This window comes from Rhinatrema bivittatum, chromosome 5 (genome assembly GCF_901001135.1).
Source record: "Rhinatrema bivittatum chromosome 5, aRhiBiv1.1, whole genome shotgun sequence".
NCBI classification, from domain to species: Eukaryota; Metazoa; Chordata; class Amphibia; order Gymnophiona; family Rhinatrematidae; genus Rhinatrema; species Rhinatrema bivittatum.
Window position 1 is genome coordinate 306,543,028 of NC_042619.1, and position 144,179 is coordinate 306,687,206.

The window sequence follows — 144,179 nt, forward strand, 5'->3', positions numbered from 1 at the left end:
AAGACCAGAACAGGCATCCTGTTTTTCAGTCTGCTCGTACATGAAAAAGAAATTTGACTGAATTTCATTTGTAACACAGCTGGGCAGACGTAAGATTTAAAAAAACGGGGAGAGAGGGTGTGGTGCATCATCATATTTCTACTCCTTCCTCCTTCACGCCTTCATCCGGGGTCCTCTCCATCTTTCTCTGACAGGTTCTTGTCCAATCCACTTGCCCCCTCCCATTTCCATCTATCTCCCACTCCCCTTAAATTCATCTACCCCACCCTCGGCCCCACGGCTCCTCCTCATTTCCCTGCCCTTTGGTTTCTCTCTTACTTCTCGCATCCCTTTCCTTGGGGGTCATTTCTTTCTGTTCCTGAGACACAGTGAGTGCGTGCCCACTGCCCCACTCCTCCTGGTGTGTGCTTCCTTTATAATACGGAAACATAGGAGCGGGGGAGGTGGAGCAGGCCCAGAGCCTGGGAGTGCAGCTTACCGGGTCCCCGTGCTGTCCATTGCCCTCGCTGCTCTTGAACCGACCGCTGGAATAAACCCTGACAGAATTCTTCTCCGACCTCCACATCCTGGACAAATGCCTTTTTCTACTGTACAGTAACTTCTCAATCTGCACACAAGACAGACTCATAATAGCAGACTATGAGTGCTGGTCCCCTGACCCCCAGGGTCAACCCTGACAGGCCCATCCAGTTCTGCCGTTGCCCTCCCGTATTACAGTTATGGACTTGTAGTTCCAGTTTCTCTAGGCAAGGCAGGAAATACAAGTCCACAGATACAATGGGGGCAAAACCTTAGTAACTTTGGGCTAGGTTTTCAGAAAACCTGCTGAGTGGGTAAAATTCTCTCTAGCCGGATATTCATTTGCATATACCCAGCGAAAAGAGTGTGGCTGAGTATCTGGCTAAATCTAGCCGGGCAAAATCCGCTTTAGAAAACTAGAGGCCTTGAGATCAATATTCAAAGTGCGTTTAGCACTATTGAGCTGGATAAGTCTAACTTATCCAGCTGACTTGCGGCCGCCTAAATTCAGCGGTGGCCACTTAGCCGCATAAGTCACTTATATAGTGAAAAGGTTAGTCACATAAGTTGTGGGAATGTAATGGGCAAATCGACTTAGCTGCCTAACTTATGCGGCTCAGTAGTAATATTTGGTGTTAGCCACATAAGTTATAACCGGCAACGTTAGGCCTCCTCTATGAATATACGTGTACAGTCAGCCACATAGCTGTGCCACTGGATATACCTTGTAACTTAGCTGGATAAGTTACTGAAAGGACCAGCTTTGAATACTGACCTCCTATTTACTAAAACTTTTCTCCCATTGCGTATCTATGGGCAAAATGCTTAGTAAAGAGGGGCCTTAGTGAGTTAGTGCTGAAAATCAACTCTAACCAAGTCCCTCTTTAAAAAAAACAAACAAAAAAAATACCTTTGGCTGGAGAAAGTGAATGGTTCCCCCCTCCCTACATAGAGACCTCTCTTCCCTCCCTTGCATCTGATTCCAAAAATGTAGCGCCCCCTTCCACCAACTCAAAAATACTCACTCCCCTACCTGAGTCGCACCCTCCCCCCCCCCCCCCCCCCAAGACCCAAAAGCCAGCCCAGGGCGAGTGGGTAGGGAGACTTAACTCGTCTGGGTTGACTCTTGGGGGGGGGGGGGTCCTGGAGGTGTTGGGGGAGGGGGCATTATTTTTTAGTTAGTTATAGGAAGGAGACTCAGCGATTGGGGGAAGGGACGGGGCACTTTATTTTAGGATTCAAGTGTTAGAAGGGAGGGAACTGGCACTCGGGGGGGGGGACGGACTATTTTTTTTGTTTTTGTTTAGGGGTCAAGGAGAGTTGGCCAGACAGTTAACCGGCTAAATTCCGAATCCCACCTTCCCACTGACTCTTTTTTTTTTTTTAATCTTGCTAAATTTGTGCGCCCAGCAATTTAGTGCACTCAACAAATTTAACCGTCAGAGGGGGAGATTTTAAACCAGGTTAGCAAGTTAAAGCTTTTGAAAATTCACCCCATAGTAATGTGGTAGACGATGGCAGAAAAAAAACCCCATCCGGCCCGCCCAGGTACTCTGCCCACACTGTTATAAGGACACCTCCCAGTGTGTAACATCTGCATCTTATCCAGGACAGCCGGTTTTGCTTTCCTCCTTTGTGCTTGTGTAGAAGAGCGCTTGGTTCCTGCCCGCCCCCGCCTTTCCCGTGCCTAGGCCCAAGGCTCTCCAGTTCTCTCCACAGCCAGCCCAGCGTGGCCATTTCCCAGCCACCCGGCCTCCTGCCCACTCGAGTGCCTGCGTCGTCACTTCCAGTTATTCCCTGGGGAGGGCAGTAATCAGAGCCCTTTCTGCACCCTTGCCCATGTCAGTAAGTTTCTTTTTAATGTCGCCCACCCCATGGGGCGGGGGGGGGGAAGGGAGGTAAAAGTACCCGCGAGCGTCAGCGACGTGGACGCTTTTACGTGCGTATATTTGGAAGCGTTCCCAGAGCCAGGGCCGGTGGTAGCTTTTTTGCTGAAAAGGCATGTGTTAAATCTAAATTTATACAAATGTATGCAGCTGCCTTTTCCTCTTTCTGTTACCTTTTAACGCCTAAATTTTATTGCTTTCCCAAAAACCGATACACAATAGAAACCGTCTATTTCGGTCTGTTGGACTCCCACTGTGGGTGTGGGTGTTCCTCCCTCTCACTCTCTGTCTCATAGAGGCACAGTTTGCCATGGGAGGCAGTGTCCCCCCCAAAAGCTCCCCGCTAGAGCTGAGTCAGCCCCCTTTCCCCCTTTCCCCCTTTCCCCCTTCCCCTATGACCTCCCTAGACCTTATCCCTCCAATCTAAGCAAACTCCACCTATCCTGTCCCAGAATCTCTCCTGTCTTACCCTCTCTCAGCCTAACTCTCACTCAGGCTGTCTCATTCTCTCTCTCTCAGAGAGTTTCATTCTCTAGGCCCCCCTCCACTTCCCTGCCAAAAAAAAAAAAAAAAGCCCAGATCCCTTTTACAAACTTGAAAAACTGATGCCCTCCATCCTCTGAGCCTTCGCCTATTCCCTAAAACCCATCTTACCCCATCCGTGGGTATAAAATTCCTAAATGGGGGCCTAAGCGATCCCCGGGCGCTCCTGCCTTCCATGCTGCTGTGTAAAATGGGCACTGCCTGGCTTTGTGGCTGCTGCCATTCTGATCTGTGGTATGGAGGTACCCGCACGATTTGCATCCCCAGGAGCTCAAAACTGCACGGTTTGCCGACCCGGTAGTGCCGAGCCTGCCCAGGGAAACGTTTGATTGGAGAAGGCACTTCTGGGGGGTTACTTTGGAATAATCAAAACTTCCTGGGTAAATCTGGCTTGAAAAGTACCTGCACAGCTCTGCTTTGATTATTTAGGGAAACTCCCTGGGTGAAACTACCCAAATGTCTACTCTTTCGTCTCTGCAGAACTTGCAGCCTGCCAGACAATGTCCGTTTGCTGGTTTGATTCTGAATAGCTGCCGTTTGTACCAGAGATGGATCGGCCTGTTGGAGGGACGGGGACCTGGGCCAGGTAAAGCAATCATTGCCTCCCTGGAAAGGCTTTTGAAACAAAGAACAGAAATTTGGTGCAGTTCCTCCCAGGGAAGATGAGTTTCTCGGCCTTGCCAGCCATTGTCAGAGGCATTCGTCTTTTAAAGAGAGAGACAATGAACTATTGCTCCAAGAGGTGAATTTTAAAAGCCTGGCTCGCCCACTAATCGGGGGGGGGGGATTCGCGAAAAAGTCAGGCTCGCTCGCCAAGCGGAGTTTAAAAGGCGCCCGGGTATTGTGCGTATCTCCCGCAGTGCGCGTACATCTCCAAAGACGTGGGCGAGGTCTGAGAGGGGCACGGGCATTTTTGGGGCGTGAACCAGAGACGTGTGCGTAAATACGCGCCCTGGAGAGCGCCAAGACCCCCCCTGCTGCATAACTTTGCTTCTGCTGTGGATGATGTGTAAGTTAAAAAATAAAGAAAACGAGGCAGATCTGCGGGTTTTTAAGAGTCAGGGCTAATGGGGAGGAGGCTATTAAACTAGGGGGTTTGGAGGACCTTAAATGGGCAAACTGGGGACAAATTGATAAAACTGGGAATGGTGTCAGCGCACACCGCTTTTAAAATCTCCCGACTTACGCAGTAGAAGTGGGATTTAGTTACCTTCGTTTATTTTATTATATTTAAAAGTATTTACAGCCCACTTCTCCATAGTTCCTGTGCCCACTTGAAATTTTGGCGCACAAGTGCGCGACCAGACTGTTTCAGAGCGCGCGCGCATGTGCGCACGTGTGTTATATAAAATGGCCGTGCCCCTGGGCCCGGGGCCGACGTATGCACACGGATGTGCGCCTGCATGGCGGTTTGAAAGTTACCGCCCCTTATGCGCTGCAGGTGGTAAATAGGGTGACCGCCTCACCCAGGTCTAGACCGAGTGTGGGCCTCCTTGCATGATGTCACTATCGGGCCGATGCAGAAAACCTCGCGGGAGAGCGATCCAGTAAATACATTTATGTAAATGAGGGCCCGCGGTAAAAGCAGGCGCTAGGGAGACTAGCGCGTCCCTAGCGCCTCCTTTTTGACAGACGCGGCGGTTGTCAGCGGGTTTGACAGCCGACGCTCAATTTTACCGGCGTCGGTTCTCGAACCCGCTGACAGCACGGATTCGGAAAACGGACGCCGGCTAAATTGAGCATCCATCTTCCAACTTGCAGGCCGCGGGCAGATTTTTAAATTTTTATTAAAATTTTTTATTTTTTTTTAAATTTTGGGGCCTCCGACTTAATATTGCTATATTAAGTCGGAGGATGTACAGAAAAGCAGTTTTCTCTGCTTTTCTGTACACTTCCCCGGTGCCAGCTGAAATTAACGCCAGCCTTTGGCAGACGTTAATTTCTGAATGTAAAATGTGCGGCTTGGCTGCACATTTTACTTTCTGTATCGTACGGGAATTAGTTTCAGGGGGGTTGGCCGCATGTTTTTGATGCGCTACTACCCTTTACTGTATAAGGGGTAAAAATAGCGCATCGAAAACTCGAGGCCAAACGCGGTAAAGTGCCGGAGCGCACTTTACTGCATTGGCCCGTAAGAAAAGCAGGACTACATCTCCCTGCGTGCAGTGAGAAAAATAGAAATGCAGGACCGGATCGACCTCCCTGGGTTGTCCTGGCTGAGGTGGCAACCCGAGTGATGATATAATTCTGCAGAGAGCTTGAGAGGCCAGAAATGAATATCTTGGTGCTGGAAGAGCCCACGCTGCAGATACTAATGAATTTGCCACAGCGACTGACATGGAAAAGGTTGAAATCTTGGAAATGGTTTCACGCAGCTGCCTGCTGGGAAGGGAAATAGTGTGTGAAATGGAGAGAATCTGTAGTTATACTGCACACGTGATGTCCACCTTTGAATACAAAAAGCTTCATGACTAAAAGATGCTAAGAATATAAACTAGGCGGCACATGAGAAGATGTGACCTGAGGATGCGCAGCGGCGTTTTGGTTTCTCAATTAGTGAAAGCTCTCTTCGTATCCCACCCCCTCCCCCTTTTCTCTTGGCTGTGCAATATTCTCTCTAGATTATGCAGTATTGCATATCCTAGAAACTCTGAGAGCTACTGAGTCAAAGCAAAAGGTAATGGAGTTTTGATGTAAAGGGCAACGAATGAGCACTAAAGTTAGCTGGGCAGGAAATGGCAGTGCTTTAGGTTTGGTGTAATTTTACACTTTTGGTGGCGGGGGGGGGAGTGCGGAGTGGAGCTATTGGGAATATGTCAGGAAATTCAGATTGTTTCCTTCTCATGAATTCCACCGGTGTTTTCGTAGCACTGCCCTCCTAGAAAAGATTTCTCTGCGCTGACGCTGGGGGACAGGAAAGCCTGCTTCTGCCTGTCCTGGAACAATATTCTTTATGTGCCGTGACCTGGTTTAAAACAGCTAAAATGCCAACCGTGCCCTGGGTGGCAGGAGCAGCCGTAGCTGAAAGGGAGGCAAGCAGGATTTAAGAGGTCCTCGCAGAAAAATGTGGCAAGGACCAGGGGAGACCGATAAATCCGTTTTGGATGCCACCCAAGGGACGTAAACTAGAAATAAGACAGAAACACAGCATGCGATTATAGATGGGGGCCATAGGGCCCGCCTAGACTGCCCCGTTTACTTCCTGTTGCAATGCTGTAGACTCCAGTTGATCTGTATATTTTCCTTCGTTTAGTTCTTCACCGTTAACAATCCTCTATGCTTAGCCCAGGCTTTTTAAAGTTCTGCTACAGTTTTCACCTGCACTGGGAGGATGTTCCATGCATTTACCACCCGTTCCATGAAGACATGTTTTCTGTCCCCTCTTATCATGAACTTCTGCTCTAGGAATTCCTCTTCTCTGAAAAGCACGTTTGCTTTTTGTGCCTGATTTAAACTTCTGAGTTATTTAAATGTCTCCACCGTGCCCTCCAATGCCGCCTCTCGCTCCTCTCCTCTGGTGTATATGTCCTGAGGCCCTTAAGATTCATCTCAAAGGGCTTTGGGTACAGAATTTGCATCTTTTAGGTTGCCCTTCTCTGGACTGCCTCCAGTCGGTCAAGACCCTGCTCTTTCAACTTTCTCTGTCAGAGTTTAACAATAATAAAAATACTAAACTTAGAAGAACAAGGAAGCCCAAAAGACTTCCTTATGCTCCAACCAAGTTTTACAGGCTCTAGGTCCATGTTCGATAGAATCTCCTAACACTGCTTCACGCCCCTTTTTCTGGCCTTTCTGATATCAGTGCCGGCTTCATAATGTGGACACTGGTAGCCAAAATATGCAGCCAAATAAGCAAACAATGGGCTTTTCTTGTGATTAGCATTATTTACTTTCTTAAAAAAAAACATATTCTGTCATTTCCAACCACACCATGAATATTAAAGACTGCTGCAAGTCCCTATCACGAACGCTGAAAAAATCCTGGACTCTTCTACTATAGAATCCCAATATTCAGTTGATGCCACGCCCAAAACTGGAAACTTGCTGGAAGTTTAGGAAATGCCAGCAGTCAGCAGCCAACTGCCCCAGTGTTCTAGTCTTGATTATCTTGAAGGGGCTTCATCTTACCACTCATTTGTGGGTTGGGTCACCAGTTCATGTACTCATTTCATCTGATTGGATGAGTCCCCGACTGGGTTACCAGTTGGTTCCAGGTCATCAAGAACAGGCGGCGCCAGTCCTGGTTTTGCCCCATTGCATTTATGGGCTTGTAGCCCAGCTGTTCTTAGAGAAATTGCAACAACAAGTCTATAGAAGCAAGAGGGAGCAAAACCAGGAGTGGCTCAGCCTTTCCTGAAGACCTGGAGCCATCTGGTAATGCATCCCATTGAATCTGTAGACTTGAAATTCCAAGCTTTCTGATTAAAGTAGAGCAAGGCCATAGATCCAAAGCCAGGACTGGCTGAAATGGAACCAGTTTATAACATGCTCTGGCCCACATCTGGTAGATCTCCAGTGCAGTTGTACAGGAGCTCAGAGTTCACCTTAAGCTTTCCAAACACTGTTACTTCATCCCACCTGCCCTCTTTTCTAAGATGGTGGTGGATAGCACTGCTTAACTTTTAGAAGTATTATTGGAGAGCAAGAACAGAAACAGAATTTGGTTTAATTTAAAATGTTGAATCTCCCAACAAAATATTTAAAACCCCAAGATTGTTTTATTGCAGGTTTCACATTCTTTAAAAGCATTGAAAAGGAGGTGGAGACAATTCAACACAATGGAAAATAAAAAACAAAACAGTTCCTTCATGTGTCCCCACATGATCACTGGGAGTGATTGGATCAACTGCCCCCGCCTTAGTTCCTTTACAATATTTATATAATTAATATATATGTGTGTGTATATACACATACACAATCTCAATGAAACCTGACTGGACCTATATACAGTAGCACACACTTTCAGATATGCTTGGTTTGGTTGTCACCACAGCTGGTCATTTCACGTTAAGCTAGATAAGGTCACACATGTAACCTCTTGTTCTTCTAAACACAGACCTTTAAAGTGACCCGCAAACAGAGGTGCAGAAGACAACGTACAGGCAGGAGACCTGATTCCCAGAGGGGACTCTGTTTTGGAAAGGCAATGCACTTGGTGGAGCTTCTTGGAGACAGGGTGCCCCTTCCCAGTCACTGGCCCATGCAGTTATATTACAGGCAAGGCCTCCAACAGGAAACATGGGTCTACCTTGCCAGCTCCAGGAAACGGGTGTTGCTTGTCAACTGACCAAGCTGACAACTAATTTACTATACAGGCAGGTGGGAAAATCCAACATGGATCATTGCCTGTACTAAGTTAGAGTCAGCCCTAGCCTCAAGACCAGTTGGCCCTTCGTTAACACCATTGGCCCAAAAAAAGAAGAGAGTTCTGAGGTAGGGTAGCCAACTGTCAAAAGCAATTTGAAAAGCATTTTTAAGCATACAGGGTGGGTGTTTGAGGGTCATGTCTAAAAGCTCCACTGCAGTATAATACATTGTATAAAACTGGGTAAAATATTAACTGTCCGTCCAAAAACAGGAGATTTGGCTACCCTTCTTTGAGGGTATCACTGAAATAAAGAATTCAATTAATGCTCCCCCTCTCCCCTTTCAATATTTTGTCTGTCTTAATCACAAAAATCATTAAACTATTTTGACGATGGGAAGACAAAGCTGGTTGCATCAGTTAGTGCTTTCCACTGAGAAAGGCAGACCTGGCTGTTTACATTATGTGTTGCCTTCTTAGGAGAAGTCCATTTCTATCCTGCTAAAGTGTCTGAGTTTACCAGGTCTTTGAATACATAGTCATATATTGTCTGGTGCAGGAAATACTAGTGGTGTGTATTTCAACTCCATAAAGATTTAAATAAAGTTTCTCTTGTTTTAGTAGTCTCCCAGGACATTGTCGCCATTACCAAGGTTGTCATGTCTTCCGTGCTTCACTACATGAACCACGCAGTAACTTCATTTTAAATGGTGTGTAATAAATAAAGATTCTCTTATTTAAAACTCTTTAGGCCTGACTCAGCCTGACTCCAACTTCCCTCTTGCATGGTGCAGTTGCTCCCCACAGTTTCCCCGGTAACTACAGGTGGTCGTAGGCTGCAGCCGCAGTAGGAGGTGCAGCGGCCCTTGATGTGGAGCTGTAGTAGAATGGAGAACCTGAAAAAATTCAGTAACAAAACACGTCACTGGATGGAAATATTATCCTGCCTAAACAGCATTTGCAACATGTTAGGACACCGCCGGTTAATAATAAGTTAATAATCTTGCAGGTGGAGTCGTGAAAGATTAACCGAGGTGCGAACCTACTCATTTCGTTTTCGTTGTAAGCGTTGTCTTACCCAGTATCATAGTAACATGCTTGTCCATCTTTCTTTCAAGTGTTTTAGACACACATCGTTAGTTCTGATGTTCATACATCTGTGCATCTAGAAATCCTATTAGCAGCTCAGACTAATGGTCAGTTTTTAATTAATGTTCTTGAAGTCCTCCCATATAACCATTACACAGCCTTTTTAGTCACTCTATGGAAAGAAATAAAGGACTTCCTTGATTTTAAAGCAGTAATACCCACCAAAACAAAACATGCATCTGCTCTTGTTGCTTCCTTCTTTGGTCTTCTTCTGAGGTATCCTTTCTTTTTTTTTTTCCTGCTAATATATTTACTTACATTGTCCCATAACTTTTTAAAAAATTATTTTAGAATTAAAGACGTAAGCCTTTCTTCCTAGCAGTCTCTGTGCTTTCTAAAACTCTTCTTCCCTGAAGCTCTTCTGACATGGCGTGACCAATGTTCCTGCTTCACCTGGATCATTGAGAGGCCTGCGTGGGATAGTGAGGGGGGTTAGGACTGCACCTGCTCTACTCAGGCTCATACTGAGATGTTTGGCTCCCTAAGGGAAGCTCTCAGAAACCTTTAAAACAAGAATGGCTCTCCTTTGGAACAGAATAAAATTTGGAATGAATATCTTAATGACGGTGTTTCTTTTAGCTCAAAACCGAATTATCTAATTATTGTTGCTGTTTTGAAATAAATTTATCCTCTATGTTTTGATTTTTTTTTTTTTTTGGACCCAGCAGCTTTCTCCTGCTCCTTAGGGTTCCCAGCTCCATTGGAAACGGAGCCAGGATCTGGTGCCACATGAGCCTACATTTGCAACGTCCTGGGAATTTCTTTCCCCCCTATTTTTATAATCTGCTCCCAAACTTGCTTTCGTCCAGTTACTGCAGTGACGGCGCTTAGGCAGGGGCCCTGCATTGCGAATCCTTCCCGAACCCTGAACTCAGCCGCTTCAAGTTGCCGTCGCACAGTGACTGGGACTGTTTCCCCTCCACCTTCCGTTCCCACCCCAGGGGCTGAAAATGTTGCCCTGGCAGCGTACCCCAGCCCCAGCCAAACCGGGAAGGAGAAAACCTGACCTGGGGAATTAACCCAGGTCTCTGCGGTGCATAAGTACCAGGTCTGCGGGTGCTGCAAACTCTTTCACTGTGTCCAGGGAGGGGTAATTTGGGTTGAGTTTAGCACCTCTAATCATTTTGACAAGCTGGCATGCCGACGCCCACGGCCTTCCTCAGTTCCCTCCCAGTCCGCTCCGAAATTGGAGCGGACTGGGAGGGAACTTCCCAACCCACACACTAACCTCCCTTCCCCCTAAGCTTCCTGCCCCCTAGCCCTAACCTAGCCCCCCCCTCCCCCAATGTTTATTTTATCTTTTGCACCTGCCTCGGGGCAGGCGCAGTTTGCGCACGCCGGCACCTTGCCGGCACGCGATTCCCCCGGCACAGCAGCAAATGGATGCTGTGCCGGGCGCCTCTAACCATGCCCTCCGGACCGCCCCCTCCCCGCCCCCTCCCCTTTCCCGAAACCCCGGGACTTACACGCGTCCCAGGGCTTTACGCGCGTGGCTGGGCCTTTGAAAATAGGCCCGGCGCAGGTAGGTCTTTTATAATCTACCCCTAATGGTATAAGAGGCATCCACCTTGACGTCCTCACTCCATACCCTGTACAGTCGCCATAAAGCCCCTTACCGTGCTGAAAGCTGACTGTCAGGCCGATGCTTTAAAGTGCGCTCAGCAGAACGCCCAGTTTTACCCTCAGTTATAAGAACATTTTTTGTGTGCACGTTACTCCCAATGCAGCTAGGAGTATTGCAGTGCTCTCTACTTGGACTTACCTGGGAGGGTGTTAAGGAAGCTGCAGGTGCAGAACTTTGTCTGGGAGATCTAGGAGGGAGGCTGTAGCTCCCCCTTCTGAGGAGGCTACACTGGCTACTAATTAAATTACGTTATAAGCTTCAATGTTTGTTTGTGGCCTTCAAGATTCTGAGGGGGGGGGTTTTGTTCTCAGCAGTTATCTAAGCGGTTGAGTTGGTACACGCTCTCATCACCGTTTAACATCGAGTCAGCACTTTAATGCTGCAGCTCCCTCCAGTGAATCATCATAGAGTGCAGAATCGAGCTTTTCCTTCAGTAGCCCCAGTATGATGGAATGAGATCAGAGAAGAGAAAGAACTGATGAAGTTTCATAGGAAATTATAAATCTGGTTGATGATTTCTGGGGAGCAGGATGATGGTGGAGAAGAAACACCTATATGGTTTGGACTGAGCTGGTTTGGATGACTGGAGATTATTTTATTGATGATAACTAGATGGTCTAGTTACGAGGATGTTTTATCTTGTAGAATTATGTTTTAATTTAGTTTAGTTTTTATGTATAGTAATTTGTTTTAATGCTTTAATTTTGTACATCACTTTGGGCGAATTATTGAAATCTGTAAAGTGACTAATAAATATTTGTAAATGATAAAATAAATAAATAAACAGTGTCCATATTAAACTGTGTGTCCTGCTTAGTGCCCTTGCATGGAGGTCACATGCAAATGAAGGCATTAACTGTTACCCACCGATGCAGAGAGGTTTCTTATGTATTTTTATATTCTGCTTTTTGGCCCTTCAGAGGAGACTACTTTCAGGTACTAAAGGTATTTTCCTATCCCCAGAGGGTTTACAATCTAAGGCCCAGATGCATTAAGGCTTTTCTCTCATTGTGTGTCTATGGGAAAAACTCGTATAGGCGAATTTTAAAAGCCCTGCGTGTGCCAAAACCGTGAGATACTCACACAAGTCGGGGTGGTGCGTGTCAAGCAGATTTTAAAAGGCCTCCAAGGATGCACAAGTAAAAAGTTTCCAAAAAGGGACAGAGCATGGGCTTGGTCTGGAGTCTGGACAGGGTGTGAGTGTGTCGGGGCATAAGCCAAGAAATGTGCGCATAAATACTTACGCATCCTTGTGCGCGGGTGTCCCCTGCCACGTAAATTTACTTCTGCTATGGATGGCATGTAACTTTTAAAACAAAAAAAAAAATGTAGGCAAGCCCTTGGTGTGTTAAGTATGAAGGGAAGCTATTAAATTATGGGAGTTTACAAGTCCTATTCCAAAACTGAGAACGAACTGGAAAAATGGCAAATGACATTGGTGTGCGTCCCTGATAAAATTCAGCCACTTACGCAGTTGATGCAGGATTTGTGCGCCTCCATTTAAAATCGCGTGCATACATACGCGCATCCAGCCTAAATTTATAACATGCGCACATATAAGCGTGTAGGTTATAAAATGGACCTGTCTCTGGATGTGGGTTGATGTACGCGCCCACACGTGTGCCTGTGAGCCTATTTAAGAGTTACTGTCTTAGTGAATCAGGTACTAACCCCTAGATTAATCATTCTGCTGTAATTATAGCGGAATGATGAGTCGTGAAAATAGTGGGCAGTCGGCCGCATCATGGCGGTGAGGTTTTGCCCGCTGCGGTGCAGCCGCCCCGCACACTATCACCCCCATAGCACCACGGGAAAAGGCGTAGTTATTTCCCGCGGTGCTGCCGGCGATAATGTGAAAAACATTATTGCCCGCAATGCTGCCGAGAGATAACTCCGCCCCCACTCCTCTCCTTCCCCTAATTTTAATAATACCGCCGCGATACCGGCGCATCACAAAATAACGAATGCCCTGTAAGTGTGTACCTGAAGCAACGGAGGGTAAAGTGAATTGCCCAAGGCCACAAGGAGTGGCAGTGGGACTTTTGAACCCCGCCACTCCTTGTGACAGGCTCAACTCGTGTTTTCCTAATGCTGGAAATTTTACTCCTGGTCCCAGGTGGAATAAAGTTTCCAGGGCTAATGGTAGTCTATGGGTGGAAGCTTGAGTTCCAACGCCAGAACCTGTAGTCAGGATTTTATGCATAGAAAACATGCTTTCTGCACATAAAATATGATTTATACGCACAAAAAAGCTCTCGGACTGAAAACATTTTTTATGTGCACAAGTTAGGTGCGCAACAAAAGATCTTCTCCTATCTTTCTGCTGTTAACTATGCGTAGAACACATTTTTTGTGCGTATAAATCATATTTTATGTGTGGAAAACATGGTTTATGCGCACAAAGGGCCTGATTTTCAAAAGTATTTACACGTTTAAAAATAGGTTTTACACCTGTAAATGGACTTTACCCATGTAAGTGGGCTTTTGAAAATTGCTACAATATGTACAATTGACTTATCCGTAGGTTTACCCCCATAAGTGCACTTTACATGTGCAAATGGATTTTGAAGATTGCTATGATAATATGTTGCACTTACACATGTAACTCCTTTGAATATTCACCTGAAATCGTTTTTCATGCTTATATTCCATGCACAAACTTGGTTTCCTGTGCACTAAGTCTCTTCTGTGCGTACATTTTCGGGTGTGTGTGTGTGCTTTTTTTTTTCTAACTCCTAATGCATTAGCAAACCATTAGTCTACCGCATCTGGAAATTTTTCCAACTTCGCTTGAGCGTTAGCAAAGTGTGTGCACAGTTCTAACGCTCAAGCTGTTTGCGTCAGCCTCTCTGGTTGTGTGGAAAGCGCTTCCAGACTCACACAGGCAGGATTATAATGGGGCACAGGCAGCTAAAGGCCTGTGGGAGCTTTACTCTAGACTGAACATGTTCCGACTTTTAGCTGGGGCTGGGGGCAGGCAAAGGTAACTAAACAAGGAGCTTGCACCTCAAAACAGTGCTGTGTCGTTGGCTAATACTCAACTGGCAGATTTTTCTAAGGGGCACTCGTAACTTCTTCTGGGTCCTGGTCATCCCTCCAGTGAAATGAAAGGTCACTTACTCAGCAGGCTGGAGTTGGGGAACCGCCAGGCTTCGCCGTAGCTGGAGTATGGTCCATGGGCGTAGGCATTTCCTGAGTAATCGCTTCCTGCTGGCACAAATATTAGGGAGTCTGATTAGAGTGGTACTGCTGCCCAGGGGTGTTAGGCCTGGTACGTTTCATGTTACAGGCTAAGCAGAGTCTGTTTTCTTTCACTGACTGAACACTAAGAAATGTTTGTGTCGGCTGGCTTATAATATTTTTATTTATTTTTTTTTTGTGTGAATTATTTTAGACTAAAAACAAAAAACAAAACAAAATCCAAAACAAATGTTATCTCAGAACAGCAAACGACCCCACTACTCAGTGCTGAAGGTGCATTAACTTAAAGAGGAGTGCCAAAGACAAAATTCAGGGGTGAGACCTTCAAATTCTCTATGTAAAGCTCCACAGTAAAGACCGAAGAAAAGAATTCAGTGCTCCTTTTACCTCCTAGTCATATAATGGCCCCTCACAGGATTGCTGTGTTTAATGTACTTGAAAAAGCTTTTATTATTACCTTTTGCTTCTTTGACAAGTCTCTCCTCAAATTCTTTCTTGGCCTGCCCTACTAGTACCTATCAGTACTTACGCGCCTTTGTATTTTACATCTTACCTTCCATTACTTACACGCCTTTGTATTTTACATCTTACCTGCCAGTACTTACACGCCTTTGTATTTTACATCTTACCTGCCAGTACTTACGCGCCTTTCTATTTTACATCTTACCTTCCATTACTTACGCGCCTTTGTATTTTACATCTTACCTTCCAGTACTTACACGCCTTTCTATTTTACATCTTACCTGCCAGTACTTACACGCCTTTGTATTTTACATCTTACCTTCCATTACTTACGCGCCTTTGTATTTTACATCTTACCTGCCAGTACTTACACGCCTTTGTATTTTACATCTTACCTGCCAGTACTTACGCGCCTTTGTATTTTACATCTTACCTGCCAGTACTTACGCGCCTTTGTATTTTACATCTTACCTGCCAGTACTTACGCGCCTTTCTATTTTACATCTTACCTTCCATTACTTACGCGCCTTTGTATTTTACATCTTACCTTCCAGTACTTACGCGCCTTTCTATTTTACATCTTACCTGCCAGTACTTACACGCCTTTGTATTTTACATCTTACCTTCCATTACTTACGCGCCTTTGTATTTTACATCTTACCTGCCAGTACTTACGCGCCTTTGTATTTTACATCTTACCTGCCAGTACTTACACGCCTTTCTATTTTACATCTTACCTTCCATTACTTACGCGCCTTTGTATTTTACATCTTACCTGCCAGTACTTACGCGCCTTTGTATTTTACATCTTACCTGCCAGTACTTACGCGCCTTTGTATTTTACATCTTACCTGCCAGTACTTACGCGCCTTTGTATTTTACATCTTACCTTCCATTACTTACGCGCCTTTGTATTTTACATCTTACCTTCCATTACTTACGCGCCTTTGTATTTTACATCTTACCTGCCAGTACTTACGCGCCTTTGTATTTTACATCTTACCTGTCAGTACTTACGCGCCTTTGTATTTTACATCTTACCTGCCAGTACTTATGCGCCTTTGTATTTTACATCTTACCTGCCAGTACTTACACACCTTTGTATTTTAAGTTTTACCTGCCAGTACTTAATGTGCCTTTCTATTTTCCTCATTAGATCCCGCGTTACATTTTTTAAAGAATTCCTTTTTGGCTTTAATAGCCTCTTCCACAACACCTTTTAACCATTGTGGCAGAAGATTGCTCTTCTTTTTACCTTTTTAAATCTGAAATAATTTAATCTTGGCTTCCAAAATGGATTTTTATGCCTTGTAACTGCTCCTTTTAGTTTCCTCATTTTATCATAGTCGCCCTTTTTAAAGTCATGTGTTGCTGCAGTAGTTTTATTTATTATTCTCCCTCCAGTGATTATTTCAAATTTGACTGCATTATGGTCGCTATTATCCAGTGACTCCAACACTATTTCCTTTTCAAAAGATCCGGCATTCCACTGAGAACAAGATCTAAAATATCACTCCCTTTTTTGATTGTAGGACCAATTACTACACAAAGAAATAACATATGGCATCTAAGAACTTAACCTTCTTGACATGCCCCAATGAGACATTCACCCAATCAATACTGAGGTAATTGAAATTTATTATTATTGTATTTTCACACGTGGGAGCCTGTCTAATCATTGCTGGCATTTCACCATCAGATCGGGTGGATGGTAGTAAATCCCCACTGCTATACTCTGCTCCATCACACATGGGATTTCTATCCATAGAGCTTCCATGGAGCAGTTTGTTTCCTGCAGAATTTTATACCCTACTCTGCTCTAATGTTTAAAGATTGCCTATTTTACTCGTTGAGTTACTGAATATTAAACATTAGGATCGTGGATGTTCTATAATGGTCTGATTTGTTTATATGATCACATCCTATTATGTTGTGGCATTACTTCTGGAAAGACTTATATAGAGCTTTGTGGTTACATTTTTTTCCCATTGTAAAGCCACTGGAAAATTCCAGGTGGCCTCTCCCATCAAATCTCCAGGATTTTATTGGGCCTGCTAGTATCTCCAGCACCTTAGAAACGATTTAGTATGTTTGAGCACCCAACAAAACTCCCAAAACTCTCTAATATAACTTTAGATCTGTTATGGGCTACATCTAACTTATCCGGATAACTTAACCAGATAAGGCTCAATGTTGCTACTTATCCAGCTAAGTTAGCTGGACAGATAGTGCCACCTAGTTATGCCCACTGCCCACCCACTGACTGATTATATGGCTAAATATTTACCCGGATAAGTGACTTTTCTGTCTAAGTGGTATAGCCGGATATTCAGCGGCAGCCACTTAGCCAGATAAGTCTGATTTATCAGGCGGATCAGTATCTGAATATCTCTCCCTATAATGTTTTGCTGGTTCAGTGGCTCATTTCACTATACATATAATGTTTCCTTAACGTGATACTTTCAGTGTTACAATTACTCTTTTGAGACATGAATCTCTTTATGATATTGTCTGGACTCAGGTATCTGTGCTAGGTTCTGGGTTGGCCTGCACTTGTCTCTGAGGATGATGTCAGAGAATTCTCACAGAATGCAACAGACACCCACCAAACTACTACACCTACTTAAAAGCCATGCCATTTTTAGATCCCCTTCAAGAAAACCTGTATCCCAAGATCATGCCTTAAGATTATAGCACTAAGGCCCTGCAAAGGATTTCATCCTTCTTGTTCATCCTAGACTCTACATTAAAGATACATATATTAACTGTTGAATTAATGCAATTTACTTAGTTGCATTTCTGATAATACACCTTCTCCTGTGGTCCACAATGCAGTACATCCATATAAATTACATGTGTGTGTGTCTCCTGGTATGGGAGTGATGGATCAGAAAAGGGGAAATAGCATGTGATAACACTGTACTGTCAAAAAATATCCTGCAAACTACGGACTTTATTGAAAATTTCACTTTTGGCAGCTCTCTTCTCGGAATCAGGTTATATATTTTTTTTCCTCCACTCTCCCACCTGATTGAATTCATATTTGGCACGATGTGCTGCACCGCATTCTGTGACATATCGCTTTAAATTGCATTAACCCAGTGGTGCGTGGCGATGGATTCATTTGTCACAGTGTCACCAGGGGATTGTACCAACCAACGGATTAATCTGTCCTTTTCAGTTGCAGTTTAAGAACAGCAGAGGGAAAAGGGGCAGGTCCAAATGGGATCTGAGACATGCTTCTCTTGGCCCCTGCCGTGACTGGTGTAGCTTACAGCCACATACAGAACATTCCATCAGCTGAATTTTTTACTTTTGCCAGTTTCCAGGTCAGGCACATTCCAATATGAGACAGCATAAGAGAGGGCACTACTCTCATTAAAACTCACCCACCACAAACATGGTAAGACTTCAAAAAATCACATTTTGATTTGATTTTGCATTTATACTCTGCTTTTCCAATATAAAGTACTGCTCAAAATGGCACCTGTACACATATATATATATATATATATATATATATATATATATCAAATTCAAAAAGAAACTAAAAAACATTCCTGTTCAACCAAGCCTACACAGAATAGATCCTCCCTTCCCTCTATTGCTCACACCCCCTAAGTGACCGCCCTTTTCCTTATATTAAGGAATTTAATCACATTGTACATTGTTGTCTTCTTGTTATTACCTCTTGTTGATTTCTTGTTGTTTAATCTATTTTCCTTACTGCCCTAGGTTAACCCCCTGCCCAGTTCGCCTTCCCTGTTGAAATGTATTTCTAAACCTTCTGTTAATATGTGAACCGGTATGATGTCCCCACTAATACCGGTATATAAAAGTTTCCAAATAAATAAATAAAATAAATAAATAAATAAATAAATATATATGGCTTATTTTCCATTTCCAGCATTGACATTTTTAACCAGTTGCCTTGTAACACACCTGAGTCAGAGGAAACAGTCATGTTCGGAACGGGGTCACATAAACATGACCTCACACAGAATAGGAACCAATTGGTTTGTGCAGTGTGCGGGAGGTCTTCTGTGACATTGAGACCAACCTGAGTGTAAGGTAATCTGTGATTCGCTTGCTAACCCCAGCCATTCCCTGTTTTTCCATTAGGGGGGGCCATCTCTAGTTGGTAACTATACCCTTACCTAAACCAGCCCCTAAGAGAAATGGGTTTGTTTATCCAAGGGCTAAATGAGAAATGTGCACCCTACAAATGCTGCAGCTGACAACAGTAACAATATTCAAACATTAATTCACTTATTTGGCTATTACACGTAGCATAAAGCAGTGTAGCCCAGCAACATAGGTGTGCACTATTTCCTATGTGCTAATTGCACCCAATGACTGTATTTTTTTACCTTCAGTTGGTGTCCTTACACCAGAGCTTCCTGAACCTTTAGCCAATGTGACTCCATATTAGCACTTGAAAATTTACATGACCCCAGAGGATGACCTGAACTAGTGTTGTCCAACCCTCTTCTGCAGGCACACCTAACTAGTCAGGTTTTCAGGATAGCCACAATGAATATGCATGAGCTATTTAGATCTGCCTGGATTGGAGACCCAGGGTATGAAGTATATCTAATGCCTATTCATTGTGACAATCCTGAAAAATCAGACTGGTTAGGTGTGGAGAGGGTGGGGAAACACTGACCTAAATAAATGAGCAGGAGTGTGGTCTCCCCTCCAACAATCACTCCGTTTTCCCCCGCACTTCAACTGATCCTCTATCTCTCACTCTCCCCGAACTCCAGTCTATCCTCTCCCAACTTCCACCACTTCCAGAGGGCCTCGTAACCTCCGCCTTTCCAGCCAACTCCCCTCCCTTTCAACCTCCACTCCTCTGACTGATACCCTCTTACAACCATCACCTCCTCTCATATCCTCCATCCCTTCTCACATTTCCCCAGGCGATCCCTTCTCACTTCCAAGCCCTTCTTATTACCCCCAACTGCTCCTCTATCATCCCCCTCTCTCACCCTATCCTGATCCCTCATGCAGGGCTTCCTGTTGCCAGAAACATGTAATGGCAGGTCTGCTGCAGGGCCTGTGAGCACGTGCTGGCTCACAGGCCCCATATACTACTAATGCTGCTGATGGTGCCTGTAGAGCACTGCCATATGAGGCACTTGTGACCCCAGCTGAAGATTTTGGGGCCCCATTTGGGGTCCCGACCCAAGGATTGGGAAGCCCTGCCTTACACCTTGGCCACAAGTAAGTTCTTTCAGGAATGCCTCTATGGTTTGGGGAATGGAGCTGTTGTCATCTCTCGTGAGTGCAGCTCTCTCTGGTCTGTGGCGCTGGACTCTGAAAACTGGCTGTTCATTTAAAAGTCCATTCTTTGATACTGAATTTTAGGCAACAGTTCCGGATATCACTCTTCTCATTGGTGCAACTCTGGGTGCGCTGCTTCCTTAGCCTCTCCTGGCCAGGGGTCATTGGGTGTATTCTTTATTGTTGGCCCAGGTTGGGGCACCATTACTGGTATTGGACAAGCCTTGCTGGCACCTCATGTGCTCCTCACATGACCTTTACATAGCCAAACAAGTCTGTTTACCATGAGGGCAAATCAGCAACAGTCACATAGCCAATCAGTTCATAAAGTAATGGCCACAAAGCTCTGGCCCCTTTGCCCCAAGAGTGTTTAGAAGTTAACATTGCTAACAGATTTCATGGTAAAATAGAGGTTTTCCCCATATGGGAAATCTGCAGAGCCTCAAACAGCGTGTAATATCTGCTAGAAGTGCACAGGATGTGCAGATGGCAAGAGGTTATCCTGGAGCCAGTGTAAGAATGTTCCAGGGCTCTAGGTCATCTGTTGGTCAGAGGGTATTACCTGCCCTTCTTGACAGACAAAGGGGGTACATCCCCCTTAGGGGCTCGGTCATGGAGGAGAAGGGATAAAAACCCAGACTCTACTGAGTCTGCGATGCTCCAGATTGCAAGGGGAAGAGACAGGTTGGAGCCGTGATCCTCTCTCAGGGTAGCAGATAGGAGTAGCAGGAGTGGGGGGGGGGGGGGGGGGCCAGAGATTTTTCTCCTAAAACTCTTCAGAGGCCTGAAGAGAAAAAGCAGAGGGTTGCAATACAGCCTGCAAGTTTAAAAGACAAAGCCTGTGCTTAACTGGGGGCAGGAACTTATAGGAAGACAAACAGGGCCAGAGGGAACTTGCTCTGGGGCTCGGAGGATCCTGATGCCGCACCGAAAGGATTTTTCCTTGAGCTGAGCAGGACATTCTTGTGAGTAACCATCTGGCTAACTGATGAGAAGAAAGAGAGGACCAGACTGGGTTGTTAAAAAGAAGGAGGAAAGAAAAGAAACAAAGTTATCTAGAGACATCGTGTTGCTGTAAGAGGAAACTGTTATTTAAGGAAATTAAGTTATAAGAAGAGGTAGAGATTTTCTGGAACTGTGATTCTGTTTAATTTTTGCCTCTACTTGAGCTGTCATTATGTTTGACTCTGAAGATTCTGCAGAAAACTATTTACTATCCGGCGCACAATTTGAGTCTGGAGAGTGGTTTGTTTATGTGGAGTGTTCTCAGCCTGGTACTGGCCCTGCAGGTTATCACGGCCCCAGAAACTTGATCCTCCGCCTTGGGATAGTGACTCCCAGGCTCCCCGAGGCTGGGAAGGTGATCCCAGGTGTACAGGGGGTTAAACAGCCAATAAGTTTTATCGTTAGCTCGAGGGGGTCAGCTTAGCCCTATCAGGGTTAGTACAGTCGCAGTCATAGAAGGTGCTTATCAGAGGATGCCTTCTGGCTTGTGACATGCTGGCACACTTTAATATTTCTTCTGAGGCCTGCTCAGGCTTGGTTGGTGTAAGATTTGTCAGTGTCCACAAGATGCTAGTGGCCAAAATATTCAGATGCCAAGTTTCCTACAACTATCCTTTCCAATATTATACTCTACTGTCCCTTCCCACCAAGCTTTCTTTATCCTAACACCAGGATCTCTGGGGAATTACTGCAAGAAGCAGCTTAAAGAATTGTGATGTTTTTGTACAATATAGGCTGCGATACCTTTTACAGGGCCACCATAAGAATTATGCAAAGACGATGCTATATCTATTAGTCACATTCGAAGGCCAGGTCTGTATGGCCTCTAACGATCACGTGCTTCAGCCTCTTTGGATAATTCTCACATCGGTTCACTAGGAGGCTTCACAGCCTGCAACGACAGAGTGGGTACCACTTGCTGTGCGTACTTTAGAAAGACAACACAGTACACAAAGGCTGTGTCTTCCTTTTAATAAAAGGGGAAAACATAATTTATAATGCTTTTAACTATGACATGTTATTCTGTTCATTGTATTTTCCTCCTTTCAGTTCAATGTAAGCCGGTATGATGTGCCTCACGAAGGTCGGCAAAGAAAAGTCTATAAATAAATAAATAAAATAAATAAATAAATAATGCTTGACTATTCCAAAGGCCGTCGTCCACTAAGAAATGTTATAAGTCACTCCTTGATGACGGACTAGGGTTTAGCAATGAGTAAGCACTATTCATTCTTGGTTCTGATTGACTTTTGATAGCCTAATGGTGTATAATTAACAATAAACAGATGTAGGAGGAATTTTTTTTTTGCTCTCTCTCTCTTAAGTCCAAAGAGGGTAATGAAAGTAGATTGGAAAATGGAATTTGATTGAGTGTCCCTCTTGTACATACTGTTAAAAAAAATAACTGAATCTTTTTTTTTTTTTTTTTTATCTTGGCCAATCTCATTACACGCTTCAGAAGAGGTAGAAAGGGTGAAGGGAGGGGGGAACCGGGGTGTGGAGAAAGAATTTTGTATTTTCAACGCTGCATTAACCGCATCTCCACGGTAACGCAGCAAAAGCCCAACTCAGCATGTTCCAGAGCCGCTCTCCCAAGCAAGGCAAGTCCTTTTGTCTCATTTACATGTACCTGATGCTGCCACAGTGGAGGTCAGAGAAGGTCAAGCAGCAACATCCAGCAAAGATTAACCCCTCGCTAGGAACTGCTGGGTTAATAAGCAATGAGCCTCTGCTGTGTACCAACTTGGGAAAAGTTGCAGGGGACGTGCAGGGCACGGCTCAGAGTGACGCTGATGTTAGGCCTTCAGGGATTAATGGTCGCCTACAATTCTTCACGAGTCCTTCACATTGGCCCTTTCCCGCCTTGCGAGGAGGGGCCGTCACATCTGAAGCTAACCTCCTTGGGAAGCAGAGACTGACTGGGTTGAGGGTCTGTGACTACCCCATACAAACATATCAGAAGGTCTTGACCGGGAGGGGCAGGGCATCCGTACACATCAAGAAAAACAAGCGGAACAAAAGGGGAGGTGTATGCTTGCTCTTTCCACTGAGAGAGACATGAAATTATGGAATATGCTGCTGCCAGCGAACGTTTTTGCTTCTTCAGGAAACACTTATAAAATCAGATCAGATGGATATTCAAGCTAGTACTGAAGCCTTTGTCCTCACCATGATAGATTATTATAATTCATTGTATGCTGAGCTTCCCAACTGCTTGTTTGGGTGTCCCTCTAAAAATCACCATTGTTGCAAGGTCTTCATTGGCTGCCTACTGTGTAGAGGGGGAATGTTTAAAACACTATAGAGTGGTGCTAGGTGAAGGTCCAGCATATCTGACTTGCTTTCTTGTCATATGCCATCCCGTTTGCTCCATTTGACTGATTTGCAGTTACTTGCCATTCCAAATGTAGGAGAAGCCTGTCTTTAAGAAATTTGTCAATGGAGGATCTAAGATGGATACTGCTTAGCTGAGCTTGCAAGAATCTTATCTAGTCAGTGGAGCTTTTTCCTTATCATTCATGGAGAAACATAAGGGGAAGACCAGGGAGTTCCCTGCAGCATCTGGGTCTTCTTCGGTATCAGGCCCAACGGACTCTCATGTTATCTGTGCAGGGGCTGGTATTTCTGATTCTGGAGTCAGATTATCCTCGGAGAAGTGTGCTGGGGAAGGTTTGCTGGCAGAAGTCTCCAGAGCTCGATGCGTCTCTGAGCTCAGAACAGTGGATTCCTCCTCTCCTGCCTGTCTCGGAAGATACATCTGGGGGGGGTCTGTGGGTTCAGTACAGATGGATGACATCATTGGTTGGGTCCTGGCAAGGGTGAGCAGTCCCAGAGAAGCTGGAGCAATGGGCAAGGAGCTGAGGCAGCGTCTTTGGGTTTGGAGGACTTCTTGGCTGGAAGAAAGTTCTCAGCCAGTTCTCAGCCAGATAAAAACTCTCCCTTGGTGCAGCAACAGCAAATATCCTCTTTGTGGCCAAAGCTAGTAAAGTCTCTAGTTTTAATCTGGAAGGCATCTGGAAAGCTATTGCAAGTCTTGAGAAATCACTTTTGGATCAGAACCTGCAACCTTTGGTCACTTTCAAGATTTTTCTCTTAAGGTTGGGAATTTGGAGACCGAGGTTTTTAAGAAGTGTTTAGATATTTTGAAGACTTAAGACTGAGAAAAATTCTGAGAATGAAGCCCATTTAGTGATTGATAATATTAGTTTACATAAAGTGGAGTACCTGGTGAATATTGTGAGACATCGCACATTACATTTTAGACATTTTCCTAGAATGGCAACACTTTCTCTTCTGGATATGTTGAAAAGATTTATTTTTTTTTGACGTCTTAAAAATCCAAGAGAATTCCTTCCCTCCAGTATTCTTCAGGGCATATTATTTTCCACCATTTAAGAAGACAAAAGATGAAGCTGATGATCCTTCCCAGGCTCCTCAGCTTTCCTTTGATTCATTGGATTTAATTGGCATCCTGGATAGAACTGGGGAGGAAGACATTTTCCCCATAATAGTAGACTTTATGCTCCATCCCAATAGGGACAGGATATTTAGATTGTTCTTTTTTTGTAAGAGATGTGATATTTCTAAGTTGTCCTTGACCCAGCTGTTCCAAAGGCAACATAGAAAGAAAAGACCACTACAAAGAGTCAGAGCTTTTACTATTAAGCCCTTTTCAATATCACTTAGGAAAATCCAGAATAGATCTCATCTTCTGGAGCCCTGTTTCTCAGTCTTAGCCAAGTGGCACGCTGTGCAGGGAAGCAGGGAGTTCCCCTCCAAAGAAGTGCCCTGGCTTGCCTCCCCTTGGCCATGACCAAAAGGTACCTGCTTCATCCAAGCAGTCCTGCCTCTGACACAAAGCTCAGTTGCACAGTTGGCTCAACAGCAGTGGCCTTTGGACAAAGAAGCACCCTTTGATCATACCTGTTGCGCCTAATGGGAAATCCAGCCTTGATTGTGTCCAGTTCCAGAGGATGCACCTCCAAAAATAGCATATACCCAGGCTAGGGAAGGGCTACCAAAATGGTACAGAATCTGCAGCTAAAGCCCTAAATATCTAAAGGAGGGAAGATGTGACAAATATTCAAATATCTTAAGGATATAGATATATGCGCTTCAGTGGAAAGGATATTAGGCTTAAAGGGAGTAGACTAAGGATCATTAGAAAATCAGAACTGGGAATTCAAGAAAGCCTGGAATAAGCACAGAGGATCCCTAACTGCGAAAAAGCAAAGAAAAAGCCAAAGATCAGCTGAGGTCTGTACTACCTAAAGTGCTGATTTTAAAAGGAGCGCGCGGCGCACATGGGCACGCTGATTTTATAACATGCACACGTTGGCAAGCACATTTATAAAACAGGATTCCCGTGCACACATACATCATATTTTAATATCCGTGCATGCATGTGCAGGTGGGTGGCCTCCTCCGTGCGTGTGGGGGGGAATGTGATTTTGTAAATTACACGCAGCAACGTGAGTAGGGCTTCCCCAGTTCCCACCCGGTCCGCTCCAATAAAGGAGGAAACTGGGAGGAAACTTCCCTACCCCTAATCCTATCCTTCCTCCCTCTTTCCCTCTCCTCCTCGACCCCTAAACTAATCCTACCTATCCCCAGTTTATTTTGTTTTTGACCTTACTGCTCCTTCGGAGCAGAAGCAACTTCCCTGGGACAGTGGCTAATGGCGCTGTCCCGCCCCGCCCCCACCCCGTCCCTTTCTTTAGGCCCGGCATTTCAGCGCGTATCAGGAGTTATGCGCGTGGACGGGTCCTTTGGAAAACGCGCACAGCGCGCGCAGGGCCCGGCCACGCGCATAACCCCCCGAAATTTACATGCGCAGACTTCTGAAAATGAGGCCGATAATAAGCAGAAAACTGGACAGACTGGATGGGCCTTATGATCCTCATCTACCAGAGCACAACTCCTCCCATCCAACTGTGGAAGTCCATGCAAAATAAACCAATTAAGAATGACTGTAGCACTGTGATGAGTTAGGGCCCAGTTTCTCCTCTTTGTCAGGTCTCCTTTTAGGGAGGCCCCCTGCAGTCCAAGCCTCAGCAACTGTAATGGGTCAACTTTAAAACACAACTCTTGCCCGGATTTAAAGAAAAAGCTCCTTGTTGATAGCATCATTGTTTCTGCTTGGAAGGCCCCAATAAGCACTATTGTGTTGTATATTAATTGCTGCACCCTGCCAGAACACGCTGTGTGGTAACTCACCAACCACACGCCTTACTCACCAACCAAACTTGCTAACAGTGTCTTTGCTTTAAAGTTGGAAGATTGCAGGCTCAAATCCTCAGACGCCTGGTGGGTAGAATACGCTGGGCTTTGGCAACCCAATACCCACCCAGCAAAAGAGTCTTTTAGGGTCAGAATTCGAATGAAGGGTTTTAATCTCAACTGGAAAGTAAGTTGTGGCTGCATTCTACTGCGCCCTAATTTCCCCCCACAACCTATTCCATTCACCAGGCATCTGGGCTTGTGAAGCCGCAGCCTTCCCACTCCAACCGAAGGAGCAGCTCCCCCTTTGAGAGGCGGCGAGGAGGCTCAGGGTCCCGCCGAGGCAACGTCAGAAACCTGGCGGAAGGGAAAGGGCAGGGGATGGCGCGGGGCTCCCAGCAGCTGGCGAATCCCTCCCCCCACCCCCACCCCGTCAGCGAGCCGAGCTTTCAGCGGCGGGGCCGGCAGGCTCTACCCCTCACTGCTCAGTAACCAGTAGTGGAAGGATTCCCTTTCCACCTGACTCACTGCTCTTCCGCCGCATCTTGCCAGGAAAGCTGGCTCCCATCGCTTTACTTACCTGCCACCATGCCGGCTATGGCAGAAGAGGTGTAGTTGCCTTGGCCACTGGTCGGGATATGAGGGGGGTACCCCGGAAGAGTGGAGCCTACCATGTCACGGCCTAAACAGAAGACAGAATTTTAAGACGTCAACAGAGAAGGAGGTCCAGATGTAAAAAAAGGCAATTCACACATATCTGGGTCAGGAGATCATGATTCCACTCGGAAAAGGTTCCTCAGGAATCCATCACTGTAACCTCTACACCTATCTGGCATCCTACACGCTGACATTCTCCACTCTGAAATTACTGACTGGAACAGAGAGAGAGATGCTGCTTAAATAATATCTTCCCTTTTAATTTTCCATGTCAGGTTTGCTCTTGTCAAATTAAAAAAATACAACTATCCAGCTAATGGGCATTTTCTGACTGCTTTCCAGTGCCCACAGACTGCAAATGGGGTTGCCAGTGCCAGCATGGCAGAAGACATTGCTGGATGGGGAGAAAACCCTTTACTGGTAATTTATTTATTTTATTTTTTTTTGGTGTTTGATCCATCGAGGAAATGAAGCAGGGTCATGAGAGGAGCGAACTCCCACTTCACTTAATGCGCGTGAGCTCGGGAGACCACACTGGGCCCTTCTCGTTGTTCGTATGGGAAGAAATGGAATTGCACAGCCTCAGAAGCTCTCGTGCAGCAGCATTTACTGGACTATTAATAGAGGGCAATTTTCAAAGCCATTTGAATGGGGAAACAGACTTTTTACCCAGGTAAAGTGCCCTGCTCTATCCAGTTAAAAGCATGCATGGACTTCTACAGTGCACGTGCTTTAAAGCAGGTTAAAAAGAGACCTTGCATGACCATTAGTTTGGAGGAATAAAACAGCGCGCACAGCTTTCAATTGCGCGTGTGCTATTTTGCATCTCCCGCCTCCCCCACCCCCCGGCTCAGCTACCCAGACAAACAGCAGGTGTGGGCTGCTTTTAGAGGGCAGACTTTGTGACCACCAGCTTGGCTGCAAAGTATGTGGGCTAAAAGCAACCACGCGCATTGCAAATAGCGCAGGCTGTTCAAAATTGCCCTGTAAAATGTATCAGGGCCCGGAGAGAATCCAGTTTTCGTCAGCATGGATCTGGCTGCTAGGACTCTGCAATTCACTGGCACCAAGTGAATTTGCATCAGAGTTTCTTGTCCTTTTTTTCAGGCACACTTTCACCATTCTGGACAGCATAAGCGGATAGCAATATGCATACAGTTGCGGTAGCAATGCTATCAGAAAAAGACAAGCTCCTATGAACTGCTGCATCACTATTCTTCCCCTGAGGGAGGTGGAATGGAGAGAAACAAACATTTTGGACCCATTTTTTTTAATCTTCCTGTTACAGTATCGCTCCTTTCACATGGCCATCGCAGACTGAGCTCCAGTGACAGGAATGGAAATAGATCCCCAATGCATCACTGCTCAGTGGGCCGAGTCCAGGCAATTTCCTGATCTGAAATTCATAATTGACTAACCCTTGCAAGGTCAGAGGCTGACCTAGGTTGTGGGGAGGAAGTGTATGTGTTGCGGGAGAGGAGCAGAAGGGTTCCCACTTCCTCAGCTATATACAGGGGGGCGGTCCAATTATATGCAGACTTTTTGTCAAACTGCTGCAAGTTTGTACAGAAATTTGATTTGGGAAATCTTTTGGCAGAATGGCTTGTCAGAATGATTCTAGAAAGACAGTGTCTGGCTACAGCTGCATACATGCATAGGCTAGTTGCATAAAACTGTAATAATTTGGCTGAAGACACAGAACCCGGGAGGGAGACCCAGTCATCCCTCAAGAGCACCACCTACTGGCTGGCTGAAGAATGCATTTGTGCTGAGTACCAGAGGGAAATGTGATCTGTGTGTCTCAGCCAGAGGACCAATCACTACGATGGCTGGGCTAGATGGGAGGGAGAGGTGGGATAAAAGTGGAAAGCCAGGATGACTGTGAATGAAGGCTCTTTGTGTCACATCCCCAACTGGGGCAGACAGATTCTGATTTAGTTGAAAGGAACAGGAGGAAGTTATTTGGATAAAAACAAATGACAATGAATGCTGACTTAATGCAATGAATTTGAAGGCAAGAAAAATACAGTGTTTTATAGAGTCAATAATCCCATAAATAGACCTGGCTAAAATAAGCCTGGTCTTAACTGTACCTTTAGCTTTGCAGGCAATTTTCAAAGTGCCTGCACTGGGACAAAGCCCGTGTGTGCCTCTCACCTGCAGGCTTTGCATGTCAGCACGCTGCGGATATATGGCACGTGTGGTTGGTTGCACCTGCTTTTTGTGTGGGTGGAATTTTGGGAAGGTTTGAGAATGCAATCTCTGCACTTCTCTGACCTATACATGCCCCTAGGAGCAACCCCTCTCATTGTGCATAAAAATAGGCACGTGGCTGAGTGATGTGTGTATTTTCAGCTGCAGGGAGGGTGGGCTATTTTTAGATGGCCAATTAACAAGGGTAAAATGTTTTCTGTTTTTTTTACCTGCATGAATCATGTTGAAAATTGACCTCTCTGTGGGTTATTTATTTATTTAAAATTCCTTCCAAAATTATGATGACATGCTTTTTCTGCCTTACATTCAGGAGCAAAACAAGTACAAATTCATTTTGAAGAGTACTAACCAGGTATTTCTACAGTTTTAAGTTACTTCATAGAAAAGGCTCCCTCTGCATGTGCAGCTCTACTCTGAGACCAATATTGAAAAAAGGTTGTGCGCCTACATTAAGGCTCCTAAGTAAGATGCGTATCTTCGGCATGTAACTTAGGGATTTAGAGGTGGCTGAAAACAGGCTCCTAACTGAGGCCCCTAAAACAGGACTGCTATTTATTTATCTACATTTAGTGACCTAAGGGCCTAATTCACTAAGGCATTTCTTCCATTCTGTGTCTATGGGAAAACGCCTTGACGAATCAGGTCCTTAAGTTAGCCACCGAGTGCTGGAAATCAGCTCTTTTGTCCTAACTTACTTCCCTCAACCCGACCACACCCATGTTTTAGGAGTCTCATAAAAATGGGTGCCTAAATTTATGGGCTCTGTGAAAGGACATTTTCACTGAAGTAGGTCTAGGCACTTAGAGGCCGATATTCAAAACAAGCTGCGTTGCTAAGTTTTCAGCTGAAAATTCACCTACATTGCGGAACCTAAAACTTCTGTACCTAAATTTAGGCCTGCTATTTATTTTCCTAGATTTTGGCTCCTACATTAGGTGCCTAGTTCTGAAAATCAGTACTAAGCACTTGTTTCCCTGCCCTAACTCTGCCCTCTGTAGCCACCCACGTTTTAGGTTCCTAGATTTAGCAGCCTAGTGAAACTAGAAGCACAAATTTAGGCACTCAGTCCTAGCAAATTTTAAAAAGGGCCAATTTAGGGGCCTAACTCCAAAGGTTAGGAGCCTAAACCTTTTGAAAATTGTCCCTTAATTCCTTGTTAGGAACCTCGATCTTTTAAATATCAGCCTGTGCACATCTTACTAGCTCTGTCCATGGTACTGAACACTAAGAACTTCCATGTTGCCTTTCTGGACTAAAACTCTAAGTCCATCATCTCTTTAAATGTCTCCATCAATTATTCTGATAAGACAGAAACATAACACCTGGTTACTGTACAAACCAGTATCATGCGTACATAACTAACTGTCTGAAACGATCAAAAGTTGCTTTAATTTTAAACACTGTTAAAATGGTACTTTATTCATAATTCATGTAAATTTTTATACAAAATTTTTTATTATCAATATTTTTATCAATTTTTATACTGAGACAAAGACCTCAGAACTGGTAAAAAAAAAAAAAAAAAAAAAAAAAAAGGGGGTCTGTATAACCTCTAATTTTTCAAACCAGTAAACTCAATCACAGGTCTTTATTGTCTCATGTATTAATTTAAATTTAAAATAAAAGTATAATAATTTCAATTCATTTCTATGAATGTTTTCCACTGGTGTTTCTCACGTTCACAGCCAAAAATAATGCATGTCTTGATTTATGTTCTTCATAAGTTTACACTATCCCTTCGGGAAAAGAATCAAGATTTTTGACTTTAGAAAATCCGGTTTGAAAAAAATGCCAGTGTCACGGCTACTAGGCAATGATATCATTCACTGCTGTGTTGTTAAGCAACTTGTGCTCGCATGGTAAGCCCGTAATCTTTATGTCTTTTGGCTTCTAATTGAAATGTGTAGTGGTTTCAGAAATTCTCTACTGAAACCTGCCCGACGTTAGATGGTAACAAATTCTAAACCTGTAACATAGTTGCTTGTTATCAACAGGTTTGTGTTACAAATCGCCGCCAAAGCACTTATCTGAAACTTGTTGCAATCTTTTCTTTTACTGCAACAGGTCAGTGCCACACATCACCGCCAACGTTAACGTTTCGCCTAAAGCTTCCTCAGGGCGGATTACTCGTCTTTCGGCTTTTGAAAAATTGGGCTCAGTTCTCAGCATATCTTTTAGGAAAGGACAATTTGTTTTGTTTGGTTGTCCCACAACTACTTTAGGGGGAATCTAGGTTTATATCCATTGGTACCTGCTTACTGTAAACATAAAAATAGAATATTTTCTATTTTGCAGAATACTAGTACTTGCCTCTGAGAACGAATCTTACTATGATGGTTCAGAGCTGAGGTAAAGTCAGTGTCTCATGAGGATCCTGGAATATTTAGGGCCGCAAAGCCAAACTGCGACATTCCGTTGCATTTATTTATTATTTAAATGTGATTACTTGCTTTACATCATAAGCCATAAAGTGGGTTACAATAAAACCATAATAACCCCCGTACAGAGCAAACAAACATAACAATATCCACTCCCAAGATCCTCAGAAGGCACTGACACTTAACATCAAGAAACAGAAAATTATGATTAAGTAAAACTCATGAAAAACATAAACATAAATAGATGTAAACAAACAGACACAAACAGAAAGCTGTTTGAAAGGGTTTGTGGTTGAAGCTTGCTGGTTCAACCCAAGCCATAATTGTGTGGTGTTTGGTTACACAAGAACATTTGCACGTGCAACGACATGTTATCATAATGTGGAGGTGTATGAGCCATCATTTCATGGAAAAAAGGCGTAGCCTTGCTTGACCTGGAGAATGTTGGTTGGTTACGGGTATCCTATTGCGTTAGTTATTTGGTAATGACAGCTATAATCTTTCAGTGTGAATGAAATGGGTTTTCCAGTGCCCCTCGTGAGCCAAAGGCTGCTGGGATGCAATGCAATACCCAAGGTGGCTCACTCAGGAGCGGGCACAATCAGAAAAGGGAATGGCCCTCTCCTCACACTGCTGGCACAGGACAGCGTGTCCTGCTTTTTCCTAATCCATTTTCGCTGAGCAGTAAGTGAATGGGCAGAAACAAAGGCTTTGGGAGCGGCCCAGTGGCAGCGCTCTGCACTGTCGTGGGGAAGGCCCGGGTTCGATTCGCAAATTAGGGATTCTGCTCACCAGGCTGGGCACAGTTGGGGATGCTCACGGCCCCCTCCCTAGTGGGAGGGGGTTCCAGTCCTTGTGCAATGGTGAGGATGGCTGGATTTAGGGCTCGTGCCTGTTGGATTCCGCGCACTATCACTGCAACGACTCAGCTAAGTAAGGTGGGAAAAAAGAGATAAAAGAGTGGCAGTGGCAAATAAAAGCTTCTGGTGCTGGCTCCCCCGCCCTGATTCCAATTGAGCTGGTAGCCCAAAGAAGGAGGAGGAGAAGGAAGAAACTGCTGGCAACCCCCGCAGATCCGAGCTGGAAACCACTGAGCTGCAACCTAAAGGGAAGCTGGGGTGTCTCCTTACCCGGCAACTTTCACTGCGTCACTGGACATTCAGTAGAGTATTGTTGTAAGATCAAGGGACGGTCAGTGAAGAGAAAACCATCTCGTGCTGTTTACAGTCACAGCGCAGCTGCATAGCAAAAGCTTAGACGTCTTCCCGTTTGAGCCTCCAGTAAGAAGAAGTAGGGGCAGTAAGAAAGGGAAGCAGGGAAAGAAGAAGTTCAGTCTCCCGGGCCCTCTCCTGAACAAAGAAGGCACTTTTTTTCCCCCCTAAACTGTGCTAGAACCTTCATCTGACACAAGTTCCTGCCCGCCACAGCTCAACGAAGGCCCAACGAGACTCCTGCCACCAAGGTCCCTTAACGGAAGACGAACCTGAGGATCTGGAGATGACCGTCTGTTTTCTAAGAATCTGCTGTGGGCCCCAAACCACGCCCTGTGCCCGTAGGCAGGTAAACCTGGTGCGGAGGGACACCGAAGCCTGTCTTCTCCCGCACACAGCACAGCAAGCGGAAAGCGCCGCACCCACGGTAACAAAAGAGGCAGGGAATGGCGAGCATGGGGAAAGCTTCAAAGGGCTGCTTGACTAAGGCAATTCAACTTTGCTGTCAATGGTCTGCACCGAGGGGAGAGAGAGAGAGGGGCTGTCACCACTCCTAGCCAAGGTCTGGTATCTCTGCTGAGACCGGAAACGAATGCCACGAGGAGCCAGAACACCTCAGTCAGCTCGTTGCCTTCACGTGAGCCACCGACCAGGCCCCGCGTTGGGCGCACATTTGGTCACCACCCCGCTCGAGCTGGCTGTGAACGAATGATCCAGGTGAAAGGCTCTGGGCCTCCGATAATACGCCACATGATCCTGCCTGCCAGCTTTGTTTTACACCACCTCGACCGCTGCTGCTTTCATTAACAGGTGAGGAGGGCAGTTTTCAAAAGGGCATTTACCAGGGCAAAAGGGTTGCCAGCAAATGGCCTTAGCCTAGCTACAAGTATGGGCAGGGCTCCCCATCAGGAGGACTCCTTTCCACTGGCATGCATAGGGAAATAATACCCGCCGATTGCACAGACACCTCTAGGTGCGCTCCCTTTCCCTTCAAAAAGTGCCCACAGACAACACGTGCTTTATTTATACATTCAAAATGGCACCCAATATAAACAATCTCTAGGCAATGTGCAATTAGAATCAATAAAATCCCTCAGCGCCCCTTTACGTTACCATGCAAATATCTGCGGGGACTTTCTATCCTCAGCAATGTTCAGAGTGAAAGGATGTGTGTACTTTCCTTTTGAAGGCTGGCACAGGGCCCCCTGGGCTGGGCAGCGGTGCGGACAGTTTGCACATTACCCCCTTGATCCGTATGAGATAAACCAATGCCTCCTCAGTAAACCTTCGCCGGCTGCATTTCAAGCCGTCTCGACTGAAAGTGGGTGTGCTTTGCAGTTTAATACCGGCTTGAAATCAGTTTCCTCCAAATTCACTGGGTTAAGAGCGGGACAGGAGGCCCCTTCATGAGCCCACGTTTAGACGAGGAAAATAAAACAAGAACTAAAAACGGAAGGTGGGTTGCTGGCCGCTAACGCCGTCCTCGCTTGCTGATGACTTTGCTGTTAATCCACAAGAAAGCAAGGTGGTTAACGTAAACAACTTCTTTAAAAAGGAACTGGCGGGGAGGAGGTTAATTCTTTTGGGCTGGGGTAGGCGGGAAAAGGAAAAACCGCCCTCCAGTGTCGGGAGAGGAGCAGGGCCTCTGCTGAGGCCTGGCTTGTGATTAATACGTCGGGGAACCGGCAACATTTACCCCCTAGAATCGCTGGCTCCAAGTCAAAGCAGGAAATGGACAAAGGAACAATTGAATAAGGAGGGCAACGTGAAACTCTATACTAATTTACGGCTTTCAAAGGTTTCGCTGATCTAAGATTGTGGCTGGGAGATGGGTACCAGCCAAGTGTTGGGGGGGGGGGGGGGGGCGGGGGAGAAGAATGGGTCTCCTCTAAGGGAGATGCAGTTGGGTGGGGTATGGGGGGGAGGGGCAACGCTGGTTTTCTGAAAGAGTTTTTATCTTTTTGTTCTCTTCAATCAGAACTTTCTACGTGCATCGGGGCCCCTGTTCAGGCAATCTACAGCCCGACATCCTATGGGTATTATTCAACAGGCCTTGTCGCTTACTGTTGAGCTATTTACACTCCCACTCTTCCCAAAAACATGGGCAAAATGAGGGCAACCTAGCCCTTAAAAATCCTTGGGTCCATGAATGTGTGGGGAAACCAACACAAGCACACAAAAGATGCAGTTACGAGAGAGCCGGTGATAATCATTTGGTGCCACTGAGGACAGAGCTATTTCCAATTCTAGTAGAGAAAGTAACCCCAGCAAGGGTAAAAGCAGGGGACGGGGGTAGAAAGATATTTTCATGGACTTCTAGGAACTTTTTTCCTTTGGTCCTGTTTCATATTTACTGCTGTGAATTCTGAAGCGTTCTGGGGTGTTACTGGGCCAGTGGACCCAAGACTAAACCTCCCTGACAGCCCGATGCAGGTCTTCCTGATCTGCACCCCTCGCCCTCACCAAGGCAGTCTCAGCTCCTGGATTCTGCATTTCATTGCAGTCTCCACCTTTGTCTGCCTCTGCAATCCAGACTTTCCTACAGCCGCGGGCATTTTCAGCCTCCATGTTTTGTTGGACTATGGCATTTTGAGCACCGGAAAATGCATCTAACGTATCTGACTCTTTAGCAGAATTCCTGAGAGATCTCTATTCGTGTTGCTCAGAAAACAGAAAATAGTGTTGCAGTGGAGCACAGTAGGGGACTTCCTGGGGTCCTAAAATGCCAGATAGGATGTTCATAAGACTGATGGATTAGAGGAGCATTAATATCCCAGGGACCCAGAGATTATCTAGTAGATCCCTTCAACAGCTGGATTCGGTAATGGCTGAACCAGTGCCTGTACCTAAAATATCAGTGATACGCTCTTTGGCTCTCATGTGGATTTACAACATTCTGCTTCCAGTAAACACACACAGAGATTTGCAAGTTTAATCTCTTGGGTTGTCCCACCTGGATTCCTGCCTCCCTTTTCTTGAATGTGTCACCCTGCACCCCTTCTGAAAATGTCATTGTGATTGCATTAGATTAGATTCACTGTTTGCTCTTCTCCAGCTCATATTGAAGTCCAGAGGGTAATTTAGCCTGACAGATGTGTAACTAAGAAATCAACCCCATATTGACTGAAGACTGGAAGACCTGGCTCACGGGACAACGCAATGGCTTGCCAGAAGGACACAAAAGTCACTCATGGGTTGAAATCTTGCCCAGATTAATAGCAACCAAATGCTTCCTCCATCTTAGGCAGACCATAAAACAACTTGGTCTTCTCAGGCCGGTGCCTGCTGGAGAGGCAACCAGTCACTGAAAAACACTGCTCCTATGGCCACTCTCAGGAGGGAGCCTAAAGACTGAACGGGCATGGACATCAAACTCTGCTATCAAAGAGTGGTCCAGCGGAGCAGGGTTGTGTTACAATTACAGGGCTATGTGTGCAAAGCTTAGACCACTATCCAGGGAGGTGCCTGTGCTTTTGGTAAATGTCAAGACTTCAGTTTCCACATCTATCATCTTGATTTCTTCCACCAAATACAATTACACAAAATAAATACTCAGCGCCCCTTTATCAAGCTGTTAGCTATGCTTCACCTTTCAGTCCCATAATGCAATAGCGCTCAAATGGACACCAAATCCGTACCTGGAAGAATAGCCTGGCTCGTGAACTGACCATAAACAGAGGCAGCATGGGAAAAGGCATTGAACGTTGACGGGACAGAGCCGCTTACGGGGACTCCCGTGCTGATTGGCTGCAGGTCCAAGAAGGCAGGGCTAGATAAACAGGAAGGGGCGGGGCTAGAGCTGGAGCCCTCAGGTGATTCCTGTTTAACACTGAAGGATGAATGGGTATCTGCTACAGGGAAGAGGAGGGAGGGGAAGCAGTGGGGGGAAAAAAAAACAAAAAAATGACAGAAATAAAATGAAGATGAGATTAGAAAACCAAATGTTTAAAATATGACAACAAATAGTAAAAAAAAAAAAGGGGGAGGACAGGTGGGGAATAAGGGGAGGTGGGATGTTGTTTGACATCCCAAGTATCATTTTAGTTTAAGGATGTTGCGAAAAGGAAAACGTTCATTTTGTGAATAGTTTTGTGAATCTAACATAAAATTCTCAAAAGTTGTAACAACCTTTTCCCATGGCAGAAATTCAAAGTGAAAGGTGCAAAAGCTGCTTTTGCTGCATTCACGGCCTCACTTGATTCTTTTTTTTAGTTGGCAAAAGCCTGTGGAACTGAATTTCACCTTAAAATAAAAGGAGGTTTTTCTGAATGCAGTGAAAAAGGGACAATCTTGACGACTCTCGCCCTTTTCGCCAAAATATTCCCATTAACTTCTATCACAAAACAACGTTGCATGAAAGTAGGCTTTTTGTGTTTGTGGCAAACTTTTGATTTGGGGGTGGCTTCCTTGTGGTAAGTCATCCCCAACACTTCGCTAGGCCCAATTCTCTTCCCCCATTTCTCTCTCTCTCTACTTCCGGCTGCATGTGCAGAAACTTCACCTAAAGCAAGAAATCAGAATAAGGAACTTAAAGACATTTAAAAATAGTTAAAAACTAAAATGTCACCTGCTATGATTTATTTAGATTCACATTCCGCCTTTCAGACCCATCAAAGCGGATTACATTCAGGTACCACTGTAGGTTTTTCCCTGTTCCCAGTGGCCCCACAATCTAAGGACCTGATTCACTAAAGGGTTTTTCCCATAAAAACAAAATGGGAGAGAAGCCTTAATGAATCTGGCACCTGAGGTACAAATCAATTTCTCCTACAGGTTCCACCCCCCAAATCTACCAGGCTGGCTACGACACGCGAGCGCGGTTTTTTCCACCACAGGCCCAACATTATGGACTACTTTACCTCTTGAGCTCAGATGATTATCCAGTAACAAAGATTTCAAAAAAGCACTAAAAACCACTACCTTTTCAAACTGGCTTTCCCAGAGCCGTGCGAATAACCTTCTCCATAAGTTCAGTGAACTCATTTCCGTATGTTTTGTTATTTTACGTTATTTTAAAGTTTCATATTGTAGTACTTATTTCGTTCCTTTATATTATATGATTTTTACGTCCGTTTACTAATTATGTATGTTTTTATCTATAACCCGCCCCAAACTTTGGAGGGCGCAGGAAATAAATACTTTTAAATACAGAAAGAGACGCGACTTGTCCAAGGTCAAAAGGAGCAGCAGTGGGATTTGAATCCTGGCTTCCCTAGTTCGTCTTCTTAACCGCTAGGCTGCTCCTCCACTCACTTGCTTTTCCTTGTAAAGATGGGAAGGAGAGGACAAAATTAGATGAGGGATCTTTTGGTTTCATTGTTAAGTTGCATATTTGCCTGAAATACAGTTTTACATGGCATTACTTTTGCGGTTTTATGATTTGTTCATTTTTTTTTTTCTTGGTTCGGCAGCTTCCTCCTGTTCCTTGGGTTTCCCCATTCGATTGGAAACAGCCTCAACCGGGCCTTCAATTTTCCTTCATTGCTACCTGGTGGGCTCTCTCCCATTTTTAAACTTACAGGACCTTAATGCAATCCGCTTTGAAGTTCCTGAAAGGCGGAATGTATAAATCAAATCAATAAATGCCCCTGCCAGCTAGTCCAGCCATTGCAAGGACAGTTTGCTGGCTGAGAGGCCTGGTTCCCTCCCGGTACTGGCACATGTGCACTTTTAGCTAGCCAGTTGCTGTTGTGCCCTGAATGGGAATAGTTTAGGACTCCAAATGCCACTGCAGTAGCATCCTCCAGCCACAGGCCGGCCCGGGGAAGTGGGTCACCAAGCTGGTCCTGGGTTCTGTAGGTTTCTGAAAGAGTCTGATGTCAAAAGTATTCCCAGCAAAAGCAAAACCGGTGAAAGTTCTCACGTTTGCTCCTGTGGGAAATGTCATGAATTTTTTTTTTTTTGCATTCTAGAATTTAATGGCAACGTTGTTATCTTGAAGCAAAAGGTGAAAAAAAATAAAACCCAGAACAATTCATCCTTTCCGCTTTTCTTTACAAACTACCTTTTCCGTTTTTAAAAAAATTCAGTGGCAAGCTGCAGATCTAGCAGAGTCCCCCACTTTCCCCCCTAAAATTTCTCATCAGTGTCCATGCGGAATAATGCTGCAAATATGCAAAACTAACTTGACCTTCAAGAAATGAACTGGATGTGGGGTTTTTCTTTACCTACTGAACTTCCTGATTAATCACATTCAGGAAAATATTCTAACAATGAAAAACTGAAACTGTGGTTGAGCCGGCAAGGATTCAATTCACCTCAGTTTGGAAATGTTTTCCTTCCCCTCCCCCCCAAAATGGGTGTCAGTCTCCTAAAAACAAGAGACTGAAAATAACTGAAGAATGTCTATTTCTTGAACAATGGAGGTTTTGTTACCCTGTCTTTCACAAACCCAAGAACGCTTCCCGATTGGGATACATGGAACTTGTTAAACCTCCAAAGCTTATAAACTAACTTAGCCCTACAGCACAAGGAACAGAGCGATCCAGGTCTGGATTTGCCCCATTGCATGCAGGGATTTGTAGTTCTGATTTACTTAGTAACCTATTTTATGGCATTATTCCAAAAATCCGCCTTTGGCAGCCTCCCTTGCATGCAAACACTTACGCAGGATCCACTGCGACCACTGCATCCCGCTGATTTTCTTAGTAAACTCAATGGGAGAATTCAGAACTACAAGTTCCTGCATGCAGTCGGATAAAGCCAGGCCCGGTCCTTATGACATGGAGTCAGTTGGCGCCACTAGTTTTGCATGATGTGGATACCCTTTCGTTGTGAATGTTGTGCTGAGAGTATCCTTAATGGTGCGAGCAGGGAAAGCGAGAGAAGGGCTGGGAATCATGTAAGAGTCTGGGTGATATTGTAGTGGGAAAGGAGAGTGGCTGGGCCTAGAGGCCTTTATTGGCTGTTAGGGTCTTTGTTTCTCTGTTTTGCAGGAGCATGTCGCATCTATCTGGCCCATCTACTGTAAAGTCTAAGGCCAAAAAAAAGACCTTCCGTCGCGAATTAGGACCGAAGAAAAACTGCAGGAAAAAACTCCAGAAGCTGCAGATATGTGGATGCAAAAAAAAAACAACCCAAAAAACAATGGGAAAACCAGTGAAAATAAATAAGGTACAATAAATAAGCTTAATCCAGCAGTTGCTGCCCACAAAAAGTTAATGAATGACAGACTGAACTTTGCCATGGTGCAAGAATATAGGACCTGCCTCCACAGGCACAGGGGTGGGGGGAAGACGCCTGCTTCCTCTCTCCATTGGAGATTTTCTACACACAATACTTTCTCCTCTCGGTTTCCTGGCAGGTAAAAACTGGGGAGAGAGAGAAATAAGAGTATTTCTGCCAGCTCCTGCTACAATTCAAAACCGTGGGGAAAAATTCTAGGGCTTTAATCGGGGGAGGGAAACCAAACCTGGAGAAACTTAACATTCAGGGCAGAACGTTTTCCATTCTGCACATTTACGCAGGACTGACAGGAGAAAATGGCTCAAGAATTAGCAGGCAGGGGGCAGGCAGAGATCCAGCACACTCACAGTATCCTAGAAATGCCTCGTGCCAAGCTAACCTCCCCTGCTGCTGCCGCTGCTGTCCTTCTTTCCCTGCCAGCACATCTGGATTGCCTTGCACACCTGCAGTCCATACCATGACAGTGTAAGGGCATTTTTTTCAGTAGGTGCAGGAAAGTACTTCATTCACATACCTAGACACCCACATCTGCCAGGGTCTCATGACAGTTGGCGTGTGAGACGGGGGGGGGGGGGGGTGAACAGCACCTGTTACCTGCCCCCCCCCCCTCACCGTGCCCCAACATCAGTTTTCATTCTTTTCTCCAGGCATTAAAATGCCCATTGCCCCTGACTGTGTCGCGGATGCGTGGGGCCTCACGGGAACTCTTCTGCTCCAGTGAATCGGTCTGTCTTCCTGAAGCACCATCGGGTCCGGCCTAATGAGGCGGCACCGCTGGAAACACACATCCCAGCTGGGGAGTATCTACAGCCAGGACAGGTGGGGGGGGGGGGGGGGGGGGGGGAAACCATGTGCTTTATAAGGGCCATTCTGGGGTTTATTCTCTTTCTTAGTGGTATTCTGACATCTGAAACGTTTTAGTTACGGTAAATCAACTGTCCGGAGATGTGATGATCCTAGGTCTTTGAGAATTGCTGGGATGTGAATTCTAAGCTCAGCTCTACCACTGACTTTCTGTGTGACCCAGGGCATATCACTTTATTTCCCTGTGTTTCAATACTAATCCCAGCTCTACTTTAGTTCTAATCCCAGGTCTCATACTGAGTTTCTGAGCTTGTTAATTTCTCTCCCTGTGTCTCAGTCACTGACTCTGTGTGACCCTGAGTTCCTCACTTTATCTCACTGTGCCTGTCACTGACTCTCTGTGTGATCCTGAGCTCCTCACTTTACCTCCCTGTGCCTCAGTCACTGACTCTCTGTGTGACCCTGAGCTCCTCACTTTATCACCCTGTGCCTCAGTCACTGACTGTGTGACCCTGAGCTCCTCACTTTACCTCCCTGTGCCTCAGTCACTGACTCTCTGTGTGACCCTGAGCTCCTCACTTTATCTTCCTGTGCCTCAGTTTCTTACTCTCTGTGACCCCTGAGCTCCTCACTTTATCTCCCTGTGCCTCAGTCACTGACTGTGTGACCCTGAGCTCCTCACTTTACCTCCCTGTGCCTCAGTCACTGACTCTCTGTGTGACCCTGAGCTCCTCACTTTATCTTCCTGTGCCTCAGTTTCTTACTCTCTGTGACCCCTGAGCTCCTCACTTTATCTCCCTGTGCCTCAGTCACTGATTTCCTATGTGCTGGATCTAATCCTGACTTTGACAAAGATAAAATTCAGGAGGGCATTCTGGAGCAGCACCTGTTACTGACCCTATTTCAGTATGGCTCTGTGTCTGCCTGTGCTTGATCTTTGCTCCCATCTTACCTGACACAGCAGAGTAGGCCTGGTGAGCAGAGAGGTTTCGACCCAAGGGTGTACTTGAAGGGGTCAGAGTGGCTTTCCCATCATCCATTGAACTGTTGATCAGAGGCAATGGATACAGACCCTGGACAACATAAAGCAAGGCTTAAAGAGACATTGTAAACGACAGCTGAGCTAGACCCCAAGGGGCCATGCAATGTTGACAGTTATGGATCTTCCACTTTGGGTAGATGAGCATAGAAATTCCCAATCTCAACTCCTCCCCTGCCCCATCTTCTCTTTTAACCCCTTTCCTATCATTGTCCTCCAAACCAGTCTCAAGCCTGCCAGAATGTGTTCATGTACGGGTCTTCACCACCCCCACTGGAAGGCCACATTTGGCCTTATCTTCCTCTTTGAGTTTTACAAGACCACCACTTAATCCTATATCCAGGTCCCCCTCCATTTGTTAGCATCAAACTTTCTAACAATCCGGCCAACCACTGAAACCAGGAAGCTATTTCTGGCCCCCACATAGCTCGCTGACGTTTGGGTTTTAGCAGGGTCACTCTGTATGGGTTACCCCAGCCTTCTTGAAAGCCTGTTACAGTCATGACATGTGTTGGTTTCTCCAAACTCCAGGACAGGAGCCCATTCAACAACCCTGACCTGTGACAATATCACTAAACTTCAGGCCAGAAGGAGAGCGTTCCCATGTCTGAGACATATCAATAATGCTAAACTCAAGATCAGAAGGAGACCATTCCCACATCCCTGAAACATTCCGGGTCAGTAGACAACATGGCCCTGGCCTGTGTCACCATAACCAAACTCCAAGTCAGAAGAGGATATTCATGCACCCTTATCAGCGTCACCAAAATCCAAGTCAAAAGAAGACTCTGGTCCTATCTTAACTTACTAATTACTGTTCTGATGATTTTTAATCCACCTACTTCACATGCCATTAGTGTGTTCGCATCTGTGTGTGTCTACATGTATAAAGTGGCTCTGTACACAGAGATAGATGAAACATGAAGCTTGTGTGTGTATGTGCATGTACAAAGTGCTTTGGGTTACATGGGTGTGTGTGTGTACCTGTCTGACTGAGTATTGTACTTTGGGATACCTATGAGTGGGGAGCTCCGCTGCTGGCACTAATTTCAAAAAGGAGATAGAGCAGTTTTTAAACTAGAACAAGGGGGAAAGCCGACAGTCACTCAGCAGTGCATGGTTCGGAGAAATGTATCCTTGAAGGATACTAGTGAAACAGGAGAGTTAGGGCATCCCAACAGAGAGGTTCCATCAAAAGCAAACATAGTCCATGTGCCTATATGTAAAAAATCACCGAAGCTAATGATTTCCAAATTATACCGAACAACTGAAAAGCAGGTTGTTAATACAAACAAAAAACACACTTTGAAATGTCTGTATGCCAATGCCAGAAGTCTAAGAAGTAAGATGGGAGAGTTAGAGTGTATAGCAGTAAATGATGAGATTGACATAATTGGTATCACAGAGACTTGGTGGAAGGAGGATAACCAATGGGACAGTGCTATATCAGGGTATAAATTATATCGCAATGATAGGGAGGATCGACTTGGTGGGTGTGGCACTTTATGTCCGGGAGGGTATAGAGACCAACAGGATAAAGATCAAACAGGAGACTAAATGCTCAGTAGAATCTATATGGGTAGAAATCCCATGTGTGTTGGGTAAGAGTATAGTGATAGGAGTATACTACCATCCACCTGGACAAAATGGTCAGACAGATGATGAAATGCTAAGAGAAATCATGGAAGCTAACCAATTTGATAGTGCAATAATAATGGGAGATTTCAATTACCTCAATATTGACTGGGTAAATGTAACATCAGGACTTGCTAAAAGTTCCTGGATGTAATAAATGAATGCTTCATGGAGCAATTGGTTCAGGAACCAACAAGAGAGGGAGCTATTTTAGATTTAATTCTTAATGGAACACAGGATTTGGTGAGAGAGGTAATGGTGATGGGACCACTTGGCAATAGTGATTATAACATGATCAAATTTAAACTAATAACTGGAAGGGGGACAATAAGTAAATCTACAGCTTTAACACTAAATTTTCAAAAGGGAAACTTTGATAAAATGAAAGGTGCGCTGCAAAGGTTAAAAGTGTTCAACAGGCATGGACATTGCTTAAAAATACAATCCTAGAGGCGCAGTCCAAATGTATTCCACGCATTAAGAAAGGTGGAAGGAAGGCAAAATGATTACAGTCATGGTTAAAAGGTGAGGTGAAAGAGGCTATTTTAGCCAAAGAAAATATCCTTCCAAAATTTGAAGAAGAATCCATCTGAAGAAAATAGGATAAAACATAAGCATTGTCAAGTTAAGTATAAAACATTGATAAGACAGGTGAAGAGAGAATTTGAAATGAAGTTGGCCATAGAGGCAAAAACTCATTAGATGACCGAGGGGTTAAAGAGGCTCTTAGGGAAGATAAGGCCATTGAGAAAGACTAAATGAATTCTTTGCTTCAGTGTTTACTAATGAGGGTGTTGGGGAGATACCAGTTCCGGACATGGTTTACAAGGATGATGAGTCAGACAAACTGAACCAAATCACTGTGAACCTGGAAGATGTAGTAAGCCAGTTTGACAAACTAAAGAGTAGCAAATCACCTGGACCGGATGGTATGCATCCTAGGGTACTGAAGGAATTCAAAAATGAAATTTCTGATCTATTAGTTAAACTTTGTAACATATCATTAAAATCATCCATTGTACCTGAAGACTGGAGGGTGGCCAATGTAACTCCAATATTTAAAAAGGGCTCCAGGGGCGATCTGGTGAAGTCAGACCAGTGAGCCTGACTTCAGTGCCAGGAAAAATAGTGGAAACTATTCTCAAGATCAAAATGAGTAGAGCTTATAGAAAGACATGGTTTAATGGAACACAGTCAATGTGGATTTAACCAAGGGAAGTCTTGCCTAATAAATCTGCTTCATTTTTTTGAAGGGGTTAATAAACATGGGGATAAAGGTGAACCGGTGGATGTAGTGTATTTGGATTTTCAGAAGGCGTTTGATAAAGTCCCTCATGAGAGGCTTCTAAGAAAATTAAAAAGTCATGGGATAGGAGGTGATGTCCTTTCGTGGATTACAAACTGGTTAAAAGACAGAAAACAAAGAGTAGGATTAAATGGTCAATTTTCTCAGTGGAAAAGGGTAAACAGTGGAGTGCCTCTGGGATCTGTACTTGGACCAGTGCTTTTCAATATATATATATATATATATATATATATATATATATATAAATGATCTGGAAAGGAATAAGACGAGATTATCAAATTTGCAGACGATACAAAATTATTCGGATTAGTTAAATCACAAGCGGATTGTGATACATTAAAGGAGGACCTTGCAAGACTGGAAGATTGGGCTTTCAAATGGCAGATGAAATTTAATATGGACAAGTGCAAGGTGTTGCATATAGGGAAAAATAACCCTTGTTAGGTTCCATATTAGGAGCTACCTCCCAGGAAAAATATCTAGGCATCATAGTGGATAATACTTTAAAATCGTCAGCTCAGGGAGAGGAGAGAGAAAGGTTCGTGTGCTGGAGAAGCCCTCCTTTGTTCCTGCTACCGCTGGTAAAAAGATTTCCTATTTGAACTTTTTGCTGAGGAGAGACCCGGACTGGGGGCGGGACCCGGAAGTGACGTCTCCGGGAGGCACCCCCGCGGGCTGATAAAAATCACAGCCCTGCGGCGCGCAGCTGAAGCCGCGCGCCAAAGGGGCGCGCGGGTAAAAGAAAAAAAGGAAAAAGAAATGGGCAGGAAACGTAAGTCAAAAAATATTACTTCATCACCAATATCTCCGTTGTCAAAAAAAGTTGGACCAATGGATTCACACATAACTAGGATGCGTGAATCCGTTGTAGAGGGACTAATAGAAGGTGCTGCTATGGCAGCAGTACCTCCTACCCCCAAGTCCTCACAGCCTCTCTTCCTGAATTCATTAACACCTGATAACCCTGTGTGTAATATCCAAAATAGTAATGTTGTAGAAAATGAGGGTATAGGCAGAAATATCATTGTTCCGTGCCCAACGGTTCCTGTGTTTGATATAACAGTGGAAGAATGTGTACCAGAACCTGAAAATGTTACTATGTTGGACTTGTGGAGATTAATGAGGAGTATGGATAAAAAGTTTTCAGGGACGGTATCTAAAGTTCATGCTTTTTCAGAAGAAACCAGAGAAAAGCTGTTGGATCTAGATAAAAGAACTGAGAAAATGGAGCTATCAATGGCAAATTTGGATCCTGTTGTTAAAAACATACAGGCAACTAATGTGACTTTCATAAAGGATAATTTAACATTGCATTCTAGGATGGAAATGATGGAGAATGATATGAGATCTCATAATTTGCGCTTATTAAATTTTCCTAAATCCAGATTGATGTCAGAGATAGAATTGTTTAAGAAATATTTAGTTGAAATCCTTTCGTATGAATCTCAGGCTATACCCAATATCTCAAAAATGTATTACTTGCCTATTAGGAAAATTACACAGGCTGCCGAGGGAGGGGTAGATACACTGGAGAGTCCAGGTGTGACTACCTTCCTTGAGGATTCTTTGGATAACATTGAATCTAGAGCTACCTTGCTTGTTACCTTTCTGTTAAAAAAAGATAAAGATCTGTTCTTTAATAAGTATTTTCAAAACAAAAATTTTAACTTTTGTGGACAAAAGATACAGATCTTTCCTGATGTGTCACGGGTAACTCAAGCAAGGAGGAAACAATTTTTATCATTAAAACAGGCAGTTTTGGATTTAGGTGCTATTTTCTTTTTGAAATTCCCATGTAAATGCCAGATTACATATCAATCAAATAAGTTTGTTTTCTTTGACCCTTTACAGTTACAGCGTTTTATTGGGGATAAAGTACAGATTTCTCAGTAATTTAGGAATGGGGTGGATAAAATAATTTGACTAGCACTCATATCCTTATTTCTCCTTTCCCCTTGATGTGGGCTAGTACAGATATATTTTGTTGAAGTATATTTGTATTAAATTTTTCCTGAACTGTATGCATGATACTATTACTTGATGTAAATGTTATAATTTGAAAAATTATAAATTAAAAAAAAAAAAAATCGTCAGCTCAGTGTACTGTAGAAATCAAAAAAGCAAACAGAATGTTAGGAATTATTAGGAAGGGAATAGTTTAAACGTAAAATGTCATAATGCCTCTGTATTGCTCCATGGTGAGACCGCACCTTGAATACTATGTACAATTCTGGTTGCCGCATCTCAAAAAAGATATAGTTGCGATGGCGAAGGTACAGAGAAGGGCAACCAAAATGATAAAGGGGATGGAACAGCTCCCCTATGAGGAAAGGCTGAAGAGGTTAGGACTGTTTGGCCTGGAGAAGAGACAGCTGAGGTCTTTAAGATCATGAGAGGTCTTGAATGAGTAGATTTGAATCGGTTATTTACCTTTTCAGATAATAGAAGGACTAGGAGGCATTACATGAAGTTAGGAAGTAGCACATTTAAGACTAATCGGAGAAAAATCTTTTTCACTCAATGCACAATTAAGCTCTGGAATTTATTGCCATAGGATGTGGTCAGTGCAGTTAGTGTAGCTGGATTCAAAAAAAGGTTTGGATAAGTTCTTGGAGGAGAAGCCCATTAACGGCTATTAATCAAGTTTACTTAGGGAATAGCCACTGCTATTAATTGCATCAGTAGCATGGGATCTTCTTATTGTTTGGGTAATTGCCAGGTTCTTGTGGCCTGGTTTGGCCTCTGATGGAAACAGGATGCTGGGCTTGATGGACCCTTGGTCTGACCCAGCATGGCAATTTCTTATGTTCTTATGTAAAAAGTGCTTTGGGTTACATGGGTATGTGTGTGTCTGCTGAGTAGTGTACTTAGGGGTACCTGTGAGTGGGATCTCTGCGAGTACTGTACAAAGTGCTTTGGGATATGGGATATCTGTGAGTGAGAAGCTCTGTTTGTACTGTACAAAGTGCTTTGGGTTACATGGGTGTGTGTATCTGTCTGAGTAGTGTACTTTGGGATGCAGGGGTACCTGTGAGTGGGGGTCTGCGTGTACTGTACAAAGCGCTTTGGGATACAGGGTTATATGGAAGACTGATTCAGCCTCCCTTTGTCTCTGTGATATAAGAGGTGCTGCTACAAGAGGCCTTCTGCTTTTCATCCTGCGGGTCTTTTTTCTTTACCTCGGTGCATGAAGATGGCGCTGCCTGGAATGGGCCCTGGCTGCAGACTGCCCGACCCAGACCTTAATGTTAGGCGCAGAGCAGTGGGAGGTGGTTTTACAGAATCTAGGGATGGAGTTGCTTGTACACAGACTGTTTCCTTCTCCATATCCATGTGCAGAGACCCTGCTGAGCCTGTAATGATGCTGCTTAGCTGCTTGCTCAATTTTGGAGGTTTTATTCACTTCTCCCCCCCTGCTCCCCACCCACCCTTCATCCTCCAACAGAGAGGAGCATCAGACCTTTCATTTCCTGGATGGCGGTGCCTGCTGCCTGTCAGCAGATGGTCTCTGAGCTAGAAGTGCATGCACAACTGCACCGAGGCCCATCAAAGCTCACAGGATGCTCTGCCGGGGGACCTTGAAGCAAGAGACATCTCTCATCCCTGCCTTCCCCCCAACTCTGCCAACATCCTGGCTCATCAGCCCAAAGATACCAAGTCTCTGCAGAATCAGGAAATCTTTGGAGGGAGGGGGGTCTCCTTCTGCCCTTTTTGGCTTCTGTCCCTGACGATATGGCCCCCTCTTCTCTCTATAAAGTCTGGAAGGAGCATTAGTGACTAGGATAGACTTTCCTTTCCAAATGCGAGGAAGGAATGTGGTTTCTTCCTTAACTCCCACTGCCCCTCAGTCTTTCATGTGCACACTTTACACTGCTTCACAGTCCTGCATCTCCCCACTGCATTATTCCATGGGACACCACAATCCTCGGGATCCCACCCTACGCTAGCTCCATCACTGCACCCCAGCCAAGGCATGAGGAGACACTATTTCTCCTATGAGATGGGAATTCAGTTTCCATACGTGTCCCGGTCTGGCACGCTCTCACTTTAGTTTATCGGTGCATTTCAAGCAATCATCAATTAAAGAGAGCACCTTGTCCCCTGGGAAAATGAAATGGAGGTTGCCAAGAACTCCCCCTGCAGTCTCGATTCACATCCTGTGTGTGACGGCAAGTCAGTCTCTGAGCTCGTTTGTCTTTCCCTTTCCCGATGGATCGAGCTCTGCACCCGCTCCACGTGCTTGACTAACCTGTTCCCCTTTGGCATGACTTGGCGAAGCATAGGATTCTGGGTAATGCTGCCTCTCAAAGGGGCACTCCAGAGAGTCCAGGTGATGCTGGCTGTAGGCGTCTGTGCGGAGGTGCTTCCGGGGAGCTCCCCCGCTGCTCTGAGAATCTATGCTGAGCCTGCAGCTGTCCTGGTCACCTGGGGAAGGAAGGCACCATACCGATCAGAGCGTTCGCCTGAGGCACAGACAGTCTTGTAGCTGCTAAGCCAGTGTCCAACCCCTTAGACCATGAGCTGAAATCCAAGTTCTGTCACTTGCTCTGAATAACCTCTGACATTATTTCATCCTTCTCCCTCCCATCTGCTCCCCTGGCATTGTCACGAAGGCATCAAAATTGGAAGCTACTAGCTGTTTATGGAGTACTCTGATTGGAAGAAAAGGGCATCCTAGGCAATGCCAAAAGTGTAAAACTATTAGCAAGCCAGTTGTGACAGCAGCTTGCCATTGGCTCCATGGGTTTCAGCTGAGCCCATTTGACACAGGTTTCAGCATATTCCTCTTTTGTCGGCGATACATGTTCCATATGAGCTGCATGGCTATCGTAGAATACTCTAAAGGTGATGTGCCTACCAAACAAACCAGAGGCACTTGTGAGGGAATGGAGGGAAAGGAGCGGAGAAGAGATTAGTAATAGTAAGGCAGGGCAAAGAGCTGGGGGATATGGAAGTGAGGACAAGGTTGGGCGGGTGGGTAAGAGGTGAGGGGTAGAGGTTGAGACAAAGGTGGAGAGTGCGGGGGGAGGAGAAGAGTGGAACTGAGGAACTGAACCATACGTTCACCCCTTGCAATCTGTGATTTCCTCCCTAAGCTTGTGATAGCTCAGATTCAAAACCCAGGGTAGCCGTGAAGGCAGACTCACTGTCGTCGATCTTGCGTTTGCTGTCACTGGTGGGCTGAGCGATTCCCAGGAGGCCATTGATGGAGTAGGTAGACCCCAGCGAGTCCGACTGAGGGGACTCTGGAGGAGTCACTGCAGAACTGGGGACTAGAGTGAAAAGAAGCACAAACATTTACATGAGGTCTAGAAAGCTCAAACATGACCCACTTATGTCTAAAACATATGGGCTGGCAAGACAGGCCCTTTCAGTAGACTGGTCAACTAGTCTGGTTTTTTTGGGTTGGACTAGGAGAGGAGGAGAGCCCTGAAAGTCAGACATTCTTAAGAAAGGGCACTTCACAGAGGTGCTCGGGGTTATTCCCACTCATCACAACAGATGGCTTCACCATTGCCAATTTTCCAAAGACTTTTCCTCCTCTTCATTCCAATAGGAAGTTCTTATGTAAATGGGTTTTTTTTTAAGTTTCCCAGAGCCATTCTCTTCCTCTTCCTCCTCCTCTTATGTTCTAACCTCCTTCTTCTCAACCCTTTCAAGGTTCTGGAAAAGTCGCAGTGAGGGCTGTGGGGACTATTTTTCTTTCTAGAAAAGGCAGTGTAATAACAAAATGTTCTCCCTGGTTCAGATCCTGGGAAAGCTGCAGTGAGTGCTGTGGGATTGTGTTTTTTCCCCATTGGACAGAGCTGTAATTACTAAATGTACTCTGTGGTTCAGGTCAAGCTGTAATATTTAGCTTTTTTTTTTTCCTGTGGAAGAAATTATGGTCACTAACTGTTCTCGCCAACTTCTCTCTCCAAGTGCTGGGTAAGACTCTTTGCCTTGATTTGTTCTCCAGCCCATACAATCTGCAGCTGGAAGAGACCTCGGAACAAACCAGCACTTACTCAGTGTGTGTCCTGGGCTGAGGGCTTTCGTGGCCACACAGTTCTCCATGGGAAGATTGAAGGGCTGCTGCACCTTAGTGCGGATAATTCTGTTATTGACAACGAAAAAGAAAGATAAGGAAGGTGAGACAATTCTGAAGGCTGGGAAGCAGGTTAAGGGACCAGAAAAGCAGGTTAAGGGAGGAAGCGAAGCTGGCATGTGCAGGCTGCAGTAACCGGAAGGGACCCTGCTTTCTGGCATGGGCAATTGTGAGTCAGCGAGAAAAGGGAGTTAATCTCATTTGAGATGAAGGACTCATGGCAGGTTTGCCTTGTGACCTTACAGGTCTCCTTTTGAGGGTCCCGAGATGCTCCCTCTCTTTAAATCCAAACATAGCTATCCACTTTATGTAATGGAGCCCACTCTCTCTGACACCTCCGAGATCTGCATCAGAGACCAATCCTAATCTTTTTTGCACCAGGAGCTTTCCGGAAGACCTTCTAGAGATCTATACTGTATACAGTGCAGGGCACTATCTCCAGCGTGGCAAGTCTTGATAGGAACTTCCAAACATCTGCAATATGTGTGCAAGGGAGGGAAATGAGATCCCGGAGGAGCTCCCATGAATCAAGCCCGCTGGAAGACACTGCCTCTTGCACTGCAAACTCCAGAAGAATTGGGGAAGCTCTTCTGGCAGCCACTTCAGGGTTCTTTTGATACAGGCTCCAGTTTGCTTTTTCGCCCGCAGCCACCACATTTTGGCTGTACTCCACTTCTTCCCCATTACCTGTTTATTGAGCTGACACTGGGGACAGTATCATTGTCACAGACGCCCTCTGTCAGGAGGCGGTCCCGGATCTCCCAGGCGAACATTGTTGGGTTCTGCCGTTTGTAGTCCCCAATTTTCTCCACAACCTTGGGAGTTGCCACCTTTGGCTTGGAGCCACCAATCACGCCAGGCCGTATACTACCAGTTTCGTAGTACCTACTCCAATAGAGAAAGAAGTATAATTACCCAATACAAAGCAAGTAACAGAGGGAAAAGAAGGAGCTCTAAGCTTTTTTCAAAGGGTTACCACTTCACAGTGGTTGTATTCTACACAGCTCCTTCAGGTCTTCCTTGTTTCTTGTTCCTTCATCTATATACCTCCATCACATTTACAGTATCAAGCCTAGTTTTTGCAGACTTCTTTGGACTCCTCTCCTAAGTGTATCCTTATTTCTCCTTGTAGATGACATGTGCCATCTACAAGGAGAAATAAGGATAACTGCCCCTCAATGCAAGGGTGACTTCCTAGGAAGACGATGTCATTTATTCTCAACGATGTTGTCAACGTCATTACTCTTTTAGAGATCAGACTTACTCTATTTTAGCTACTGAAAATAAATCTCATTCAATGACTCAGCAACGTGAGAAGTAAGATATCACTCTCATTGATTCAGCAGAGAAAGGAGTGTAGAATCCTCCTAATCTGACTGTGCAAGGTAAAAGGCAAGTGGAAATGTGTGGGATCTACCTCACTTGTGAATAATGGGGGAAGAGGTGGGATCTCCCTCATGCGTGATTCACCTCGGGGGAGAATCATGGATCTCTAATTAATGACAACAGGGTGGGGGACCTCCCTCATTCATGAGTTAACAGGTAGAAAGATGGGGGATATTCCTTATTGGCGACTCAGCATGGGGAGGGGTGTGAGAGCTCTATCATTAGTGTCAGCAGGGAGAGGGGCAAGGGGTCTGCTTCAGTAATGACTCAGCAGTGGGAGAGGTGTAGGATCTCATTTGGGAGTCATTAAGAAGAGATTTGTAGGATCTCCCTCATTAATGACTCAAAAGGGGGGGAGAGGTGAGAGATTTCTCATTAATGTCATACAAATTGGAGGGGTGCTAGAAGAGAAATTTCAAGCTGAGTCAAGGGGAGGCTGAACATGGATCCTGTTTCACTCAAAATCACTCAATGTAGTGCTGAAGCTCTGAAACGTTTACTGGAATGCCATCTCATACAACAAATCCCCCTCCCCCACCCATGCACAAACAAAATAGAGCCTTCTGCTTCATGTATTGTATGCAAAGGTTTCTTGCTGTGTAGCAGAATCTGATGGGTCTCTAGCACCGGAGAAGCATGCCGAGAATATTTATACATCTGGTGTTTCACTTCAGAAGTATCCAATGGCGCATCCATCATCTCATTCAGAATAAGCAAAGCTTCTTCCACCCGAGATGACAGAAGTCATATTTTTGTGGCGCAGCCAATAGTAGCCCTTAGTTGGCCAGTGGATGCTACTGCTGAAACATAGTAAATGGCAGCAGATGAAAGCCAAAATGGCCCGTCCAGTCTATGCAGTTGAGATTCATCCATTTTGAATGGATAAGACATATGAATTCCCATATACAACCTAACACCAGCTCCTCAGACCCCCATGTCTTCTACCTGACCTCCCAATCCCATTACCACCTCCGTCCTCCATATCTGTCCAAAATGTGCCCCAAATCTGTAACAGTGCTGGCATCCACCTCCCCCGCCAGTCGGCCATTTCATGTCTTTGCCATCTTCACAAGAACATAAGAAATGCCATGCTGGTGTTCTGCATCACACACGTTTTTAAAGCTCTATCAAATCTCCTCTCAGTTGTCTCTTCTCCAGGCTGAAGAGCGCTAACCTGTTTAACTTTTCTTCATAAGGGAGATCTTCCATCCCTGAAATCTTCTCTGCACTTTTAACAGAGATGTGGTACCCACAAAACTCAAGGTGCAGTTGCACCATGGATTGACACAGAGACATTGTTATATTTGCCATCTTATTTTCCATTCCTTTCTAAATAATTCCTAATGTTGTATTCGCTTTTATGGCCACCGCTGTACACTGAGCTGATGATTTAAATGCATTGTCCACAATGACTCCAAAATCCTTTTCCATAATTAAGCCAGCACTCTAGCCCCCTTCTGTGTCTTATTAGCAAGTTTTGCAATAAGCCCCATAGCCACCAAGGTTAGGGATGTGTTAAAAAATAATGATATGCTTTTGTTTGACATGACATAGACAATGTCTGTATCATTTCATGTCATTTTTTAAACAAAACAACAACAATAAAAAAACTCAGAATTTTTTTTTTTAATTTTTGGTGTGCACTAATTCAAAATTGAAATAGTGCGCACTAATACAAATTGGTGCACACAAACCCAAAATACTGCACATTAATAACAATACTTACATTTCAAAACAAAAAACTATTAAACAAAACTGAAGAAATGTAAAAAAAAAAAAGTAATAATAAAAATGAAAGAAAAGCAAAACAAACCATATGACATTTTTTTAGCAAAAAACCTGACCTCCCCTTGCACATTGAAGCTTGGGTTTTACCCGCAGTCCCTCTATGCAGGTCATCCCAGCCTTCTTGGAAGGCTGATACCGTGCGCCACGACTGTTTGGGGTTGTAAGCAGGTTGGGCAGGTTACTCTGGACTACTCTGGGCCTTCCGCGAAGCACACTGCAGTCATACCATTGCTGGTTTTTAATGAACCGCTCCTGCATGCAGGTTACCCCAGTGCTTCATTACCATCCTCGTGCCACTAGGGCTCCTCTGTGTTTATTGCACGCTTTTTATGCTTCCAAAATATGGAATGTTGGACATTATTATGTAAAAGGGATCAATGTCCTTCTGTCTGTCCATCTGTCTGTCAACACAATAACTCTCCAAAAAGGGGATAGAAATTCCCCAAATTTAACATGCAGTAGGAAAATGTGACTCTCTCAGACAAGTATAAAACCAGGATCAATATTTTCAAAGAACCGAGCCTTCAAAAATCCCCACTCCTTTCCGTGGGAAACTGTTAAAAGCTGTTAGGACTGTTGACCAACGCTCCATTCCTAAAGCCCCTTCTTCCAGCACGTTGACACAGAGCAACACAAGCAGGGAAAAGCTACTGACACAAATAGTGAAGGATGGCACCAAAGCAGCCTCCCGCACACTACCAAAGTAACATACACACACGCCACACATCCCTACCTCTACACACAACCACACACCTCCCACAGACCTCTCACCCTGAGACAAACACCTACACACACCTCATGAACCCCTATGCTATCTCTCACCCCACCACACACCTCCACATATTCCAACACCTCTACAACCCTCCCTCACACACCTCACATGTGCACTCCCAAATACCCCACATATACACACTTGCCCTCAGCAAACCCAAAAACAACCCCCACACACATATACCACAAACATTGCTATATGCATAAACACGCACACACTTGCCCCAAACATACTCCCAGTTACACACACACAGCCATATTCCCCAAAAATACAATTCCAAACACAAACCCACATATTCATTCCCCAACACACACCCTGAATGTGCAAGCCCCACATATACATATACACCCATACCCACCACTCCCCCAAACAAAGCTCCCAATACAAAGCCACACACAGTTCCTCAAACCCACATCCGCTACTATACACAGCCATACCCCCCCAAAAAATACCTCCAAAATCCCCATAAACGTGCAACTCCTCCACAATCCTCTACTCACCCAAAAACACACAGACATCCTGAACATCCTCCAAGATATACCCCTTCACCACCACCACACACCTTACCTATATCCCTCTCTCCATTTCCTCCAAACTCTCCCTCACACTGACATCTCCCCACAAAAACACCCCTTCTACAATTCTGTGCTGGAAAGGCATTCTCAAAGTCATGCCTTGCATACGTTCCCTACTGATTTGAATTTCATTACCATTTTCTGTCCCCATTACCTCCTCTAGGAGAGTATTCCATGTGTTCACCACTTTTTCCATGAAAAAAAAAACAATTCTGACATTGTTCCTGAGCCTACCCTGTAGGAGCTTTGGCTAATCATATCTTTAGCAAAAATTACAGCCTATGCCAGTCTGGGTTTCAGCAGTCAAAGGCAGATCTCCTGCTTGTTACCATGCATGTGTGTGTGTGTGTGTGTGTGTGTGTGTGTGTGTTGTTTTTGTCAAAATAAATCAAAGACCTTTAATGCGTCATTTAATTGCTTACCATCTCGACTAAGCACACCTCTTAGCTCCTTCTTATCACAAGGACAACCTCTTACCATTCCCTCACCACCTCATTTGAAATCAGTTACACGTTTATGCATAGCAGTGACAATTTTTAAAGGGATTTTGCTGGGTAACTAAGAAGCTACCTGGCAAGCTTGCCTCAGTTTAAAATCGTCCCCCTCATAGTGGGTAAATATTACCCATTGCAAAAAGAAGTCTTTCCAAGGACAGGGAGTGATCGAGGAGAGGTACAACAAGTGGAGATTTTATTTTCAAATCCATGTGCTACGTTTTACCCCCATTCCACCACCCATAGACGTGAAAGCAGGTTGCACTTCTATACCGCCGTACCTGTAAGGGAAACCATGCAGTAGATTTCCTTTGAAAATTAGCTGCAAGGTCCGCGGCTACAAAAGTGCGTACACACTCTACAGCAACTGAAAATCACTCCCGTCATTCGCAGGCAATGTTGAGATGACATAACTTTGTGGAGCGTCCAATGAGTCTGTGATGGCTCTCCAACACGGAAAAATTGGGATTCGCTGCCTCAACAGGAGAATCTTCATCACCAGTCAGGGGGTTAACTGGTGGGGAACACCCTGATCTGGGGTTCCTTTGGAAGGAAGAGCTTTATCAGGGTCCTGATGGTAAGAGGCAGGACATGTCCTGATCGCTGTGTGTGATAGCACCAGGTATGACAGAGGGAGGAGGAGGGCTCCCTTGTTGATGCCAGGCCTTGTGTGTGTGTGTGTGTGTGCTTGTGTGTATTGGGATTGGGTATGGAAGAGGGAAGGGGCAAACTCTCTCTCAGGACTGAACTTTGGTTGTTTCTTACCTGCCAAGGATTTTGCTGACACAGCCGTGACTGACCCGCAGCTGACGGGAGATGTCACACGGCCTCACCCCTTGGTGCGCCAAGTCCACGATACGTTGTCGTACAACTTCCGGCAGGGGGCGGCCATTCACGAAGGCCCCACCCAGCTGATTCATCCCACCATGGCCTGCGATAACAGAAAGGGAAAAACAGATTTCGTTCTCGCTGCTCAGGTCAGAGCGAAATAAGTGAAATGCAGAACTGGGCACAGATAAACCCTGAGAAGCTGCAGGCCCTGAAGAATTACAAGAAGTCATGAAGAAGAGAGACTGAGCCAGTCCTGATGTACTCCATTACATTTAGGGACTTGCAGCATAGCAGTTGTCTGAAAATAAAGAGTTCCGATTTCCTCAAGAAAAGCAAAACAACATTCCCTACCTGCAACAGAGTCAGAACAGGATTGACTCAATCTGTCCCATATGATATGGATCCTCCTGATAAGTCCCTAACCCCAGAATATTTTGCCTGCCTCAAATTTGTAACTGTTCATCAGGCAACTGTCCAGAGCCCCAGGACCACAAGAAGCCCCCCCTGACATTTAGGCAGAGCTTCAGGGTACCTGGCACTGGCTGGGCCCTACTCCTTAATCGCTGCTGTGGGCCCCATTGTATCTATGGCCCTGCTACTCAGTCACTGGAAGTTAAGGTCAAGTTAGAGCAGGCCACAGAAGCCTACTATCCAGCCTACTACTACTACTCAGGGCTTACACTGTGGGGGCATGACCAGGATCACAGTTCCAGCACTTCTTTTCAAGCTTAAGAGAAGCAGAGATTTGCTTCTCCAGTCCCTCCCCTCCAGGCAGCTTGCAGGGGAGGGGGTGAGCCTGGAGCACACAGAGAAGAGCCAGTCTGCTCCCTAATCCAGCCCCTCCCCATCTCTCATTCTGTATTTCAGAGATCATCTGGGGAAGGGGGTGATACTGAAGCAGACATTGCAGAGCAAAGAAGAGACACATAAACAGGCCAATGCAATATCATGTGCTCAGGCTAGTGCCACAGTTTAACCCGCGGTTGGACGCGTGTCCACAACCCCTGATGCAATAAGAGGATCAGCACATCCAAAACGCGTGTCCAAATCAGCGCATAGCTAATAGCGCTCATCACATGTAAATAGCAGGTTGATGAGACTATTAGCTGGTACCCCCGATGCAAAAAATAACCATGCACCTGACATGCACATTTTAACCCTCAAAAATTAACGCCAGCCCCGGAGCATGAGATGCTCCCAAATCTGAACAGAAAAGCAGAAAATACTGTTTTTCTGTGGCTCCTCTGACATCATTGCAATATTAACTCGGAGGAACCACAGAAAGCAGCAACATAAAAAAAATAAATCTTCACAGCAGTCAGGTTAAGGAAATGGATGCTCGTAAAACTGAGCGTCCGTTTTCATAGTTCGTGCACAGCCAAGTCTCCTGGGTGCCCGATGCCATGGGCGTGCTAGGGATGCAAAATTTATCCCAAGTGCGTCCTTTTTAGCACAGCGGCTCATTTGTCTATTGCATCGAGCGCCCAAGGGAGGTGAATGTGCGCGCAGTAAAAAACAGGCGCCCAGTTTGAACAAATGGTTTTTAAGCGTACTTTATTGCATTGGACTGAAAGGGTTTGAATTAGCACAAACTTTAATTAGCTAGCTGTGTAAATCAATTCTGGCTGCCCTGAGAAAACAGAAAAGAGCCAGTAGTGGCATGGAGAAGTTTTTGGCCTCCCCAGCCCTTATAGGAAGCAGAGAAGACCAGAAAGCATTAGGGGTGGAAAGATGTCCGCTGGACACCTTTCCACCATTACTGCTTTCCAGGCCCTAATGGTGGAGGCAGACTTGGACATTGTTGCTGTTAAGGAGACATGGTTCATGGATTGTCAAGACTGGGATACGGCCGTTCCAGGATATAACTTGTTAAGGAAGGACAGAAAAGGGGGAAGAGTAGCTCTTTATGTCAAAAACAATATCCAAGCAACTGAACTGCAAGAAATGTGGGATAGGGAAGAAGAATTATGGGCCGTCCTAAAAAAGATGGTGCATCCATTTTTACTGGTGTGGTTAATAAGCCTCCAACTCAAATGCAAGAACTAGACAGAAATCTGGTTGAAGACATCCAAAAGGAGGGAAAGAAGGGAGAAGTGTTAATTGTTGGAGACTTTAATCTGCTGGACGTAGACTGCGGAATCGACCAGAAGCAGAGAGATAGTGGATGCCCTGCAAGGGGCTCTCTTCAAACAAATGGTAATGGAACCCACGAAGGAGGGAGCTGTACTTGACCTAGTGCTCACTAACAGGGATAATGTCGCTAATGTCTGGGTGGGTGCCCACCTCAGCATCAGTGGTCATCAAACAGTATATTTTGACATCGCAAACAGGATATGGAGATGTCACATGAAGACACGAGTGTTGACTTTCAAAAATACAGACTTTGTCAAAATGGGGACATACCTGGGAGAAAATGGGAGAGATGGAACAACAGTGGACCAAACTAAAAGGAGCAATTACAAAGGCAACAAATCTATATGCTAGAAAAGTTAACAAAAGTAAGAGAAATAAGAAACCGATCTGGTTCTCAAAGAGGGTGGCTAACATAATAAAAGCAAAAAAAGCAGTATTCAAGAATTATAAAGGATCCCAAAAAGAGGAACACAGGGAAGAATATCCGGTAAAAAACTTAGGGACATGAAGAAAGTAGTCAAGAAAGCAAAAAGTCTAACAGAAGAAAGGATTGCCAAAGAGGTAAAGCGAGGTGACAAAACATTCTTCAGATATATCAGAGAAAGGAGAAAGGTCCAAAGAGGTATAGTGAAATTAAAAAGTGACCAAGAGTAATGTGTGGAGAGAGACAAAGAAATGATGGCAATATTAACAAATACTTCAGTTTGGTATTCACTAAAGAAGACCCTGGAGAAGGACCATCGCTAGTTGACAAGACAGTGGATGAAGATGGAGTAAAGGAAACTCCATTTACAGAAGAGAATGTATGGAAGAGCTAGGAAAACTGAAAGTGGACAAAGCCATGGGACCTGATGAGGATCATCCCAGGATACTGAGGGAGCTCAGAGAGTGGTGGTGGGTCCGCTGCGTGACCTGTTCAATAGATCCCTGGAAATGGAAGTGCTGCCGAGTGACTGGAGAAGAGTGGTGGTGGTCCCACTTCACAAGAGTGGGAGCAGAGAGGAGGCTGGAAACTACAGACCAATTAGCCTCACCTCAGTGGTGGGAAAATTAATGGAGACTCTGCTGAAGGAAAGGATAGTGAACTATCTACAATCCAGTGGGTTGCTTGATCCGAGAGGGCATGGCTTGACCAGGGGAAGGTCCTTTCAGATGAATCTGATTGATTTTTTTGATTGGATGACTAGAGAATTGGATCAGGGAAGACCACACAATGTGATTTACTTCGATTTTAGTAAAGCTTTTGATACAGTCCCACATAGGAGACTCGTGAACAAAATGAGAAGCTTGGGAGTGGGCGCCAAGGTGGTGGCATGGATTACAAACTGGTTGACAGATAGAAGACAATGGGTGATGGTAAATGGAACCTGCTCTGAAGAGAAAACAGTGTTAGGAGAAGTGCCACAGGGATCAGTGTTGGAACCAATTCTGTTCAATATCTTTGTGAGCGACATTGTGGAAGGGATAGAAGGTAAGTTTGTCTATTTGTGGATGATGCTAAGATCTGCAATAGAGTGAACATGCTGGTAGGAGCAGAGAGAATGAGACATGATTTAAGGAAGCTTGAACAATGGGATTCAATGCCAAGAAGTGCAGAGTCATGCATCTGGGGTTCGGTAATCCAAAAGAGCTGTATGTGATGGGAGGTGAAGGAATGTTGTGCATAGAACAAGAGAGGGACCTTGGGGTGATAGTGTCTAGTGATTTGAAGACGGCGAAGCAATGTGACAAGACGTTAGCAAAGCCAGAAGAATGCTGGGCTGCATTGAGAGAGGAATAACCAGTAAGAAAAAGGAGGTGATAATGCCCTTATACAGGTCCTTGGTGAGGCCTCACCTGGAGTACTGTGTTCAGTTCTGGAGACTATCTCAAAAGGGACAGAGACAGGAAGGAGGCGGTCCAGAGAAGGGCGACCAAAATGGTGATGGGTCTCCATCAAAAATGACTTATGAGGAGAGGTTTAATGTCATAAATATGTATACCCTGGAAGAAAGGAGGTGCAGGAGAGATATGATACAAATCTTCAGATACCTGAAAGGTTTTAATGATGCACAATCAATGACAAACCTTTTCCGCTGGAAAGAAATCAGTAGAACTAGGGGTTACGAAATGAAACTCCAAGGAGGAAGACTCAGAACCAATGTCAGGAAATATTTCTTCACAGAAAGGGTGGTGGGTGCCTGGAATGCTCTTCCAGAGTAGGTGGTAAAGATAAAAACAGTAAAAGATTTCAAAGGGGCATGGGATAAACACTGTGGATCCCTTAAGGCTAGAGGATTGGAATGAAGAAAAGAGTGAATGGGAGTAACTTGCTGGTATGGCAGTTACTACCCTTAACCAATAAGCCTTCATATTATTGATGCAACTCCATCATTGCTCTCTGCTTCAATGGCAGGTGAAAAAAAGGAAAAGGGGAATTAGATTCAGACAGCAACCAATAAGGACATTGAATTGCACAATCTGGAAAAACAAATAAGCACGGGAGTAATTTACTGATACGGCAGCTGGTTAATACCCTTAATCAATAAGCCTTTATGTTGTTGATGCAACTCTAACATTGCTCTCTGCTTCAATGGTAAGAGGTAACGGGGAATTGGACTCAAACAGCAACCAACAAGGGCCCTGACTGACAGTCTGGGAAACTGATAATTATAAAGGTGGCTTGTATGGTGCAGCAGATGCTACCATAAGCTTGTTGGGCAGACTGGATGGACCATTTGGTCCTTTTCTGCCATCATTGCTATGTTTCCATATGTTTCTATGTGATGTCATGTGGTGAGGTCATCATGTGATCTCTCTCTCATTGCACATGACAAATGACCCCAGTCCCTCAATGACACATACCCAAAACCGGAAAACGCCCCCAGCTCCATGTCTCATCTCATCCGTCCTTTCAAAACTGGCCTCCTTACCGGCTACTCTGCCGCCCCACCCATTTCTGGCGCCCTAGGCCACTGCCTACCCTGCCTAATGCTTCCACCGGCCCTGACAGAGAGTGTTGGAGCTGCTTACCCTGAAACTAGAGCAACCACATGCTTTGACTTTTGTGCAATTTCCCAGCAGAACTTAGGAGGTTGCGAGGGACAATAGCCAAGGCAAAAAAAAAAAAAGAGATGCAAGGTGAATGCCTGCCAGCCCCATTGCTTTTGCCACTCCTGGGTGTGTTGACTTCCTGCTTCTTAAGCCATCATGTCAGACCCTACCATCTCTGCTGCTAGTGACCAGACTGGAGAGAGTGAAAGAGCCAAAAGAGTGAATGTAGGATGTGAGGGAAGGGGGGAATAAATGAAGGGATTGGAGAGAGGAGAAGAAGAGTGGGTGATGGGCTGTGGGAGGGCAAAATAGTGAGTGAAGGGATCAGAGAGGCTGAGGGTTATGTGGGGGAGGGGAGTAAAGAGTGAATTAGGGGATCACAGGTGCTATGGGGCGTGAGTGATGGGACTGAAGGGATTATGAGATGTGAGTGAGATGATTAGCGTGGAGGGCAGTCTGTGAGTGAAGCGATCAGAGGGAGTAGAGAAACAGTGAAGGAGGGGAGGAGATAGGATTAGGTGGGATTGGGGAGGGAAGGAGAAGCGAGTGAGTGAGGAGAGCATGTGGCTTTGCTTCCTTCCTGACATTCCGAAGGAGGCAAAGAGCAGGCCATGCTTTTGAATTTCAGGTCCAATCCCTCTGTCCAAGGAGACTGAGGACAGTGGACAATGCACACCAGTCTGCTCCCGCCCCTTCCTCCCCCTCCAAAGCAGAGGTGAACCAGCTGATTCTGGCTTAAAGAGGAGCCATGTACTTTACTGACTGAGGAGGAGAGTTGCTGGACAGGGTGATTTTTCAGGGAGAAGAGGGGCTCAAAGATCACCAGAGATAAGAACATAAGACTTGCCATATTGGATCAGATCAAAGTCCAAGCCCAGTATCCTGTTTCAACAGTGGCCAATCCAGGTCACAAGTACCTGGCAGGATCCCAGGGGGTAGACAGATTCCAAGCTGCTTATCCCAGGGATAGGCAGTGGATTTCTGCAGCTCTATCTTAATAATGGTTTATGGACTTTTCCTCCAGGCACTTGTCTAAACCTTTTTTAAACACGGTTGCACAGGGATGGCAACTTTCAAACTGGTGCACAGCGCACTTTGGCGCACGTGTGTCGGTGCGCGCCCAGATACGCGCCCATTTTATAACTTGCATGCGTATATGCGTGCATGTTATAAAATAGCCTGACCACGTGCATATGTGTGCCCAATTTTAAGTACACGTGTGCCTATGCATGTAAATCCCGCTTCTACCGCGTAAGCCGGGGAATTTTAAAAGGGGTGCACATCCACGCCAGTTCGTCCACCAATTTGCCCAGTTAACAACTTAAGTCCTGCAAATCGCCCTGGTTTGATAGCCTGCACTCCCCCAGTTGCCCTAGACCCTTAAACCCCCTTAGAAATGGCTCTCTCTTTTTATTTTTTTAACTTACACCTCATCCCTAGCAGAAAGAAACTTACGTGGCAGTGAATCTGGGCTCAAGGCCCAGGTGCATAAGTAATTTATGAGCACATTTCTTGGCCACGGCCTGAAACGCCCATGTCCTGTCCAGACCACACCCATGCCCCATCCCTTTTGGAAAACGTTTGAGATGTGCACCGTAGGGGAGGTGCGCGCATCTGGGCGGCTTTTAAAATTCGGTGGATGCACATGAGTCCAACTCATGCACATATCTCCTGATTTTGGTGCACGCTGGGCTTTTAAAATTAAACTCTAAGAGCTTTTACCACATCCTTTGGCAATGAATTTCAGAGCTTAATTATGCATTGAGTCAAAAAATATTTTCTCTTTTTAGTTTTAAATATATCACCTAGTAACTTCATTTTGTGTATCCTAAACTTTGTACTTTTTGAAACAGTAAACAACCGATTAACGTTTACTCGTTCCAATCCACTCATTATTTTATAGACCTCTATCATATCTCCCCTCAGCCGTCTCCAAGCTGAAGAGTCCTAACCTCTTTGGCCTTTCTTTATAGGGACTCGTTCCATCCCCTTTATCATTTTGGTCACCCTTCTCTGTACCTTTTCTAATTCTGCTATATCTTTCTTGAGATGTGGTGACCAGAACTGAACACTGTACTCAAGATGAGGTCGCACCATGGAGCAATGCAGAGGCATTATGATATTCTCTGTGTTATTCTCCATTCTTTTCCTAATAATCCCTAGCATTCTTTTTTTGCAAAATCATTTTTTATTGTGAAGACATACAATATCTCAGTTACAGAAAACATAGCGCTAAACAACACTATCAATACAGTAACCAGTGTAACAGAAAGGTTATGCATGCTGCTGCACACTAACCAGAAGATTTCAACGTATTAACAATGATGCCTAGCTCCTTTTCATGAACGGTGACTCCTAATGTGGAACCTTGTATTATGTAGCTATAATTTAGGTTACTCTTCCCTAAGTGCATCACTTTGCACTGTCCCACATTAAATTTCATTTGCCATTTGCATGCCCAGTCTCCTAGCATGCAGAGAAGGGCGACCAAAATGGTAAGGGGAATGGAACAGCTCCCCTATGAGGAAAGACTAAAGAGGTTAGGACTTTTCAGCTTGGAGAAGAGACGGCTGAGGGGAGATATGATAGAGGAGTTTAAAATCATGAGAGGTCTAGAACGGGTAGATGTGAATCGGTTATTTAGTCTTTCAGATAATAGAAAGACTAGGGGGCACTCCATGAAGTTAGCATGTGGCACATTTAAAACTAATCGGAGAAAGTTCTTCTTCACTCAACGCTCAATTAAACTCTGGAATTTGTTGCCAGAGGATGTGGTTAGTGCAGTTAGTGTAGCTGTGTTTAAAAAAGGATTGGATAAGTTCTTGGAGGAGAAGTCCATTACCTGCTATTAATTATGTTGACTTAGAAATTAGCCACTGCTATTACTAGCAACAGTAACATGGAATAGACTTAGTTTTTGGGTACTTGCCAGGTTCTTATGGCCTGGATTGGCCACTGTTGGAAACAGGATGCTGGGCTTGATGGACCCTTGGTCTGACCCAGTATGGCATGTTCTTATGTTCTTAAGTAAGTCCTCTTGCAACTTAACAACTTTGAAAAATTTGGTATCTTAGGCAAATTTAATCACCTCACTTGTTGTTCCCGTTTCTAGGTCGTTTATAAATATATTAAAAAGCAGCGGACCCAGAACAGATCCCTGGGGCACTCCACTATTCACCTTTTCCCATTGAAAAAATTTACCATTTAGCCCTACTCTCTGTTTTCTATCATTTAACCAGTTTACTATCCACAATAGGATACTGCCACTTATCCCATGACTTTTTAATTTCCTCTCATGAGGGCCTTTGACAAATGCTTTCTGGAAATCCAGATACACTATATCAAGTGGCTCACCTTTATCCATATGTATCTTTATACCCTTGAAAAAGTAGCAGATTGGTGAGGTAAGACTACCCTTGGCTAATTCCATGTTGGCCTTGCCCCATTAAACTATGCCTATGTGTATGTTCAGCATTTTTGTTCTTTATTAAAGTTTCTACCATTTTGCCTTACACAAACATCAGACTCACTGGTCTGTAATTTTCTGGATCACCCTTGATCCCTTTTTAAAAATTGGTGTTACATTGGCAACCCTCCAGTCTTCAGGGACCATAGATGATGTTACTGATAATTTATACATTTTCAATAGCAGGTCCGCAATTTCATTTTTCATTTCTTTCAGCACACTGGGATGTATACCATCTGGTGCAGGTTATTTGCTACTCTTTAGTTTGTCAGTTTGCTCTAGTACATCTTCCAGGTTCACTGAGATTTGTTTCATTTCCTCTGAATCATCATCTTTGGATATCATTTCTGGCATGGGTATCTCTCTTACATCTTCCTCAGTGAAGACCAAAGCATTCATTTAGTCTCTCTGCTTTGGCTTTGTCATTCCTAAGTGCCCCTTTTACCCCTTGAACATCTAATGGTCCAAATGACTCCCTTGCAGGTTTTTTTACTTTGAATGTATCTGTAAAAGCTTTTATTATGAGTTATAGCTTCCACAGCAAATTCTCTCTCTGCCTTCCTTATCAATGCTTTGCATCTGACCTGCCAGTGCTTATGCTGTTTCCTGTTTTCTTCATTCGGATCCCTTTTCCATTACTTGAAAGATGTCCTTTTATCTATTAAAGCCTCTCTCACCTCACCTTTTAACCATACCGGTAATCATTTATCCTTCCTTTCACCTTTTCTAATGTGTGGAATACATCTGGTCTGGGCTTCCTAGTTGGGATTTTTAAAAAACCTTCCAAGCCTGGTCTAAACTCTTAACCTTTTCAGCTGCTCCTTTCAGGTGTTTCCTAAACATTTTCCTCATTTGATTATAGTCACCTTTCTGAAAGTTAAATGCTGTTACAGTAGATTTCTTTAGTGTCCTTCCTCCGGTTAAGTCAAATCTGATCATGTTGTGATCACTGTTGCCAACTGCTTCCAACCCTGTTACCTCGTGCACTAAATCCTAGCTCGCCTAGTGCTTCTGCCGGCCCTGGGGATAGGGGATTAGACTTAGAGGCTTTAGGAGCATTGGGGGAGAGGGGGAACAAGGACCACTGGGGAATTTATGGGGGGGGGGGGTGGGAGAGGTCTGGGGATGCAGGATCAGGATCACCAGAGCAGGAAGGAGGAGGGAAAAGAAGAGCCCGCATTCTATCTGCTGGCTCCTCCTTACCCCAGTGATCCTGCATTCCCAATCCCCAGAAGTCCTTCACCTACCAGTGTTCATCAAGCATGTTAAGAGTGTGAGGAGTATGTTTGGGTATGTGTTTGTGAGAGAGAGAAAGTTCATACATGGCCCTGGCACCACACAACTCATCCCCCTGCACGGTTATATTTCCTTTTTGTCTACAAATTAAGCCCTGCTATTACTACTACTTAACACTTCTATATGAAGAAGCTAAGGGTTACCAAGTGGTTTTGCAGAGAGGGGCTGAACCAGCTCTGGTTTTGCTTCACTGTAGTCATGGACTTGTGGCTCTTAAACTGGAACTACTAGTCCATAGAGAGAATGGGATGAAACCAGGCTAGATTCAGCCCATCCTTCTAGTAACACTGAGGGTGGTTGGTGGACAGGTTATCCGGCCAAAGTTAGTCGGATAACTTATCCCATATATTGAATAGGAGAAAAGTCCCACTGAATAAACCGGCCTAAATTTATCCAGATATATATAGCTAGATAACAAAAAACCTAACCGACCATATTTGAATATAGTTGGGCAGGTTTTTAGATAATCGGCCTTGTGTGGCCAGATAATGTGCTACTTAACCAGATATCTTTCAAGATATCTGGTTAAGCTTATGTTGAAGTTTATGCTTCCAGTGCTACCTGTGTCAGAGCAGCACTGGAGGCACCGAGAGCGGGACAGAGGATCCTTCACTTCTGCATTGGATCAAAAAGATATAGGGAGAGGACTGGGAAGGGTCAGAAGGATAGGGGGTAGGCCTCTTATCCTTGTGGGTGGGGGAGCAGGAAAGTACAGCCTGATGGCCTTTGTATTAAGCTTTGAGAGGGGACGGAGGAGACTGGCCTTTTGATTCTCTCTTTGGTTTGATAATGCTAGTGCTACTTAAGCTGGATATCTTTCAAGGTATCCAGTTAAGTAGCACCTTATCTGGCCACATGAGGCCGAATAACTTTAGACCTGCCAGGTATACCTGATATTCAGCTAGCTTAACCGGATTAGTCAAACCCTACCAGGAATGTCCCTGAAACACCCCTTTTTTATTTGGATAAGGGGATGAATATGCCACATTTACCATTTAGACGAATAACTTGTGCGTTATCCATTCACATGGCTTTTAAATATGGACCCCACAATAACTACTGGCCCTCATGAAAATAGCAGTGTTTAATTTACCCAAGTTAAAGAGTGGCATTTTAAGGTACTGCAAACTTTTTTACTCATCTCCCAGTGCATTCTGGTTCTTGTGGTCCTCCACTCCCTTTAAAAAGGAAAGCCCCAGAAAGCACTGAGATAGGAGCTATGAAAGTAGAGCAAGCCTGAGGAGCCAAGTCATTAACACCTGCTATCATGTTAACTAAAGGGCTAATCACTAACAGGCCGATACAGTAATTGGACGCGTGTTTGACGTGCTAGCGTTACCCCTTATTCAGTAAGGGGGTCGAAAATGCGTGTCCAACCCCCCGAACCTAATAGTGCCCACAACATGCAAATGCATGTTGATGGCCCTATTAGGTATTCCCGCACGATTCAGAAAGGAAAATTTGCAGCCAAGCTGTACATTTTACTTTCAGAAATTAGCGCGTACGCTCGTTCTCCCGCGGAATTTACTGTATCGGCCCGTAAGAGATTAATAATCAAAGCTATATGGCTGCATAACTCACAAGTTATCCATCTAAATGGCAAGTTTTGAATATCCCCCTTGCTTAGCCAGCTAAAAAGTAGCTGGATAAGTCATTATTGGACTACAATTTAGATGAATAAGAAAGGAGCATTCTGGGACAGGGTTGAGTTAGCCGAATACATTATTTGGCTAACTTTGATATTTGGAGTTAGCCAAATTGGCTAACTCAAGACGTACTTGAGAGCAGGTCTAAAATTTTCCAGCTTTCATATCGCCAGATAATTGTTGCCTTAACCAGCCTTATTCAAAAGAATATAACTAGTTAAGAAGCATTGCAGTACCAAAAAAAACCCAAAAACCTACCTCGTGAGCATAGCAGCCCAAATGATAGCGACCCCCACTTCCAGGCTATAGCAACTGGCCCTACAACACCGAGCATTCCAACCCTCCAAATCCCTCTATGGGGACTGCTGCAATTAAAAATTGGATTGGTCTGGCACTGGCCTTCCCCTCTCCCCCGCCCACTCCAAATCTTAAACACCTCTCTGTGGGCTTCTCTTCTCCTCCTCCCACCCTCCTGGTACCTTTAATTTTGCCATTCTTCAGCCCAGATCGCGGCACACAGTGACTGCAACCTGTACATGGCGCTTTCTATATTGCTATGGGAGCAAGATTGGAAGCTTGTGGATTACACTTCCAGGGGGCTGGATAACTTAAGAGCTAACTAATGATATTCAAAAGAAAGCTGGTTACGTTTAAATGTTATCCGGCTAATGGCAGCCGGATAACTTTAATTGGGGATACTCAACGGGATGATTTTCCTGCTGAATATCCATTCTAGATGTTTTAAATATTGATCTCTAATAGTTTACTTGGGTGAAAATCCATGCTAGGTCAGAAATGCACATGCATGCTAAGAAGACAGCACATGTGCATTAAAAACATGCAAATAAGGTAATAATGAGGCCATTAGCTATTAGCACACTATGCACAAAGAATTGGCAAATTTACAGAATCTGTAGGGGGCCCAGTAAATTTAACAACTATCATAAGATGGTGTTAAATGTTAACATGCCGGCCATTTAATAAAAGAGACCTGATTTACCAGCTTCTGATTCCATTCTCGCTTCCTCCTCCAGATACAAACGACTCCAATGCACTCCCACACCAAAAATATCAAAGCCCCCTCTGAACCCTCTAATACCAAAAGAAAAGACAGTCACCCCTCTGGAATGTTAACTCCTCCCTCCAGAGGTGGCCCCCGTCCTTACCCCCACTGCTGTCTAAATAGTGCCACCTTATGGCTAGGGATGCCACCTCACCCCAGGTCAACCGAACAGGCCGATCCAAGGAAACGTTCCTACTTTTCCAGTGGGGCAAAACCAGGACTAGATCAGCCTGTGGGAGTCAGCTGGCACCCCAGGGTGGAGTGATTTTGTGACTGCAGACACACTAGACATATCTGTGAAACTTATTTGCACAGTCTCGTTGGCAGTCCAAGACTGCAGCATTTAACTGACAAAAGTATATTTTAATGCAATACTATTAGTTACATTTAACTTGCAGCAGCGGTGTTAATCTGTTTTCAGTTTTGAAAGAATAAAATAAACCTACGTGTCCTGCTCTTCTGTGTCCGTGTGTAGCAGAGAAGGAAACGTGGATCCTGCTGTTCAGTGTCCGTGAATGAGAATAAAGGAGACCTACGTGTCCTGCTCTTCTGTGTCCATTTGTAGCAGTGAAGGAAACATGGATCCTGCTGTTCGGTGTCCGTGTATGAGAATAAAGGAGACCTGCGTGACTTGCTCTTCTGTGTCCGTGTGTAGCAGAGAAGGAAACGTGGATCCTGCTGTTCAGTGTCCGTGAATGAGAATAAAGGAGACCTACGTGTCCTGCTCTTCTGTGTCCATGTGTAGCAGTGAAGGAAACGTGGATCCTGCTGTTCGGTGTCCGTGTGAGAGAATAAAGGAGACCTGTATCCTGCTGTCCAATATCTGCGTATGAGACATCAATAATCCTATCCTATGGAGTCTAGTGCCAACAGTCATTATCTGAGGGAAGTAAAACAATGCTGGCAGGATCTCCTCCATTTCTCATGTGAACCCCGCAATCTTGTGTGCAGACCATGAGAGAACTGCCAGAAGGATGGTGGCATGGGCTGGGTCACTCAAAACAGGAAAGATAGTGAGTTTTTCGTTTTACAGTTTGTTTTTTTTCAGAATGAGAATGGGAAGGCTGGGAGGTGGAGGAGCCTGGTGGGAGTAGGATCAGGGGGGACAGTGGAAGCAGGGCTTAGGGAAATGGGAGCTTTCCACTTCTCCTCTGAAGCTGCTATTCCAGTACTGAGAGCCACACGCAGCTCTAGCAGTGCACCTCACTCCTCCCCTTCAGCACTCCCTGCTATTCCAGTACTGAGAGCCACACGCAGCTCTAGCAGTGCACCTCACTCCTCCCCTTCAGCACTCCCTGCTATTCCAGTACTGAGAGCCACACGCAGCTCTAGCAGTGCACCTCACTCCTCCCCTTCAGCTCTCCCTGCTATTCCAGTACTGAGAGCCACACGCAGCTCTAGCAGTGCACCTCACTCCCCCCCTTCAGCTCTCCCTGCTATTCCAGTACTGAGAGCCACACGCAGCTCTAGCAGTGCACCTCACTCCTCCCCTTCAGCACTCCCTGCTATTCCAGTACTGAGAGCCACACGCAGCTCTAGCAGTGCACCTCACTCCTCCCCTTCAGCTCTCCCTGCTATTCCAGTACTGAGAGCCACACGCAGCTCTAGCAGTGCACCTCACTCCTCCCCTTCAGCTCTCCCTGCTATTCCAGTACTGAGAGCCACACGCAGCTCTAGCAGTGCACCTCACTCCTCCCCTTCAGCACTCCCTGCTATTCCAGTACTGAGAGCCACACGCAGCTCTAGCAGTGCACCTCACTCCTCCCCTTCAGCACTCCCTGCTATTCCAGTACTGAGAGCCACACGCAGCTCTAGCAGTGCACCTCACTCCTCCCCTTCAGCACTCCCTGCTATTCCAGTACTGAGAGCCACACGCAGCTCTAGCAGTGCACCTCACTCCTCCCCTTCAGCTCTCCCTGCTATTCCAGTACTGAGAGCCACACGCAGCTCTAGCAGTGCACCTCACTCCTCCCCTTCAGCACTCCCTGCTATTCCAGTACTGAGAGCCACACGCAGCTCTAGCAGTGCACCTCACTCCTCCCCTTCAGCACTCCCTGCTATTCCAGTACTGAGAGCCACACGCAGCTCTAGCAGTGCACCTCACTCCTCCCCTTCAGCTCTCCCTGCTATTCCAGTACTGAGAGCCACACGCAGCTCTAGCAGTGCACCTCACTCCTCCCCTTCAGCACTCCCTGCTATTCCAGTACTGAGAGCCACACGCAGCTCTAGCAGTGCACCTCACTCCTCCCCTTCAGCACTCCCTGCTATTCCAGTACTGAGAGCCACACGCAGCTCTAGCAGTGCACCTCACTCCTCCCCTTCAGCACTCCCTGCTATTCCAGTACTGAGAGCCACACGCAGCTCTAGCAGTGCACCTCACTCCTCCCCTTCAGCACTCCCTGCTATTCCAGTACTGAGAGCCACAAGCAGCTCTAGCAGTGCACCTCACTCCTCCCCTTCAGCACTCCCTGCTATTCCAGTACTGAGAGCCACACGCAGCTCTAGCAGTGCACCTCACTCCTCCCCTTCAGCTCTCCCTGCTATTCCAGTACTGAGAGCCACACGCAGCTCTAGCAGTGCACCTCACTCCTCCCCTTCAGCACTCCCTGCTATTCCAGTACTGAGAGCCACACGCAGCTCTAGCAGTGCACCTCACTCCTCCCCTTCAGCTCTCCCTGCTATTCCAGTACTGAGAGCCACACGCAGCTCTAGCAGTGCACCTCACTCCTCCCCTTCAGCACTCCCTGCTATTCCAGTACTGAGAGCCACACGCAGCTCTAGCAGTGCACCTCACTCCTCCCCTTCAGCACTCCCTGCTATTCCAGTACTGAGAGCCACACGCAGCTCTAGCAGTGCACCTCACTCCTCCCCTTCAGCACTCCCTGCTATTCCAGTACTGAGAGCCACACGCAGCTCTAGCAGTGCACCTCACTCCTCCCCTTCAGCACTCCCTGCTATTCCAGTACTGAGAGCCACACGCAGCTCTAGCAGTGCACCTCACTCCTCCCCTTCAGCACTCCCTGCTATTCCAGTACTGAGAGCCACACGCAGCTCTAGCAGTGCACCTCACTCCTCCCCTTCAGCTCTCCCTGCTATTCCAGTACTGAGAGCCACACGCAGCTCTAGCAGTGCACCTCACTCCTCCCCTTCAGCACTCCCTGCTATTCCAGTACTGAGAGCCACACGCAGCTCTAGCAGTGCACCTCACTCCTCCCCTTCAGCACTCCCTGCTATTCCAGTACTGAGAGCCACACGCAGCTCTAGCAGTGCACCTCACTCCTCCCCTTCAGCACTCCCTGCTATTCCAGTACTGAGAGCCACACGCAGCTCTAGCAGTGCACCTCACTCCTCCCCTTCAGCACTCCCTGCTATTCCAGTACTGAGAGCCACACGCAGCTCTAGCAGTGCACCTCACTCCTCCCCTTCAGCACTCCCTGCTATTCCAGTACTGAGAGCCACACGCAGCTCTAGCAGTGCACCTCACTCCTCCCCTTCAGCACTCCCTGCTATTCCAGTACTGAGAGCCACACGCAGCTCTAGCAGTGCACCTCACTCCTCCCCTTCAGCACTCCCTGCTATTCCAGTACTGAGAGCCACACGCAGCTCTAGCAGTGCACCTCACTCCTCCCCTTCAGCACTCCCTGCTATTCCAGTACTGAGAGCCACACGCAGCTCTAGCAGTGCACCTCACTCCTCCCCTTCAGCACTCCCTGCTATTCCAGTACTGAGAGCCACACGCAGCTCTAGCAGTGCACCTCACTCCTCCCCTTCAGCACTCCCTGCTATTCCAGTACTGAGAGCCACACGCAGCTCTAGCAGTGCACCTCACTCCTCCCCTTCAGCACTCCCTGCTATTCCAGTACTGAGAGCCACACGCAGCTCTAGCAGTGCACCTCACTCCTCCCCTTCAGCACTCCCTGCTATTCCAGTACTGAGAGCCACACGCAGCTCTAGCAGTGCACCTCACTCCTCCCCTTCAGCACTCCCTGCTATTCCAGTACTGAGAGCCACACGCAGCTCTAGCAGTGCACCTCACTCCTCCCCTTCAGCACTCCCTGCTATTCCAGTACTGAGAGCCACACGCAGCTCTAGCAGTGCACCTCACTCCTCCCCTTCAGCACTCCCTGCTATTCCAGTACTGAGAGCCACACGCAGCTCTAGCAGTGCACCTCACTCCTCCCCTTCAGCTCTCCCTGCTATTCCAGTACTGAGAGCCACACGCAGCTCTAGTAGTGCACCTCACTCCTCCCCTTCAGCACTCCCTGCTATTCCAGTACTGAGAGCCACACGCAGCTCTAGCAGTGCACCTCACTCCTCCCCTTCAGCTCTCCCTGCTATTCCAGTACTGAGAGCCACACGCAGCTCTAGCAGTGCACCTCACTCCTCCCCTTCAGCACTCCCTGCTCTTCCAGTACTGAGAGCCACACTCTGCTCTGTCACACCCGAGGCCTGCCCTTCCACGACATCGGCACAGACTCTTCCATGCCGTGCTGCATTACTCTCAGCTGGAATGACAGCTCTCTCTTCTTCAGCTTCTGGTCCCACTGAGGGAATGATTGCGGATGCCCCAGACAGAGAAGTAATCTCAGGTGTTCACCCCCATTAGGGTCCCATGAAATCTTGGGGACAATGACATGCATCCAGATTCTCATCAAGGGGATCTCACCAGTTCTGCTCCACTGGTCCTCACATTCTCTGTTCTCATCAAATCATTTAATGAGGGGCTCCCAAGAACCTCAGGAGCCCCATTCAACACATCGCCATTAGGGAAACCTGCTGAGCTTTATCAGATGGAGTATGAAATTCAGAAAATGAGGCAACAGGAGTCGAGCTCTTCTGGATTCTTTGGAGGCAGTGATACCTGAGCTTCCAAAAGCACATTGATCCTGTCTTCAGAAGTGTGAGACCTGTTTGGCCTCCAAAGCAGATGGCCTTTGTCCTACATCTTTTTTTGTTGGTCCTATTAAAATGTATCACCAGCTCAGAAAGACCCTGATTTACTCCAGAACTGAAATGGCTGTGCACCAGCTGAGCTTGTCCTACCCCAATCGCCTTCGCTGTGTTCCCTGCTACTGCAGCACTTCCAGGTGATCCTGACGCATCAGAGGTGAAAGAAGAGCCAGAGAATAGTGCAAAGCAATCAATCAATCAGTGGCCAGGTCTCACTGCCAGCTGTCTCTCTTGCACCGAGTGAGGGTCCTGCAGGCCCTGAACTGCTCTCTTTTTCTCCTGCACCAAGCGAAGGATCCACAGGCCCCTGTTCCCCTCTTGTTTCCGGCCCTGAGAGGGTCTTACACTGCTCTCTCTCTCTCTCTCTCCTGCACTGATTGAGGGTCCTGCAGGTCTGCACTCCTCTCTTTCTCCTGCATTGGGTGAGGCTTCTGTAGGTCCTGCATTGCTCTCTCATCTCTCAGGGTGTGTGCAGGGTTATGATTTCTGAGAACAGATGCTGCTCCACCTGACACTAACAGGCTGATGCAATATCGTGTGCTAAGCCTAGTACGCGGGGTAACAAGCGCTTGGATGTGCATTTTGGACATGCATCCATAACCCCCAATGCAATTAAGGGATCAGCGCATGCAAAACACGGGTCCAAACTCATCTAGATGGAATTTACATGTGATAAGTGCTATTAGCTATTACCCCGCGATGCAAATAAATCCCCGTGTGCCCTTGGCACACTTTTTAACCAGTCAAATTTTACACCTGCCTGGAGCAGGTGTAAAGTCTTCCCACGTGTCAAGGGCTCAACTTAAAAACAAGAACGCGATGACACTAAGTAGGAGGAATCACAGAAAAACATTAAAAAAAAATGTATCAGGTCGCACACTATACATGTACAATATACACACTCAGGGCTGTTTATATTGTGCATGCGTATTGTGCCAGTAAATTAGCTGCTGCGGGATAAAACGGATACTTATAAATTGAGCGTCCATTTTAGTAACCTGCATACACAGGGCACTTAATATTAATTTCACTGCTTCACTTACTGCTGATTGGTTCATTCACTATCACATATCAGTGAAAGGCTGTCCTGAAAGGGATTGGTCCTTTCCACTGACACTTGTCAGTGAAAAGGACCAATCAGGAACAGCCCTGCCGGGGGGGGGGGGGGGGGGGGGTGTTGGAGGGAACTCGGGCCAGGCTGTTGTGGACGCACAGCCAATTCTCCTGGGCGCCTGATGCAGAACGCTAGGGACGCAGAAATTATTAGAGATGTGCATCATTTTTTGTGTTCGTATCGTTCTTCGTTTTTCGGCTGCCATGGAAAATGTCGGGTTTTTTCGGTTCGGGTCTTTTTTTTGCGAAAAATTGATTTTTAGTTAGTGCGTGCTAACTCCCTGTTAGTGCGCGCTAATTTCCCGTTAGCGCGCACTAACAAAAACCGTTAGATTGTTAGTTTTTGTTAGCGCGCACTGACTCCCGTTAGTGCGCACTAATCAGAAAAACAAATTTTTGCAAAAAAACGGGAAAATCCCGATCTTTTTCGGGCTCCCTGAAACATGCCGAATTGGGACAATTTCGTTGAAATTTTCCAATTTGTCAAAAACGAATGCACATCTCTACAAATTATCCATTGCGTGTCCCTTTTAGCACTGCAGATCATTTGCGCATCACATCGAGTGCCCAGGAAAGTTGGATGTGCACACGTTCAAAAAAAATGTGCGTCCAGTTTGGATGTCCAATTTTTTTACGCAGACGATATTGCATCGGCCTGTAAGACATTCTCTCTCCAGGAGATCCTTCTGCCCCCTTGTGACTTCTTTTCCCTTAGTAACTTCGCTGGGATGTGTGTTGCTGTTTGATTTGTCTTTTATCTTATTTCAGATGACACTTCCTCCTCCTTGAAATTTCTTCATTGGTTACTAATCTGATTCTGAGTGAATTTTAAGATCTTGACTATTGCACATAAAGTGATACATGGTGCAGGTCCTCAGTATCGGAAAGAGAAAATAAAAGACCTATCTCCCCCAGAGAATTTTACAATCTTAGATGCTCCTCCTTTGGCAGAAGCCAATTTAGCTTTCACTAGGAAGAGGGCATTCTTTTACGTTGCTCTATATTTGTGGACCTCGCTCCCTAGAGAGCTTAGACTGATGCAGGACTATCTGAGTTTTTCTGAACAATCTAAAGCTTGTTGTTTTGTTTTGGTTTTTTTTTTAGAATGGCAGTTTTAGAATGAATTTTAATCCTTTCAGATAATGACAAATGCTGATTAATCTGATTCTTAGTATAATATCAGAATTTTAATTTATGTTTTGATATTTATTTCTTGATCTGCTATTTTGTTTGATTACATGCTTTATTGGTTTCTTTTATGCATGGCATATTATTGGAATTTTATGTTTCATTTGGATGTAAGCATCTAAGAAATTGAAATAATGAATAAATAAAGCTGTTTTTCTAGGACGCATTTTCCCTGTATCAATTCCTCCAGGCACCTCTGAGAGGTGAGCGGCTGGACAGTAACACAGTCTGAAGCTGACTGCTATTACCAGACTTGTACAAATGCAACCGTTTTCCTCCGAGCTTTCTCTTTCTGGTTTTTGGTGCTCCTCCTTCTCTTCTGTCTCTCTTTGGTTTCCCTTTTATTTCCTTTCCCACCCAGCTGGGATACGAAGGTGACCCAGTGTGGGGAAGGAGACCATCATTGTTGGGGGGGGGGGGGGGGAGTCTCCTAGGGAAGGGCAAGCTGGAGAGGCTGAAACAGTCCTGGTTTGGCTTCGTCGCATGCTGGAAGTTGTTTTCCCAGAATAAAATGTCTCCCTGCATAGGCCGGGGGGTGTCAAAATTAGGGCTGGCTCTGTCTGCTCAGGTTGCCCCGGGTGAGGTGGCCACTCGAGGTCTGCCTCTTGAAACTGGGCCACATCTCGGCTCTGTCTCCCTACCTGCCCTCCTTTTTGCTCCTTTCTTCTGTTTTTTTGTTATTCCTATGTGCCCCTGTTCTCTCTCTTTTCCTTACACCCCCCCCCCCCCTCCTCCATCCCCCTGTTGCCCTCACTATGTTTCTTTTTCCAGGCCCCGTTAATAGCTGGCCTGATTACCGTGCTGTGGGGCTCCATTCCATCTCCCCTCCCAGGCATGTTCAATTCTGCTGTTATTCTTGTATTAGAATTCCAGCCCATTAAAGCTAATTTGTTCCCCCTAATCTCCATTTATTTCTCCCTAGTTGATATTAGATTTGCCTTTCCTCCACTTTACCCTCATTTCCTCTTTGTCTTCTTAATGGCTTCACTCCCCTTCTCTCTTATTAAAGTGCTTTTTTTTCTTTTCTGCCCTTCTGCGCCATGCCGTTTCATCACCGGCACCTCCACACACAGTGGATTCAGGCGCACACACACACTCCTCTCCAAAATCACTGATCCCAAACCTGGTTTGCCTTTAACTTAACCCCTTGTCTTCTGGTTTTTTTTTTCTCTTTCTTTCTTTCTATTTAGAACCTCAGTGTCCACAGCCAGGAAATGAGACAGCGAGGGGGTGGTTGGGGGAGTTAAAAAGAGGTGGGAGGTAGGTTACTGAAGCTTGTCCGAATTCCACAGCAGGCCCAAAGATCACAAGAACTTGAAGAAGAATAGATTGTCTTTAGAAGCAGCGGCGAAAGGTCAGAGGGATCTTTCTGAAGCAACCTGGAAAAGACTTCCTGTAAAGCACACCTGGGCGCTGCATCTGTATATAGGTTCTGCCACGGACTCCCTCCCAGGGGGAAAGGCTACTTACTCACGGGCACTACTCACTCACAGGGGAGAGACAACTCACCGGCAGAAGGCAACTCACTCACAATTGCGCAGGGTCAGAGAACTCTCTCACTGACACCCCTAAAAATGCAGAGATAGACAGACATCTCTCACAGGTACTGAAAGGGATATAGAGAACTCCCTCAAAAGGCCACATAGAACAGACAATTTTCCCTCTCTCATACTGGCAAAGAATGGCAGACAACTCATAGAAACAAAAAGAAGGAGGCTAGACACTCCCTCACAGTCAGATAGACAGATATACACACAGAGGGATGGACAGCTCATAGAAACACAGACGTAGGAGGCTAGACAACTCCCTCACAGACATGCAGCTGACCGAAACACACCCAGAAGAGGAGAGACAACTCCCCTCACAGACACACACACACACATACAAGGAGAACCTAGTGGCTTCTGAGGCAGTTGGCATGCGAGTTGTCCCTACAATCATATATTGGCATGAGAAAGCTTTGGCTGTACAAGAGGCTAGCATTTCCTGGGCCTAGGCCGAGGCTGAGGCCTTGGCATCGGAACTTGGCCTCTCGACCTGGCCCTTGCATCAGGCCGGCTGTGTTGATGAGACCCCTCATGGATTGGAAACAGGGGGGACTGAGGAGGTTCTTGGCCCTGGCAATTTTTGAAGGGTGGGAGAGATGGGGTGTGGAGGGCCTGAGGAGGCCCCATTTTGTTTTGGGGTTTGTTTTTTTTTTAAATGTTTATTTCATTTCTACAAGCTACAGAAACAAAATAAAATTAAACTAAACAATACCCAGGGTATGGGGGAACCCCCAAAATCTAAAAAAAAAAAAAAGCCAAAACAACATTTTTTTCCCCCTGTACAATCCTCAGCTTTGCACTGTATAGTCATAGAGAGGTCAAGCATGAGCTACTTGGGACATCTAGACAGATAATTTTACCATCAGAAAAACAATTTCATCCACTTATGCATGATGTCAAAGTTGTCTTTTCATACCATCATAACACATGCCATGCTGGATCAATTCAAGGTCCACTGAGCCCAGCATCTTTTCTCTGTCAGTGGCCAGTCCAGGTCACAAGTGCCTGGCAGATCCCATAAAGCAGATCGATTTCCTGTTACTCACTCGCAGGGATAGCAATAGCTTTCTTTAGTCTGCCTGGCTAATAATGTTTTATTGACTTTTCCTGCAGGAACTTGTCAAAGCCTCTTTTAAACCCTGCTATGCTAGTTGCCTTGACCATGTCTTCTGGCAACAGATTCCACAGTTTGATTGTGTGCTGAGTAAAAAAGCATTTTCTACCATTTGTTTTAAATCTGCTGGTTGTTAGTTTCGTGGAGTAGCCCTTGTTTTAGTTTCTTTTGTAGGGTTGCCAACCAGCTCCAGATTTTCAGGACAGGTTGATCCAGTCCTGGTTTTACCCCATTGCATGCTGGGACTTATTCTGATTTCCCTATTGCATTCCCTCAGAAAATCAAGACTATAAGTACCTGCATGCAGGGAAGTAAAACCAGGACTGGATCAACCTGTCCTGAAAATCTGGAGCCGGTTGGCAACCCTGATTCTACACACAGAGGAAAATAACTGTCCTTTATTTATCCATTTCATCTCTCATGCCCCCTGTCAGCCATCTCTTTTCAAGGCTGAAAAGCCCTAACCTGCATAGCCTATCATAGGAGAGCAGTTCCTTTGTCACTTCTGTCACCCTCTTCTGTACTTTTTCTAGTTCCACTGTCTTTTTTGAGATGTGGCTCCCAAAACTGTATACGGTACTCAAGGTGCAGTCACACCATGGCTCGATACCCAGGCACTATGATATTTTCCATTTCATTCTCCATTCCTTTTTGGATCGTTCCTAATATTCTATTTGCCTTTTTGACCGGTGCTGTACACTGAGCCGAGGATTTCCATGTATTGTTCACAAGGACTCCAAGGTCCTTTCTGGGGTGGTGATTCCTAACACAGAGCCCTGCATCATGTACACTGAGTTGGGATTATTTTTCCCCCACGTGCATCTCTTCAGCATTAAATTTACATCTGCCCTTCAGAAGCCGAGTCTCCTGGTCTCACACGGTCCCTCTGCAGTACCTCACAATCTGCTGCTGCTTTAACAAGTTTCAATCATTTTGCATCACTTGTCATTCCCTTTTCCAGATTATTGATGAATATGCTAAACAGCACAGGTCCCAGTAGCGATCTCTGGTACTCCAACAACCCTTCACCATTCGGAAAACTGACCATTTAGTCCTACCCCTCCGTTTCCTGGCTTTTAACCAGTTACCAGTCCACAACAGGGCACTGCCTCCCGTTCCCATACATTTTTAATTGTCCTTTCTGGGGTGGTACGGAGTCTCTCACGAGGGACTTGGTCGAACACCTTCTGAAAATCCAAGTACACTACATCAACCGCTCACCTTTATCTGCATGCTTATTCCAAAACATCTAACAGATTTGTAAGGCGACTCTTCCCTTTTTCTAAAACCAGCTTGACTCTCCCCATTATGCCATGATTATTTGTCCAATAATGTTTGCTTTTAAGAATAACTTCTACTATTTTGCTTGGTACTGATGTCAGACTCAACAGTGTTTAATTTTCCAGATCACCCCGGTGCCTTTTTTTAAAAATTGGTATCACATTTAGGGTTACCAGCTATCCCGCCTTTTTTTTTTTTTTTTTTTTGGACTGTGGGATTTTTGGGGTACTGAATGGATAAGAGAGGGAGGGCTAAAATGTTTTGGAAATGTCCTGATTACAGCCCTCCAGCCGCAGCTTAGCATCCCCTTCTCCCTTGCGATTTTATTCTAGATTGTGCACTTTGATGGATAACCTATATTCAGTTTGTGTTGCACACATTTATTTTGTGTCACTTACACAGACTTCCATCCACAATTTAATCAGACACCTAGCAATTTTACAGAACAGGAGTTTGGCCCTGGGATGGTTAAAAAAAATAAATAAATCTTTTATAGAGTAAAGAAGTTTGAGAACTAGTGGTCATGATATGAGACTCTGACGGGATAGACTCAGGATTAAAGTAGAAAGGGTGATGGATGCATGGAACGACCTCCCAGAGGCAAAAACAACAACAATTCAAGAAAGCACAGAACAAGTACAGGGGATCAATAATTGCAAGAAAGTGAGGGGAAAATCAGAGATCAGTTGAGGCCTGTGGTACTGTAGCAGGAAGTAAACTGGGCAGACTAGTTGGGTCCTCCTTATCTAATGGTGGAGTGGCAATAAAAGTGGTAGGTGTGAAGATATTAAACAGCATCTTTGAGTGTTCAGAAATTTGACAGTAGAAAATTGGCAACTTTAATCATGTTAGCCATCCTTCAATCTTCAGGTATTGTGTCTGTTTTAAATGATAGATTATAGATGTCAACATGTTTGCAATTTCATGTTTGAATTCTTTTAGGACTCTGGAGTGGATACCATCTGGTCCTGGTGATTTGTCACTCTTTAGTTTATCAGTTTGTTCTATTACATCCTTGTCACAGAGATTTGTTTTAATTGCTCAGAATCATCTGAAAGAATGTTTCAGGTGAGGGTATGTTCTCAACATCCTCCATAGTAAAGACAGAGGCAAAAAATTAATTCAATATTTCTGCTATGTCCTTGTCCTCTTTGAGCATCTCTTTTACCCCTCAGTCATCAAGTAGCCCAACTGATTCCCTCACAGGGTTTTTGCTTTGAATGTACTTGAAAAAGTTTTGGGGTTTTTTTTATTTTAATTCTCTTTATTAATCTCAGCATCAGAACCAAGATATAAGAATTCTTACAAAAGATTTCTACAAATTTTCTAGCATCACAAGCCAATTTTTACCCACTTCTTCCTGACTTTGAAAAAGATTGTATTAGTAGCTTTTACTTCTCAAATTCTTTCTTGGTCTGTCTTACTGTTTTATATCTTACTTGTCAGTGCTTATGCTCTTGCCTAGTCTCTCCCCACCATTAATGAAGTTCTTTGATTCTCCTGTACCCCTGGAAGCAGCTATTTCTGAAATAGTGCTGCAAATGACATCACAAACTAATATCTGATTTGCCCACATGGGTCATAATGTTGCAAATGACATCACACACAGCAGGAACCAACCAATCTGGCAGCCAAGATTTAATGCTAAACAAAATGCAGAGTTATGCATTTAGGATGCAAAAACCCAAGGGAGAGGGACAGTATTAGGGGTGAAATTCTTCTTAGCATAAAAGAAGAGTTGGATCTAGGGGTGATAGTATCTCTGATGATCTTAAGGTAGCCAAATAGGTGAATAAAGTGATGGCAAAAGTCAAAAAGATGTTTGGCTGAATAGGGAGAGAAATGGTCACCAAAAAAAAGAAGTGGTACTGCCCCTATATAGGTCCTTGGTGAGACCTCACTTGGAATACTGTGTATAATTCTGGAGACCGCACCTTCAAAAGGATATAAACAGGATGGCGTCATTCCAGAGGGTGGCTACTAAAATAGGGACAGAATTAAAGACCTAAACATGTAGAGGAAAGGCGAGATAGGAGTGATATGATAGAGACATTTAAATACCTCCAAGGTATCCATGAACAGGAGGCAAGCCTCTTTCAACAGAATGGAGGCTCTAGAATGAGGGGTCATAGGATGATGTGAAAGGGGGCGGATTTAGGATTAATCTTAGGAAATATTTCTTTACAGAACGAGTTGTAGATGCATGGAACACGTATGTTAACTTTGGGTGTAACATTTCGGCATGCACAAAGTGCAATTACTACCCTTAACAGAAGGCATGGGGGCAACCTGCACAGAGCAGCAGTTACCACCATAAACAACTTGCTGGGCAGACTAGATGGACCACTTGATCTTTATCTGCCGTCAGTTCCCATGATACTCCCAATGGAGGTGATGGAGACAAAAAAGCATGGGATAAATCAGGGGATCTCTGATGGGGAGACAGGAATTGTAAGACTAAATTAATTGGGTGGATGGGCAATCTAGATAGGCCATACAGTGTTTTTCTGCCGTCACTTTTCTCTGTTTCTGTGTTTTCATGGCAATATTGGTCAAGGCTAGCTCCCGTAGATAGCAAGACTGAATATGCTGACGTTGGCCCAGGTTCAAGTAGAAGATGCCTTGTTGCCACTCCAGATTTTCTAATATTACACAGGGCTTGGCTGATTTTCTTTTAAAGTTACATTCTAATGCAAAAATTGCACAGAGCACCACATAGCATCCACCCCAGATCATCTCCCATGAAGATGGCCAAGGTAACCAAAAGAAACCAGTTCTGGCTGTGCTAACCTGCCCCTTTAAAACATTAACGCCACCACCTCCCAGTGCTGCCCCAGAGATTCCTCCCCCCACTACATTTTATGGAAGAATGAGGAGCTGGCTGGGGGACAGGTCTCTTCTGATTAGAAGAGATAATATGTATGGCCAGTAGGAGCCTTAAGGGGGAAAAACAGAAAAGTGAAATTAAAAGTTATAGTTTTAAGCAGAAAAAAATATAAATTTCAGAGTTGGGAATAAGTAGTGTGGTTGCCATGTTAGTCCACTTGGACTAATAATCACATTTTGTTTTGATGAGGTTTTCTCTTACTGAAGAAACTACAAGTAAATGCCATGCTAGCTTTTACTTTTCAGTGTTCTGCCAGGATTCAGAGATTGTGGAAAGGCTTGACCTGTCCCATAGCTCTACCTGATTTCTCTCAGGGTGGTCAGAAAGGGTCCAAGCTATCCCCATGCTGCTCTTGACTTCTCTCAGGGTGAGCTTGGCAAGGGTTCAGGATGCTCCCTGATTTCTCTTAGAGTGAGCTCAGCGAGGGTCTGGCCTATCCCAAAGCTGCCCCTGGTTTCTCTCAGGGAGAGTGGAGAGAGACTTCAGCCCATAGACATAGTTTGGGGGCAGAAGTATTGGGGAAGTGCACCTCTAAATGCTCTGGGTGCCGATTCGGTCCCTCCATCCCCCAACAATATGATCCTCCCTATCCCGTTTCTTTGTGTATCAGAGTGAGTGCAAGTACTGATGAGTCCGTGTGTGGGCAAGTGGTATGGTATCAGTGTCTCTGTGTGTATGCAGCTGTCTCAGTATGTGGTTGTGTGTGTGTGTGGAGGTTAACTATTTCTGTTCCTACATAAGAATAGTTATACATACTGTTGACTGTGTATGTATCAGTGACAGTGTGGGTGTGCGTGTTTGTGTACTGGTGAGTTTGTATATTTGGTTGTGTGGGGAAAGGAGTGAAGCGTCTGTGTCGGTAATTCTGAATGTGTGAGCTGAGAGTGCATGTCTGTGTGTATTGGTGAGTCTATGTACATGACTGGATCTGAGTGTAACCAGGCATATGAGTCATATGTGTGTGTTTTGGAGAATTTATGTCTGGGTGTCAGTGTGTATTAAAAACAGGTTATTTAATCATTTTCCAAGACTATAAGTAGAAACCCCTCCCATTATTTGAGATATTTTACCTAATGATCTGTAATTGCGAAAACATGATACTGCAAAATCTCAAAGCAAACAAAAAGTCCTCTATGGTACAGCTTACATCAAGTGAAACTCACAGGCTCTGTGCTAGGAACGGGGACATTTGTTCCGGTGCAGAACCCTGGCTGTCCCAGGACACGTGATACATGGTTCTACGGAGTCTCGGGCAGTAAATCCACACTTCCCTGGGGGGTCAGTGCACTGTCCTGAGAACAATGCTCAGAGCTAGAGGCCTGCAGCGCTAGGGTGAGGACAGGGTTACCTGGGACACATAAATCAGAACAGTCCCCTAAATTCACATTTTCACACACTCGGTGGCTGTAGACCAAACTTTTATTTATTTTGACATCTGGATTACCTCCTCTACACACAACCTCAAGGTGATTTATAATCATCATGAACATGGAATAGAAAGCTCAGGACACTTCCTACAGCTTTTGTCATTAGTACAGCCATTGCCTATCCATGAAACCTGATTGTCTGATTACATCAGTTACAAAAGAATCACATCCCTAGCGTTCTGCTCCATTCTCATTCTGCAGTAACTGAATGTGAAAGGCAGATTTTAACCATTATAGAAAGCAGATGTGAGCTGAAAATCACAGGAAAGCAACACTCAGACAGTAACTGATGAAATCATGTTTACAGAGCAGCTTTTATCATCCATGCCTCTATAGGATACTTTCAGCTTCCATAGATCCCTGCAAGCAGCCATGTTTGTTAGAACATCACTGGTGATATCACATGTCCACACTGGTACCCAATTGGTCCATTTGGTGTGTGTGGGTTTGATGTCATTCCTGATACTTTTGTTCATGTCTGCTCCAAGGAATGGCTTAGCAGTAACATCTGCGAATGATTTTGGGTGACTCTTTGTACTTCTGAAACATTACACAGTTTACAGAGGGTAACATTTACTTCAAACCTTGCTGCTGTGTTTAAACTTCCCCTTTCCAAACGTAACCTTTAGTTGTTCCCGGAACATACATACCGTTTTCAAACGTGTCCCGATGTACCGACCCAAACAGTCTAATATCTGCAATAAAGACCCCAATTAAAAACACGGAAAGAGTATTCTCCAAGCTAAGCTAAAACATGTTAAGAAAAATAAAAGCTATGAACACCCCCGCCACCCCCCCCCCCTGAAAAATCACCCATAGAGGGGGTCACAATAGTCTTCCACAGCACCTACTGTGCAAATTCTATCCCCAAACATAAGCTTGAGAAACCGGACATGCAGCCATCTTCAGGATGGAAACTCAACCGTATTAATTTAAGTATCAGCAAAGTTCACTCAGGTGAGAAGTGGGGGGGTGACAGTTGCAGATGTTGCCATGTTTATAAAATGGATCAGAAGTGAGAGAACATGATGTGATCTCACTGTATCCCAAGAGGAATCTAGTCCTGAGTCCCCAGCCCTGCTCTGTCTGAACTCAGAACATGTCTCTTCGTTTAGTCCCCTTACCATGCTCCTCCTTTATATCTCTGTGCGTAGAGACACACACAGATAGCGATAGGTATACAATAGAGATACCGAGACAGTTAGCTGGACCAAGACATAGCTGAAATGTCTGTATTGTAAGAGAATGTCACACATCAAATCATTCCACAAAGCCTCTTTTTTTTTTTTATCATTCTTGAGCTTCCTATGTATTTACAACTTCAAAAGTTTACCAAATACAACATTATTATCAAAAAAGGTTAGAGCATCCGTGCATGATGATACAGGATTTCCTCTTTTACTGACCTCTGTAACAAGTATTGAGTGTATTAATGTGCAAGGAAAGCTTGCAGTGCTGTGGCCTGTGCTGTACCTGTTCTTGGAGGGGCAGTGTGTGTGTGTGTGGGAAGCCTGCACTGCTACTGTTCAAGATGTCCCTTTTCAGTGGTAGGAGAAGTGTGTGTGTGTATGTATGTAGGAAGCTTGCACTGTGGCTGCCTATACTGTATCTCTTCTGTGGTGGGGCAATGTGTGTGAAGCTTGCATGGTAGCTGCCTGAACTATACCTGTTCTTGGTGGGGCAGTGTGTGTGTGTGTGTGTGTGTGTGTGTGAGGGAAGCCTGTACTGTATCTCTTCTGTGGTGGAGCAGTGTGTGTGTGTATGTATGAGAGAGAGAATCTGGCACTGCTAATGCTGTACGTGTTTTGAAGTCCGGTTGCATGCATGAGGGTCAAACTTGCACTGCCTCTGCCTCCCCACTCGCCCATTTCCAGTTGTACCTGCTGTGTGATGAGCAGTGTTTAGAAATTTGAGGTGAGCATCAGAACTGCCTGAAACTGGTTCCACTACCAGAGGTCCCATCCCTGACATTCCTTCATCCCTGTCCGATGCCTGGTGATGGATAAAGTCACTGGTGCTTCTCTGTACAGCCCTGGCAGGTCCCCCTGTCTCTGCAAAGCATGCCCCATCCTGTCCTGCTGGTCAATGAGACAGAAACTGAGATCATTTAAGTAAAAATAAATATCTCACACACAGTGAAGCAGATATGGAGGGGAGGGCTCTCCTGCCGCACTGAGTTTGCCCTTGCCCCGTCTTGAACTTCCAGGGATGCGAGAGTTGGTAGCTTTCCCTGCCGTGGTACTTGTGGGTGGTTAAAGACCTTTCTCCCCCATCCTGCCTGCCAGCTGCCCCTGCAGACCCTCCCTCCTGCACCTCCACCAGCCCTCCCCATGTAAGCTTCAGAGGCCTTTGGGTCGTATTCAGTAAAGATAGTTTCCATAGGCAGAGAATGGGGGTAAGGCCTTTTTGAATAAGACGCTCAGTATATTTTTCACCGAAGCCTTTTAAAAAGGCATTAAAAATGTATCTTTTCTCATTGGCTGACAGCCATGGGTGTCCCCAGGGCAGTGAATCTTTGGGGGGTTTATCCCCTTTAAATGTCTCTTTTTGGTATAACTTTTATTTTTATGACTTTATGTATCAAGTGTAAGCCGCCATGAATTGTATCATAACGTGCGGGTCATACATTTTTTTTAAATAAATAAAAATAGTGAATCTTAATGTAGATAAAAGATGTCAGACATACAGCACTAGGAATAAAGAGGGCTCGGCTTCTTATGAAGCCTGCGATATCTCTTAGGCCAGGCCGAAGCCTTGACGATGCTGCAGTGCTGCTCTGAAACCTGCGCTGAGCCAACCTGTGTTACTTTCATAGGGGCAAGTTTCACAGACCTGCTTTTACTCTGATTTTTTTGGGTTGCACATTTTAGCGGCCACATTGGGGCTGGAGAAATCTGGACTCTTCAGAAAAGATATCGAGGTCCATACGTTTTCAAGGCCATGCATCTCCCTTCCTCAGATGACATGTCTGTCTGCGTGTACATACGTATTTATCTGTGTTTTTATCTGTCTATCTAGTAGATGAGCAGGGATGAAGCCTTCCTTGGGCTGCCATGTTTTAAGAGACAAACCTTCCAGGCTAAGGCAGTCCCTGCCACCACTGGAGAGAAGACCCTTCAGAGTCTAAAGAGCTTGCATGTAAACCTCTTCTCAGCCTCAGAACAGAAGTGCCCTTTACCAGCTCCTTTACCTCTGGCCTTTTCAGCCAGCCCCCTGCTCCTGCAGTCTCCTCTGCTAATTTTATCTGCACTTTGCTGGAGTCTCCTCCAGCATTTACGGATCTGCATTTTGCAGGCGTATCCTCTGATATTTTCAGTCCCCGAGTCTGGCATTTTGCCGGTGTCTCCTCCAGCATTTTCAGCCCTGGGTTCTGTATTTCGCTGGAGTCTCCTCTGGTAATTTCAATTCCTGCCTTCTGCATTTTTTGCTGCAGACTCCCCGCATTGTCACCTCCTGCGAGTCCACGTGATATGTTGGGCATCGCCAATAAAATCTACTAATCCATAGTGAAAAAGAAACCATTTAAAAATTCCTTATAAAAAAAAAAAAAAGTCTCCAGCACAGCTCTAACAGCCCCTGGAAGGATATTAAGAGTCTAATTTCTGGCTTGTCTTTAGAGGACTTTTAAAAAGTAATCGTACACAAATGTATGATTCCTTAATATAAACAATATCTAGGACACTGATCACCGATTGGATTACTTTTGCAAAGAAGAGGACAAGAAAAGAAAAAAAATCTATATTAGAGAGTTCATTAACAGCTATGCAGATGACTCCCTGTGACCAGGGACAGGCCGAGCCAGTCTTGGTTTTACCCTCATTGTAATTCCTGCCAAGGGTGTTGGAACCTTTATAAAAACTGGGGGGGCAAAGACCAGAGGGTAATGAACAGGCATGGGCAGGACTCGCCATGATGTCATCATGTCTCACGGCTCACTCCTCCCCACAGAACCTCAGGGCACCCCCCTTCTCTCTCTTGTCCCCTGCACCCTCCCCCCCCCCCCCCAGACCTCATCATGCCTCATGGTTCCCCTTCGACGCTCTCCTCCCCCCGTACTTCATGGCTCCTGTAACTCTGCAGCAGGGCCCCGGTGGCAGTGAGCAGCGGGCAGCGGGCCTCAGAGTCCACGCACGCTCACAGGCCCTGCCTCCCGCATGGGGACCTCGTACGTGGGTTCAGAGTCCCCCCCCCCCCTGCTACCAGCGCTGCCGGGCCCACTGCACCTCCTTTCAGGAGCCATGGGCTCCTGGGGAGAGGCAGTGACAACCCGCCCTGGTGTCAGAGTTGCCAACTCATGAAAATGCTCTTTACTGACCCTCTGTCCGATTTTTACCGACACTGCATTTTTTTTTTTGTAATTTTTGTTATGGACACAGATTTTACTGTGGCCATGTTGCGCCCGGCTGGACTTGCTATGCCGAGATTCACCCCCTTTGGGTCCCGAGGCGCAGTTCTCCCAATCCCGAGCCCACAGCGGCAGAGACAACGTGAAATTATTTTCATGGACATGTGGCTTTTTCGGTTTGTTATTTTTTTTTACTGACAGTTGGCCGCCCTGGCGGGTGTGAGAGGAGGAGGTGATAGTTTGGGGGGAAGGTAAGACTGTGGTAAGTTTGGGGGGGGAGGCAGGGAGTAGAGGGCCCTGGTCCGCTGGCCCTTCCTGCTTCCACGCCACTGGTTTCGTAAGAAGCTCTGTCTGACCTTCCTTCTTTCTAATCAGAGGGCCAGATTAAGGCGCACTGGACAGGACGGCAGAGCTCTGCGGTAAAGGCAAGAAAAGTTGTGAGGGAGTCGCAAGTGAAAGGCAAAATGTGCATTGCAAGGTTGTGGGATGCTCGCGCAGCCGCTGCCCGTGCTGGGACAACGGTGGGAGGGGGTGCGGGGTGGAGTCGCTGGCACGGCCGCTGCCTGTGCTGTATCTGTTCTGTGGTGGGGCAGTGTGTGCGTGCATATGAGTGTGCGTGTGTATATGTGCGCGTGTGTGTGTGTGTGCATATGTGTGTTTGTATATGTGCGCGTGTGTGTGTGTGTGCATATGTGTGTTTGTATATGTGCGCGTGTGTGTGTGTGTGCATATGTGTGTTTGTATATGTGCATGTGTATATGTGTATATGTGTGTGTGTGCATATGAGTGTGCGTGTGTATATGTGCGAGTGTGTGTGTGTGTGCATATGTGTGTTTGTATATGTGCGAGTGTGTGTGTGTGCCTGTGTGTGTGTGCATATGTGTGTGTGTGTATGTGTGCATGTGTGCTGGGGGGTGGGGCGTGGAGAAGCTTGCACAGCCATTACCTGTGCTGCCCCTGTTCTCTGATGCGATATATGTATGCCCGTGAGGTACCAATAAAAAGGTCAAATCCATATATATATATATATATATATATATATATATATATATATATATATATATATATATATATATATATATATATATATATATATATATATATATATATATATATATATATATATACACGGGATCTTTGAGGGTCTCACAGGTCCTGTCTTCAGATGTTTCTGCAGCTCTGAGAGAGATCTTCTGTGAGAAGGAATTTAGTTTCCATAAGTTCATGGACACTAACATCTCTGTATAATTCTCTCTGTTATCCGACCTACAAATTGTCCTGCCTTAAACAAGTGATGAAATTGCCTCACAAATGGTGAATCCACCAGCTAAAGACAACTGGCGCAGTATCTTTTAGAGCCTCAGCTGAAAAACAGAACAGGAAAGTCCAGGCTTCTTCACGTAAATCATTCACACAGATTTACTGCCTGATCTGCACAGACACACACATCCCCCCCCCCCCCCCCCCATCCATTTATTTTATTTTAAACACACACTTCTGATTGCATTCGAAGTGGGGTACAGGGGATACATGCAGGAGGGGGTCCGTGGCCTGGAGCACTGGCACCCCCAGTTCATACCAGGCCATGGGCGGCTGCCCATCCCACCCACCCCTTCCGAGGGCCCTGCATAGGAGACACACATCACACCACACATACATAAAGCATGCACACACACACACAAAAATAAAAACACACACAGGTGGACGTGCCCACGCAAACCGCAGTGCCCAGCACGCAGAAAAACACAGAGGCCTATTTTCACGCTGTCTTACACGGCGACTTGTTTTCCGTACCCCATGACTCTGAGTCAGCGAGTGACGCTCCCCCTTTATTGTACTCAGGGGCTGCTCTGCAGGGCACCTGGGGAACATTTTGTCCAGAGCCTAGGAACCCTGGTGCCAGACCCGCCACACCTCTCACATAACTTCACCCAGGGAAGGACTGCGTCACACTAACACAAACACAGGCACCCGTCACATGACGGTCTCGGGCACTCAGTTCCAGTAAACTGCAGGGGTCCCGGAGAAAACTGGATTGGTTCTTTTTTTTTTTTCTTCTTTTTCTTTTAAATCGGTGCAGCCTGAGAAATATTCAGAGTCGTTACAGGGCTAGGAGGTTTCCGGACCCCCACAGGCCCCTCCTTCAGATGTTCACGTGGCCCGGCAAGCTCGCACCCGACACCTTTGGATCATTCTTCTCCTGGTCTCAGAACCGACAAATTCCTGACAGGAAGGGCTAGCCCGGGGGCCCCTTTCTCACAGGCATGGTAGCACTGGATGTATTTTACTGCCGGCAATCCTTGGGGGGAGGGGGGGATTTTCAAGACTGTGCATTTCGATGGAACGTGCAAAGGTGCTTTCAGGCCGCAGGCTTTGCACCAGCCCTCAAAGGGAATGCAAGTACGCACTTTTCCCTCTGAAGGCTGCCAAGACCCTGCCCCCGCGCTTTCCTGCAGATACGTTCCCCCCCCCCCCCCCGAAGATCGCAGGAGGCATTGGAGCATTCCCCGCCCTAATCCCCACCTCCACTCAGCACGGGGGGGGGGGGGGGGGAAAGAGGGGGCCATTGCGGCAGAACATCATTGCGGATGGCGTCGGCAGGTTTCCCAAAGCCCTTTCACCAAGCTCAACGGCTATTTCCAATGGGTAAATGGTTTCTGAAAATTGTGCTCTCGGGACACCTGGCTTTGCACTCTGACTGGCGTCACCCTGGTCTTAAGGGAATGTAATATCGGTGCAAGCAAAACACCAATGCAGAAAACAAGGCCACGGAGAGAACAGAGACAGCATCACCCATTTTTAAAGCCGTCTTGCTATTGGCTAGTGCTTCATGACTTCTTATTGTGTGGGTTTCCCCTGCCTGCCCTCTCTCTCTCTTCTCTCTATTGCCCCTGTTCTTCCCCTGCCTGCCCCCTCTCTCCTCAGCAGCTGCTGTATCACTGCTTACTGGGAGGAGAGGGACCGGCCTAGTGTTTGGAGCAATGGACGGAAGAGCAGGGTTCACTCGCTACATCTCCCACTGACATTCCCTGTCACGGCGGGACAAATCACTTTATCTCACTGCCTCAGATACCGACTTAGACCGTAAGCTCTTTGGAGCATGGAATTATCCTAAACAAACAAAATACCTGGAATACTTATCAGCTTTGCACAGTAGCGCTGTAACTCCAAGCATTATTCCTGCCCCCCACCCCCCAACACTACATTCACAGATGATGTACACGGGAGTGAAAGAGAGGACTGGGGCTGGAGAAAAGGCTAATTCTGACCCCAGTAGGTGAGGGGCAGTTAAGTCCAGCCAGCGATAGAGGGAGATCGGCCCTCAGCTGTAGCTGGATTGTGAGCTGGGGCAGAAAGAGCGAAGGGAACAGTGTGAGCGATGAACAGAAGTCCAGCAAGGTAAGCAGGAGAAAGCCCACGGAACAAACAGAAGGATTCAGATGAAGCCAAGGGTGTCCAGAAACAAAGCCAGAACAGAAAAAGAAAAAAAAATAAAATAAAATAAAAGTGGAATACTCCTTTCTATCGCTCTGGATGGCTTTTCTCGAGCGAGGCGAAATATTTTGCCAGCCTGCTGGTATCCCCCTCCTAATGCAGCCATCGCCCAGCGGGTCGGCCTCCGAAGGACTGACAGATCTGCAGACCCACAGCCGACAGACAGACAGACAGCTAGGGGGTCACGTCGTTTTGTTTTTAAAGGAAAGGAGCACCAGTGGTGAAAACCAGTGGCAAGGATATGGCAAACATTGGTCCCCACCTTTCTCCCACTTCCTGGTCTAACAGAAAGAAGTGACACGTAACGGCCTCTTGGAAAATTGCTGACCTCTCAAGTGCTGCCCATTCCTTTCAGGATTTCTTCTCTTCTCTCTTTCTTGCTCGTTCATGCCCACATTACTTTTTCTTTCTCCCGTTACTCTTTCTTGCCTTTTCTGTTTCTAGCTTTCTCTTTTTCTTTCCTTGTTTTTAACTATTTTTTTCTTTTCTGTTTTTTCCTTCTTTTTCTCTTCTTTATTATTCACGTTCATTCTTTGTCCATCCCTTTTCCTAATTTTTCTTCCTTCCCTGTATTTGTTTCTACCTTACTTTCTCTTTTCTCTGTTACTTTTTCCTTTATTTCTTTGTTTCATTCCTCTCTCCTTCACTTTTTTCTCTTTTCTTTTCTCTGTTTTCCTTTTCTCTTTCTTCCCCATTTCTCCCTTTCACATCCTAGCTTTCTTTTTCTCCTCCTTTTTTCTCCATTTCTCTCTTTCTGACTTTCTCCACAGAAACAGTCCTCAAACATTTCTGCTTCTTTGCTTTTTAAGAAGAACCTGTCTCATGTGCTCAGTAAGAGCCGAGTCGCTTCATCTTCAGAAAAGAGTCTGCAATGGCAGCCTCGGTGTTCAGGGGCCTTTACACTAGGCGGCGGCAGATTTAGGAATCCCAGAGTTTCAGTCAGTGGTAAAATGCTGGATGTCATGCTCCCCAAGCCCTCCAAAAAGAAGAATGTGGCCCCTCTCTGGCATCCAAAATGCACCCCTTTCTCCTTCCGTTTTGGGGGCCTTATCGTTCTGATTTTCAAGAAGTGTGAGCACTTTTACTGGACCAACATGAGATGGGACTCATCCACGGACGTTACAGGGGAGCTTCTGAGACCACGTCGGAGTGTGGCATCTGAAGGTGGTCTCGAAAGCTTCGGTGCATCATCATCATCATCATCTGTGGCTAATTCCTGTCCTGCCCCAGTGCCACAGCTCACAGAGAACTCCTTGTCCTTCAGGCCCAGCGCGGCCAGGAGCCACCCCCTCTGTCTTCCGATAACATTACGAAGGCTTCTTGCCTTCACTTGCACAGATAGAAAAGCAGAAAGAATGAGAGTTCAGCCCATGAATGTCCCAGCTTTATTTTAAATGTTGTCCACCCAAACTACTCAAAAGATGTTTTTTTCTTCCCAGACCTTCCACGGTCCTATGAAAATAACAGTTCCCTCCTTCCCTCGCCATTAGCACCTGCAAAGCAGTTAAAAGCAGAATGCTCTCTGATCTGACAGGCCTCTAACCTACTGCTTTCTCTAGTGTTGAAAATAAAGTCCATAACGAAACGAAACAAGGGAAAGATCTTTAGGCTGATCATGGGCAGAAGAAACAGTGTTCATTTTTCACACTGAATTCAAGGTGGGTCCAACTATAAATCGGGAGAAACGCTACTTGATCTGTAATTTTCTGGTGGAATTGTGATCAAGAATTGCCCTAGCCATGTTCAGAATAAAATATCACCTGCTTGATATATGTTTGGTGCTTCTGGAATAACCAGGTAGGCGATGAATGCTTGCAAGAAGAAAAAAACACAGAACAGGGAAGCTCAGTCCCAAGCTAACATTTAAAAAAAAAAAAAAAAGCTTAAAAAATCTTATTATGTACGGGATGAGTCTGCAACAATTATAGATACCGCTTTATTTGATGTGAGTGTGGCTTGCACTAGTTACTCTGGTTGGGAGAGGCAAGAAGCTTCACTTTCACAGAATAATAAAAATAATACAAATTAGGGGATTTTTAGCCTTCCTTCCCAAATGATGCTCAAAGCAGCTGACAGCATTTATTAGAAGTCAGATACAAGCTTGAAAAGCTCTTGCTCTGTACAAGTGCTGGAAATCATATTAGTTAAGAGAGTTTTAAAAAAATATGCAATAAGGAATTTTTTGGTTTTTTTACAGAGGCACTGAATAAGTAAATCTCTTAAATATCAAACACATCTTAATAAGAATGTAAGACTGCCTTCAATCCAGCTGAAAATTCAGTGTACAAGAGGGTGGGATTCCAGTAACGCTAAGTGAACTTTTCTCAGTGATACGGAAACCATGATATTATTATGACTCCTGTCCCAATAGTTACATTTTTTTTTTTAAAATAAAAAGACAAATAAATGAAGTTGCTTGTGTGTGAGACATGACAGCCCATGGAGTTATTGGATAAACATTTTAAGACAGATTAAAAAAAAATGCCTATTTTGCACCACTTTTTTCTTTACTTTTCAGCATTTGATCAATTTCATTTTTTTTTTTGTTAATGTAGTACTAGCGACATGTATATTTGATTAAAAAAGAGGCTTTGATTTACCTGATGAGGACGGCACAAATAGGGCCAGATGTACTAAACATTTTCCTTATGATGCAAAATGGGAGAAGAGACTTTAGTGCCTCTGGCCTGTAGGTATTGTCCAATTTAAAACATTTTTGTCCTGCTCTGCTGACATTTTTTGCGGTTGGCATTTTCCGAAACCTGACTGCAACTTGTTCGTTTGAGTCTCCTTCCCACCCATTCCCATGGACTGGCTCGGCAATTGCACGACTTTATTCTAAAACCCATCTCACTTCAAAAGCCTGCACTAGACAGGTTTATTTTCATGTTCTTGACCTCCCACCCCCCCGTCCATTTATAATAAAACCAAACAGGGATTTTTTTTTCCCCCTTTTCCTCCAAACTGAAGCTTTAAGCCGAATGAGTTGCCTCAAGTCCACTATGACCCAAGTCATTCAAAAGCAAACTGGCGTTTTGTTTGTGTGCCAAAGATCGATATTAACGGGGTATCGGAGGGTCTGATTACAATGGTCTGTCTTTCTGAGGCATAAGCACTGTTTAATAAGCCTCAGTATTCATTTGTGAATTACTGCTTCAGTTTAGTCTCCCTTCTGGTTTGTTTTATCTTGTACGTGTGTGTGTGTATGTATGTATATATGTATGTATGTATGTATGTGTGTGTGTGTGTATGTATGTATGTGTATGTATGTATGTATATATACACATACACACACAAAACAAAGTGATTTCACATACATTGTATATGAAACAAGATTTCACATAATGTCTTTGTCTGTATACAAATATATATTTACATCATTCATGTGCATTGATTCATGCCTTTGGTCTAATAAACTTGGATGTAGATTCACTTAGTTCACAGCCAGACTTCAGATAAGCATTATACCTGCATTTGGAGAAATGGCCAGCCCTCATTTTAGCAACCCCCCTTTTTCAGTAAATAAGAAGATCTTCTCCACCAAAATAATCCCTGTAATAATTTTCCAGCAGTCACACCCTGCTAAATAAACCTTCTGTAGAACAAATACATGTTTGTGCTATTTGTTATGCAGAGAGCGCACTATTTGGAGAATAAAGTACTTACTTTTTATTTCAACTCTCTCTAGCTCTCTGTCTTTCTCTCTCTCTCTCCCCCTCAAAACAACCCCAACAATTCCTTTGACTGATTTACACCTAATGTTCTCTTTACCATTCTAGGTCATTTATATATTGTTAAAATGGACATGTTGCAAGGTGACATCTTAAAATTAATTAACCCCCTCCAAATGGAGTGTAGCTTAAGATTCACGGCCAGATAATAAAAAATGCCTGTTCAAAGTAGAGAAACAAAATAAATTCCTCCGAAGTGCCATCAAAAAACGTGTCAGTCAGAGAAAAAATGACCCCTCCATCCATCTACAGGGCAATTAAAGTGACAAAGGCTGAAAAGATACTTATCTGCAAACTAATTCAGGAGGTAGCTAAATTATCTCCTAATTAACTTTCATTAAGGACCTTTTTTTTTGGTGGGGGGTGAGGAATCCAACTGTCTAAAAACAACAACAAAAAACAACCCCCACTCCCTCAAAAAGAAATGAATAATGTCCACTCACATCAGAGGGAAGCAGAAGAATAAACTATCTTTAAGACTTTTCTTCAATAACTCAATCAATTGTTGACTAAAGCAAGAAGCTCCAATAATTATTATCCTTAAAGTAAGATCGTTTTATTTCAAGTGGTTTTCAAAATAACTCGATCCATCTCTCCCCACGCAGCCTATTTAAGTAATCGAAAAATATGATTCAATGGTTGCAGTTTTTCCCCACCAGGATTTATTTTTCTTGTAACAAAACAAAACAAAACAAAAAAATAGCCTTCAAATAAAAGAGCTAAAGTATTTCTGAAAAAAAATATGCAATAAGAATTAATCAAAAGAATTTCTGTACACCTAGTAAAAATGCAATCTGGGGGTCTAATCTAGTGAGTTGTGATTTAATAGCAAGGAGTTGAAATCGAGTTAATTAAAATAAAAACATATTGTGCTCGTTTTGAGCTGTTTGTGCTTGGATGCCGCAAAAGTGCTTGAACGCGACTCCTAATTAATTTTCCAGCAGATGTGTTTATATATTTTTTGTTTTGTTGTTCTGGTGTTTTTATTTGTTTTTATTTATTTTTTTTACGAATGCTCTTGAGAGTGTTTGTTTAAAACGGAGAAAACTAGAAGGGGTGTTGGAGAAATTGCTCACATTGAAAAAAAATAAAATGTGCCACAATTGCCGCTTTTGAGACTGGGAAGCACCTGTTTTAACACAAAACCCACCCGCTCCCGGGTCAACGGGTCACTTGGGCAAAGAGTCGCGGGTTCAATCCTTCATTTAATAAGAAACACAATCGGATTGCCCTTGGAATGACTTATTTCATTTTTATTTTTTTTTTAAATCGGGGCAAGATCAGGGCGGGATAGAAGAGAAATCTGAAAGGGAGAGGCTTCACCTGGGGGGAGAAGCCGTTTTCAGGTCTTGCGGCAGATTAGAAGCGATTATTATTATCATGGGAGCCTAGGAAGGGCAAGCCCGTCGCTCGACGTCCGTTTGTCCGTCTATGGAACGGAATAAATATCGGCAACGCGCAAACAATTTAGCAGACAAGAAGAGAATAGGGTGGGTGGGAGAGGCGAGCCTCCTTGGAGGGAGAAAAGAAGGGAGTCCGAAATAAGCAGAAATTACCAAGACAGAAACAGGGAAAAGATAGACTGGCGGACAGACAGAGAGAGAGAGAGAGATCGGGACTGGGCAGTAGGGTCCGAGTGCGGGCTCTCACTCATCTACCAACATTTAAGCACTAAATGACTGCTCATTTTTTACCTTAAGTGCACAGACTCACTTGCCCAGAAGCCCACACGGTATTTCTTGATTAATTGTTTTTTAGGTCTATAACCAACCCCATCCCTTCTCTAGCTTTTGCTGCCTAGTATATAATTTTGCACCCCAAACCTTCAGAGCTGGAATATGTAAATAAGTGTGCTTGGGAATTATATATATTCTAATTATATACATTTACGCACACACACATACGTGCATGCATCCACACAGCCTGCAAATCCGGGGCTCCATACGGTGCACTCCACGCCTAGTCAGTCGCAGTCATTTATATCCGGGTGCAGGGGTGCCCTGGTTTTTGTGTTTATTTCTCAGATGAGTTTTCTCCTGCCAAGCGCAGAAACAAGTTCCGATGGACAGAAAGTATTGTAGTTTGGAATTTCACTGATCCAATTTTACAACGTTAAGAGAAAAGCAGCACAAATAGTGAGTCTGCTCTTTATTGGATTTATACGGCAGATAAGGAATTTTTATCTCCAACTCTGAGTAATATATTTAAATATAGTCTACACCTGCATATTTTGCAGACATGCATATTATAACTATTTTTCTCCCTCTATATATAGATAGTGAACTTTGATGTTAAACTATTAGAAATAAACATATAAACAGATATAAATATAGATATAAATAAACAGATATTGGATGTGTGTGTCATATTATATATATATAATATATTGGATGTGTGTGTATCTATATATATAATTCACAAGCACACATGTATACATATTCCAGCTCTGAATTTTTACACACACACACACACAGACAGATCAATGTGTTAACATCTAGATAAATAGAGAGATTAGATGACACTCAATTCAGGCCTTGACCCTACTTTATTATAACAAATGTTTCGTTTACAGAGTGGACTTCATATGCGCCTCAAATTAATTTGAAATATTGATTTTGTCTCAGCTTGGTGCCTGGGATCAATAGGAGTGTAACTCTCTCTCTCTCTCTCTCTCTGTAAATTCACTTTTCTCTCCACTCCGAGGTCTATACATCACCCGGGGGATCGGCGCACTAATCCGCCAATTAATGGCCTCAGACGGACAGAAAGCTGGTGTTGGGAAAACAAACGTGTGGGAAACTCTTTCAACCTCATTCCTCCAGCACCCATCCCTAACTTTAATCCCAAAAAAAAAAAAAAAAAACCCCCAACAACCACAAGAACAACATCAGCTCCCCAGTCCCCGAAAATCGGGCAGCGTCACCTTCCCTTCCTCGATAGCCCGTTCCTCCTACTACTCCCTTCCCTCCTGGATTTTCGTTTTAGACAAAAAAAAAAACAACAAAACAAACACACGCACCCCCCCAAATCCAGCGTCACCACAGCAGAAATCGTATCCTAGGCTCTCGGCTCATCCCCCTCTCGCTACACGAAATAGCGAAAAGAGACTATTTTGCAAAAGCCAAGTCGTTATTTTCAGAGTGAAACGGGGGTAAAAGTGATAAGGACTCCAGCTCCTCTTCTATCTGTCTCTGTCTCTCTATTGATTTACCTGTCTGCGGGTCCCCCCTCCACCCCCAGAAATACAGATCCCGGCGTGGAAAGCCATCTCAATTTCCCCAGAATGGATGCGGCTATTATTTTTCGTCCTACGGTTGGCTACTTTGCTCCTTACAGCTCCGCGCTGCGCACACACTAACCTGTTATTTTGTTCTAACATAATAAAACACCTTTTTTCCTTGCCACTTCACTGAGCATGAGAAGGGGGAAAAAAAATCCAATTCCTTTTAACCTCCTGTCAGGTTTCTTACCCAGAAGTTATTGTGGTAGTAACTTTGACGCTAGATCGCTAATATGTTACCGGTATTTCCCCAGCTCCTCTTTCCTGCCTAATTTTGTTTATTGGAACCTCTACGAATAATCAGTAATTTCTTCCACTCAATAAGAGTCATTTTTACTTGAGTAAATCTGTACAAGAATGAAACTGTTTCAATCTGGATTTTTTTTTTAAATAAAGTATTTTATTAACTAGGATTATGATAACTTTCTGACAGGTTTTTCTTTTCGATTTGCCCACTCCGCATTTTTTTTTTTTTAAATCCCGTCCAGCCGATTTTTTTTTTCTTTTTCTGAAGATTTTTCCAGCCAATTTAAGAGCCCCTTCTGCCCGATTCTTAATGTTTTCTCCCTCTCAAGTTTTTCAACATAATCCTGCTTTTGATCTCCGCCTTTCTTGTTATGGTGCTCAGTTATTTTAAATGTTTCTCTCAGGCCAACCAAAGCCGTGGTCAAAGAAAGACATTTTTTCCCCCCTGAAAGGCTAAGTTCATCTCCCCATCAGGAGGAAAGGCCGCTTGGATCGAAAGATCTCATTTTGAGCGGCTTTCGATTTCGATGTTGTAAAAAAATCTTCCAGCTATTTTAACTGGAAAGGCAGGCGAGCTAAGGGATTCAAATCTCACTGCAAACCCCGCTGCCAGGTTAGGCGGACAGGGAATAAATACAGGACCGCACTGCACTTGCACGGAGAGATAAACGCGTTACTATTTCATTGCGATCGCTGCTCTTGAAAAGCAATCCAGCAGCCTTCCCAAAACTGCCCCCTTAGTTCGCCCTCAGATTTAGTGCAGGTGAAAAGCAAAATGTTTTTCTTGCAACCCGTGCAGAATAAGCAGGGAGAAACCCCTGCAGGCCGATCTCCCAGGGGTCACTGGAAACAGGGTCCGGGGAAGTTTAGTGTAAAACACCAGCTTGGAAAAAAAAAAATGCAACTCTTACTCAGATGGACGCGAGGCGATGGAGTCGCGGCCACTTACCTGATCTTGTGAGGTTATGTGGCATCGTTTCTGGGTTGCCTTGGATTTTTTTTTCCCCCCCCACCGCTGGGCGATCGAGCAGGAGGATGAGAAAACCCTCGGAGGTCTGCGGCCGGACGCCCTCTCCTTCCCAGTCTTCTTCGGAGGTCCCGTGCGGTGCCAGGGGGTGAGTGCCAAAGGGCGAAGGGGGCACCTGGAGAAGAGACCGCAGTTAGGTTCAGCCACGGGGCACGTCCAGCTGCCCATCCCCCATCCCCCCCCCCCAAAACACCTTAACCCCACCAGGGGCCCGCGCGCAAAACTTTGCTCTTCCTTCCTTCCTTTGAAAATAAACCAACAAACAAACAAAAAACCACAACCAACTATACAGCAAGCGATTCTAACTGGAGTTCTGCTAAAATGAACGTATTTCTCTTTCACAGCCCCCTTTAGCCTCCTAAAATAACCCCACAAGTTTAAGAAGCCCCCACCCCCGTTTTGTTTTGTCTTTTTGCAAACTGCACCGCTCCCTTTGGAAGTAGCAAAATCCCCCCCCATCGGGCCACAGCAGGGCGATCCTTGCAGCCCCTTCCACATGTCCCGGACATTTACCTGCTCTTCCCCAAAGATCCGCCAAGTTTCCCTCCTTTTCTGCCGCTGCCAGGAGCCGTCGCCGCAAAGAAGAGCCACAGAGCCCCTTTCCTTTGGATTGTCTGTCTGTCTTTCTGTCTTTCTTTATTTGATTGTTTAGGAAAAATTGGTTTCCCAACCTGCCAGAGGTCCCCAGCTGGTTTTATGCCATCGAGGAGGTGTGAGAGGTGCCGAGCAAAGCTTGCCGGCCTCCCATTGGCTGGGGGCGGTTTGGGGGGCGGGCCGTGGGGTGGGGTGGGGTGGGAAAGAGGGGCCATGGCCCAGTGGTTTTACACTTAACTGCCGCAGGAGGAGCCAGGTTGCTCCAAAAAAAAAAAGCATAAATCCACTGTAGCCTGTTTCTCGGTTCTGTATCTGGTCCTCTTTGGTTCTTCTTCCTAGGTCCCCTTTCTTTTGTGGCCTAAGGGATTGTGCTTTTTTTTTTTTTTTCCTGCAGTGGCAAAGGTGTGCACCTTTTCTCTTGGTCCTACTCCTGTATTGCCAGATCTGCTTGGGAGGCCCACTCCTTCCTGATTCCAGTTTTTAGCTGTCCCTGCTGTGTTCGTGCTTTACATGATGGATCAGCCAGGCCTACCTGGGGCTCTGATGTAAATAGGCTCTTCAGCTGTCCGTGCACTCTTCATGCTTTGCATGTATCAATGTGCCATCCGCATGGAACTCTGATGTAGATCTGCTCTTCAGCTGTCCGTGCTGTGTTCATGCTTTCCATGTATCACTCTGAACCATGAATACAGCACGGACAGTTGACGACATGCATTGAAGCAAGAAAAGCATGGACAGCTGAAGAGCAGCTCTTCTTCTGATCCCTCTGCAGATACCACGCTGATAAATGTAAAGCAGGAACCCAGCACGGACAGCTGAAGAGGGGCAATGCCCGGACCAAAGCGCGCAAATGTTGGTGTTTCTTTAGCAAATGCACGTGCAAACTACGGTGCAATTCATTTGGAAAAAAACAAACACGTGAGCTATCGACGAGCAATAATCCTTGGGAGTTTGAAAGTTCAGCACCTCTTGCTTTCATTTTCTTTCTCTCGCTGTCTGTCCGTAGCCACAATCAATCTCCCTCAGAACACAGTGGAGGAAACATTGTTGTTGACCTCCACGGCACACTTTGTACATTTTCCCAAACTAGGTGAAATCTGACACACTTCACAAAAAGGGGATGAATTAGCATGAGCTTGAAACTTGGGAGCAGTAGCGCCAACCAACCAACCATCCAAGTTCCACCCTGGCTACAGTCCATTCATAATGTAATCATCTTTAAACAAGAAAAAATCTACCTAAAGCGGCAAGTATATCTCTTATTCCTTTATCCCAGGCTTGGATTTGAAATGGCTGAAACTGGACAGCATTTAGACCACAACTTGTTTCAATTAGCAATGAGGATGCCACCAAACTTCCAAAGCCCTTCATTTATTTGTTACTACGAAACAATCAATAAGGATATTTTTCAAAACTGAGATCCAGCCATAATTTTTTCCACATAACATAGTTAAATGCAAGAAATAAAATATAATAGGACAATTCAAGGAAAAGCTACTTGGGAATAAAACCAGAAGAGAAAACAGGCTAGCAGCTAATAATAGCACAGAATGGAGAAAGCATCCTTTTGGGATAAGGGCCCAAGGAAGTGACTTCCAACCGGCGTGCTGTGGCAGACCAGTGTGACTTCAGACCTGATCAGATGTGCCATGGGAAAGTCGCCGCTGCCTGATGCTCAGATCCAGGCCAGCACCCCAAGCTCTGCTCTCGGCACCTTGCAGCAACAAGAGACAGCAGGAGTGGCTCTTAAGAGTATAAGAGATCCTTTCTGCCAATGTGTAATCATGCATGCGCCTCTTCCTGGCTCCAGCGTGAGCCTTGCAGTGTGATAATTAATGAGCAGCATGCAGAGCACAGATAGCTGGGACTCCCTCCTGAGCCTCCTCCTTTGAGTCCTTCCAGCCTCTGTCCTATCCCTGGGCTAAGTGAGACTGAGAGAGAGCTTGCACTGAGCACTGGATGTGTGACCCACTGTGGGGCCAATGCAAAAAAAACTGCGTCCAGCATAGCCCACAGGTTTACACGCAGTTGGGCGCACGTTTTGGATGAGCTAGACTAGCACCCAATCCAATAAGGAGATCAGTGCATCCAAAACACGCACCATCCAAACAAATGCATAACTGATAGCACCCATCACATGTAAATTCCATGTAGATGCAGGAAAGCACTGGGCACGTAATGCACACGTTTTAATGTGGCAAATTTAACTCCAGCCCTGGCGGTGGAGTAAAGTCAATTTGTGAGTCAAGGGCTCATGAGAAATTAAAAAAAAAAAATAATACGGTCCTCCGTGTTGCGATGGGTGTGCCCCCTACTTATTATTGGCGTGACACTTTAATTTACTGTTTGCGGGCGGAGAAAACATATTTATTGGCTTGATTTAAAAAAAAAAATAAAAATTCTTATGGCCACACGATTTAGATGCCCATAGCAAGGGGCGCTTAATATAAGACACTTCAACGACCTCAGCAAAATAAGAAAAAAAAAATTGGCCTGAAGACGCGGGATAAAAACGGACCCTCGCATTCCGTGCCCTTTGCAATTGTGGGCATCCAATGCAATTGACTTGTTACAGACACCCAATTCTCCCCTAGCCTGCCCTTTTTTACGCAGCCTTTCTTTTAAATACTGCATGGGGCGCCCGGGGGCACGTGGCTGTACGCGCGTTAGGGAAACAGGTGCTCAATATGAGCGCCCATTTTCAGCGCGGGTCTTCGCTGCAATTGGCCCCCTGCGAGTCTTGGGAGCAGCAGCAGTGGAGAAAACTCCGGCAGTTCCAAGCATCAGCCAAGAAAACTACCCAAAGCCGGCTGTCTGCGACCCAGCAGCAACCTCTCCCTTCTCCTACTCTTGTGCACAGAGAGAACTGGTCCACCATGACAGGCTCATGTGTGACTCTGCCCCTCTCTCCCTTTCTTTTTACATTTGGAAGAGAGACTGGTGGGGGCTTTCGGTGCTCCCCTTTTGGTCATACGAGTGCTCTCCATGTCCACAATGCCTGCATAATGGAGGCTGCTGTGCCTCGGGATCCAAAGGCTGGGAAACATCGTTCATAGACAGTTGAATTAACACAAGGTTGAAAGCCAATTTCTAGCTTCAAACCACCATAGTTCTGCATTTTTCTGAATATTCTCTATATATTATGGTGGCTTTTGGACACTGGTTTAACTCAGTGCCCAGCCTCCCTCACATCCCAGTGATGAACCCATCACCCCAAAGCAGCGTTTTCTGACTGTGATTTACTGCTTTTCACACTTTAAGTCAAAGAAGATTTGTGAGTGCTCTGGAGAAGACTCTTGACCCAGCAACAATGAATTACAGGGCTTATAATGACCCGGTAACCGTGAGACCTGGTTCTGTGCTGCTTGTCAGATAATTAAACAGGATCAGATCACTCTCCTTCTCCAAACAGTAATCCGCCAAGGGACTTTTTTTGGATTTCTTTGTGTTTGTCAGGGAATAGGTGGGGTTTGGCAATCAGAAAAAGATCTGGGCAATTGAGTCCCACCCTCTCTCAGCCCAATGCAGAAACCTGAGCATTAAAACTGTGCGTTGCAATTCAGGACCCAGTTTCCTAATGCACAGGCTAATGCTTTTTCAACTCTCGATGCAGTGAGCTAAGGCCATTCTAATGCATTGGGAGTTAAAAACATGCACTCACCTGGTTAAACAGGCCAAAACAATACCATGCACTGTGGCCAGCGCATGGCACAACACGCAATTGGACACGCATTTTAGACGCGCGTCCATAATCCCTGATGCAAAAACGGGGATTAGCGTGGTCCAAAGCGAGCGTCCAATCGAGCATGGAGGTAATGGCGCTCATCACCTGAAAGTACATGTAGATGAAGCCACTAGCTAATCCCCCGTGATTCAAAAAGTTTCCCGTGCAGCTAATGTGCCCTTGTAAAGTGGCTAATTTTATGCCAGCCTGGGACTGGCTTAAAAGTCTTCCATGCTCAAGGGCTCATTGTAAAAAAAAACAAACCAAAATTCCTGCTTTCTGTGACCCCAGAAAGCGAAATCATGTGAAAAAAAATGTTCTAAAAAAAAAAATTTCTGGGCCACCCAATATACACCCACAATGTACACGGTCCTGGGTGCCTGATGCCGAGGAAGTGCTAGGGACGCCCAATTTCCCCTCCTTTTCACCACAGCAGCTCATTTTAATATTAAGTCACGTTCCCCGTTTTATGCGCCCCCGATATTCCATCAGCCTGAAAATGTGCTTTCAGCGTGGACTGAACGCACATTTTTAACTCGAGAGGAAAGGGGGGATGAGGAAGGTGCCAACAGGAGAGTTCTGACATCCTCTGCCATTTAGCAAGATAAGTACGGACGTCTCCGGCTAGCTGGCCGTGGTTAGCCGCTGTCACTTAGCTGGGTAAGACGGTATTTATCTGGCGCGGGCTCACTGCAACTTGGCTGGACAAATACTTATCCAGCTAAGTAGCAGTGAACCGGGTCAGATAGCCAGATATCTATTCTTATCTGGCTAAGCGTCAGTAGAGCAGGTAAGACTTTTAAAAAAATGTTACTTGACCATACACCACCTCTGACCCAGGCATAAAGTTTCCAGCATTAAAAAAAAGTGTGTTCAGCCAGCACTCCTCTCTGCATTGGGGGGTGGCATGCTTAAAGCCCAGTCATTAGCGTGGAATTTCATGCGAGGGTGCTGAGTCGACTCCATGTTTTTGAACGTTCAAACGGAGCCTTTCTGTACCTCAGTCTTTGACTTTGTGTAATCCACACTACTTTCTCTCCCTTCAGCCATTGACTCTCAGATTCAGATAACTTTATTGGGATGACAATTTCACGTGTTGCCAAAGGTATATGCAGAGGGGCCAATGTAATAGGGCCCATGCTAAAACCGGCACTGAGTTTTCTGCGCAGATTTGTTTTTGGTGCGCACAGCACAAAACAGCAGGGTGTAATAACGGCCGCATATGCTAATTAGATACGTGCAAAAAATCTGCGTACACCCAAATGCACTCGCTGTCTAGTAAATCGCACAGACATCCACGCAGAAACCCCTGCGGACACCCGGCGGCGTGCGAAAACCCGCGATTGATTCTCAGGGCGGAACCATTTCTTTTTTGAAAAAAAAAAAAAACCGAATCAATTAGTGGTCTGGAAGTTGATGTGGAGGGCTGGTAGAGCAAGATCTCACCCCCTTCACGATCGGACTCCGACCGCCGGCGAGAGCGTGACACGTAGATCGGCGATTCTGCCTCATCGAGAAGCTGCCTTCTCTCTACCCGCTCCATCCGCCGCTTGGCTGACCTGCAAAAGCATCAAAAAAACAGCTCTCCACACTGGTGCTTTCGCTCACCTCCGGCCCTGACCCAGGCACTCAAAACCCGCCTTAAAAAATCCACACTAAACCCGATCTCCCTGCTAGCGCGGCTCCCTGCATTGCCTTTGATGAGATAGTTCCCTCCTTTGCATGCCATTCGCATGCACTCGCTCAGACAACCTGCCACGGGCCTTTTAAACGGGTTTGCGTGCACGTTTTTCCTGCGCCGAATACGTTATTACATACCCGCAAGAGACGGACGCAGGAAAAACCCCACACGAGAACATGCAAAAGCGCACAGGATGATTAAAATAATGGGGTAGGAGAAGAAGAGAAAAATTAAAAAATCATAATAAGTTAAGAAAAACTTGTGACTTTCTGTCCATTCAGGGCCGGAGTAAGGTAAAATGTGCCCCTAGGCAGTGGGGGGAGGGGGAGTTATCTGCCCCTTTCTCCCTGCTGAGGGGGCTGGGGACAATTCCGCCTGCCCAAATCCCTTTCCGTCTCCTTTCTTATCGCCAAGTCGCAGGACGTTTCAGCAGCCCTGGCATCCTGACGAACCCTGTGATGTCATGCCCCTCGCATAGCTTTATATGTGGGCCGATACAGTACAGTCTGCGTTTGGCCATGCGTTTTCCATGTGTTATTTTTACCTCTTATACAGTAAGGGGTAATAGCGCGTCGAAAACGCGTGGCCAACCCCCCCCCCCCCGAAACGAATAGCACCCGCAACATGCAAATGCATGTCGATGGCCCTATTAGTTATTCCCGCGTGATCCAGAAAGCAAAATGTGCAGCCAAGCTGCACATTTTACTTTCAGAAATTAATGCCTGCCCAAAGGCTGGAGTTAATTTCTGCTGGCGCCGGGGAAGTGTACGGAAAAGCAGAAAAAACTGCTTTTCTGAACACCCTCCAACTTAATATCATAGCGATATTAAGTCTGAGGCCCCAAAATTAAAAAAAAATGTAAAATTTAAAAGAAAATAATTTAAAATTGGCCCGCGGGTCAGAAGACGGACGCTCAATTATGCTGGCGTCTGTTTTCTGAATCCGTGGCTGTCAGCGGGTTTCAGAACCGATACCGGCAAAATTGAGCGTCGGCTGTCAAACCCGCTGACAGCCGCCGCTCCTGTCAAGAAAGAGGTGCTAGGGACGCGCTAGTGTCCTTAGCGCCTCTTTTTACCGCAGGCCCTCATTTGCATACTAAATTGCGCGCACAGGAGAGTGGCCTGTGCATGTGTCGGGAGACCGGGCGTTCGCCTTGGAACGCCGGCTCTCCCATGGGTTTTAATGTATCGGCCTGATTGTTAAAAGGAAGTCTGAGTGGGAGGAGGGCCAGGTACCACATGATCCGTCAGCTCGTGAGGGCTGAAGACCCCTCGATGCTTTTTCAGCACCTTCAGATGCCGAAAGAAGCAGCGCCATCACTCAGGCTCTGATTTAGGCAGGGCAGGGGTGGCGAAATTCCAGGGCCTATAAGAATTTGGTGCCGGAGGCAGTTGACTACGTTACCTATGCCTAACTCCAGGCCTGTGTCCATGTGCCACATAATCACTGTGTGAACCTGGGCTCCTCACTTTATCTCCCTGTGCCTCAGTCACTGACTCTGTGTGACCCTGAGCTCCTCACTTTATCTCCCTGTGCCTCAGACACTGACTCTGTGTGACCCTGAGCTCCTCACTTTACCTCCCTGTGCCTCAGACACTGACTCTCTGTGACCCTGAGCTCCTCACTTTATCTCCCTGTGCCTGTCAGTGACTCTCTGTGTGATCCTGAGCTCCTCACTTTATCTCCCTGTGCCTCAGTCCCTGACTCTCTGTGTGACCCTGAGCTTCTCACTTTATCTCCCTGAGCCTCAGTCCCTTGACTCTCTGTGTGACCCTGAGCTCCTCACTTTATCTTCTTGTGCCTCAGTCACTGACTCTCTGTGTGACCCTAAGCTTCTCACTTTATCTCCCTGTGCCTCAGTCCCTGACTCTCTGTGGGACCCTGAGCTCCTCACTTTATCTCCCTGTGCCTCAGTCCCTGACTCTCTGTGACCCTGAGCTCCTCACTTTATCTCCCTGTGCCTCAGTCCCTGACTCTCTGTGTGACCCTGAGCTCCTCACTTTATCTCCCTGTGCCTCAGTCACTGACTCTCTGTGTGACCCTGAGCTCCTCACTTTACCTCCCTGTGCCTCAGTCACTGACTCTGTGTGACCCTGAGCTCCTCACTTTATCTTCTTGTGCCTCAGTCACTGACTCTCTGTGTGACCCTGAGCTCCTCACTTTACCTCCCTGTGCCTCAGTCACTGACTCTGTGTGACCCTGAGCTCCTCACTTTATCTCCCTGTGCCTCAGTCCCTGACTCTCTGTGACCCTGAGCTCCTCACTTTATCTCCCTGTGCCTCAGTCACTGACTCTGTGTGATCCTGAGCTCCTCACTTTATCTCCCTGTGCCCCAGTCATGACTCTCTGTGTGACCCTGAGCTCCTCACTTTATCTCCCTGTGCCTCAGTCACTCTCTGTGTGACCCCGAGCTCCTCACTGTATCTCCCTGTGCCTCAGTCACTGACTCTCTGTGTGACCCTGGGCTCCTCACTTTATCTCCCTGTGCCCCAGTCATGACTCTCTGTGTGACCCTGAGCTCCTCACTTTATCTCCCTGTGCCTCAGTCACTCTCTGTGTGACCCCGAGCTCCTCACTGTATCTCCCTGTGCCTCAGTCACTGACTCTCTGTGTGACCCTGGGCTCCTCACTTTATCTCCCTGTGCCTCAGTCACTGACTCTCTGTGTGACCCCGAGCTCCTCGCTGTATCTCCCTGTGCCTCAGTCACTGACTCTCTGTGTGACCTGTGCATCAGGTCTAATGCCAGCTCTGCCACTTGAATCTCTGTGTAACCTTGGGCATGTCACTTTATCTTCCAGAGTCTTGGACTGAGTTGAAAAACAGATGTTTGTCTTAAATTAGCTTTCCAAGCACCACATTTAAAAGTGCATAGACAAAAAGATTATATTAAAGGGAATTTATTGTGTCAGGGAAATTTAGTAGTTGTTTCAGTCCAATGGGGATTTCCCTACACAGAAAGTAAACACTGAGAGATCGACCTATTTACTTTACAGATCCTTGGGGATTTGTGATGGAAGGAGGAAGTAAACATTCTGTTTAATTGTCCTTGTCCTGGTCTTCTACTTTGTGCTTTTTTTTTTTTTAATAAACCTAATTCAGTTCTTCACTTCCATCTTGTGCCTCTGGAAATGTATCTATGCTAGCCGACTATCTATTCATGGGCACAGCTTGGTTTGCACTGACCTCAAAAGTACCTCACAAGTGTTTTAGTTGAATACAATACTGCAGTGGTGCTTCTAACTTTCAGCCCCTGTGATGCTGGGGGTAATCCTGTGAGGTCACAGTCCGTTGTGGCGCATTTCACCTTACAGTCTGCTACTGCAGGCTGTTATGCATCTGATTATGAAGTCACAGCTCGGCCCTATGGATACGGCATGTTACAGCCTGTGACTGTGGCTACAGTTACGACGTCAACGCCTGTCTCTGTGACTGTGACATCAGTGTTGCCGGTGTTAAGAAGGCAGTGTCTCAGCCCATGACCGGAGGTGCGAGCGTGACATCGCATCGCTGTGACTGGCAGTTTAGTTCTAACTAAACTGATGAGGTGGCAATGTCTCTAACAGGAGGTAAACTCGGGATTCATTCATCCTGTCACTTACAACATTGTCACAGACTGCTATGGTCAGTGGGATTATTATATTCCTTTACCCTCCCTGTGCGTTCTGACCTATGAAGGAGAATTTATAGAAATGTTGCTGGGTCGCTGCTAATTTTGCTGGAGACTCCGATGCATTAGAGGGGCCTTCTCAGAAGATGAAAATACTAAATTAGTGCCAGTGCCCCCCTTGCTTCCCAAGGATTATAACTCCATCCCAGATCTCCGACCCCCTTCCTCCCTACAACCACCTCCAGCCTCTCACCATTCCTTCCCACCACTGCCCCTCTTCTCCAGTGATGGGATCATCAAACCACAGCGAGCGTCTCACAGGCCCTACCCTGAACAGAAGGCGAGGGGTGGGGAGGCACAGCGGAGACTTGAGTGTTGGTATTATCCACTGAAGTCTGGATAATACCAACACTGGAGCAGAGCCCCTGAAGTCCAGGGCGACAGTGGTGGGAAGAGGTTGGAGGTCCGTGGATGGAGGGAGGGAGGAAGGATGTAAGATGGCGCCAGTAGTGCTCAGGGACGGCCATTGGCTGACAGTGCAGCACTGGCAGCACAGCCGGCTGAAAGAGCTCTTCCGTTGGTTAAGATTTTAGGAGGAAGCCCAGGCAGCTGGGAGACCTCTTCCTTTAGTCAGAAGCCATGGGAGAGGGCAGAACTCTTCTGGTGGTTAAGATGCGGTGCAGGGCTGGTGGCGATCTGTGAAGAGGAAGGAGCACAGGAGCTTTCTCACTCGCAACGCGTTGCTGCCCTAATTTAGCATCGCCAGCTTCTGAGAAGCCCTCTAACGTAGCTGAATCTCCAGCAAAATTAGCAGAAATCCAGGACCATTTCCATACTTTATCCTTCACAGGTCAGCACATAACAGTCTGTGACGTCACTGCCACACCTCCCGGTTGCCATGATGTCATAATGCCACTTACCATACCAGGCTGCGAGGTCGCAGCTGGGAGAGCTCTTCTATTGGTTAGGAGCAGTGGAAGGGAGCACAGGGAGCTGGGAACTCTTCCGTCTCTGTTTGACTAGAGTGATACAGGAACTGAACAAGTCAGGTCTTAAGAACAGAGTGTGGAATGCATGAATAGTGACACAAAAACAATTTTTTCCATTAATGTTTGACAGAGTTTAGATGTTTAACTTGTCTTCCCTGTTTTGCTTTATACTTGTTTTTCTTAATCCCGGAGTAGAACAAAGGTTGTAGATTTTCCCTAGAATCCTGCAATGTATTGCCAGTTCCTAGCTACAATGATGCCGACATTAACGTTACTCATGGCTGGTTTCACTCAGCCAGTTCAGTGGACCCAGGGTTCGACCATGTCAGAACAGTAACTTGGAAATACCCTGGTCCTCCATCTCTCTGGCTCCAGGAGTCACTCCTGATTTCACTTCACAGCCTCCTTTGAAAGAGGAGTTCAACTAGCAGGAATCAGTGTGCAGTCCGCATGAGGTTCTGATGGATAGCCACTCTTCAGTTGTCTGTGCTGTACACATGATTTTAAATGTCAGATTGACAATTGCATGAGGCTGTGATTAAGATTCACTCTTCAGTTGTCCCTGCTGTACTCATGCTTTACATGTATCAGTATTGTGCCTGCCTGGGGCTCTGATGAGGATCTGCACTTCAGCTGTCTGTGCTGTGGTCATGCTTTACATGTATCTGCATGACGATTGCATGGAATTGTGTTGAAGATCCATGCTTCAGCTGTCCATGCTGTATTCGTACTTTATTTGTATCAGTGTGACGATTGCATGGGGCTTAGATGAAAATTTGCTCTTCAGCTGTCCATGCTGTATTCATGCTTTACTTGTACCAGTGTGACACTTGCTTGAGGCTCTGATGCGAATGAGCAGCAAATAATGATCATTTAATTCGTTTCATAATGGTAGGGGTGAAAATGTGGGAAAAGTTTTGCAAACATAAAACACTATTATGCCTTCTGTAATGAAACAGAAATAATAAAGGAAAAGGGGGCCTTTAGTGTTGTGCCGGTGCCAGCTGAATTATGTAAGATTTGTCTGCCAGTACTGAACATACTGTTTAGCAAACCTTAGATCAGCAAGTCATAGCGAGATGGGGCTGGAAGGGAGCTCGGAGGTCATTTACTCTCTCTCTCTCTCTCTCTCCTGTGTTGTAGCTCCTGCAGAGGCCACTGTCTGACCTGCTCTTAAATCCCCCTCCATTGGCGGAGATTGCCCCACCTCCCTGGTTAACCCCTTCCAGTCTGCGACTCCCCCCTCCCAATGTCTCACTTCAGTCTCTCTTGCTTTGTGTCTCATCCAGAGGTGGAGATCATTTGATCACTGCCTCCCTGTATTCCTCCTGTCTGTGCTTAAGTACTTACAGCAAGTCACACCTGGGCCACACCGGCCTCTGCTGGAGCTCCAGCACCACCAGCCTTCATGTGCAACTACCTGGGGGGGCTCTCCTTCCTTTTCAAACCCTTCCTTTCTATAGCCCTAGCAGCCAATTCCTCAGCCAGGAGCTGCTGGTGGTGGCTGGGCTCATTTGCTCCTAGGGGATGTGGGTGCTACCTCCACCAGCATCCCCAGCCCAGCTTCATTCAGGACCCCTGCATGCATTTATTTCCATCCCAAAGATCCAAAATAAGTTGTTCCAAGCAGAGTGCCAAACCATATAAAGTTAAATCTTACAAGAAATAGCAACACAACGTAAATAAGCAATATAACTATTTAAAAAAAAAAGAGCTATACTCAGTTAATCCCTTGAAGAATCCCATTACCTAAATCTGCGGTCATTATTGTTGCTCTATACGTATCAGAGCAATGCCGGCCTTCTTCCTGTGCTATTCTGGTTCTGAATTTGTAGCCCATCTTTCCAAATAGTACCTGAGGTAAGTTACAGCGTTAGCAATCCAAGTCCCTGCCCCAAAGGGCTTACAATGTAAGTGGGTACCTGAGGAAACATGAGATAAAGAAATGTGTCTAAAAATCAGGAGTATCAGTAGGAGACAGAAGCAGGGTTTGAAGGCCAGGTTTCCTGGCTCTTAGCTCATTGCTCAGACCACTAGGCCGCACCATCTCCTTCTCCTGGGTGGGTGCTGCACATGATGTTTACTGTCCAGGAAAGAGGAGCTACAGAAACATCCCGAAAACGGCTTTTCTTGCTAGAAATTCATTGCCCCCCCCATGACAAGAATCAAAGAGGAAAAGCTTCATGAAACTTTCCATGTCTACCAACCATAATCATCCCTGACCAGGGCACTAACTGGTGGGTGATTATGGAACAGCTGCTAATGACAGGAGCCATTCTCTTTCGCTTTAGAACAAAGATGTTCAAACAGAAGCACGGCAAGATGCAGCCGGGGCCCGGGCGGACGTCAGTGGAATCGTACAATGTCCCATTTATAGAGAACCGGCTTCCAGGGCCAGGAGCTCATTAAGGAACTTGGTGAGGTCACTGCTGGTGAATCATAAACTCAGGTGCACCTGTTATTACTGCAGGGGGAAGCGGAGGGGCAGCTCGGCCCAAATGGAGCTCCGACAATTCTCGTCCCACTGCGTTCTTGTGCAAGGGATCAAGCTTTTCCTTACGGGGTTGAGCAGGATAGAATTAGAAACACTAAAGAGCGTGGTTTAATGTCCTTCTGTATGTCCTCCCTTGCACTGCCTCTCTCTCTCTCTCTCTCTTTACCACTTCCTTTGTAGCTGTGATCAGAAATCAGTGGTGCAAATCCCCCCAGCATTTGCACCGAGTACATCCCTCTCCTGCTTTGCTCTCTCCTCCCATCCCCTTTGCTCTCTCTGACTAATGCCTGACTCAGGCCTTATTTATCCCTCTCAAACAATATCTCATTGGCAGCGTGGCGGCCCTCCTCGCTTCCTAGGGTGGCCCAACTATTTGAAAGAGAAAAACCCACCACCTGCCCTGTTTTCCTAGTCCTTCCTTTGCCCTGAACTGGGCCCCTCACTTGCCCACCTCTCCCCCTCCCCACTATAAGCAATAACTGCTCCCCTTCAAACATATGATCCATGTCTCACAGAGCGCCCCCCCCCCAGCACAGATTGTTAAAAAAGTGTGACAAGTCGGTGGCTGGAGCCACAGGGATGCCGGGATGCCTAGGGAGAGGTATAACCAGCAGTAAAAACGGAAGAGCTCATGCCACTTTATCTAGCAAAACAGCACTAATTCCCAGGACTCAGACAGCAGCAACCCTACCTATGGAAAGGCAGCAATGCAAATATTATACCGGGCCTGGAACGCCAGTATACCTCCTATGGCGAAAACACAACCAGCCGTACTGCACTTACACACGAGCCGATTCAGTAAAAGTCGCGGGAGAGCGCCTGCTCTCCTGCGCGGGCGATTCAGGGGGGAAGAAGATGCAAATTAGGGCCCGCGGTAAAAGGAGGCGCTAGGGACACTAGCGCGTCCCTAGCGCCTCCTTTTTGACAGGAGCGGCGGCTGTCAGCGGGTTTGACAGCCGACGCTCAATTTTACCGGCTTCAGTTCTCAAACCCGCTGACAGCCATGGGTTCGGAAAACGGACGCCGGCTAAACTGAGCGTCCGTCTTCCGACCTGCGGGCCGCCGGCTGATTTAAAATTTTATTTTTTAAAATTTTTGATTTTTTTTTTTTAATTTGGGGGCCTCCGACTTAATATCGCTATGATATTAAGTTGGAGTTTTTTCTGCTTTTCTGTGCACTTTCCCAGTGCCGGCAGAAATGAACGCCAGCCTTTGAGCAGGCGCTAATTTCTGAAAGTAAAATGTGAGGCTTGGCTGCACTGCACTGCACTGCACTGTATCGGCCCGACAGAAACTACACACTGGCAGAATCCCTCACAGACACCCACACCAAATACAGAGTAAGGGACCACAAGTTTCAAATCTTCAGATAAAACCCGAAATGGGAAGCTTAAGAAGCCGTACTCTGCATGGAGAAATAGAAATAGAAATGCAGTTTCTCTGGTATTAAGCACAGTACAAAGATTAAGAGATGCACATTCCCAAAGCTGATTTATTCCAATCACTAAAGTGAAAATGAAATGCTTTGTTCTGCCTTTGTTGTCCAGTCATTTTGAGGTCCATATTCAGACACAGTCCAGCTAGCAAAGTTAGCCGAGTAAACGTATGCGGCTAACGCTGGAGGTATATTCAGTAGTGAAACCACACAATTGAATATAGGAATGTATCTTAAAGTTAGTCGGCTAACTAAAGCTGCTTAACATCAGGCAGTTCTTTGGCCTGACCAGACTTAGCCGGTTAAATTATCCGGCTAACTCTGAATATCGGAATTAGCAGGCAAACTTAACCGGCTAACTTAACTCCTCCTAATTACATCCCTTACTTAGCCGGCTGAAAGTAGCCACTTATCTTATTAACTGGCTAGAATTTAGATGGATAAGTACCCAAATATTCATTTAGCTGGCTAACTTCTGAGTTAACCAGCTAAATGCTTTTGAATATGGACCTTTATATTTTTTCTAATTGTATTAGACCCAATCTCTTATTTTCTGTTTTTCTCTTGTTGATCTTCCTCTAACTCCCTTTCTAGGGTCTCCTGTCCATTTTATCTTTCTTAATATAGAAACACAGAAGTCTGCCCAGCAAACTTTCACACATTTTTTTTTCTCATACTTCTCTGTTACTCTTGGCCCTTATTAGTATCTTTTTGGTTCTAGTTACCTTCTATCCCCGCCATTGATGTACAGCGAGCAGTGCTGGAGCTGCATCTAAGTGAAGTATCAAGCTTAATTGGTTAGGGGTAGTAACTGCTGCAATAAGCAAGCTACCCCCACACTTATTTGTTTACCCAGCCTGTGCCATTCAGTCCTTGTTGGTTGTTGTTTGAATATAATTCCTCTTTTTTTTATTCCCCCCTGCCGTTGAAGCAGTGAGTTGCGCTGGATATGTATTCCAAGTGAAGTATCAGGCTTAATTGATTAACAAGCAAGCTACACCCATAATTATTTGTTTACCCAGACTATGTAATTTTGTCTTTGTTGGTTGTTGCCTGAATATAAATCCTCTTTTCCTCGTTCCCCCCTGCCTTCTCTCTCCCCATCTTTTTCACTTCCTTTCCTATATTTGTCTCTGATATTGATCTTTCACTTTTCATCTCTTCCTCTTTTTCTCTTCCTCTATTAGATTTTACCTCTCTTCCTCCCTCTTTCACCTTCCAGGTCTCCCTTCCATTACCCCTTCTCATCCCTCTATCTTCCCCTCATTGGGTTGCTTTGCCCACCACTCTCCTCTTTATCTTCCCCTCCATCACCAACACCTACTCAGCATCTTCCTTCTCTCTCTCCCCTTTCCAACATCTTTCCCCTAACTCCCCTTCTGTCTTCCGCTCCCAGCATATTTTCCCTGCCCTCCCAATATATCAATCATCTCTCTCCCCTGCAGCATCTCCCCCATCTTAGAATCTCTCTTCCTCTCTTTTTTCCCAGTATTTACCCTCTCCCGCCCCAGTGGCCAATCCAGGTCGCAAATACCTGGCAAATCCCATAAAGTAGATCTAATTCCTGTTACTCACTCTCAGAGACAGCAATAGCATTCGTTATTCTACCTGGTTAAAATGTATTATGGACTTTCCTCCAGGAAATTGTTAAAACCCCTTTCAAACCCCGCTATGCTAGTCACCTTGATCATGCCCTCTGGCAACAGATTCCACAGCTTGATTGTGTGTGGAGAGAAAAAGTACTTTCTACAATTTGTTTTGCTAGTTTCATGGAGTGTCCCCTTGTATTAGTATTACATGAAAGGGTAAATAACCATCCTTTATTACACCTTCCACCCCACTCATGATTTTATAAACTTCTATCATGTTCTCTCTCAGCTGTCTTTTTTCTAAGCTGAGGAGTCCTAGCCTGCAATGCCTCTCATCATAGGAGAAAGCAGAGTTGCTTACCTGTAACAGGTGTTTTCCTAGGACAGCAGGATGTTAGTCCTCACACATGGGCCACACATGGGTGACATCATCGGATGGAGCCGGGCATGGAAAACTTATGCCAAAGTTTCTGGAACTTTGACTGTGCATACTGAGCATGCCCAGCAGGCCCTATACCACACATCCATGTGGGGTCCCTCTTCAATCTCGTAATATAGAATTACAATAAAAATTAAAACAAAAAATAGGAGAAATCCAACTCCGCAGGGTGACGGGTGGGTTTCGTGAGGGCTAACATCCTGCTGTCCTAGGTGAACACCTGTTACATGTTGCTTACAACTCTGCTTTCTCCTAGGACAAGCAGGATGGTAGTCCTCACACATGGATGAATCCATAGCCACAGGCTGCTCCAACACAAAAGGGGACCAACAAGCACCAAGAAGGTGTCAATGGGTACAACAGCCATACTGCTATTGGTAACAAAAGGGGAGACAGCCTGAACCCAAATAATGGGCCCTAGGCTGGGAGAGTTGAGTTCTACACCTCAAAGAGATTCTGAAGGACAGACTGGCTGAATCTACTATCACGTTGACCATCCCTATCCAGACAGTGGTGAGATGCAAATATGTGAAGAGAACTCCACGTTGCAGCCTTGCAGATCTCCTCCATGGGAACTGCTCGCAAGTGGGCCACCAATGTTGCCATGGCTCTAACAGAATGAGCCTAGACATGAAACCCCCCCCCCAGATTCAGTCCCGCCTGGGCAATACAGAAGGAGATGCAATCTGCTAGCCAATTGGACAGTGTCTGTTTGGCAACATCAACTCCCAACCTATTCTTGTCAAAAGAAATAAAAAGTTGGGTGGACTGTCTATGGGTTCTATCTACTCTAGATAGAAGACTAAGGCTCGCTTGCAATCCAAATTGTGCAGTGCTCATTTGCCTTGGTGCGAATGGGGCCTGGGAAAGAAAATTGGCGGGACGATTGACTAAGATGGAACTCCATCACCATCTTAGGCAAGAACTTAGGGTGCATACGCAAGACCACCCTTTCGTGATAAAATTTTGTATAAGGAGGATAAGTCACTAAGGCCTGGAGCTCGCTGACCCTGATGCTGAAGTGACCGCCACCAAAAATATGACCTTCTAGGTCAAGTAGTTCAGGTCACAGGAGCACAGCGGCTCACAAGGAGTTTTCATCAGCTGAGCTAGCACCTCGTTGAGGTCCCAAGAAACAGTGGGAGGCCTTAGGGGAGGCTTCAGTTGGAGCAGGCCCTGCATGAAGCATACAACTGTACAGAGATGGGCGCACCATCTACACTTCAGTGATTAGCACCTATTGTACTCAGATGAACTCTAACGGAGTTGGTCTTCAACCCAGCCTCTGATATGTGTAGGAGGTTGTCAAGCAGTTTTTGTGTGAGGCAGGAGAACGGATCTAGGGCCTTCTGCTCACACCACAAAGAAACCCTCCTCCACTTCAGTCCTTAGGACTTTCTAGTAGAAGGCTTTCTGGAAGCCACCAGAACCCAAGGCACATCCTTAGAAAGATCAAGCGGCTGCAGAATTAACTTCTCAACATCCAGGCTGTGAGTGACAGCCTGCCCTGATCTTGCCTGAAGAGATATGGGGAAGTCCCCAGACTGATTGGTCTCTCTGGATGGATATCTCCCAAAGGAATGGAAACAAGATCTGTCTCAGCCAATGAGGGGCTATGAGAATCATGGTCTTCGTGGAGCTTCAAGAGAGTCTTCATCACCAGAGGAATCTGAGGATACACATAAAGAAGACCCCCTGCCCCAATGGCGGGCAAAGGTGGTTTGCCATCTGACCTGAACAGGAAGCAGAACTGAGTCACCTTCCTGTTGCAGGGGGACATGAACAAGTCTACAAACGGGTTTCACGAGAGGTGGAAGATCCGGTTTGCTACCCCCCTGGTCCAGAGACCACTTTGAGGTCTGAGGACACCACTCAGTCTGTCCACTATCATATTATCCATTCCGGCCCTGAGTATCATCATATGGGACAAGCCCTAGGACCAGATCTGAACCACTTCCCGAAACAGAAAGTACGACCCTGTGCCTCCCTGCTTGTTCACATACCACATTGTAACTTGGTCCTGAGCCAAACGTTTCCTGTTTGGATCAGGACAATTTTGCTGGACAGCCAATCTCTGAAAGCCCATAATGCGTACCTGATCGCTTGGAACTCCAGGAAGTTGATCTTATACCATGTTTCTTGGGCAAACCATAAGCCCTGGGTGCGGAGCCCTTCTACATGAGCTCCCCACCTCAAGGTGGATGTATCTGTGGTTAGGGCAATTTGGGTAGGGGGATATTGGAAAGATATTCCCTGTTCCAAATTCAAGAGAACTCACCATCTGGGCAAAGAGTCCCAGAGTAACATGGAATGTTGCGGCTATGTGGCCCAACAACCTCAACATGTGCCAAGCTGAAACCTGCTGGCTCGAATCACCATTGCTTTGGATGCCAAGGTGACTGCCCTGGATCATGGCAGGAAAGCTCTTGCCTAACCCTTGTCTAGCAGGGCTCCTATGAAGTCCAATTGAGGTGACAAGCTGAGATGAGACTTTGGGTAGTTGATGACGAACCCTAGTGATTCCAACACTTGGATAGTCAAGTTCAAGGACAGATCAGCCCCTGTCTGAGAGGTGCTCTTGACCAGCCAATTGACCAAGTAAGGGAAAGTATGCACTCCCAGCCCTCGGAGGTCTGCCCCCACCATGGCCAGGCATTTTGTAAAGACACATGGGGCGGACACTAACCCGAACGGTAACACTCTGTACTGGAAGTGCTGTTTTTCCACCACAAATCTGAGATACTTCCTGTGACCTGTGAAGATCTTGATATGAGTGTGTGCATCTTTTAACTCAAGGGAGCATAGCCAGTCCCCTTCTTGCAGGAGGAGAATCAGGGTGCCCAGGGAAGCCATCTTGAATTTTTCTTTTTTGAGAAACTTGTTCAAGGCCCTCAGGTCTAGGATGGGACAGTGTCCCCCTGTTCTTTTTGGAATCAGGAAGTAGTGGGAGTAGAATCCCTACCCTCTTTGCCTTCGTGAGACAGCTCTGGCCGTTAAGTTGGTGGAGAGCTCCTGTAACATACTTCCTGATGCGCTATTGGCCCCCAAAATGGGCATGGAGGACAATTTGGCGGAATACTCAATAGTTTCAGTTGGGACCCTTGATGGACAGTGGACAGAACCCATTGGTACGAGGTTATGCTGGGCCACCGATCTGCAAAGAACCGTAGCCTGCCCCTGACCGAGGGGTCCAGCGTCATGGGTACAGGTGATTGGCTCATGCTCCCTAATATCCAGTTAAAACCCCAGCCCAGGATTTGGCTTGGGAGCTGGCTGGGGCTTGAGAGCTCTCTGTTGCCTGGGATGGCCACGGGAGCTCACGGGAGTGAAGGACCGGAAGACAGTACTTCCTCTGGTGGTAGAAAGACTTCCTCTGACACTCTGCCTTGCAGACCTCCTGGCTGAGGAGCATGAGTCTGAAGTGCTGGTGGAGAGCTTCTGGAGATTTCATGGTGATCCCATAACTGAGCCATCATGTCCCTCACCTTATCTCCAAAGAGATTCTCTCCTGTACACAGTAAGTCAGTGAGTCTTTCCTGTACCTCCAGTCAAGTTCTGAGGCCCAAAGCCATGCCATTCTTTGGGCGCCGATTCCCACTGCAGAGACTCTCAATGCCACCTCGAAAACATTGTAGGTTGAATGAATCTTGTGTTTTCCACACTCCAGACCCTGATGCACCAGTGATAAGAAGGGGTCTTGCTGCTGTTGAGGCAGTCACTCAGCTGCCTCTTACACCTGCTTCCAGAGGTTGTTTGGTTTATGTAGAGCTAACAAGAGGTGATGCGGGCAATGAGCATGGCCCCTTAGAATGCTTTCCTCTCAAGAGTGTCCATCACTCTGTGATCCTTGCCCGGGGGCGCCAAGGCATGCGTCCAAGAGCGCTTGGCCTTCTTGAGAGCAGATTCGATCACTAGCAATTGGTGTGACAGCTGACGCTTCTCGAATCCGGTAACCTGTTGGATGAAGTAAACCCCATCTACCTTCCTGTAGACAGAAGGTACTGTGAGGGGGTGTGCCCAGATCCTTAAAAGCAACTCCTTAAAGATATTGTGCACCAGGAACACCACAATCTCTTTAGGAGCCTCCATGAACTGGAGGATTTCTAGCATCTTGTGTCTGGCATCCTTCTCCATCATTAACTGAAAAGGGATGGCCTCAGCCATCACCCGTACAAAACCTGAAAAGGTCAAGTCCTCTGGAGAAGATGTCCTTCGCTCATCTGGAGGAGATGGCTCTGAAGGGAGACTCTCTGAGTCCTCGGAGGAGGATTCTGCAGTGTTGTCACCCCAGGGGTCATAACGGCCTCATCCTCACTGTAGTCCACAGGGGATGGGGTCCTAGGTGCTCAGTCTTCGTCTTCAGGCACAGGCATCGTTTGCACCAGTGCCAGCCTCGGCAAATCTGGAGAGGGGGCTGTAGGCCTCGGTGTCCCTGCCAGCCTTGATGGAGCTTCCTCCTTGGAGGAACCGGCAACGAGCACCGTATCGGTCGGGAGAAGCATCGGCGCCCTGCCGGGCATAGATGGCCTCCCGGGAACCAACGCCAACTAGGTCAATAACACACCGATAAGCAAGCTGAACCGTTCCAGCAGCGGTTCCAGCAGGGCGAGGGCCGGCACTGGTACCGTCGGTGCCACCAGCTTGATGCCCTGCAACGCCTGCTCCAGCGCCAGCTGGACCCTGCACTCCAACTCCTCCTTAAGAATTGCTGATGCCAAAACCAACAGGGAGGCAGGAGTGGTGGCCTAATTTTCATCGGATCCCTGAGGTGGATCAGTGACTGGCATCAGGCCTGGTGGAGACCGTCGCGGATCCCTGGCATTGATGGAGAATGAGCACTCCTTGCTGCAGGGTCGCTTCAGGGGCATCACGGTATGAGCCAGTGCCTTCCCAAGCCCAGCACCGTGCATCGGAGGTGACTGGAGCTGATGCTTCCTCAGTTTCCCTTGGTGGTCAGGTTATCATCCTTAAGCTGGAAAAGACCAACAAGGGCCACTCTCTAGTGCCCCTATCCACCAGTGGCATCGACAGAACCAACGGCCCCGCTGATGTCAATGCCTCATGTCCATCGGTGCGGCTCCAAGGTCCATCGGTGCAGATGCCTCCGATGCCGATGTCGATGGCTCGGACTTCCTCAATTTGAAGAGTTCCTCCATCTTATCGAGTGCAACATCCCTTAGGGGTCATCTGGGCACAAATGCGGCAACCCCGGACATCGTGCAATGCCCCCAGACAGAGAACACACACCTCATACAGGTTTATGATGGGCATGGTCCTCAGACACTGTGGACATTGATGGAAAGCAGACGAGGCCAAAACGAACAAAAAGAAAGGGAAAAATCGAGAGACAGGAATGGCAGGTGGTCGACACTGGTGGGCACTAAGGCACTGCTGCCACGGGGGGAATGGAAGCAAAAATAAACTTACCAAACCACCAAAACACCTGACTGAGGAGGCTAAAGGGAACCGAGAAGGACCCGTGTCGATGAAATTGCGAGAAAACCCAAAAATAGATGGTGGAAAAGCTTTCAGAGGCAATTTCTTAAAGAAAAGCCACAAGCTTACTTAATCACAAGGTAAAAGCTCTGCTGAAAAAAAGAGACTGAAGAGAGACCCTGTGTGGACACGTGGTATATGGCATGCTGGGTATGCTCAGTATGCGTAGTCAAAGTTCCAGAAAGTTTGACATGTTTTCCGTGCCGGGCTCCATCTGATGATGTCACCCATGTGTGACCCATGTGTGAGGACTAACATCCTGCTGTCCTAGGAGAAACATTCCATCCCCTTTATCATTGTTGTTGCCCTCCTCTGCACCTTTTCCAGTTCCACGATGTCGTTTCTTGAGATGGGGCGGCCAGAACTGCACACAATACTACACCCCATGGCTCGATACAGAGGCAATATGACATCTTCTGTTTATTCTCCATTCCTAACATTCTATTTGCATTTTTGACTGCTGCTGTGCACTGAGCAGTGGATTTCAGTGTATTAGTCACATGGACTAAGGTCCTTTTCCTGATTGGTGCCTCCCATTACAGAATCCAACATCATGTACCTGTACTTGAGATTTTTTTTCCCCCTATGTGCATCACTTTGCATTTATCCGTATTAAACTTCATCTGCCTTTCAGTTGTTCAGGCTCCTAATCTCACAAGGTCCTTCTGCAGTTCCTTACACTCTGCTGCCATTTTAAAAGCTTTGAATAATTTTGTGTCTGCAAATTTGATCACCTCACTCGTCATTCCCTCTTCCTTTATGAATGTAAACAGCATAGGTCCTAATACTGATCCCTGTGCTACTCCACTAATGACCTTTCTCCATTTGGAAAACTGACCTATCCTCTGTTTTCAGCCTTTTAACCAGTCGCCAGTCCACAACAGGACACTGCCTCCTGTCCCATGACTTGTCATTTCCTGAGGGGTCTCTCATGGAGGACTTCGTCAAATGTCTTCTGAAAATCCAAATGCACTATCTCCCCTCTCTTTCTCCCCCCTCCCAGCATTTCTGCCCTCTCTCGCTCTCTCTTCCTTTCCTTTTGCAGCATCTCTCTCTTCTCTATCCACCCTCTGCCCTCTCTCTTTTCCTCCATGTTCCAGCATCAATCTCCCCACCCTCTTCCCAGCATTTCCCTCCACCTCTCACCTCCTCTCCCCCCTTCAAAGCACTATCCTCCTCCTCTCTCCTCCACATTCCGCTGTCCAGCATCTCTTCCCAATCTGAGTCCTCCTCCATCACCTGGCTGATCCAGGACTGCAGGTCTACAGGGGCAGCACAGCAACAAAACAGAAAGTAGGTGCGAGCCTCTGCACTCTCAGGACCTGAACCAGCCCCGCCCCCTTATTCTAGGAAAGCTGTGCAAGGGGCTCATGCCTCAAGTTGCTCCAAGTCCTTGGTTTCCCCACCTGCACCTGACCTTTTTTATCCCCCTGGTGTCCCTCCTCCGTGCCCTATCCGGTGCTTGTAACCTGACTGCTCTTGCTTCCGTTGCAAAGGTGCCTCTCCTCCTCCGTCACACACACATGGCCTGCACAGTTCAATGACAAAGTGAACCACAAGGGACTCTGCAGATACAGAGCCACGCAGCTCACAGAGTTTGTCACCGAACCGGAGTGATCAGATTACAAGTACAGGGTACGGTGGAAGGAGGTGAGGGGAATAAAAAAAGTCAGCTGTAGGAAAAAGATTAAAGTTTCAGGGGGAATCCGGGATAATGGGGCTGCTTGGGCGCACAGACTCCAGAGTTGGTGGATGGGGAGAAGAGAATTGTGACTCCCAGATTTGGGGGAGTGGGATTCCCAAATTGGGTGGGGAAGAGGAGGGACTGGTGAATACAAGATTACCCAGATTCGGAGGTTGGGGGATGAGGATATAGGGGATCCCAGATTGGGTGTGAGAATAGGTATTCCTAAATTGGGTGGGGTCGAGTGGTGATTGAGTAGAAGGGGGAACAAGGGTCCTCCCAGATTTGATGGGTAGGGAGGGAGAAGAGAGAGGGCTTCCATATCGGGGAAGGAAAAGAGCAGAGACGTTGAGATTGAGGGGTAGGACAGGGGACTTGTGGATCTGTGGGAAGAGTGGGCTCTCAGAATTGGGTGGGAACTTTGAGATTGGGGATAGGAAGAGCTCAGAGATTGGGTGGGGGTGAGCAGGGACTTGGGGATGGGTGGGTGATTAGGGATTTGGCAATTAAGTGAGGAATAATAAATGGGTGTGTGTGTGTGTTAGATGGGCTGGGAGTATGCGACAGGGCTGTGGATGTGAGATGTCTGGTAGGAGAAGGGGGCTGAAATGTGGGGAGAGTTTGAGACATGGTTTGAAGGACCTGATGAGCCGGGGAGAGAGGCAGTGGAAAGAGATGGCACTGTAAAGGGAGTAAGAGAGGGTAGAAATAGGACTGAGGAGGAGGGGTTCTGGGTAGGGGATAAGAGACAGATAAAAAGGAGCTGGAGTGGAGAAGGGGAGAAAGGAAGCAAAAGAAGAAGCTGGGGTTGGAGAGAGCATGAGAGGCAGAGAAAAGTATTGGAGAGCTGGGGAGCAGGTGAGTACAGAGCGTGGGAATGGAAGACTAGGGAGTGGATGAAATAGAGGAAAACAGGATTCTAGGGAAGGAGTGAGAAAGTTTGGAGATAAACTGGGAAAGGGATGAGAGTGGGGGATGGAAATTTGAGAGGTGGAAAGAGGGAAATTGAGGATTCAGATTGAGAAAAGGGGAGAAGAGGTGAAATTTAGCTATGAGCGGATAAAGGCAGAAAAGAGAGAAATGGAGAAGAGAGACGAAAGGGAATAATCAATGCCACAGAAAGACGTAAAGAAGGAACTGAAGGAGAGAGAAGAAACACAAATGGACAGGAGACTTTCGAAAAGGGGATAAGAGAAGACAAATAAAGGAAAGCGGAAAAGAGATTGGGACCAACATGATTAGAAAATTAAAATGTCCAGACAAGAAAGGTAGAAAAAAGCATTTTATTTTCAATTTAGTTATAGGAATATGTCAGTTTCTGGGATATGTTGTATTGTACTCAGTACAGGAGGAAATACATTTCGGTTTCTATTCCTCTGAGTCTGGCACTGAGTCCGGCTTCCCAGCGTTTACATTTCAGTTTTTGAGTGCAGGTTTCTAATTTGTGGTCCCTTATTCTGTATTTGGTGAGGGTCTCTGTCTGCCTGTGTGGCATAAGTGACGTATTAGGAAGACTGGCTTATAATGTAATATTTCATTCTTCAAGTGTGAGGTGTAGTGCTTTCCTAGGGCCTGGCACGATATTTAATGCTGTCTTTTCACAGATAGGGTGATTCCTGTTCGAGTCTAGCAGGTAGTGCGTTATGCTATGGCAGATTTACTCTAGGTCCTGGGTGTGCTTTTTGCAGAATAATTACTTCACAATGTTTTTGGTAGTGGAGGGAGTCTGTGGTGCTGGCATTGAGATTACACCGAAATTGGAATATTATTTTTTTGTGTGGTAAAGGGGAAACATCCTAGTTCTGCTCTGTTCCCATGGTTCAATGAGTTGCTGTGGATACAACTGTGCTGTTCACAGAAGTTGAGGAGCTGATATACCTAGCAAGGGCTCTGTCTGCAGAACGAAGGTGCCTTAAGTGTACACTGGAATCGGGACCGAGGTGCTTTGGCAGTGATGTGTATTGGAATAGCAGAACTGGGGCAGTTCCGACTCTGTACAGGAAACCTGCTGGTGCTGCAGCACACCTGAGTATGTCTCTCAGGTTTAAAATGCAACCCATATTTTAAAAAAGTGTTTTCAGTCCCTGTCTATATAAAGTGTTTAAAGACAAAGCCCCATTGTAATTCCTGACACTCAACAAAAGGAGGCTGTAGCTCAGGAAGACAAAAGGGGGGAGAAATGAAGCTTTAAATCCCCAACACTGCTACGGGCAGGACACCCTCTGGGCTCCTTGAGTCCAAAGGATGGCACAGTTGCTTTCAAAGTAGATTAAGATTTGCCTGGATGAAAGGGCTCCCTTATCTGACCATACATCCCTAGGAAGCAGGCTGGAGATCAGAGTGCCACTAATCCCCTTGTGATGTACCTGGGACTTCTCCCTTATCTGATGGCAGGAGGAATGGGGAATGGAGGAGGGAGGGGAGCGGCAGGGGTGACATTTCAGGGGCCTTTAAAAGCAGCATTCTCCCTCTCTGGGAGAACCAGTTATTTCACACACACACACACACACACACACACACACACACGCTACCAAGGGCCATCCCAGCAGCAAAAGGAGAGGTGTTTAGAACTAAACAGACCGCCCAGTGCAAGGGGAACTCTCAGTACATGCAAACAAAACGTGTGGAGGAAGAGCAGGGAGGAAGGTGGCTGGGAGAATGAAAGCCTTAAACAGTCCTCAGGCATCAGGCAAAGGTGAAGGAAAGGTTAGGCAACCCCTGTCTGATCCTTTATACCGGGGCTAGGTCCCCGAGTGTGACATGGAGACTGCCTGCTGCCCCGCATTTCAGGGGGCTCCAGAATGTTCTCACAATGTTTTTTTGTGCGGGAAGGACAAGGAAATGGCTCTATTCACATTTTAACACTCAGCTATGCCTTATTATTATTATTGTTTTATATATGCCATCACTCCTGCTTTGAACATCTTTATGAAAATATTTAAAAAGGGCTCCAGGGGCGATCCGGGTAACTGTAGACCAGTGAGCCTGACTTCAGTGCCGGGAAAAATAGTGGAAACTATTCTAAAGATCAAAATCACACAGCATATAGAAAGACATGGTTTAATGGAACACAGTCAGCATGGATTTACCTAAGGGAAGTCTTGCCTAACAAATCTGCTGCATTTTTTTGAAGGGGTCAGGGGGGGTCAGGAAGGGAGAGAAAATTTGACGTAGTAACAGCAAGAATTGCACGTTGACTGCATCAGAAGTCCGCATTAGAGTTAGGAGTCCGTGTTAGTGTTAAGGAAAGGCTTGTCTGAATAACCAAGTCTTCAATTTCTTTCCAAAGGTGAGCGGGCATTGTTCCTGGCGAAGCTCTGGGGGTAAAGCGTTCCAGTGCGCAGTTCCGGCGGTAGAGAAGGCGCGTTTTCTCAGTGAGGGATGGAGCGTAGCCTTGGTGGAGGGGGTGAGCAGGGACGTTTTGTAGGCAGTTCTAATTGGTCTGGAGGCGGTGTGAATTTGGAATGGTATGTTTAGCTGTAAGGAGGATTGATCGTGAATAGTTTTGTGTATGATGGTGAGTGACTAATAGAGGATTCTGAAATTAACAGGAAGCCAATGTAGATTCTTGAGGATGGGTGTGATATGTTCTCTTCGATTAGAATTGGTTAGTATCCTTGCGTCGGCGTTCTGGAGCATCTGTAGAGGTTTGGTGGAGGTTGCCGGGAGGCCAAGTAGTAAAGAGTTACAATAGTCTATTTTTGAGAAGAGAGTGGCTTGAAGAACTGTGCGGAAATCGTGAAAGTGCAGGAGAGGTCTGAGCTTTTTTAGTATGTGTAGCTTATGGAAGCATTCTTTTGTTGTATTATTGATGAATTTTTTAAAGTCCAGCCGGTTATCTAAAGTAGCTCCAAGATCTCTCACATGTGAAGTGGTGGCTGTAGCGAAGTTGTTGATGGAGGAGTTGATGTCGTTGGTAGAGATGAGGAGTTGTTCAGTTTTTGTGGTGTTGAGGACTAGGTTGAGGCTAGTTAAGAGGAGGTTGATTGAATTGAGGCAGCTGTTCCAGAAGTTAAAGGTTTTGGTGATGGATTCTGTTATGGGGATCAGAATTTGTACATCGTCGGCGTAGATATAGTGAGTTAATTTTAAATTTTCCAGGAGCTGGCAGAGGGGTAGAATATAAATGTTAAAGAGAGTGGGAGAGAGTGATGAACCTTGAGGTACTCCATGAGTGGAGCTTATGGGGTGTGAGACTTTGTTTTTTATTCTGACCCTAAAGTTTCTGTTGCTGAGGAATGATTTGAACCAGCTAAGGGCAGAGCCTGAGATGCCAATAGGCGATTAATGAGAATGAGTGATTTACTGTGTCAAACGCCGCTGAGATGTCCAGTAAGGCTAGTAGGTAGGATTGTCCTTTGTCAAGACCCATGATGATGTTGTCAGTGAGGGAGATAAGGAGGGATTCTGTGTTTGAGGCTTTACGGAATCCAAACTGAGCAGGGAACAGGATCTTGTGAGTGTCTAGATAGTCAGAGAGTTGGGTGTTGACCAGTTTCTCCATAAGTTTGGCAATGAAAGGAAGGTTGGCTATGGGACGGAAGTTTGTGGGGTCATCAGGATCCAGATTGGATTTCTTTAGCAATGGTTTGATGGTGGCGATTTTCAATGGATCAGGTACAACTCCTTGGGCTAGGAAGCAATTAATGATTTCCGCTAGTGGTTTGGAAATGGTGTTTGGAATGGAAAGTAGGAGTTTTGTAGGAATGTAGTCTGAAGGGTGAGAGGATGGCTTCATGTTTTTGAGAACAGATTCAATTTCAAGAGATGAAGTGAGTTCCAAGGAGTCGAAGGTAGCTTTATGGCTGTCTGGGGAGATATAGAAGGGGGGCGGCTGGGTGTTAGCAAGGATGAGAGGGTCTAAAAGCTTAGAGATTTTTTTCTCGAAGAATGATGCCAATTCGTTAGCCTTGGATTGGGCTTTGTCATCCGGAATGGTGGGAGGCGAAGGTTTGGTAAGTGTTGATACATAAGAGAATAAAGCCTTAGCATCGTGGAGGAAGTTGTGGATTTTGCTGGCATAGAAGTCTCTCTTAGTGCGGAGTATGAAGTTCCTGTAGGAGTGCATGGTGGCTTTGTAGGCTGAGTTTGTACTAGGGGTAGGGTTTTTGCGCCAACTCTGTTCTTTGCGTCTTAACTCTTGTTTAAGGTTTTTCAACTCAAGAGAGAACCAGGGTTTTTTGTTTTTAAAAGATGGGTTAATTTCTTTGGTGGTCAAGAGGCAGATTTTACTAGCAACAGAGTTTGTGATGTTGAGCCAAGAGGTCAAAGCCGAGTCTGCGTTAGAGGTCTATGTTGTGTAAGTCTGTAGAGAGGTGGGAAATCAGGTCGTCCGCAGAGCATGGTTTCCTGAATTGAATGGTTGTTTTGGGAATGGGGGAATTTAGAACTTTATTGATCAATGGATCTGTCGTGATCATCAGATGGTCAGACCATGGGATGGGGGAACAAGTGGGGGGGGGGGGGAGTTGAGTGCAATAGAAGAGTTTATGAAGATGAGGTCCAGGGTGTGGCCAGCTTTGTGTGTTGGATTGTTGATGATTTGCTTAAATCCCATGGCCACTGTTGAAAACAGGATGCTGGGCTTGATGGACCCTTGGTCTGACCCAGCATGGCAATTTTTTTATGTTCTTAAAGGTGGGTTACAAATAAACTTGAAAGATTGATTGATATTTATCTTATTCCTCCAAAGAACATTAAAGAGATACTCAGTACATTCCATTTTATACTTTTATACCATCTTACATCACAAATATGAAGCCACAGCAGTTAAAAGCACAATAATACCAAATAGTGCCTAATGTACAGAACAGGCCCATCCCCCACGCTCACTGGCCAACCCTGTAATACAGAACTACAGATAAACAATGATTCCACACAAATCCACAAAACACGAACATGACGGTGACAGGTTAATATTTACTAGAATACTCCTTGCTTCTCTTTTATACTCTGCGTATGAACAGACATTGTAAATATCTATGATATTCTCTGCAAATGTCCCGTAACAAAAATATGACGATGTAAACATTTTTAGAACACTTTTTACTTGTATTTAAATACATAGCAATGTTATGGCAAGAATACAGGAAAAAAACATCTTCTCTTTATTAGAACATGCAAGAAAATGAAGGTAACACAAAAATGCGTATATACAGTGAAAGGAATATAAAGCTATACACATAAAAATGTAAAAGAGCAAATAAAGCTGGAACATCTCTCACCAGAACTCTTGCTGCCCACAAACGTCCAGTATTTATGTAGATCTTGTGAGTGACGAGCCCTAGGCCACCACTGCTCACGCATACAAAAACACAAGGTTGAACTGGGCACAAGCCGGAAACTTAGTGCCACTTGTCGACGATTTGACCTCGGCTCCTGATCAGTCATGCTGCATGCATCTTCCATAATTGTTCAGAAAATAATTATCTTCTTTAAAAGAAACTTGTCTGTCTTCATACATCCCCTGTTGTAACCCATGAGGTGACTGAAGGCAGGAACATTTTGGGAAGAGACACGTGAATTCTGAATGTTCCTGAAAGATGCACCCCTGGTCTGCAGGGAGCATTGGGGCCTTGATGGTTGTTGCTAGTCTGCTACTGCTCACAAATTTCAGACTTCTACCAAGTCAGCCTTTTCCTTTTTCTGCAATGGGGAAGAGGACTTCTACCCATTATGGTAGCACTGAAAACTGGAGGCACAACGTTCTGGTCTATAATCTAACAATTTCTACTAATGAGAACTCCAGCTATAGCCAAGGACCTCTGCAGGGGACTGACATGTCTAGAAGTAATTTCTCTTACCGTAGCATCCTTTGAAGGACCCATGATGGGTCCTTCAAAGGATGCTACGGTAAGAGAAATTACTATAGAGGCAATAATCAGAAGTAATATCGAGGACATGAAGGTAGGGATCCCCCCCCCCCCCCAAGCAGAACCACCCAGCAGGGTGAGGCTAAACCCTGTCAGATCTTGGAATCCAAGCAAGGTCAGAGCTGATTAGTACCTCGTTAGGAGAGCATCAGGGTGCTGTGGTCTGCAAAAAGTAATGGTGACTTCTATTATCCTGCTAAGAATGTCCCGATGACTGTGGTGGGGTGGTGATTACCAAAGTCTAGGAAAAACAGGCAAGGTACTCACCACCATGGCCACCGCCATAACCAGGAAGAGAGCTCGCCTTGGTGGTAGTGAGTGAAAAAGAAGGATGTTACAATAGGGCGGGCACAGCCTGGGGCAGCAACGGAGCATGAGGCTGGAGTACTGGTGAGGGTTCAGCCTAAGGGGGTCAGGGAAGGGGGTGAATTGGGTTGGTAGTAGTGTAGAGGGTTGAGCTTTCTGGGTTATGCATGCGGATTGAGTGGGATACTGGTGAAGATGCCCCCACACACCACGGGAAACCTGGTGCACTTCCGCTGACCAGATTTGAAAATCTGCAAAGGCTTGCTGAAAAATATCCAGCTCAGACAAACCTGATCATCCCATGCTAAAGGTTCAGATCTAAGTTTAGCTAGGTTTGATCACTTTCCCCATGCCTAGCAACATAAGTGTAAGGCCCTGATGGGAACACTACTAAGGAGTATGGCATAGTAGCAAGGTCATGCAGCATAGTGTAGATTAGACGAATCTGGCAGCTTTGCCACAGCACTCCCAAAGGAGACTGTTGCAATGGTTTATTTTTTGTATCTATATCTCTATATATAGATAGAAAGATATAAGAATATGTTTAACACCCACCGATATCTTAATCATTAAGGGGTACATTTTAAAACGTAGGCGCGGGCGTTCATGTGCGCTCGCTTCCCAGCGCGCGCACATGGATGGCCGATTTTATACCATGAGCGGCCTTTCCCCATTCCCTCCCAGGCCATTCCGATTTCGGAGCGACCTCAGAGGGAACTTCCTAACCCCCTAACCTAACCTCCCTTCCCCTTCCCCTAACCCTCCCACCCCCTAGCCCTATCCTTAACCCCCCTCCCTGAACATGATTTTACCTCTTGTGCCTGCCTCCAGTTGCACGTTGCGCGCGCCGGCAGCCTGCCGGCAAGCAATCCTCCAACACAGCGGCAAATGGCTGCTGTGCCAAAGGCCTCTGGCCCCGCCCCACCCTGCCCCCCCCCCCCCCCCCGGACCGCCCCTCCCCGCCCCTTTTTCGAAGCCCCGGGACATACGCACATCCCAGGGCTTTACGCGCGTTGCCGGGCCTTTCTAAAAATAGGCCCGGCACGAATATCCCCACCTACATGCGTAAGTCCGGCGGATCTAAGTGCCTAGGGCTTTGAAAATCCAGGCCTAAAATTTCAATTTCCATAGAGTTTTTATTACATGGTATCCAAAGACTATTACAATACAATTCTTAGACAAAATTTAAAAGTTCAACGGCAATTCTAAATAACACTAAACACACTCACTCTGTTTACCCATAAACATTCATTCCATCTACACCAAAAGCTCCATTCACTACCCACTCATAATCAACTTTTAAAAAAATCACATATATCACACTAATATGCTCCACGAGTTGCTTATATGTCACATTGCACTTATGTAACATCACATATCATAATAATTTCCACAATTTTCACAATTTGAATGCATTCCTAACTAAATAAATGCTACTATTTTATTAGCTATTACAACAAATACCTTCAACAGTAATTTATTTGTACTAATTCACAATAATTTATTTAATTACTGATTATCCATACTTTGTGAATGTGTTAAAGCCAATATTTCTCCAATACTATATATATATATATATATAAGAAACATCCTAAGGAAAGAGCACTAATGTATAGCCTATATAAATACAAAATAAATTTTTCTTAACTTTTTTTAACAAAATTTGTATCTATAAATTTCTACTGATATTAATGTGTAGCTCCCTTTGCTATATACAGTGGACCCTCGAGTTACAACCAGCTTGACTTACAAACAACTTGGGTTACAACCAAAATTTTAATTTTGAGTTGCAACCAGAGTCTTGAGTTACAACCTGAATGCCTGCCAAGGTCATGTGTATCTGCTTGGGCGTGCAGTTGCATCTAATTGGGCGTTTTTTCCTGTCAATTGCGTTTTTTTTGGGCTTGGTGGGTGGGACTTCTTCTCTGCTGTTGCAGTGATTGGCTACTGCTGCTGCTGCTGCTGATGAGGCCTGCCCATCTCAGGTGCACCCAGAGCTGCAAATGTTCACAGGAACAGGTAGGCAGACCCGGCACAGCATTGCAGCAAGCAACAGCATCACTGGTGACCAAGGAAGGTTCTGTGCATCAGCAGAAAGGGAGTGTAGCACTCAGCTGGCTACAGCAAGGTATCAGGAGGGGAGGAATGAGTATGCTGGGAGGGGGAAATGAGTGTTTGGGGCCAGAGATGTGCTCTAAGGGGGTGGGGAGGAGGGAATCCTCCCCCTCCTCCCTTCCCGCAAGCCAAAGATGTCAGCTTGAATGTTGAGTACAGTATGAAATTGTTGTTTCTGGTAGGCTAGGCACATTTTATAACTTTTGGGTGAGTACACTAGGAAAATTATAGGTGTTTCTGGTAATTACGCACATTATACAACCCTTTTTTATTATGAAAATGTTAGGTAAGGAGTGCTTTGGGAGGTTCGGAATGCATTATGGGTATTTCCATTATTTCTTATGGACAAAAGAGTCTTGACTTACAACCAACTTGAGTTACAACCATCCCTCTGGAACGAATTGAGTTTGTAAGTCAAGGGTCCACTGTACTATATAATAATAATAACAGACGTATTAGTGCTAGTTGAGTGTTTTACATTGGCTAAAAGTGAAGGAGAGAATTGTATTTAAGACTGCAATCCTAATGTATAAGGGAGCCGGTTATTTGGCGAGCAGGGTACAGAGACATGCTCCCAGGCAGATGCTGCGTTCCTCAAGAGAGCATCCAGGGCTCAAGCAGCTAAAAAGGAAGGGTCCAGGAAGAAGATTTTCTCAGTAGTGGGGATCCAAACGCTGGAACTCCCTTCCAATAGCGATTAGACTGGAGGCCAACGCAGCAGGTGAGCTGGCGTCAGCAGCACTAGCAGCACACTCTCTTCTTCCCACCCCTGTGGCCTGGAAGAGGAAGTGGTGTGCCGCGGCTGTGCGCATGGGAACAAGAGACCATGCTAAGGTACAAGTGTGAACAGCATCGGCCCAAAGGAGGAGAGCAGCGCGGCCTGCAGCAACGTCAGCCCTTGCGGCCAATGGGACCCCTTTCTTGAGGCCATGAGGCTTGTAAGAAGAGGAGGCTGCTGCTAGTTGCTCTTGGAGTATGTGTGAGCTTGAGAGCGTGCATGTGTGGTTGAGACCCTGAGGGTGTGTGGGTGAGAAATGGCATGTATGTAAGTGCGTGACTGAGAACCTGTTTGTGTGACAGAGAGCATGTGTGTGTGGGATTGAGAGCGAGTGTGTGATTGAGAGACTGTGTGTGATTGCAGATGATACAAAATTTTTCAGAGTAGTTAAATCTAAAGCAGATTGTGATAAATTGCAAGACTGGAAGATTGGGCATCCAAATGGCAGATGAAATTTAATGTGAACAAGTGCAAGGTGTTGCACATGTTCTTATGAGTAAGAGAGACAGGCCTGGCGTGACCGGGTGTGCAGTGCATACAATGTATTTGCATGGGGCGGCACCCAAGGAGGAGGTGGCGAGCTGGCAGCAGCAGGAGAGGCCATGGGGCCGCTGGCAGCCGAAGAAGGAGAGAGGCTGCAAGCTGCCGCTGGCCATCGGAGAGGTCCATATTTTGTTTCCATGTGCACGCACACACAGCTTCTGCTTTCCCCTCCCCCCAAATCAGGAAGGCCCGCGGGGCTGTGATGGACAGGGCCAGTTAAAGCCTGCCTTCCATTCCAGCCTTGGGCTCCCAATAATGACGATGCTGGGGGGTGTGTGTATGTGTGGGGGGGGGGGGGGGGGGAGGTCAGGGGCTTGAGAGGTGTTTGAACTGTGATCACACACCTGGGGGAGGGGAGGGGCCAATGGCAGCAAAAGAGGCTGCAGGCCGCCAGCACACAACCTGCCAACGGCAAAGGAGAGATGCTGCTCTACACGCCGGCGGCTGAAAATGGGAGGCTTGGGTCTGCACGCTCACAGCTTCTGCTCTCTAGCACCACCACCAAGAAGGAAGGTCAATACTCCGTGGTGGAGCTCATCCCACCACAGCCCCACAACAGGAGGCCATGTGTGTATGTGAGTGAGTGAGTGTGTGAGAGCCTGTGTGTGTCTGAGAGCCTATGTTTGTGTGCATGTGTCTGTGTCTGTGTGAGAGCCTGTGTGCCTCTCCCTTCCTCTCCTCCTTCTAATTCATAACAATCTCAGGTATGGAAAGAGCATTCTTTTATCCTTATTATTTTTAATTATTGGGCCTTTGTGTTTTCTATTTTGAAATATCTTATTGGAGTCTATAGATTTTTGCTATGAGTTATTAATTATTGGATATTCCATTCATCAGCTGTTTCGAAATAATCTGTTCTTTTTCTTAGTATGGTTTTACTGCTGCTGATTTTATATTTCTTGATTTGTTTTATGGGGACTGGTGATGTTTCTTTTTTTCCTTTATTACACTGCATACTGTCTCTCTGGTTTGTTGCGGTTTCCAGTTCAGTTTGTGTCTGCATATTTCTAGTTATGCATTTTGGTCTCTTTATTAGGTGATGATCAGCACATGTGACTCAGGTGAGGTATTCTGCTGGCGTGTAGTTTCTGTGTAGGGCTCTATAGCAGCTTGGCTTGTTCCATTTTCCTAATAGGAGATGTATTGGTGTCTTAAGGCCTGATGTAATATTTTCAGTGTTGCCTTTTCTTAGGTAAGGTGGTTACTGTTTGAGTGCTGGAAGTTGGTGCTGTTCTGCAATGGGAGGTTTACTATTTATATAATTTATGTTCAGAGAGAGTACTTTTATATTTCCCTTGTGTCATTCTTAATAAAAGCAATACAGGGCCTTTTTTTTTTTACATTTCCGCCATGGATTGTAATGAGCAGTTGTCACACATGTGAGAACCATATGTCAGGTTTGTCACAATGGGAAAAATGTTGAGAGCCACTGCTCTAGAGCACACGGCAAGCTATCTAGGCTTCAGCTCCCACAGCCCAGCTTCCACATCCCCCCTTCTTACCAGCAATAGAGAATTGGAAGACGTACACTAAAAAGTAATTTACTATTTATTTGATACAATAACAGGGAATTAGTTCAAAACAAGGATCAATAAGGTGTGTGTTGTGGTTTTGAGGTGTTTGAGTGGATTCCTGGGTACTGTGGTGATGGCCACTCCCACGGCTAGACTCGAGACACACAAACAGAGATGTCTTTTATTATACAGCTGGATGATACCAGAGATGGCAGTAGTGAGGTGATCCAGTAGTAGCAGTCCAGAGACCCTCGGCAGAGGAGACAATGGTAGATGTTAGCAGCACATGGTAGTATAGGGAGTTCCGGTTGCAGGTTCCCAGTACTGAGCTGTAGATGAGAGACTGGTAAAGGTTAGATTACTCACTAGTTGATAGCTGTATTGATGGAGATCCCAGCAGGCAGAAGTAGTTGGATTACAGGCACCAATGGCAGGGAGAGCAGGCCCTCGAGGAATGAGTACCTGGTATCCCAGATAGGCACCTGAAAGAAAGCAAAGGGCCCCCGAGGAGCGGGTACCCAGGTTAGAAGAATAACCCCGAAGGGCAGAGAGAGCTTCCAGCGGCAGCACGGAAACAGCAGAGTAGCTCAGACCGGAGGCAAATCCAATCCTTGCTAACTTGATTTGTTAGTAAACGAAGGGCAGGCTAAATACCCGGATGGCGTGTCGTCACTCGAGGGGGACGCCCCTGAGATTCCCGCCATGACGTGGATAAAGACATGGGGATGCCGGAGATAGCGGCAAGCAGACGCGGCGGGAGCCATCTTCCCAAGGCTAGCGGGGAGAGCAGAAAGAAAGGTGAGGCACAGAGGTCGAAGCCATCTGAGACTGACAGACGCAACAGTGTGCAACCGGGTAGTTATAAGATTAATTGTAGTCTTATAAATATAAAATAAACCAATAGATTAAAAGTACTTTAGATTAGTTTGAACATCCCTACTGCCTTAGAAATTTTAAATTTCTAAGGCAGTCAGTAGTCCAGTGTTGCGCGCCCGGGCCTGCTCACCTTGCTCCTGTGCTAGCGGGTCCCGGGCCGTCCTCTCCCGTGGCCGCTGCCAGCACCACCTCTCTGCGGTGTCCCGCGGCGACGTCTCCTAGGCCCTCCACTTCGGGCCTAGCTCCTCGCTGGGGCCCGGCGTCCTCTCCGGCGCCGGCCCCGGCCCTTTAAAGGGCCAAGGGCCCTTTAAAGGCCGGGGCCGGCGCAACCCGCGGCGCAACCCAATGATGTCTCCTGACTCCAGTATAAAAGCGAGGCCCTGTTCCCCAGGACCTCGCCTTGGCAATCGGGTCGACACCGTGGTGTTCTAAGTTTGCCTAACCCTGTGTTTCAGCGTTTCCTTGTTCCAGTGTCTCCTTGTTCCTGAGTCTCCGTGTGTTCCTGCATCCTTACTCAGGTAGTACCTCTATGGACTGATCTCTGGTACTGACCTCTGCCTGCCTGACCATTCTCTTGTCTGCTGCCTGGAACTGACCTTCGCTTGCCTTGACTATGCTCGGACTGACCTTGGTATTGACCCCTGCTTTGGCTGACCACTTCTGGACTTAAACTCTGGCTTTGACCCTTGCGCTTCACTCGGACACTCTCTTCTGGCCTACTGTGACTACCAGACCAGCCTGCTGGGAATCCACCCGCGGCTTCCACCTGACTAGACCCGCAGGCGCTGCCTGCCTCGCCCGGAGAGCCTTCCTGAACTGTTACCTCCCTGAGGTCTCCAGAGCTTCCAGTTCGGATCTGGTCCATCCTCTCTGCATCAGCCTCTCACCCTTGCTTGTGGTGGGCACACTTCTCCGCTACCTCTCCGGGAGACCATCTGAGGCCCACCTAAGTCCAGGCAGTCCGGGTACCCAAGGGCTCAACCTGCGGAAACCCCGGACTGTTATTGGCGAAGCTCCAGCTATAGCCTCTGTCTCCTCGTGTGCTCCGCCTCCTGGTGGCAGGCACTCTCTGGGCCCGACCAGAGGGCCGTACCAATCCTGCACCAGGCCAAGGGTCCACCTCCAACACAACATCCAGCAATGAAAGAGGGCCTATCTACTCTTTTGCACTGAATGCCACATGTATGCTTATCCAGCAGTGGGTGAGAGGTTGTATGTGTGTACTCGGTGCTAAGAGCTCCTAACCCTCCGAGAACGAGTCCCATATCTGGAGGCTAGAGTGGCTGGGGCTCGGGATAGTGGAGGGGCAGGCTGTGTTGGGGCTGGGGCTGGGGCAGTGCAGGCTGGGCTGAGGCTGCTGTGGTGTGAGGGCAGGCTGTACTGGGACTGGAGAGGGGGCAGTCAATAGATAGGAGCCTCTGGGGAATTTCCATGGGCGGCTGTGCTGCAGCTGGGGCTGAGGGTGAAGGTGAAGGAAAGGCAGGTGGTGCTGCTCCTGGGGCTGCAGGGGTAGGAGGGCAGGTAGTGATGGGGCTGTACTGGGGCAGGAGGGCAGGTAGTGATGGGGCTGCACTGGGGCTCGGATTGGGAGGGCAGGCTGTGCTGGAGCTTTGGGGAGAGCAATTCATAGGGGTCTCCGGGGAATTTCCATGGGTGTCAGCCAGTGTATGTGTTTATACAGAGACAGAGATAGATATATCATAGACTGACCACTTGTGTCTGTGTGAGTTTTTATTTGAAGACTGAGAGAGCAGGAGCCTTTTACTTGCTGTTCCACTGTATGTAATCTGCAGGACCAAGGCCTTGATGAGGAGCCTAGGCCTTGGGGTGAAATCAGGACTTCTTGTCAGGCAGTCTGTGCCGATTCTTATTAATACCAGCACCTTTTCCCCTCACTTCTGGCATTGCCCGGCCGGTCCCCAAACATCCACGGGTGCTTAGAAGTGATATTGGAGGACAGGATTACTGCAGCAGTGGAGAACCAGGGCCATCGCCTCCATTTGCAGTTCTCTGCTGCCCTCCCCCACCAAAAATGGACTTGCCTACCGGCTCTGTTCAAAATTGCATGGAGCAGCAACAGCAGCAAGGGCCGCAGAGTCTCTGAACAAGTGCAGAGCTGCCTGTCTCTGCGGCCTACCGCCTCCCTCCACCTGCATACTTTCTATTTAAAGGAGGCAGGCCGCAGAGACAGGCAGCACTGCGCTTGTTCAGAGACCCTGTGGCCTGCACTGCTGTTGTGGGTCAGGACAGCTTGAGTGGACGGGTGGAAGAGAAAGGGATAAGGGAGGGAAGGAAGGGAATTGGAGAAAGGGATGAGGGAACAAAATGAAGAGGTGAAGGAGAAAGAGGAAGAAGTGGGGGAGAAAGTGATGAGGGGAGGAAGGAGGAGGAAAAAGGGTTGGAGGAAAAGAAGGGAGAGGTAGTGGAGAAAGCGATGAGGGAATGCAGGGATGGAGAAGAAAAGGGTGAGGAAGAGGAAGGGAGTGGGGTAGGAGAAAGGGATGAGGGAAATAAAGAAGGGAGAGATAGAGGAAAAGGGTTGAGGGATGGGGAAAAGAAATGATGGTGTGATGGAAGGTAGAAATAAGGGAAGGAAAATTGACAGAGGAAAAACTGAAGAAGAAAGGAGTAGAAGATAGAGAAGATGGAGGGATGAAGGAAGTGAGAGCAGGAAGTGTTGTGGAAGGAAAATAAAAGTAAGGAGCAGAAAGAGGGGTAGAGAAGAGAGGAGGGGAGAGTGTGAGGGAGGACCAGGTAAATAATGTATGAGAGAGTGGAGGGGAGCAAGGTGTGCCCATGTGAGAAAGCGGGGGAGGGATGTGGGTGTGTAGGAGGAATAAAAGTGTAAGAGAAGAAGGCGTGGGTGATAGAGAAAGAGTGAGGTAAATACCATGAGGTAGGATAGAGATAAACAAAGGTAAAAAAGCAAAAACAAAATAAATAAATAATAGAAAAGAAATGGGACCTAGAAATGAGATCAGCAAGAGAAGAAAAGGGAAGCAGGCCAGAAACATCTAGAAGAAAGTCTGAGAGAACAGATTGGGTAAGAAAAGAAGAAATCAGAAATCAGAGGGGAGAAGAAATGTAGAAAAATGGAAAATTAATTACCTGCTAAAAGGGCCGAGGGGCACACTAAGGAGTGCTGGGGCCATGTTCTGCCCCCTGGTTCTTTTCCCAACATGGAGGAAAGGTAAAGTCTTTCAAACCCTTAGGCGTTTTATATCACTCCATGGTGCGACTGCATCTTGAATACTGTGTGCAGTTCTGGTTAACGCATGACAAAAAAGAAACAGCAGAATAAGAAAAGATACAGAGAAGGGCGAGCAAAATGATAAAGGGGATGGAACGAGTCCCCTATAAGCAAAGGCCAAAGAGGTTAGGACTTTTCATCTTGGAGAAGAGACAGCTGTAGGGAGACATGATAGAAGTCTATAAAATGAGTGGAATGGAACGAGTAAACCTTAATCAGTAGTTTACTCTTTCCAGAAGTACAAAGATTAGAGGACACACAATGAAGTTACTATGTAATACATGTAGGACATATAGGAGAAAATAAATTTTTAACACATAATTAAACTCTGGAATTCATTGCCAGAGGATGTGGTAAAAGCGGTAAGTGTAGCTGGGTTTAAAAAGGTTTTGGACAAGTTCCTGGAGGAAAAGTCCATAAACCATTATTAAGGTAGACTTGGGGAAATTCACTGCTTGTCCCTGGCACAGCAGCATGAAATCTATGGACTTTCTGGGATCCTGCCAGGTTCTTGTGACCTGGATTGGCCACTGTTGGAAACAGGATGCTGGGTTTGATGGACCCTTTCTTTGGTCTGACTCAGTATGGCAATCTTATATTCTTGTAGAGGTTTTCTGAGTCTTACAGTAAAAGAAACATACTGTACAAGTTAGCTTTTGCTCGAATATAAATCCTTTTACTGGATACTTGATTGCAGATGAAATATCACTATGGATACACTGTGCATGTCAAAAAACAGAAATTAAGTTCCAGATGAGCACATAGGTGCTATTCCCAAGGTCCCCTCCCTCAGCATGTCCCCAGTGATATGAGAAAACTGGATGCAGATTCCTTCCCAGTAGGAAAGCAGAACGCCTCTTGATACACTTTGGAAACTCCTGTGATGATGCTTTCTCTTAAGCAGGCGTGCTAGAGGACTACCTGGGAACTCTCCAGATTTTCTAAAGGAATTTCTGGATCTCCAGGCCACCATGGGAAAATTGCAGGTGTGTGTTGAGGAAACGCCCTGCGCAGCTTAGAAGAAGTCACCTGGGCTGCACAGGGGTTAAACAAGGAGGAGATGAGTCAGTCATGCATCAGGAAGGAGGGGTGCCTGGCCATGCAAGGGGAGAAGAAGCAGTGATACCATCAGCCTACATGGCCGTCCACAGAAGGAGATCTCCTGCTGGAGGCGTAGCCACGAAGGAAGAGGCTGTTGCATTGCCCCATAGGCTGAGAGGAAGAAAAGGCTGCTGCATTGCCTGATAGGTCCAGAGGAGGAGGAGGAAGAGGAGAAAGCTGCTGGTGCTGCTGCTGCACCGTGGGCCCTGAAGATGAGGAGGAATCTGCTGCTGCCCGGTAGGCCCAGAGGAGGAATAGATGGCTGCTGCTCCTAGCGGGTTTGGGGTGGGGAGAAAGAATGAATGAGCACTGTATGTGAGAGAGTGTGTGTGACTGGGCGTGGGTAAGTGTGAGAGAGAGAGTGGTTATTTGTGAGTGAGCGGGACATGTACATGGAAGAGAGGGAGAAGTGAGTGAGTATGTGTGAGAGAGTGTGTGTGTGTAGGAGAATGAGCACATGTGTGTGTGACAGTTGACACGTGAGTGTGTTAGTGTGTGCGGGTATAAGAGAAAATCTCTGTGCATATTCCCCTCCCCCACTCCCCGGTACTCCACGACAATCTCAGGGTGACAAAATCAAAAGATCCCAGGTGTGAGTAAGGAATTAACCCCCCTCTTCCTTGAGACCTCGTCTCTGGTTTCTTGAGTATCTCAGAAGTCCGCTCATTCCCCACAACAAATCTCCCTGCTCCCAAGGACCTGCGAAGTCCACCCTTGGGTCCAGTAGCCGCTCTCTCAGGACAAGAGACAGGAGGGAAGGAACGCAGTGTAAGTGACCTAAGCTCACAGGAACCCTGAGCCAGAAAGGACTTAGCCTCCGTACTGAGTGTGGATAGCCTGGGTCAGGATTCCATAAGCGCCACAGGGGCACCTCCGAAGTTCAGCAGAGATACTTCCAGTCCGGGAATGGGCAGCTCCCTCTATCCACTCCCATTTCCTCCTGTTCCTTTCTATGCTCTGCCTCCCTTCCTCTCCTGTACTGTTCCCTCTCTGTCATCTCCTTCTCTCTCCATTCCCTCCTCTCCTCTCCATTTCCCTTTCTCTTCTCCAGCTCCCATTCTCTCCTCCATTTTCCTTTCCCCTTTCCCCTCTCATTCTGTTTTCTCCTCCCTCTCTGCTCTCTTTCTTCTCCTGCTCTATTCTCTCCCTCTTCCCCCTCTCTTCTATTTGCCTCTCCCTATCCTCTTTCTTCTCCATTCTCTCCCCCCCTTCTCTGCTGGTGTTCCTTGGGCGTGGGGGTCACTTCGCGCCCTGTCAGCGTGCGTTCTACCCCTCCATGCAGCCATGGCTGGCTTGTGATTCATAGGAGAGCCTCCTCTCGCCTGTCACCGGCTGACAGCCAAAAGATAAACAGTCCCCCGTTAAATCTCACTTAATGCTGATGTTTATAAATTTATCCGGCTTGTGTGTACTGAGTCGAGGGAACGTGGCTAATGACAGGGAGTGCTTCAGCTCACATGTTTCTGCTAATGAGAATCCCAGACTTGCTTAATTTTGTTTTTGTAAAATGTAATTTGGTTGTTGTTGCTGTTGTTGTTGTTTTTTTTAATATTAAAAAGCCACAGTTAAGTTTCCAAGCCCCAGAACAAGTCAACAGCAACAATTTTATTTAAAATTCTTCTTCTTTATTCTGTTGAATCACGGCGCTCTTGCTACACAGCAAACTCGTCTGTAATAATTGAAGGTTAGAACCAATTCTATCTTCAACCAATCCCCTTCTATGCGAGTGAAGTCTGGGGTCTGTCATTAACCCAAACCTACTGAAGCCTGGCAGAAATTCTGCTCCTTCAGTTCTGCAAACAGACACTGTGCATCCCTAGACACACCCCCAACAACGGGTTCAGAGACATTTCTCCTCACTACTCCCCATATAAAACAAAAATATTCCAATTCTAGTGTGACTTCAGTAACATCGACACAGAATCCTTCTATTCCCAGGCACTCTGACAAAAAACAAAACCCTGCAAAATACATTCAGCACCCTGTGTAGCTAACCTACTATGCCATTACACAGCTAGAACTCAAACAACAACCCTACCTATGAAAAGGCAGCACTGCAAATAGTACATCAAGCCCTAGAGCACCAATACACCTCTCCTACTGGGAAAAAAAAAAAGAACACATTGGACTGCTACAAATCCACAACAGAACCTAAATGCGAACTTCAGTCACACACAAAGAACCTGGTCAGACTCTCACCTAACACAGACTAAGGGACCACAAATTAGAAATAGAAATGTGCCAATAAAAACACAACTGG

At 46.0% G+C, this 144,179-nt stretch overlaps 1 protein-coding gene across 12 annotated transcripts; it reads right to left on the bottom strand.

Moving 5' to 3' along the window:
• Positions 1-7,594: 7,594 nt before the first annotated feature.
• PAX8 (paired box 8) lies at positions 7,595-111,487 on the bottom strand. Of its 12 annotated transcripts, none has more exons than XM_029604254.1 (13): positions 111,359-111,487; positions 100,754-100,946; positions 85,358-85,402; positions 56,498-56,663; positions 51,405-51,602; positions 50,638-50,726; positions 49,777-49,902; positions 48,879-49,054; positions 41,602-41,722; positions 36,299-36,508; positions 26,781-26,882; positions 14,147-14,233; positions 7,595-9,149 (listed from the first exon to the last, which is right to left on the bottom strand). In XM_029604254.1, exons 1-13 carry the CDS (start codon positions 111,359-111,361, stop codon positions 9,073-9,075), a joined length of 1,593 nt encoding a protein of 530 aa, XP_029460114.1. In that variant the 5' UTR covers positions 111,362-111,487; the 3' UTR covers positions 7,595-9,072. The 12 variants fall into 12 exon arrangements, with proteins under 12 accessions (XP_029460114.1, XP_029460113.1, XP_029460110.1 ...); XM_029604253.1 differs by having other exon boundaries at positions 14,147-14,236; XM_029604250.1 differs by having other exon boundaries at positions 14,147-14,236; positions 36,299-36,511.
• Positions 111,488-144,179: the final 32,692 nt, after the last annotated feature.

What these genes read in the sequence shown, in the direction of transcription:
- PAX8 (XM_029604248.1), bottom strand. An exon ending in GTCAGCAAAATCCTTGGCAG is followed by an intron (nt 51,606 to 56,497) that starts GTAAGAAACAAC and finishes TCTCTATTGGAG; the next exon opens with TAGGTACTACGAAACTGGTA. An exon ending in CAGCCCAGGACACACACTGA is followed by an intron (nt 49,903 to 50,637) that starts GTAAGTGCTGGT and finishes TTTTCACTCTAG; the next exon opens with TCCCCAGTTCTGCAGTGACT.